The sequence below is a fragment of the Xyrauchen texanus genome, chromosome 26, assembly GCF_025860055.1.
Source record: "Xyrauchen texanus isolate HMW12.3.18 chromosome 26, RBS_HiC_50CHRs, whole genome shotgun sequence".
Taxonomy (NCBI): Eukaryota; Metazoa; Chordata; class Actinopteri; order Cypriniformes; family Catostomidae; genus Xyrauchen; species Xyrauchen texanus.
Window position 1 is genome coordinate 10,430,108 of NC_068301.1, and position 135,400 is coordinate 10,565,507.

General features: G+C 36.7%; 5 protein-coding genes across 5 annotated transcripts; 2 read left to right on the plus strand and 3 right to left on the minus strand.

Moving 5' to 3' along the window:
• Positions 1-8,426: 8,426 nt before the first annotated feature.
• gdf6b (growth differentiation factor 6b) lies at positions 8,427-11,706 on the minus strand. The gene is made up of 2 exons (XM_052092567.1): positions 11,349-11,706; positions 8,427-9,313 (listed from the first exon to the last, which is right to left on the minus strand). The coding sequence occupies exons 1-2, from the start codon at positions 11,704-11,706 to the stop codon at positions 8,427-8,429; spliced, it is 1,245 nt and encodes a 414-aa protein (XP_051948527.1).
• A 2,799-nt stretch (positions 11,707-14,505) lies between these two features.
• Positions 14,506-69,318, minus strand: LOC127619632 (fibrocystin-L-like). The gene is given in 79 exon segments (XM_052092564.1): positions 14,506-14,884; positions 14,886-14,986; positions 16,476-16,629; positions 16,793-16,939; positions 17,059-17,213; positions 18,249-18,590; positions 18,987-19,122; positions 19,610-19,767; positions 20,594-20,761; positions 20,924-21,156; positions 21,803-21,968; positions 22,068-22,184; positions 22,752-22,863; positions 23,929-24,051; positions 24,212-24,360; positions 24,519-24,609; positions 24,859-24,980; positions 26,242-26,365; positions 26,443-26,546; positions 27,518-27,691; positions 27,886-28,015; positions 28,193-28,311; positions 28,590-28,719; positions 28,899-29,053; positions 29,189-29,277; positions 29,399-29,457; positions 29,460-29,578; positions 29,833-29,992; positions 30,089-30,240; positions 30,544-30,735; positions 34,148-35,177; positions 35,308-35,444; positions 35,637-35,878; positions 36,696-36,825; positions 37,480-37,689; positions 37,932-38,088; positions 38,210-38,366; positions 39,147-39,321; positions 39,593-39,742; positions 40,451-40,699; positions 41,843-42,818; positions 43,540-43,757; positions 45,067-45,237; positions 48,466-48,654; positions 49,239-49,343; positions 49,568-49,710; positions 50,038-50,230; positions 51,358-51,490; positions 52,010-52,131; positions 52,287-52,451; positions 53,039-53,146; positions 53,240-53,345; positions 55,143-55,265; positions 55,709-55,863; positions 56,403-56,538; positions 56,844-57,010; positions 57,112-57,275; positions 57,449-57,576; positions 59,618-59,776; positions 60,001-60,114; positions 60,231-60,385; positions 60,596-60,739; positions 60,957-61,092; positions 61,285-61,444; positions 61,623-61,714; positions 62,130-62,395; positions 64,725-64,814; positions 65,191-65,301; positions 65,409-65,479; positions 65,572-65,614; positions 65,696-65,769; positions 65,853-65,906; positions 66,137-66,230; positions 66,331-66,388; positions 66,470-66,578; positions 67,317-67,461; positions 67,567-67,644; positions 68,724-68,839; positions 69,284-69,318. Coding segments are annotated over 78 exon segments (12,651 nt in total). The 5' UTR covers positions 68,791-68,839; positions 69,284-69,318; the 3' UTR covers positions 14,506-14,773.
• Positions 69,319-70,795: 1,477 nt separating this feature from the next.
• On the plus strand, positions 70,796-97,754 carry nudcd1 (NudC domain containing 1). Its single transcript, XM_052092565.1, has 10 exons — positions 70,796-71,021; positions 71,411-71,565; positions 76,343-76,531; positions 76,911-77,094; positions 77,373-77,561; positions 83,123-83,330; positions 86,140-86,284; positions 86,727-86,852; positions 96,260-96,419; positions 96,606-97,754. The coding sequence occupies exons 1-10, from the start codon at positions 70,907-70,909 to the stop codon at positions 96,890-96,892; spliced, it is 1,758 nt and encodes a 585-aa protein (XP_051948525.1). The 5' UTR covers positions 70,796-70,906; the 3' UTR covers positions 96,893-97,754.
• A 15,421-nt stretch (positions 97,755-113,175) lies between these two features.
• On the minus strand, positions 113,176-115,498 carry trhrb (thyrotropin-releasing hormone receptor b). Its single transcript, XM_052093360.1, has 2 exons — positions 114,725-115,498; positions 113,176-113,601 (listed from the first exon to the last, which is right to left on the minus strand). Exons 1-2 carry the CDS (start codon positions 115,496-115,498, stop codon positions 113,176-113,178), a joined length of 1,200 nt encoding a protein of 399 aa, XP_051949320.1.
• An 8,269-nt stretch (positions 115,499-123,767) lies between these two features.
• On the plus strand, positions 123,768-125,514 carry LOC127620382 (transmembrane protein 74). The gene is made up of 2 exons (XM_052093603.1): positions 123,768-123,842; positions 124,528-125,514. Exon 2 carries the CDS (start codon positions 124,579-124,581, stop codon positions 125,437-125,439), a length of 861 nt encoding a protein of 286 aa, XP_051949563.1. The 5' UTR covers positions 123,768-123,842; positions 124,528-124,578; the 3' UTR covers positions 125,440-125,514.
• Positions 125,515-135,400: the final 9,886 nt, after the last annotated feature.

The following is a 135,400-nucleotide window of genomic DNA, read 5'->3' on the forward strand; positions in this document are numbered from 1 at the left end:
TGAACAACCAGTCTCTGCACTGCCTGATTTAAGACTCTCTCTGTACACCGGTTGCACTGTATGTTTCGTGATCTTAGATTCAAAAGAACCGGTTCATAAGAGTTATTTGTTCGGACATCAGACTACATTGCTTGCACTGTACACCCACCGACCATTTTATTAGGTACACGCCTACTTATTCATACCATTATCTAATCAGCCAATTGTGTGGCAGCAGTGCAATGCATAAAATCATGCTTCACTTTAGCTTCACTTTATATTCACATCAACCATCATAATGAAGAAAAATTGGATCTCAGTCATGTCGACCATGGCAGGAGTTTTGGTGCCAGATGGGCTGGTTTGAGCATTTCTGTAACTGCTGATGTCCTGGAATTTTCATGCACAACATTCTCTAGAGTTTACTCAGAATGGTGCCAAAAGTCAAAAACGTTCAGTGAGCAGCAGTTCTGCGGACGGAAATGCCTTGTTGATAAGAAAGGTCAACGGAGAATGTCCAGGCTGGTTCGAGCTGACAGAAAGTGATTCAGATAACCACTCTGTACAATTTTTGTGAGCAGAATAGCATCTCACAACGCACGAAATGTCGAACCTTGAGGCGGATGTACTACAACAGCAGAAGACCATGTCAGATTCCACTTCTGTCAGCTGGCCTGTCTGACACCAAAAATCAAGAACCGGTTCTTTTGAGTCATTCTTTCAGAAATCAGACTATACTGGTTACACTGTATGTTTCTCGATGTAGATTCAAAAGAACTGGTTCATAAAATTAATTTGTTTGGAAATCGGTCTACACTGGTCACGCTGGGTGTTTTGCTCAGTAGATTCAAAAGAACCAGTTCATATGAGTCATTAATTCGGGAATCGGACTACACTGGTTGTACTGTATGTTTCACGATATAGATTCAAAAGAACCGACTGGTAAGAGTCATTTATTTGGGAATCGTACTATACTCCAGTGGGTGTTTCGTGCTGTAGGACCTACTGGTCCTTATATTTGTTGTTAGATGGCACATCTCATTATAGGCCAGGTCTTCATCCTTTCTCTTAGTATCTAAAGCAACATTTAAGTTGCAGAGTCTGGCTTTTGGCCAAATCCTATAAGGACAACCCACTAGCTTGAACTGTGCTGTTATAAATGTAGTTTAGATTTCAAGGAGTCAGTGTTGAGTATGTTCTAAAAAGTGGCATTACAAAGCTGTGTAACTTTGCTCACCAGCCATGACATCACATTACAGGCCCTCTGTGTTGTTCACTTACTATTGGATGAAAAGACTTTGAGTTGGTTAACCTGCTTTTTCACCTGGCATTGTGATTGGGCCTTGTTGTGACAAGCGAAAGGACGTTTAGAGATAGACAATCTGTAGGTCATTACCTCTAAATGAAAGCCTGTGATCTTTGTATAAAACTCTTCTGCTAATGGGTAACCATGTGTCCACTGTAATTTCCTTTTGATGTGCAAATGCCACAATAATCCAGGAGCCTTAACTCTCTCCAAACGTCCATGACAGGCACTTTTAATTAAGGGGTAGAAAAAGCTTCACTGTAGACTCCCCTCATCTGTTTCACATTTTGTCCACCGAATGACTGTAAAAGAACACTGCAGCCCCTGTCATATCAACTCTCCCTCTAATGTGTAAAAGAAGTCCAGAGGTCTGATTATCATTCCGTCAAAACACATGAGCTGGGGTCAGACCTGTCTAAGCATTGACTCGGAGTCCTCAGATAAGTAGCCTAATCCACGTTCAGTATAACTAAACCCAGTTTGCGAAGCACTGCCGTAGCCTCAACCAAAGCCAGATGTTCCTGAGCGCTACCTTTTTTAAACATCTGCACATCTCCGCATTGCTTTATCCCTTCATAGACAGTGCAAAGCTGTTGGGTCAGTGGTGACCTGTACAATCTCACTAAGGAGCAACTTCTCTGTCTTTTCTTAATCTCTTTGTGGAGATTAGGAAGGTCAACTAACAGCTAGGCCTTTTGGTCTGTACAAGTGCCATCTCGATCCCCAGATGTGTTTAGTAGAGTTTAGTTTGAAGCTAAAGTTGGACCCTCAAGTCTGTACCATTAGTAGGCCTAGTCATTTTTCAACTTTTACACATGCTTGATTGAATTTTCTGTGCTCCAAAAGTGTAATAGAAGCATCACATTTTCTTTGATGGTTAGGTTTAAGGTTTATGGTAGGATGGTAGGTTTTGGTAGGTTTTGTTGATTTAAAAGTACAGCATTAACCTTCAAGACCTCCTCTCTTAAGGAGCTAATTGAACTTGCTCTTAGCACCACACAGGGGAAGTTTCACCTCAGAAATGCTGAGATACATGTAAGGAACCATGTTATATAATTTGGCATAAATGTTGCCATAGTCACAAATTTCATGATATGATAAAAATCGTAATTCCATTTAAAAAACTTTTTTATTTTTGCACACGTTTGCACGTGCACTTTATGTAGTCTACATAATATATGTAGTATATTATTTGGTCTGTGTAGTCTCATGTGGTTCTGGGTGTGTCCTATGTTATTTTATGTAGCACCATGGTCCTGGAGGAACATTGTCTCATTTCGCTGTGTACTGTACTAACTGTATATAGTTGAAACGACAATAAAAAGAACTTGACTTGACTTGAAAAGTAATACAACACCTTTCCTCAACAAGCTGCACTTCACCTAATTGTGAGTCCATTTACATGCACACCAATATGATGATTACTTCCAAAAATCTTATTTATAAAATTCGACAAAGAAAGAAATCAGAATTTACATGATATTTGGAATAATCGCGAAATTCACTGCTTTTGACGTCAACCCGTGAAGAGGCATGCGCACAACACATTGGATAAGCCGATAAGAGAGATGGTAAAAGTATTAACATGCTCTATGCGAAATCAGGGTAATCTGTAAAAATCTACCCGTGGTGACCGGTTTATTCTTAGACCATTTATGACCTAACACTTTTTATAACTGTTTATTGAGTTTACCACACATGGCTTATTAAGCATAATCGATGTAACATCTTGCAAGTAAAGGCGCTCTGTTACTCTGCAACATCCCATAACAATCTTAGCATAATTTCAGAGATTGTGAATATAAACCGAGGTAGGATTGTTCACAGGGTGCAAAACCCCCTTATCAAGTGGTACTGGATCGGTTGACATTTTACTAACATGAGTGATGAATGCGTGTTGGGTTAACAGAGTTAATCCTGCACTAGTAGTTTGTGTACAGAGGCTAAATAGAGCAGATTAACCTGTAGCCTTCCTTTCTATTCGAGTTCCCCGACTATATAAACAGTTCCACTTTCCTTTCTAAAGTTGACTTCACAAATGTCTTCTCAGCTTTCTTTCCATTCAGTTGACTCGTAGGTTTGACTTGCGTTTGACTCTTTGACAAAAGACCGCATCTTCTCAAACATTCTGAAAAGAATAAAAAATAAAAATCAGTGCAAACAGTCTTGCCAAACAATGCAGTAACAGTACCAGTGTCACTGGTTAAGATAAATCAATGACATACATTCAAACTCAGAGTCTAACAGAATTGGATTTGTTTTACATGAACACAGTCTTCTGTGGAACACAAGTTTTTTAAGGACAGTTCATGCTGCTCTTGTTTATAATCGATTCCATATTTTTTTTATACTTTCATCACTGAATCTCTTTGCACTTCCTCATATTTAAACTTGGCATGTCACATTCGATTACGAAACATTTGGTGTCTCAAATGAGATTTGAGAGCTATGGTGGAGGGCAAGAGTTTAACGAATAACGATTTAAATATCAGTCAAAAAGCTAATGTATGGCTTCAGAACACTCTGCATATGGTGCATGAGTCATATGGACTACTTTTATTGTGCTTTTTGTAAATGCTTTTTGTATTTTTTAAGCTTGACAACCCCTGGTCACTGTGTGCTTTCATTGTATGGAAAAGAGCAGCGTGAATATTCGGCATTTTGTTTTCCATTGAAGAGAGAACATACTACAAGTTTGGAAGAACATGATGACAGAATTTTCATTTTTGGGTGAACTATCACCTTAAAGACTGTACTAAAGTCAGATCACACAGAATGTCAGATGGTTAAACATGGTGTGATAACAATCACTGCTTCCATCACAAAACTGCTCCATACCTCAGTCCGTCCCCAGATGTCCTTTAGAGACACACAACATTCCACTCCATTGTTGTCCAGCAGCTGCATTGCACTGCTATCTGCCTGTGTGTCTTATATCTTCGTGTCTTTTATGGGCCATAGTGTGACAATGTGTATGAGGGACAGAGAGCTAGTGTAATAGCGTCACCCATATTCCTTTCCCTTGTTCTGCTTCGTTGATTGCTTCCTCTTTCTTTACTTGATGTGTTAAAAGCACACAGTGGCGAGAGACAAAGGGATGCTTGACCTTTGACCTTTGGGCTAAAAGCAAGCCTAATCTGAAGTTAGAATCCTTGGTTGTCCTTGTTTTTTTCCCAGACAGAATAATTGCAACTTTGGTTACCGAGGTCAGAGCCGTTATTCCGTTTACCAATAGATGTGTTAGAGAGTGTGTGTGTGTGTGTGTGTGTGTGTGTGTGTGTGTGTGTGTGTGTGTGTTCGTGTGTCTAGGTGCAACTCTCTATTCACACACAGACACACACACAGCCCACCCAGGGAAGGTTGCACAGAGTGTCTGTTGACCCCTTTTTCACCTTTACTATACTCTGCAATTATCTCCTATTAGCTCTTTACAGCAAAGATACACATATTACTTGGATCTTTGTACCTCGAGTTGGCATATATTGAGAGCATGGTGCGGTGGATTTTACCAGAGTAGACCCAGTTTTGAATTTCTCTTCCCACTTATCAGTTACTGTTCTCACTGTGTAGCTCAGACCAGTAACAGTGTAGAATGATGAAAAGTAGGAGCCACAGTCACAGTAAGGGTATCATGTTAGTAATATTCTCATAAAAATATAAAAATATAGGGTAAAACATTATGGCATTAAAGGAAAATTCTGTGTTAAATGCAAAGTTACAGATAGAAGATACATCATTAAAATATCTATTCACAGCATTTTAGGGTGATAAACTGAAAATACTTTTTAACACACTGACAATGGGGCAAGTGAATAACGTTTGCCCCATAGACTTCCATTATAAAAGTATTTATGTAAAAAAGTTAATTTTACAAATTAACTTGTAAATGCTATCTGCCTCAAATGCTATTGTTAGAAATTAACTTGTATTTAACCAAAAATATAAATTTGATGTTAATTTAATAGTTTTTAAAAGTTCCACCTTCAGTATTGTTATCAATAATTCATATATCAATATTACACACACTTTTTATATTTTATTTCTATTATTAATATTTTTTAATGCATTTTTATCTTTATTTTTCATTATAAAGGTTCAAGTAATAATTTTCATGTAATTTCATGTAATGAGTCAAACCAAAAACAGAAATTCAGCTACATGGACTGCTGTACAGAATGTTTTACAGTTTTTCTCAGTCGCTTTGGTACATTTCTTGAATCATTCTTAACATTTGCAAACCAGTCGATTTCTCAAAACACTGTACAGATTAGTACAAATAGCACCACACAATGGATTACCTACAAAAGCCTGTAACTTGCTTAAAATCTTTAGTCCATTCCTCAAATTAAATCTTTATTTCAATGAACATATCAGTGCCATCAGATTGTCAATCCCTGTGTCATTGTTCACAAACAAGATGCTTAGTCGTGTTGTCAATATTAAAATGTACTCTGTTGGTATTTTCTGATGTACACTAAGGCTACATTTTTGATGACAATGATTGAAAATGCACAAGGCTGCACTTTTTCTGTATGGCATTTATACATTTCAACAGTACAAAGTCACACATTCCTTTATGAGAGATTAGGATTGCAAGAGATTGGACAGGATTCACATTTCTGCTTTTACTTTTGGTCTGTCAACAAATTACAGTGTCATTGCTATTCAAAAAGAAAAAACACAAAACTATTTTATAGCACAGAGGAAAAACATACTATGTAAACATAGAAATGGTTACCATAGGAAACGCTTCTTAGAGAGTTCTGTACAATTAGAAACACCTTACACCTCCGTGCTGATATGGTGGGAGGAATTCCATAATCATTCTGTGGTGGGTCACAAAGCATTACCTGATGGTGTTTGAGTGATGGAAACTCACATTATCCCAAAGTACCACATACTTTGGTAACTCATTGGCCCTATAAGGGGGATACGCGTAACAACACCATTCTCTGACATAGCAGCACATATAGTGATGTCTCCTCCCTGTTGGCCTAGCACATCCACAGTAGCTCTGTGTCCAATGACATTTCGACCACACCTTTATATTTTGGTCAGGTTGAAGCCAGCTTCATCCAGGTATATGAAGTTGTGAGGTGGTTCAGTTGATTTCAGTTCCAGAATATGATATATCCCAGAAGATGCAAAATTAGATTTATGAGTTATATGTATTTTAATTTTGGACAACATAAAGTTACATCAAATATACTCATATGCTTGTTCTTTTCTACAGACAAAGAAAATGTAAACAGCTCACACTTACTGTAAAGTAATTACTGTATGAGCATATTTTACCTGTACATACTGGCACCGTAGCTCCTTCATTATGTCACCATTCCTTTCAAATGGTACACGGTACAGCTGTTTCATGCTCATATGGTTTCTTTTCAGCACCCTGTCGATGGTTGAGATGCTAACAGATTGGATGTTTACAAAGACATTGTTGTCTTCTATAATGGCACTCTGAATCTCCCATAGTCTAATGGCATTATTTTCACTGACCATGGTGCAAATAGCCTCCTGTTGTTGAGGTGTGAAAAGGGGCCCTCTCCCACCCCTGTGAGGTAGTCTTGTAGTCCTTTGTGGGAAAATACAGTGATTCCAAATACAATATTGAGGAAGATTTCAGTGTAAAAATGTATGTAGTATTACAGCGCAGTGCACATTCTTGGATTACAAACCTGTTCTGTCTGCAAAACGTTTGAATTGTTGAGGAGACGGTTGTTCTCCCAACATTTGGCTGCACCCTTTGACCAGCCTCAGCCATTGTAAGGCCATGATTGAGAACGTGGTCCACAAGAGTGGCCCTTATTTCATCGGAAACACGCCTGTCTCCTCTGCCTCTTCTACCTCTTCTTCTGTTTTGCCTCCCTACCCTTCCACCACGCATCCTTAGTCCTCTTCTTCCCGGCTGTTTGCCCTGTTCGTTTCCTTGTTGTCCTTCCATTGTCAGAAATTGTAACACTGTGTTGTGCTCTGTCTATATATGCTTGCCATTTGAAGGTTCATGAGATGCACCTCTGAGCAATTTTAGAGAACTGGTTAAACATTGGTAGATCTAACTCTTCACACTTCCCCTTCATTGGTGAAAGTCAAGATTCACAAGAGAGAAACTCTCCAATTCAGGATACATTTACAAAAAATGTCTAATAGAAATGTGTAGAAATATGCTTGACAGATTATGACAACAGGTTCAACCATTTTGCCTTTAATGACTTGTGCAATGAATTAATGCCTAGATGTTTTGGGGGTAAGACTATTCAACAGAGAACCAGTATAATATATTTTGATCAGCATGACATAAGCAATTGATAATGTAGGAAACAGCAGACAATTGCATATAACCAATTTCTTGAATGTACCAAAGCATTTGCAATTTGTTCAAAAGAATGAGAAATTGATTTTATGGTGTGCACAAGTGATTAGATGAATTTGAGGTTGAACAAGTAGTTTTGAGAATTTCAGTTGTGATCTGAGAAACGTACCAAAGCGACGGAGAAAAACTATAATAAATGTCGTGATATTTTATCGTGGAGGAATAATGACATATTTTGGTTAACACCCTTTATAAAATATTTACAAACTCTTTACATGACATCAGTCTCTCGAATGGAACATTTACATAGTACACACAGAAACAGAATGTGTACAGTGAGGTAGACACAGCTTATTGGTTGTATAAAATATAAATCAATGAATACATGAAAAATAACTTAAAAAAACTGGAGAATAACATAAATTAAAGTTAGCACCTGTACAATTTAAAAATATATTTATTTACATTACAATGCTCAAAATACAGCTATTCAAATAGGAATGCATTTTAGGTCTGAAGCTGTCTCGTACAAGCCATTTGAAGTATTAAATGTCCTGTACAGAGAAACTAGAATAATGTACAGTTAATTACAATGACTAGTAAAATATGAAAAATGTGTGCTTATTTTGACAATCCAGTATTTTCAATGTGAGTGGTAGGGTAACCAATGAGGCATTCGATGAACAATAGCTATGATTATGGTTATGCTATTCCAGTTAAGGCTTCTGTTAAAGTTCTGATTTTGAGCAATCTTGTTCCAAAATGACATTTATTCACTCAACAGTCAAATTAATTTACATTTCCCCATTAGTTTCAATAGCATGTTTACCTACAGCCACAAGACTCCACTACCATGTCCTCATACTGCTTGTATACAACATTATTTCCTGCATCAATGTACAGGATACTGATGGGGCTGAGTTTTGATGGGACACAGCAACTGGGAGGCATGTTGCTGGGGTTCATTGAGTTCATAAGGGTTTGTATGATGGCATGATTGGTCGGCTCTAGGTGGGATCGGAGGGGAAAGTCACAGATGCCCTCACAGTGATAAGCCTCATAGTCTAATGGAGCAATAACCCAATCATCCCAACCCAGTTCCCTAAAGTTCACATGCAAGGGCTTCTTGCTGCATCTAGATTTTGACTTTTTGCCATGCCTCTTGCCGTGTCGGTTTGGTAAAGTGGTCCTTCTCTGTCTGGATTTCAAGTGATGTCCTTTCTCCTTTCGGGGATCATCAAGACCCCACAGTTTAAGCTTCTCCCTCTTTTCGTAAAAAAGGCTTTGCCTCTTTTTTGACTTTGTGAAAACAACCAGTATGGCTTTCTTTTGTTGTGGACGTCCATATCTGTGAAATCCAAGATATTGCAAGTCGATTTCCCTCTCTGGATTATCTAGTGTTGCCTTGAGCTCTAAACAGAAGTGGACACCATGAGAGTAGAGGTGTCGTTCCTTAAAAATCTCCCATACATCAAAATACTCCCATTTTGGATTATGTGCATCCTCCAGATCAAAGGTTTTGGAGTCTAGAACGATGTGTGACTGACAGGAGAGAAGCTGTATCTCCACTGGGCCCATCTCTGATGCCCGGAAGGTTGCAGAGATCTTTGTGAATATCCTCAGTTCGGCACCCAGGAGCTCAACATTTTCAGAAAGGGTTAATACATCAAACAAGTACTTCTGTCTCCATAGAGGGGAGTTCAAAAGGTCATCTGTGACAAAGAGTAGAAATATTTGTTGTCATATTGGCTTTACATTCATTATGATATTAGTTTAGAAAGGCACAAGTAGGAACAAAATGTGAATGCAAATCTGACTAATGTTGAAACTATTTGTTTATATGATGGGTTTGATAATGATAAAAAAAAATGCTGGGTTTTTAGAAGTTTTTTTTTTCTTGTTGTAATAAAAATTATAAGTTTAGAATAAAAAAATTAAACTTTTTTTTTTTCTCGCTCTCTTGTCAAATAATCCCAAGTAATGCTACTTGGGATTTATATCATAATTTAGAACATGCTCTAAAAAGGCTATAAAAATCAAATAAGATCTAACTGGATAAACTGAAATTCAATCTCGGATTTATTTATTTATTCATTATTTTCCAGAATTTCAGTTTATATTAAAAAAGACTAAATTAAATCCACTGTAAACCCCAAAGTTGTCATAACTGGAAATATCAAGTTGCCTTAATTAATTATTACTTGACATGTCAGCTTTTGGGCTCATAACTCAAATATTTAAGTTCATTGAACTTGATACTTAAGATCTTATGTGTTAATATCAAAATTGAGAGTATGGGGAAATACACATAATGTTTTACGCTTAAATTATTTAATTATGTTTCCTTGGTTATGGGGCCATTTAAATAGTTGTATTTAAGAATGTATGAAGGTTTTAGCTCATTGTAGTATTATTTAAGTTGTTTTGTTGCAAATAGTTATTTGTGTGATGTCACTATTAGGGTGATCAGTGTCCCATTTGGTCAACTTGCACCCTGTTGACTAATTATTTTTGTGTATGTGAAGTTAAGGTGCAGCTATATATGCATTTCTTTGGAGAATTAAGTTTATTTAATGACTGACCTAGAATCAGTTAAGATCATTTTTGAGCTGTCCTATTGTTTGATCTTAAATTTTATTAATTCAATTAAAATGATTAACACCAGAAGAAACAGTATTTAAATAGCAAATCTGAGTTATCTACTTGCATCTAGTTAACCTAAATTTTTATGTACATTCTATATACGTAAACACAAAGTTAATTTAACTTAATTTCATAAGTTTTAGAGACCCCATTACTCAATTTTAATTGAGGGAACGAGTTTACTTATTCAAATAAGTAGAGTCAACTTATTAGGGGTTTCAGTGTAATATAAACAGAAAAATGTTATGTTGATGGTAACTTATATAAAAAATATATATAAATCTTCCATTAGCATTCCTTTACAATTTGTTCGACAATTACATTTTTATTTATTTTTTAAATAGTAGGCTACTAAATAAGCTACTTTATATCACTTTGTCTTCTCAAATGCACATGTACCATGAACTTACTAAAAAAGGGATGACAATCTTGGAAATCAATAGGCAGTAGTATGTTTTTTTTCCTATTGCTCTAGTGTGCTGAGGGGCTGCCATGCCTTGTATGTTTACTGTTACAGTTATGAATGTTACCTAATGCTTACATAAAATACAGCCTTTTGCAACATGGCGAACAATACACTATAGCATCAGAATATAAGCTCCAGATAAAAGTAAAGTAAATAAGATGGAAATATATTACTATTGTATACAAGTCAACATACTGGACAACAATAAATAATTGTTGGGTTATAACATTAATAAATGCTGTAACAATGGAATTCCAAAATGTTACTTTGTGAAGTAGTTTTGCACAACCTGTTCACAAAAAAAATGTATAATATATTTGTTTTAAATATATGTAAGAAAATATAGCTTTTTTTTATCACTGTATTGTGGAAAAACTGGAAATCATGAATTAATTATCTTTAACTAGATTTTATTTAATTAATTATTTTGAATGTAGCCAACTTCAACGGCTGATATGATGAATTTAAAATTATGATTTAAAATACTTTTTATGTAATTTTTTAAGAACAATTGCTGGATATGGGGCCCCGGGTTGGTTGGTTGATTGCTTGCTTGGGGCCCCTGTGCATAGGCATAAGAGTCGGTTTGTGGACAAAAGTCCAAGAACCTGCAATTCCTAGAAATCAGAGGAACTAACCTTGACCCTCGTCCACAAAACTCGTGATGGTGTTTGCTGCTTTTGATGAGCGGAAAAAACTTGTGTTCAGCCCCAGTTTCTCAGCCGCAGAAAAAGTCTTATAGATAGAGATCATGTAATCATGAGGTTCAATTGAATCCTTTATCGCCCGCTGTGACTGTCTGTCTCCAGATAACGGTGATGCTGCGAGTATACCTTTGCCATATTTTGCTCTTCTTTGGCCGTCGGCAGGCGCAGGTTTGGCGACTTTAGTGCCTTTGGGTGCAGTTGGAAACAGTGGGTTCATTGTGTGAACACACAGAAAATACAAAATTAAAGTAAAAGTCAAAAATAGTCTAGAGACTTCACAAGCACACATCTTGTAAAGGCACAAGAAAAAAAGAACGACGTGCTTGGAAAAAACACGAACACATCACATGTGTGTGTAGGTCTGTGATGTCAGGAGCGCAGACTGAGACCACCTCACTCTGAAGAACAGCCTCTTTTAAGTACGGTCATGACATTATTAGCTTCCACTCATTCCACGGGCCACTAAAACTACACTTTAAAGAGATCTAACTCCAACTGTTTGACAAGGCATTACTTTCCTCTTCCAAGCCTCCGTACCTTTAAATATGCTCAATTTGAACAGTAAACATGGATATCCTATTTTATAGGCTGTCGTGCCACGTAACTTTAAAATAACAAACGAAAAATAATCGTTAGAAATAATTGAATTGTGCAATTTGTTCTTAATTTGGCTCCTTTATCTTGACAGATTCTGTTTGTTGTTTTTTCTTCTCACCGCTGTGCAGGTGTAAGGGGCTGTTCACACCAAACATGTTTTACGTACGTTGTATGAGCTGGACGGACGTCTCGCGAGGGAGCGCCGCGTATTTGGACGCCGTGTCAAGTTATAAACATCACAAACGCGTCTCGAGCCACGTGTAGCTTTTTTATTTATTTGTAGGCCTATAGGCTATAACATATACAGATTCTGTGTGCGAATTCCTATATGTGGACTTAACCGCCCTCTAGCGGTTTTCAGTGTGTTCCTCTCATGTACTTATTGTTTTATTGTTTTAGCAAAGCGACACATTTTAGAAGCCATGCATGTGTTTGTGTTTTTACCAGTGTTTGTGAGGTAGCAAAATAGTGTAAGCTAAGGGGGCGTTCACACAGCACATGCGACAGAAACAAAACAGAGCAACTGAATGATAGGAACGCAGGGGTCTCAGTACACTCTTTAAAATGTGTTTTAAATTTTGACATGCCATTAACAACATTTCATGTTTATATTTTGACAGGAGGCGTGACTTAACGGCGAAAATCATGCGTCTTTCACAAATGTACGCTGCATTCACGTCATGTCTATCTACCGCAGATATGAGTTAACACCCCTTCATGTAGGCGTTTGAGTAGGCAATGGATGAAGTTGTCATGAAAACGATGCATGCATAAAAATAGTTCACCCAAGGCAGACATTATCTAAAAACCAAAGATGGAGGCTCTGTACCTTTTTATACAGTTTGAGCTACAGGTGAAACTCGAAAAATTAGAATATCGTGCAAAAGTTCATTAATTTCAGTAATTCAACTTAAAAGGTGAAACTAATATATTATATAGACTCATTACAAGCAAAGTAGGATATTTCAAGCCTTTATTTGATATAATTTTGATGATTATGGCTTACAGCTTATGAAAACCCCAAATTCAGAATCTCAGAAAATTAGAATATTACATGAAATCAATAAAAAAGATTTTAAATACAGAAATGTCAGCCCTCTGAAAAGTATAATCATGCATATGTACTCAGTACTTGGTTTGGGCCCCTTTTGCATTAATTACTGCCTCAATGCGGCGTGGCATGGATGCTATCAGCCTGTGGCACTGCTGAGGTGTTATGGAAGACCAAGATGCTTCAATAGCGGCCTTCAGCTCTTCTGCATTGTTTGGTCTCATGTCTCTCATCTTTCTCTTGGCAATGCCCCATAGATTCTCTATGGGGTTCAGGTCAGGCGAGTTTGCTGGCCAATCAAGCACAGTAATACCATGGTCATTGAACCAGGTTTTGGTACTTTTGGCAGTGTGGGCAGGTGCCAAGTCCTGCTGGAAAATGAAGTCAGCATCTCCATAAAGCTTGTCTGCTGAAGGAAGCATGAAGTGATCTAAAATGTCCCGGTAGACGGCTGCGTTGACTCTGGACTTAATAAAGCACAGTGGACCAACACCAGCCGATGACATGGCTCCCCAAACCAACACAGACTGTGGAAACTTCACACTGGACTTCAAGCATCTTGGATTGTGTGCCTCTCCATTCTTCCTCCAGACTCTGGGACCTTGGTTTCCAAATGAGATGCAAAATTTGCTCTCATCAGAAAAGAGGACTTTGGACCACTGAGCAACAGACCAGTTCTTTTTTCTTTAGCCCAGGTAAGACGTTTAACATTTGAAGCCCATGTCCAGCACCTGTCTGTGTGTGGTGGCTCTTGATGCAGTAACTCCAGCCTCAGTCCACTCCTTGTGAAGCTCCCCCACACATTTGAATGGCCTTTTCCTGACAATCCTCTCCAGGCTACGGTCATCCCTGCTGCTTGTGCACCTTTTTCTTCCACACCTTTTCCTTCCAATTAACTTTCTATTAATGTGCTTTGATACAGCACTTTGAGAACATCCAACTTCTTTTGCAATTACCTTTTGAGGCTTTCCCTCCTTGTGGAGGGTGTCAATGATGGTTTTCTGCACAACTGTCAGGTCAGCAGTCTTCCCAATGATTGTGAATTCAACTGAACCAGACTGAGAGACCATTTAAAGGCTCAAGAACCCTTTGCAGGTGTTTAGCTGATTAGAGTGTGACACTTTGAGCCTACAATACTGAACCTTTTCACAATATTCTAAATTTTCTGAGATTCTGAATTTGGGGTTTTCATAAGCTGTAAGCCATAATCATCAAAATTATATCAAATAAAGGCTTGAAATATCTTACTTTGCTTGTAATGAGTCTATATAATATATTAGTTTCACCTTTTAAGTTGAATTACTGAAATTAATGAACTTTTGCACGATATTCTAATTTTTCGAGTTTCACCTGTATATTAACTACAGACAATTGTGAGGAAAACAAAAACGCGTGGTTTCCACTGTCATGTAAAAAAAAAAGACAGCACAATTATGCCAGACATAATTTTTATTAAGGATATAAGGAGTTATTTGTAGTTCGAACTATAGCAATAGGAATAAAGATTTACTTTTGTTAGAAGTAACAGCCATTTTTGTTGCTCTGCAGTAATCATTAAATGCTCTTAGACATAACAGAGGCAGATTACAGATAATAGCAGAGGTAGTAATTATGAGAAAGAAGAAAAATCAATGTAATACATTAAAATATATTTAGAAGGGTGCACTGAGAAGGGCACATGTAATTTCTTCATTTGTTTTATTTGCTCCTAGGCTCCCCTAAACAGGAGGAGTAGACCACTCAGCAGCACAATCAGACACACAGATGGTGATGAGATAGCTGGACTAGAATCAAAGATACTGGGGAAGTTCCAGTCTGTGGGTGTGGACCACAGGGGATGGCGTGGTGGCTGCTTTGAGTGTAAATGATCTGGACTCAGCCTTCCAGTCATTCAAAGTAAAGGCCAACTTCAGGTTCTCACCTGTAGAAGAAAGTGCAACATAATTAAAAATAATGAAAATTACAGTGCATGATGGCACCAACTCCACTGAGCAAGGCTGGATATATATGTATATATATATATATATATATATATATATATATACATACACACAGTACAGTATATATGCACAAAATAAGATTTTGCTCTTATGGAAAGTAATTGGTACTTTTATTCACCAAAGTGGCATTCAACTGATCACAATGTATAGTCAGGACATTAATAATGTGAAAAATTACTATTACAATTTGAATTTTGTTTTTCAGAACTTCTTCTGAAAAACAAGAGTCAAAATCAAAATCCTCCACGTGCAGCAATGACAGCTTTGCAGATTCTTGGCATTCTAGCTGACAGTTTGTTCAGATACTCAGGTGACATTTCACCCCACACTTCCTGTAGCACTTGCCATAGATGTGGCTGTCTTGTCGGGCACTTCTCATGCACCTTACAGTCTAGCTGATCCCACAAAAGCTCAATGGAGTTAAAATCCATAACACTCTTTTCCAATTATCTGTTGTCCAATGTCTGTTTCTTTGTCCACTCTAACCTTTTCTTGTTGATTTCTGTTTCAAAAGTGTCTTTTTTTTTTTGCAATTCTTCCCATAAGTCCTGCACCCCAAGTCTTCTCTGTACTGTTGTACATGAAACTGGTGTTGAGTGGGTAGAATTCAATGAAGCTGTCAGCTGAGGACATGTGAGGCGTCTATTTTTCAAACTAGAGACTCTGATGTACTTATCCTCTTGTTTAGTTGTACATCTGGCCTGCTACATCTCTTTCTGTCCTTGTTAGAGCCAGATTTGCTTTGTCTTTGAAGACTGCAGTGTACACCTTTGTATAAAATCTTCAGTTTTTCGGCAATTTCAAGCATTGTACAGCTGATTGTATAGTAAAAATGATTGATTGACGAGTTTCTAGAGAAAGCTTTTTTTTTTGTTGCCATTTTTGACCTAATATTGACCTTAAGACAGGCCAGTCTATTGCATACTGTGGCAACTCAAAAACAAACACAAAGACAAGGTTAAGATTCATTTAATAAACCAGATAGCTTTCAGCAGTGTTCGATATAATGGCAAGGGATTTTCTAGTAACAAATTAGTAATTTAGCATGATTACTCATGGATAAGGCGTTGGAGTGATGGCTGATGGGTCTGTTGGTGATGTGATGGTGCTGTTTTTTACATCAGTTAAGTTCCCGACTATACTTTGTGATCAGTTGAATGCCACTTTGGCAATTTCCTTCCGAAACAGCATAATCTGAACATAATTCCAAATTTTTGGCCACCAGTGTATATATATATATATATTGCAAAATACAGTTTCTTGGCATATATTTATGACACATTTATGGGCGATACATTTTCTTAGTTCAACCGCTATTGGTAAGTATGGCCAAAGGTAAATTCTGCACTCTGAGATAATGCTAATTTTAGGATTATCAGGGTTTTATAATAAAGGAACGAGATGACCCACCACTGGTAAAGATGGCTAGGTCAGTGTAATTGGCCCAGCAGCCACTGAACGGGATGGTGGTGTTTCCATAAAGCCCCTCTTTTGGGTTCCCATTTGCATCTTTGAGCACAGCTGAGATTGTTAGACTTGTGACACCCACAGACACGCAGTTACCCTGGAAACAGACATGATACACGTACATCATTTTTTAGTTCTCCCCAATCAATACAATGTGCATGTTTCCTAGTATCACCTGATAATTGTACGTAAATGCATCTCATAAACATATACTGTTGGTCTCAAATATTCTTAATAAAATTAGAAAGTTACTGTCTCACCACTGAATCAAGAGCCATAATGCTGGGCTGCACACTGAGGAGTCCAAGGTTCAATCCAACCACTGGATTAACCACCACGATCAGGGAAGATACAGACTTGACTGTCTCCACCTGCTGGTTGGCACGAGTCACTTCCTGAGTAGCAACCTGGGATAGAGACAAAAGATCTGTTCAGTCTGTGGTCCTTAAAGCTCTGCTTATTGGCATCATTGATGTAAAAATACAACTTTAGTAAGTTTGGTTACATGAGCTAATTAATTTCTTACGTCATTCCAGGATGGGTCACTGGAAGAGGGTGGTGGAGGGATGATGCCTAAAGATGACACGTTGAAGCCGATGGATTGACTCAGATTTCCTGAGACAGCAGCACGGCCCAGTTCATCAGCGATTTTATTCAGAACCACAAACTGCTGGTCTTCATCTAAATATGTTAAAATGGTGCAATACAAGAGGAATATAAATACAAACATGTCAGGCATTGTATTGTCTAAATGCTGTTCTACATTCTTCATACATATTTAGTACTTAAAAGCAAAGTAATTAATTGCTGTGTCTCTAGCGACACCAAACTGAATTGGGAAAATAAAAATTGCTTTCAAAGAGGTTTCCCAAACATTTCTGACCATCTACCATTGGTTAGCCAAACAGATATTTCTGCCCACACTCATGCCATTGATAGAGTCAAAGTTGCTGTATTGGGTTGGTTGGGATACACAACCAAACAGAGCAATGTTTTGATAGTATCACAGAGCCACAGTGTTTACAATTTTTGGGGAAATTAAAGGGATAGTTCACCCAAAAAAGAAAATTCTCTCATTTACTCACCCTCATACTATCCCAGATGTCTGTTGTTATCTCTTCTGCTAACCACAAACAAAGATTTTTAGAAGAACATCTCAGCTCTGTAGGTTGTGTCAATGCAAGTCAATGGTGGCCAGAGGTTTGAAGCTCCAAAAATCACAAAGGCAGCATAAAAGTAATCCATACAATTCCAGTGGTTTAATATATGTCTTCGTAAATGTTGCAATCGCTTTGGTCGAGAAACAGATCACTACTTAATCTCTACTTTTTCTTTCACATTCAGAATGTGAAAGTGAAGGTGGAGATTTATTGTAAAAAAATGGATTGAAATATTTATCTGTTTCTCAACCAAAGTGATTGCAATGCCTATGAAGACATTTATTAAAACTCTGAAGTCATATGGATTACTTTTGTACTGCCTTTATATACTGCCTTCTGGAGCTTGAAATATATTAATTGCATTGTATGGACCTACAGATCCAAGATATTCTTCTAAAAATCTTTGTGTTTAGCAGAAGAAAGTCACACACATCTGGGATGGCATAAGGGTGAGTAAATGAGAGAATTTTAATTTTTGGGTAAACCTTTCCTAGTAGTCTTTACATATTAAGACTAATTGAAAAAATTACACACTTCACCTTAGAAATGGTCTTACCAGTGGTACTGTTGGTGGATGTCTGGACAGGGGGCTGCCTGATCTCAACTTCCACTGTCAGTCCTGTTGAGCGCCTCCTTCGTGCGCTTACGCCCTCACGGACAATATTGGTAATTCGAATCATGTTTGCTGGTACTTTTAGGAACAAAGCCAGATTGTTAACTAGATTCGTCCCAAAGAACTCTGCCTCTGTCATAGCTGGGAGGTTGAAGGCCAGGAAAAGAACTGGCGAGGTGCGGATTTGGACTGACTCTGAACCACGAAGAAGTACATACATCATTTTGTAGTCTTGGTCAAAGTAGTTGGAACCATGACTGGAGTCAAACCTGGGAACATATTGCCCTAAGGATTGAAGAGAAAAATCAAGATCAGAAATTTGAAATGCCAATCTGTCTATTCATAGAGTTGTTGCATTACACATTCAAAAACACTGTTTATGCTGTGCATATAAATAGTAGGGCTGTCAGTTTAACATGTAGTGATTATTTAAAAAAAATCGTTCCCCGATTCAAATGTAAAATCTATGCAGAATGTTTCTAAAATCCTAAAGTCACATTTTGTCAGTAAAATTTTTCCTATGCCATAATAATGTAATATCTTTAAATTATCATAATTTAGGGCTTTTCCTCAGAAAATATTGATAAATGTGATTTCATCACAATTAATAAAATTGAAACGCTTTGGTTTTGTAGCCTGCAGGGGAGCTGTATTAACCTGCATTATCCTAAAATACTCTACCTGAATAAGTAGGCTGACGCAGTGTGTAGTCAGTGTTGTCCCTGTTCCACTGAGCATTATTTGGACCAACCAAACTATTGTTTACATATACGTCAAGCCGCTGAGGGTTTGAGTAAAATACAGCCACCCTAACAGCCTGTGGAGAGAAGACATTGGTTTAGGATAATGAGAAAGTCCAATTAACACATTTCTATGATCATATATACTGTATATCATCTAAACTAAAACATAAGAGATGCCTGGCTAAAGAAATATAGTTTTCTGCTTATATGTATAACCCTCGTAATGTTCTAAACCTCTGTAACATTCTTTCTTCTATCAAATGTAAAAGATGCTAGGCAAAAGTTTAGCCTCAGTCACCATTTGTTCTGATTGTACAGACAAAATATGCAATGAAAGTGAATGGTGACTGAGATGCCTAGCATCTCCTTTTGTGTTCCACGGAGGAAAGGAATATGACTGTGAGTAAATGATGAAAAATTTGATGAACTATTGTTCACAGAAAAATAAAAATGAAAATTGTGTCATCATTTACTCAGTCATATTAAGAGTGTGTAACATCTCTAAAATGCTGTGTGTCTGTTGTGTACTATGTGTAAATATGATAAATATATTGGACTAACCTCAGTAGGTTTAGCATTCAGCATCATAAGTCTCAGCTTCTGCGGTGTTGTGCTGGTGAAATAGATGTCAAAGGACTTGTTGGTGGCTACAATGCCATGGAACAGAGATACTCTCTTTTGACAGGTATAACCTGCGCACCAGCCATGGTCTTGTGGGCCTGAAAAAACAGTGGATTAATGTTACCATGTTTAGATGACGTATTATACAAAATACAGTAAAAATACACAAATTGTGAAACATGTAGCAATCTTACATATTAAATTAACTTTTTAAAGCAATATTCCGGGTTCAATACAAGTTTAGCTCAATCGACAGCATTTGTGGCATAATATTGATTGCCACATAAATAATTTCGACTTGCCCCTCTTTTATTTAAAAAAAAGCAAAAATCAATGTTACAGTGAGGCACTTACAATAGAAGTGAAAGGGGCCCATTTTGAAGGGTTTAAAGGCAGAAATTGGAAGCTTATAATTTTATAAAAGAAGTTACACTAATTCTTCTGTTAAAACTCATGTATTATTTGATCTGTAAAGTTGCTTAAATTATTAATTTGACAGTCATTTTAGGGTTTGTTGACATTAAATCATCATGGCAACGAAGTTGTAAAATTGGATTTAACTGTACACCGAAAAGTTTAGTAAGCGATTTCATCACACTATAATAATTTCAACATGCATATTATTTATGTCATGTGGTTATATTTTTGAAACGGTGAATATTTTAATGTTTACGGACTGGCCCATTCACTTCCATTCTATGTGCCTCGCTGGAACCTGGATGTTTGCTTTTAAAAAAAAATAAAACTAAGGACAAGTCAAAATTAATTGTTGTGCTAATCAGTATTATGAGTCAAATACTGTCGATTGAGCTTAACATTTATTGAACCGATGCATTTGGCTGTATTGTGAAATAATTAGAAATCTTGACATCTTAAATGAACTTTTTAAGGGTAAAAGAAAGTTAAGTTGGTGAAGAGTCATACCATTCAGCAAATCCACGTATTTGTCCCCCAGGACGGCCACGGGTGAAAGACGCCTGGTCTCTGTGTCTGCATCCAGACTCTCAATCACCAACATCCTGTAATTGAGCCCAAAGCACTTGTAGCCCTGCCAGCTGCTCATGTATTTACAGGTAGAGTCTCTGGTCACACCTGCACCGACAACACAGTCATGTCATGCTGAGAGGAAATAATGTACAGAGAGCACCATGGTTCTTTAGCATTGGGAGCATATGCACTACCGCTGTGCCATTGCTCCATCATTCTAAGCTTTCTACCTTAGATCAATGAAAATAATAGAGCTCTCAGATTAACCTTTATAAGGAGCTATTTGATCCACAGGTATGCGGCTGCCGTTGAGATAGGTGAGCATGACTTTGGGGATGCGGTAATCACCCAGTCCACGCCGGCGATCCCCATTCCACTCATACTCTGACTGGGGCACCACTGCCCCTACTTCCCCCAGAAAACTTCCATCCAGATCCTTCAACATTGTCTTCTTTTTAGCATCACAGTCCATGTCCACACAGTCTGATGGGTTTACTTTGCTGAGATAAGAGCAAGAGAGAGACAAATTAATCAGTCACCTTTGCTTTGTAACGTGTTAACAGCTATGAATACATCTTTCTGCAGATAATGAATCATATTGAAAAACAAGTTAAACTTTGTATATTGAACAAAAAATATTTTGCAGCAACCAAAATATTTATCATGTTATGGGTTGTTGAATTTAACAGGATACATCAATTACATAACCATGTATTAATGGCAAATTTTCAATTGTCACTATAATACTTTAAAAATAGCAGCCATTGTAAAATAGCTAATATACAGTACGCAGAGTGCACACTGTATAACTGCACATCAGTTAAATTATATATAAATGCAGCAATTGTGACATTGCTTGGCAACCATAAAAACCATATAGTGGCACCATCTTTACACCAGACGAAGTAAATCAATTCCATTTGAACCCATTGAGCCATATTCTAAGCTCCTGACAGTGACACAATTTACAGAGTAGTCTATATTTTCTGCTTGGAGCTGGATTTTTTAAATCGCTCTGTGAAAATATCACAGTATAAACAATATAGCATAATCTCTACTGGTTGATTCATTTCTACTGTTGCACTCATTCCACCCAGCCCTGCCAGCAACCTAAAAAATACAAGCACTGCAAGCTTTTGTTTTTACCTCAGATCAGGCCGATGAATGTATGCTAGAGCTTCCTCTGTGCTGTTTATCTTGGATATTCCCTGAACACTAATTGGATGTTGTAGGTCCTCATTTCCTGGATTGGTCATGAACATGTAATTGCTCTCTGTTGAACACACACTCTTGAACCCAACAAATGTTGTATCTGTGGACAGAAATTGACAGTTGTTTTATGACATTTTTGTCAAATGTAGCAAGTTGTGATTCATGAGAAACAATCACATTTTGAGGAGATCTGACTCACCAGAGACTGTCAATAAACCAGCTATGGCGTTATAGCTCATCAGTCCAGGGTGAGGTTTTTGTGGTGCATGGTTGTGGTCAGATTCAAACGTCGGCCAGGAAACACCAGACCTGCCACCTTATGTAAACAAAAAATGCAGTTGGTTACAGAAATCGGTAAATATGTACATTGTACATCAATAAAATAGATACAGAAAATGCAATTATACTAGATGATGCATGGAATTTTCTGCCATGACACTTAAAAAATATATCTCAAAGCTTTCTGTAACTACAGTATAACAGCACAAAACAGAATAGTAAAAAAAATATTTTTAAACAGGTTTCCTGAATGGTCCACTGTCTGCCATTGGCAGTTGGTCCCACCCCAAACTCATACCATTGATTGAGCCAATGGTGTGATTTCGGGCAGGTCAGGATGCTCAAATAAAGTAAATGTTTTGATATCATTGCCATAAAGATACAGTATTTACACTTTTCAGAGAAATCAAACTACATATTGTATTTTAGCTCTGCATTTATAGCTGGGATAGAATTAGATATTTTAATATTTAAAAAAGTCACACTTCAGCTTTAATTTCTACAGTATGTAACATATTGTTGCTCTACCAAAAGAAACATATAAAAAGTAAAAAGTACTGGTAAAGAAATAGATGGGAAGTCTAGAAAATGTGCTATATTCTACCACTAGGGGGGCGTGGAGCCCTGTGGCCTGCACTGAGTGCGATGTAGGTCTCAGTCATGGACAGTCTATCAGAGCAGTTAAAGTTGGGGCTGCTGCCCACAATCAGGGCACCCTGAAGAGAAAATAGAAATTAATCAAGCATTTTACCATATTAAATTTGCTGGAAGTGATTTCAGCCATTTTGCTAGTTTTTGCAAATTAGACCACCCCATACCTTCAAGAACACACCCTCTCTCCAAATCCTCACCTTCCAGAATAAATAAATATATATATATTTTAGTATTTTTCAGTTTTCTACTTTATTGAGGTCAGGGCTTTGTGATGGCCAGTCCAATACCTTGACTTTGCTGTCCTTAAGCCATTTTGCCACAACTTTGGAGGTATTCTTGGGGTCATTGTCAATTTGGAAGACCCAATTGCAGCTGAGTTTTAATTTCCTGGCTGATGTCTTGAGATGTTGCTTCAATATATCCACATCATTTTCCTTCCTCATGATGCCATCTATTTTGTGAAGTGCACCAGTTCCTCCTGCAGCAAAGCACCCCCACAACATGTTGCTGATACCCCCATGCTTTACGGTTGGTATGGTGTTCTTAGGCTTGCAAGCCTCACCCTTTTCCTCCAAACATAACGATGGACATTATGGCCAAATAGTTCATTTTTTGTTTCATCAGACTACAGGATCTTTTTCTAATAAGTAAGATCTTTGTCCGCATGTGCACTTGCAAACAGTAGTCTGGCTTTTTTATGGCAGTTTTAGAACAGTGTCTTTTTCCTTGTTGAGCAGCTTTTCAGGTTAATCCGATATAGGACTTGTTTTACTGTGGATATAGATACTTGTTTACCTGTTTCCTCCAGGATCTTCACAAGGTCCTTTGCTGTTGTTCTGGGATTGATTTGCACTTTTTGCACCAAACAGCGTTCATCTCTAGGAGACAGAATGCGTCTCCTTCCTAAGCGGTATGATGGCGTGGTGTTTATACTTGCCTACTATTGTTTGTACAGATGAACGTTGTACCTTCAGGCGTTTGTAAACTGCTCCCAAGGATAACCCGACTTGTGGAGGTCCACAATTTGTTTTCTTTTAATTTTACCATGATGTCAAGCAAAGAGGCACTAAGTTTGAAGGTAGGCCTTAATATATATATATACAAAGAAATATACAGTACATGCTTACCTGTACACGGACGGTTTTGTCAGAATATGCGTGGCTGACTGCGGGAGGACTATAGATCAGAGACATGATGCCCATTCCATTATCAATCAGGGTCACGTTAGAAATGTACACATTCATGGATACCTGGAAATGAAGACAATTATTTATCCTAAAAGAAACGGCACAATGTTCATGAGGGCAGTGCATTTAAACTACTATCTGGCTAATAAAACACTTGCATTAGTAGTTGATGTTGATGATTTTTTAGGGTATTATAGTAGGAATTTGTGGATCTTTTTCATACTTGAAAATAAATGCCAAAATCAAAGCTCCTCCAGACAGTGAAGCCCTGGATTTGTGAGCAACCAGCAAGTCCATCTTTATTCATGTAGAGACCATACAGACCGCCATGTGCCTCGTTCTGACTCCATTGTGCCACAGAATTTTGAGATCCTTTTGACAGTTTTTTAAATAAATTAATATATATTGATTAAACAGGTTGGTAAGCATTTGATCTTACACTTGGTGACAATAAACACGGTCACTGCCTATCTATCAAAGTACTTAATACATTTAATCTTTTGATAAAAACAACATAACAGTCTATATACCTGGGCATGGTTCTCCGTTAATTCTGAATCCCACTCGTTCATAGCCAGCAACAATATTCCCTTGAAGAATAACATTGGTTGCTTCGTTCACCTGAAACATGAACAGCAATGCATCAGTTCTTTACCTAGTAATAATCAAGATAATTCTGACTTTCCAAGAAATCTAAAGTACAGTACGTTTCTCTCTATTGGCACTAACAAAAAAAGTACCTAAATGTAACTGATGGTTTTACCATTTAATTTTTTTTTTGGATATGGTACCATGGTATTCATTCTGTATATACACCTGATACCATCACTGCACCATGGTACTGCCACAGTACTTGATTCTTAGGGGTACCTGAATGGCTGCATTCCAGTCAAAGTTGAATTCCTCCGCTCTTCCATTGTATGCTCCAGGCCATAGTGTCATAGTAACCAAGTTCCTCCGGACAGCATTTCTATCACCAAAGACTCTGATTCCTAGTAAATTAGAATACAAATTGCCTTAGAGAAAAGCAATAACTACTACCATCATATTCCATAGTTAATTACATTTAGGGGATAATTCACCTAAAAAGTAATTTATTATAAATAATTTCATAATTTTCTCAATCTCATGTTGTTCCAAACCTGTATCACTGTTTCTGTTGCGGAACTCAAAAGGAGATGTTAGATTTAGAGCTGTCAAAGTTAACACTTTAAAGCATGCGTTAATTAAAAAAGTTTAACACATTAATTTTTCTAATCTTGATTTATAGTAAAAAAGCCTAAACCAGCTTAAACACTGGTCGGAGTAGGGTGGAACCTCTACGATTTATCTGCTCGGAGTCATTACACTGACACCACAAACAATCATAACAGCCGTGTCAGTGATCAAATGATGGGCAAAGGACCTCTTAATGCCATTTGTTGTACAAAACAGGCTCAGATGGGAATTATGATAGAAATCAAGTATTTTGCAGCCCCTGTAATGCACCATTTAATTACAAAGACGCAGGAAAATCTTTACTATCACAAAAATGCAGAACGGAACATTGTTTGCAAGCGCTTTTCATGTGGAGTTCGAAGCGGCGCTTGACGATGCCCTGACTCGAATCGTGCATGCGGCTGAATGATTGCTATAGCAGAGTGGATAGCCAGAGTCTGCCAGCTGATTAATATTGTGCTCAATAATATGCAACTCATGGGGTGACTAGTTCTTGCAATTAGTCAACCTTCCACTTAGACTTTGGGAAACGTTTAATGTTACTTGAATTGTTAAAATATTAGTACATTTCTTTCTTTATACAGTGGAAGGTTTTGATTGGAAAATGTTAATAAAGAATGATTGTTACTTATTGTATTGTTTTCTTTCCTAAGAAGGAAATAAATGTATTTTGGCAGGAAAATAGTATATATTGAGTACAATTTTAGCACTGTAAAAATCTGCAATTAATCACGATTAACTATGAAGAATTATGTGATTAATCGCAATAAAAATTTGCTTCGTCTGACAGCACTAGTTAGAATGTTAGCTTCAGTCACCATTCAGTCACCGTTTACTATCATTGTATCCCTTTTCCATTTTTTTGACTAAGGCTGCCATTCTGCCTAACATCTCCGTTTGTGTTGCACAGAAGATGTCGTACAAGTTTGGAATAACATAAGGGTGAGTAAATTATGACAGAATTTTCATTTTTTGATGAGCTACCCATTTAAAACTGAACAGTATACAGTACTGTAGCGGCCACTGAATAGGCACCTTCTCCGACTGTGTGATGGATCACGTTGTCATCGATACTCATTCCATCTGTTCCGAAAACCCCAATAGCAGGAGAAAAGCCATCATGGAAAGCACATCCCTTCACGTACGACTCATCAACCACCTAAAAAAAGTCATAAACATAATTCAGTGGTTGACTGTATGCAGAAACATGTCTTTTTAGATTTTATGTTCTCTCACCTCTCCCAGGTTGTAGAAAATCAAAGAGTAACGTGGGTCTGAGATGTCAGTCCATCCCTCCTGTCCGGTGTGGTAGAACTCAACATTTCTAATCTGGGCTTTGCCTGTGAAACAAGTATTATTGTTACTCTTAAGTTAAAACCGAAGTATCTAATTTCTGCAACACTAGTGCCCCCAATGGGAATTGCAAAAATAAACAATGTTTTCCAAACAGCATTCTGAATACTATATGTCCCTCATCTGCCATTGATCGAACTAACAATTAGCCCCCTGATAAACTGATGCAACTTGCAAATGAAGTAATATCATTGTGACCAGTGTTGGGGAATGAAACCTTTTAAAGTAATGTGATACTTATAATTATTGCATTAGGGGCCGTTCAGACCGAATGCATTCTTGCAGCGCAACAAATAGACCAGAACATAGGTGTCTCGAGACGTGTTTTTAAAAGTTGATCTTCTTTGAACTTGATACGGTACCTTAAAACACAGCACTCATCTGTGAGACGTTGAAAAAACAGCAAGACACAGCGCAACTGTCAAAGACATCCATCTAGTGCATGTTTATGTAGAAAAATAATTGAAAAACAGCACAGATGGATTTGTTCAGTGTGAATGGCTCCTTACTCCTTAAAGTACTCCTTAAATAATTATGTTACATTATTAATACTTTATTGGTAATGTAACAAGCGAATTACTTTTGCATTACTCTGTTTTGGAAGAGAGGGAACCTCAGACAGCCAGTCCAAACTATACTTTTTTTTTCACTCCATGTTTTGTTTGCTATTGTTTGTCTTCCTGACATGCAGATGTTTTCAACTGCTTTTTTCATCAATAGTGCACCTTTTTTTTTAACTAACCAAAAAGTATACTGATTATGTAACGCATTACTTGTAAACCAAACTGTAAACTGTTACTCCGATTGTGATACTGACTTGTTGGTTAGATTTAAAATATTCTATACATTTGTTCTTTTTTTTCTACCTTTTTGTCATTGCCCTATTTGACCACTTTTGGGTTTCTTTGACAAAAACTACCTCCTCCAGAGGCAATGTATGTTGTTATAAAAGTTATACCTCTGTAATCAATTCCTCCACTGGAGAAGGTTCCCACAAGCACTCTGGCTCCATAAGACTGTATCTTCATGGCAGGATACTCCTGTCCAATTATCTTGATGTTCCTGGTCAACAGAGCCACATTCCCTGCAAGCTGGTAGCCACTAGATGTTCCTGGCACACTGTAGCTCTCACCTAAATAACCAGAGCCGTATTAAATACTTCATATAAATTATTGATAAAATAAAATGCTATAATAGTTTTAATATGTTATTCATGTTTTACTTTTAATATGTAAGACATTATTTTGTAGTTGTATTTTATTATTTTAGCAGGTTTTCAAAACAGCATTATGTGTATTATAGATTTAATAGATTTAGGGGACTAACCGATGTGCGTGTATGATAATGGCTGATCCAGGGTCAGTGTGCGGCCAAAATCGGAGACTAAAGTGATGGTACTGATTTCTGTCTGCCATGGGTCATAGCTAGTAGTGGACAGCAGGATCTTATCTCCAACCTGGAGTTAACCAATTATAAAAAAAAAGAGTGTTTTTATTCAAACAAAGAAGATTTATATCACAAAAGCGGAGGACAAGTTGGACAATAAAACACATGATAAACACAAGCAGGACAAAAAGTATAAAGCTGTCTGTGCTATATTTTTCATCTTTGAAAAAGTAGTGTAGCTTCTGACCTTCCAGTCCACTGCTTCCTGTAATGAGAGAGTGTTGTTTCCTGCCTGTGCTGTGCTAGCCAGCTTAGTGTGATACACATTGTGTGGAATGCCATACAGATCAAGAGATCCAAAGACACCTGAAAGACAACACTTTTCCATTAAAATATTAAAACAAATTGAGATGAGTCTCTTTGATCAGGAATGAATTTCCATAACTTTTCCATATTCATATTTCTAACCAACAAAATATTGTTTATCACAGCATAACTAGAAACATTATATTCTACTTTGTCTTTTCCATGACTTTTCTAGGCCGAAAAATCACAGTTTTAAAATTCCCTGACCTTTCCATAATGAGATTTCTTAAAGTTATAGTTAAGTAATTTATATCTGAGAAACTGTGTAGCTCTCTTACCCAGCACTTTGGACCCTTGGTTTGGTCCAGAAGGCAACAGCCAGTCTGGTGTGTTACGGTTTCCTCTCAGTATAATCTGTAGATCACCTCTGAATGGCTCATCAGGCCACCCAGCAATCAGACGCCCACCCTGAATGAGTGGACATGTACAGATAGAATTAGTAACTTCAATGTGGGCCATATGTATTGTGTAAAGAAAGATAGATCTTTTAAGAACCAAATTTAGCACACTGTAAAAGTTTTATTGCGGTTTGATTTAATGGTTGCATGATGTTATTTGGCCTAGATGTGAATGTAGATTGTGCTTACCTGAATGGAGATGTATGTGGCATTCATAACAACGTTGTTATATTGAGAAACATTGTAGATGGAGGTACCATTATTTGTGTCTGGAATCTCTAGAACCCCTACTATAGTCAGCTTATTCAGGGAAGGAATTACAACATCCAATACCACCCATTTGCCTTTGAGACAGACAGAATAGAATATGTTTTACAGGATTTTATGCAATTAGCATATAAATATGTTGTATGTCATATTGTTGAATATATCTTTTCTATTGCATTTGCTCAGGACTTTGTGGCATTTGAGATGCTTACCAGAGGGAATGACCACATTAGATCCTTCTTGTGGCACAGTAAAGTTGTTCTCTGGGCTTGACCTCCAAAAAGATGCATTTGACCAGAAACTGCACCCAACATGACATGATTATATATATATATATACAAGTAATGTGGTGATATTCTTTAATTCATTTAAAAATAAAAATAAAAAAGAAGAAGCTGTGAATGTCTGTCTGAGTAACTTACATAAAGTTTGCAGGTCTGCGGCTGGGTGTGGGTGTCAGAGTAGCAGGTGGAGCAGGTGGAGAGGTTGGATACAGTTTGCATAGTAACACTGATATACTCTGAAGTCTACTGATCTGTCTACAGCTGCCCGGTCCACACTGTTCCTTCTCCTCCGGCTACTTACACGGTCTCTTCCAGACACTGTAGATGATATAATCAAGAAAATTAATCAGCTGCACAGTACTGAGCAGCTTTGAACAGCTTTGAATTGCAGCCACTGAAGATTTAGTCAACATAAAATCATTGTCTTGAGTAGTCTGACCACAGCATATACTGTGTATCAAAATGTTTCCAGTTTGTACACTTTTAAAGTAATGTCTCTTTTCAGTGCAAACGCAACATTGTTAAAATATTACTTTCCAAGATGCCTTTAGTGAAAAGATGAGTAGTTTTACCCATGTAATAGAGGTTGTTGGAAGATTCGTTGAAGTACCAATCCCCATTTACATTCACACTAGGGTTCAGTGGCTGGAAGGAACCATTCCTGTCATCTATGATGCGGAACTGGTCAGGCTTCTGAGTCAGATTGTGATTCAGAATTACATAGTTCTCTGGCTGTAAAGAGAGGAAAAGAATAAGACTTGTTAAATAAGTTCTATAAATCAAATATATTGAATTTGTAATATTATGAAATATGTGTGCTCTCTTTACCCGGAAGCCGTACAACACTCCTCTGTATGAGATGTTAGTTATTTGGGAAGCGCCATCAAAGTACCAGTTGTATGTTTGGCCTGTGGGCATCATTGCCATCCAGCCAAAAGTGTGGGTCACAAGTTTCTTAAGGAAAGGAAGCACTGATGTGCCTAAAGAGAAATATGACAATGAGTGTTATGGTAACTGACCAAACCAAGGTGTTTTCTAAATGTTCTAGTTTTATGTTGTTTTAAAATGTTAAAAATCTTAATGTTGTGTTTATTTCCAAGTTCAAATGAAGGATATCCCACATTTTTAAAGTGGTCTCAGACTTTTGGACCCCACTGTACATGCAGTAGTGATTTAAACAGAAACAACAAACACGCCCCTATTTTTAGTATACATGTATCCTACAGTAGTGATGCCAATGCTGATAGTAATTTTGCTGTTTTAATAACATCTTTTCACCCTACCAAATGAGTTGGTGAGAATCACATCTTTAGCTTGAAGTGAAGGTGGTGAGGGATTGTTGAAGACCAAGCGATGGAAGTTAATGGTGTTGTCACATACTGCCCCAGGGACGCCAACACTCCACTCTGTTCCTGGAGAGCAGTGCCTCGGGTCGAGCAGGTTACTCATTGGCACCACCTTGTAGCTAATGTTGCCTTTTTTAGAAATATAAAGAAGAGTTACATGGAAGCTCTCATAGTTACAATTTGTTTATCAGTTTGCTCAACTATATCATGTAGAGGTTGACCGATATCGACACGATAACAGATTTCTGGAACTATCGGTTATTGAAAAAAATCCACACCGATCCCCATTTGCGTCTAATGCTGGAGCAGCTGGGAAGGGTCCGCTGTCATTTTACAGTATGAGAGCTACTTCTAGAGGTGAAATAACAAATATTACTTCACTGATGCCTTGTGGTGTTTTATTTGACACATGAGCTACACAGTTATTTTTAATTAGACACAGGATCTAAAATAAAACAGTGCTTCTGCCAAATAAACAAATACAAAGCGAAACAAAAACGTTCGTCTAGCATGCGTTTACATAGAAAAACGAATGTATGGTTGCAAAAGCGTTCTGTGTGAACAGCCCCTTAATGTTGGTGGAGGTCTTTGGCCATTGAGTCTTGATCTCTTATAAGCGTTTCTCAGATTAAGCAATGAGTTGTTTAAATACTTTGTCAGTTAATATGTTCAACTTGGAAACGTTTGTCTCGAGATACTCGCGTTTGGTTCCAGTCTGTTGTGTTCCATCTGTTTGAACAGCCCCTGGCATGGGCTAATATTCTGAGCCGCTTCACCACCGAGTTAAGCCGAATACCACTGCTATCTGTGAATATTGCTACTGTACAACTGTACCGAATAAATAACAATGTGGTATTTTGCTGTTATTATGAAGCTTGAGTCTGGAGTAGTAGGAATCAGTGCAAGTGTAACACCATGTGAACTGTCTATTGAAGCATTTTCCAACTCATTTTACTTTTGACTTAACATTTGAGAATATGGACCAACTAAAACTTTATTTGTTTATTTTACGCACATTAGTTGAAAATAAATGCTCTTTTTAACAGCCAGGATAGGAATGTTCTATGCAATAATATAACAGTGCTGAATGGTTTATGTATTTATTGTCCCCTTTTGTGGACTTAGGAAACAACGTCAATTGAAAAATCAGCTGACTTTAAAATGTGTATATTAGTTCATATATATGAATATTTATATATTTATTTATTCCCCTGGGGGTACGTGAGGTGACAATGGGGCTACGCAAATAACATTCTGAGATTCTTTCTGATACTTTAAATTTCATCACAGTCATAAATAACATTCAAACCCAGTTCATGTATTTCTCACTCTCAAAAATTATTTTGTTTGCCCTCTAGTGTAGAAACACTAAAATGGTTGCGTCATAAAGGTTTGAAAAATATGCTATGAATTTGCGGTTAAAAAAAAATATTTACTCATGCGTTGTGCGTCACACAAGTAGGGCCTATATATTTTTGTGCGTCACGCAAGTATATATTTTTTTGCCAGCCCAGCACACTGCTAGGTGACGTAGCTTAGAGATAGCAAGTAAAATACTTCACTGTTTTACCAGACTCGCACTGTCAGTCATCCACGATTTTAGGATAAAAAAAAATTAACAGTTTAAAACGTCATTTGTATTTAAGGTTAGATGCATAGGGATTTTTGATACTGATGGGATAAGTTCAAATGCATTGATGTCTGTCAGACATTCAGAGCCACCAAATAATTTTCCACATTCACACTCAGTAATTTACACTCACATTTGCTTGCACGGTAGAGACCTGTTTTTCACATTGTTCCATGATGTTTTTTCAGCAAATGAGCTCAACCTTGCTAACAGTGTCAAATGTGACATAAAAAGCACCTTGAACTGACCACGCAATTGCACAAGTATTTACCCTCAGTGCTCGACTTTGCGGCAATGCATCACCTGCAATGATGCGCAATTCCAGGCACAGAACTGAAAGCTATTCTTGCGTAGCTTACTGCGGCGCGATGAGGGGGGAGTTTTCAAGTTATGAATTTATATCATATCTAGCATACACATCGCAATCGGTAAGCCATTTATTCAGTATGTGTATGATTATAATAACATATGTAAACTAAAATGTTTAATGTAAGGGAGTTGTTTTACAAAGATAATTGTGTTAAACAGACATATTTTCAAATTACCTTTCGAATTTGACCTATGCATTAGAGAGGGGGTACACAAAAGTATGTTGAATGTTTGAAGGAGTACGCCACTGTAAAAAGTTTGGGAACCACTGGTCTAAGGCTATGTTCACACAGTCTGGATTAACAACCATATTTACTAACTGGTAAGGCTTTTATAATTGTGTTGTTCAGCTTTCTGGAGTGGATAAAATAAGAACAAATGGAGTCGAGCCCCACTGATGGCTACATTAGAAAACAGGAAAATGCTGCCTTCGGAGGCTGTATACAGAGACAGAAAGGGATGACAATGCGTCCAAATCCAGGGTTCTCGTCATATCCTGTCTATACCTTAACCTTAGATACCTTCATCTGATCAATTTTAAAGCAGCATAGATGTATCCTTCGCTGCCTACAGTATAAAATCCCACAAATGGTTGAACTGAAGAAAGAAAATGCGGCCGAAGAGGCAGTTGATAGCCAGTTTGAGAATAAATAAAAACATTTTACACAGTTTTTCCAATATTCAAATACATTTCAAATGAGAAAGTAGTAATGTTGGTTATCGCCAAACCTCAAATTAGTTTTAGATTAAAATTAATTTGAAGTTCATTTGGAATGAAGAATGCTGGTATCCTTGAATATGTGACTTAGTGAAGGAATATGTGACCTTGGAAGCCTGTCCAAAACAAGTGTGTACCTTCATACACAAATGCTGTCTGTTAATTCAATGACTGATAGGTCAGCGAGGCAACAAGGCAGCTACTTTAGGATTCAGACGCAACCTCTGTTCTTGTGATAGCTGTGAAAAAGGCATGTAACCATAATGACTAAAGTAAATAAAGCAAATGTATGTTAAATGGCAGTGCATTTTAATGTTTTGGTTTTGTTTTGTTTTTTAATTGAGTCAAGGCTTGGTCACATTTACCTTTGCATGGTAAAAGGCAGCTTCATGTTATAGTTACAAAGAAACTTACTGCTAAAATAATTTCCACATCCATTGTGAATACAGTGTAGCAATGTATGAAGCCCACACAGAGATCACTTCCAAACCACACAACTTCAATGCTTTCATTGACCAGTTTGGTCAATTGGTCAAGTCAAAGTTTACCAAACATGAACCACGTGTGAAATTTACGTTGGGGCATTCTTTGCCACCAGAAATACATCAAGCAAAATTCCTGGTTGCGCAGAGTTGCATTGAGATGACTGTGTTTTGTCTGCAAAACTTTGCAGAGCAAAGGTAAATATGACAGAGGGACTGGATCATATCACAGATCATATCTCTTCCTCTACGAGTTACCGAAACCCCATAACCAAACTGTGTTGACATCCACATTCTGCTGCTGGGTGAACATAGCATAAATAATATCCAATGGGTCTTTACCTGTCAGGGATCCATCAGTATCTACTAGCGCCACCTCATGTTCCCATCTGAACCAGGCCTTATTGGGTGTCTGATAGAACTGGATCCCACTAAACCTAGCACTCCACCCTCCACAGCGGAACGTGCAGGTTCCAACTATTTCTGCCACTCCGACTGCAGCGCACGATGACCGGTCAAAGTTCACGAACTTGGTGTTGATGACACTCATACCATCAGCCAGGGGCAGGACAACACCACGGGTGGTGCAGTAATCAGTCCCCAATCCCAGTTCATCCACGTGACCCACAATTGTGCTGTTGACCACGGCCGCACCTCCCCCTAGTCCCCATCCACTAACATACTGCTGGAAGATCCTCTTGGCCTCCACTCCTGCTTTCTCATTGTTGACCATCAGGAACTCACTGAACTGCACGGCTCCTACATTCACCCACTCTGCACCTTTCTCATTGTTCCAGGAAGTCAAACGGCGGAAGACAGCTGGTGCTGGAGTTATAGAGCCACAGCCACCATTACGCACAGGGAAGAAATCCTGGAAGATCCACAAGCCAAACCAGCCTTGCGAATGTGCTGTATTATTAAAGAATTCTCCCAATGGTACCTTCTTCTGGCAAATGTTGGCATCATACGAGGGGCCATCCGGGTGATCATGCATGCGGTACCAGAAACCGAAGTGTGTCCCGCCAGCTGCAGCATTATGTCTAATGGTGTTATTAGGGTTGGTGACCCAGTATCCAGCAGGAGTCACGTCATCATTTAGCAAACTGGTGCTTTGTCTTACAAACACTGCCAGATTGTACTGCAGGATGTTGCCAGTCTCAATGCCATCCTCGATGAAGAAGGCTCCGCCCATGATATTGTAGATAACATTGCGCTCCACTAGTAGATTGTGGGTGTTGTGGATAGTGACGGCACGGTTGTAGGACTGGTGGATGGCACAGCCACGCACATACGACTTAAACCGTACATCACCCATCAGATGCCAATGGATCGGGTAACGTCCCAGACGGAACGCCTGTCCAACGTTGTAGAGCTAATGGAGGAAAGCCAATGACAAAAATAATGCCATAATTTAAATATATTGGAAATATTTGACATCTTAAAGGCTTAAATAATAAACTTTTGAAATATTGGAGGTCTACAGTCATTCATGAAATAGTTACCTCAACGTATTCAATTCTGCCGATTGCCATGTTTTTGTTTGGTTGTGGTGCATGGAACATGATGCAGCCACCAAACTGGTCACTTCCAACTTCTTCTCCAAACCTCCCCTGGAAACAAGTCTGGGTGGCAAATTCCCCTGTAAGCAAATGGGATTAAAAAGTCCATTCTATCATGTTGTACTCAACCATCAGTAAACTGTCAAACTTATAAACCGCATACCATGGCTAAATAAATGAAATGGTAACAATAAATAAAATGTGTTGAGAACAAGTAGACATTAATTTGTGTTCTTGCCATCCAAGATGTTTCTGAATATACAAAACCAAACCTGTGTTGAATCCATCAGGGCAAGCTTCAATCTTATCATTCCACTCCTGGTTGTTAGATCCACGGACAACAATGTTCCTGGTAAGAAGGCCAATTTCAGCTCTCGCTTGAAAAACAGTCCCATCAGGCAGTGTGATGGAAACTCCCAGATGAGTGTAGGAAAGCGGCTCGGTCAGAGTGAGGTTCCTACCATCAGCTGAAACTGAGGCAATTCTCCTCAACTCATTCTCCCTCTGGCTGTGTCTGTGCATTCAATCAGAACATATTGTTTATTTTTAGTATTTAGTAAATATAAAATTTATGAGCAATAATAATACAGTACTTTTAAAGTAAATATAATAAAATATATTATCAGAGGGCTCTCTGGAATACTCTATTTTTATTGGTCAAACACAACTGCACATCCGGGGGTAAAGTGAAAAAGGGATAAATCCTAATTTGCATATCACTGAGTAAGTAAGTAGATAAGATAATAAAATAATTGTAACTCAAATCAATATTTTATATTCATTTATTTATTTATTTGTAATAAGTGGGAATGAGCATTGAGCATTTTGATGGTAATTTTCGCAATATAAACAAACCATAGGTTGTTTTCAGCTGTTTCATAATAACGGGATTTCAAATCAAATAATGATTTAATGTCCATTTAATAATTAATTTGGTAAGTAGCGTTACTGCAAAATAAACCACTTTAGCGTGATACTTGATACAAGAATTTAATTTAGAGTCAACCAGTCATTATCACAAAATCAACCAATTTAGAGGTCACTACAGAGGAAAAAAATCGACTGCAACATGCTACAATTGCCTTAAGATATATTTTGACTTTCATATAATATCAATTATATTATATACTAGGGTTCCCACTGTAATGGAAACCCTGGAAAAATCGAAAGGAATTTCTATTGTTCTTTAACAGAGAATAATTATTGCATTATTTTCCATTTTGTGCCCCCTACACTGACTGGGTTTACATTCTTTAGTGCGTCACTCGTCACAATTAAATCAATCTGAAACCGAGTTTCTATTCACTCTATGTTTGGGAATGCATTCTTACCTATGCCCTGTGGATGCAATGACAATTTCATCTCCAGTCTTCCAGGTGACAGCATCCATTAGTGTCAGCGTGTTTGAGCCGCTCTGTGCAGTCTGGGAAAGGTGAGTCCAAGGGATAGGGACAGGGATTCCTAGAGAAGCAGGTTTGTAGTTAAGCCCTGAACAAAGCCTGTCACTGCAGGGGAGTGACTGGGTACTATGATGTCTGTATCAGTGAAATATAGCACTTCTGTAAGTTAACCCAAGTGCATTTCTGACATAATTTAAGCTTGTGGGAGAGTTTTGTAGGTCAGATCCATAACTGTGAGGATTACTTAATCTTCTAGAAAGGATTTTGTTTCTGACGATGTGACCTAATTGGAAGACATGTCAAATCTACTGGAAAAATGCCAATTCTGTCAAATTATAGGCAAAAGGCATCATTTAGAATTATAGTTTCAGGCAAATGTTTTTCATTGCTTTCAGAGTTTATGAGCATAGTCTTTAACTAGTTGTGTTCACACAGCAGCAGAAAATGGTTGTCAGCCCATGGTGACTGAGGCTAACAGTATGCCTAACATCTCTTTTTGTGCTCCACAGAAGAAAGGAAATAATAAAGGATTGGAACAACAAGTGGGCGACTAAATGATGACAGAATTTTCATATCCCTTTAAAAATAAAATTCAAAGTTGAGAATAAGAATTTTATCATGTAGTAAATATGATTATCAATGCCAAACACTGACTGTGTGAACGTAGCCACTGTAGTAAATGAAATGTAAATCGTAAGATTTTATACAGGCATACCATGTAGATCCAACACCCCCTCTCTCACAGCCAAGGTCTTGGCTCCATAAATAGGCAACTCTTGAGAGCGCAGGTGTCCGTGCAGTGTGATGATGGCCTTGTGCTGGAAGGGCTGCTGCTCTGTTCCAATCTGCAGAGCGCCACCATCTGTGATCAGAATGTTCTCCGCCTGCAGTTCAATATCTGCCTCATCAAAAATCAGTCGCCCACCTGAAAAAAAAAAAAAGGCGTCATATACTCTGTTGGTAAGCTGGCTTAGCACACAAGGTAAATTTAAATAGCACTATTGTGCAACACAATTAAATGATAGTGGCCATGTTTCAGTAAAGCTATTTCCCTATGACTTAGGGGCAAGTGTCTCTTAAGACCTGTACATTTCTGTGTACAGTGATGTATCAATCCATAGTCTTATGAGAACATTTGTAGTACAGTATTTTATTAAATGATCAAACCTTGGATAAGGAGCATCTTAAGAACAGGTGTGCTTGTGTCTAGGAGGATGGTCTGGCCAGGAGTGATTACAGCAAATGTGCCCTTCTCAGGAGGTGACAGACCTCCCCATGTATATGGTGATGACCACACATCAATGTAGAAGAATTCAGCACTGTCCTGAAAGAGACATGCCATTATAAGCTAAGGTTGTAATATAAATCTATGAGCAGGCATATTTGTCACTTAACAAGAATAAATCTAAATGCTACATGTTTATATTTTTTTAAAGACATCTTACCATTCTGGCAATTCCTCTGTTCCCCAGCTGGACTCGCACTTTAGCTTGTTGTGATTTGGGATTAGCATTGGTCACACAGATGATCTGCGTCTGGTTGGCTGACTGGACATCACAGAGAGATCCTGCAATTGTCACGATGACTTCATTGACATTTGTGCTAAAGGTAAGACAGGGAGCGAAGTGGGAAACATTGAAATTTAGAATTAACACGTTTTAAAAGACTTGAGACAATTAAAAACAATAATACAATTTGATAACTTGCAATGCGAAGACTAACTTGTGAAACAAAAATACTACTAAATCTGAAACAATTAAAACTGTGTATATTTTGGGGTTATTTCATTCTTGGTGGAAATCCCTTTAAGCTTAAAACAAGAAAAACAAGGTCAATTTACTTTAGAAGCAGAATTGTGCAAGATAAGACTTTATTTGTATTTAGATTTTATTCATTAACATTAGATTACTAATTTAGTTAACATGCACTAACAATGATGAATATTTCTTCTGCACATTAAATGCTGCTTAATGTTAATTTAAAAATGTACTAATACATTTTGAAATAATCTTTTTTGCATGTTAACATTAATTCATGCATTATGAACTAACAAGAACAAATGATGAACAATAAACATGATCAAATATGAATAAATCATGTAAAAATGTATTGCTCACTGTTATTTGATAACTAATGCATTTACTAATGTTAACAAATAAAACCTTATTGCAAAGTGTAACCAATTAAGTTTAAAACAAGAAAAAAAAAAATCCAATAAAGGCTTATTATCTTACACAATTTCCTTCTCAAGTAAATTTGTTGTTTTTAAGGATGTTTCAGATATTTTTAATGGTAACCAAGACTAAAAAATTAAGCTTTATTAAATAATTATACATTTAAGATATAAAAATGTATGGGTTTTGCATCAGGTCTGTTCAGCACCTGAAACCTGAGCCAGTAACAGTGAGTCTGGTGCCTCCAGCAGTTCCCCCCCTGCGTGGCGTAACGTCAGTGATAACAGGGGTTAGAGATGATTTATATGTATAGCTGCTTGTGAGGTTGACTGCATAACCTCCATTCATCACTATAATCGTGCAGGCCTTCTCTGCTTCACTTCCTATGAGAGAAAAAAGCATGTTGTTCATTAAGATGCAAGCAGGCAGTCAGACTGTCTTTATCTCAGGTCCATTCATCTGTGACCCACTTCCGAGCAGTCACATTTGTACTGTTCTCTTGGTGACTGGCTTGTGTCTGCTGCATTGTTGGCGTGTTTAGGCTGTGAGCAAAACTTTAAACCAGGTGTTCAAAAATAGAACGTCCTACGATGATAGATTAAGGGTCGGTATGCAAATGTGACATTACAAACTTTTATAGGAAATTATACATGCCGTTGTTGGGTGGGACCTCACAGTACATTTGGGTAGATGTAGAGTTAAGCAGGTGCACGTTGCAATCTTGGTTACAGATGAGAACTCTGGTGGTGTTTGGGTCGAACCCAGAGCCTTGAATTGCAACGACAGCTCCTCCAGCATAGCTTCCTACAGAAATACATAGCAAATATATTTTTTAGTGTCTTGTAACTGTATTATCTTATGCAAAAATTACAGCAGGTATAAATAAGGAACTTAAAGGGGTTGTATCTTTTTGTTGGGCCTTTTGAAAATAAAGAGTTCATTGTACTATGTAGGAATGCTCTGACTTTCAAAACTCCTTCACCAGTCTAAGAAGACTATTTTTGCTTATTAAATTGTTATTTAGAATGTCATAACGATTAATACATTAACACACACACAAAAAATTACATATATATATATACTGTATATGTATAAAAAAAAACATAATCCGTACCTTATACTTAACCCCAACTCCAACCCTAAACATTAGCAAACCCTAAGCCTTAAGTCTGACTGTCTAATAGGAATGTTGTTCCTGGACCAACAAGGATCTTACTTGGAAAAATCATGGTCACTGAAATCTGTTCTAACATTATATAAAAAAATGATGCTATGCATAGGCTAATTTAAAGTAATGTTAACTGTGACCAAACTTGATGTTACTAAGAATAGTGCTTGAGGACTATGACATCTGTACTGTGAAGTCAATATATAATGAATAGCTATGTATTTATAATAATAATGACTAGCAGCATAAATTAGCAATTTTCACATACTAAAACTTAAGTCCATTTTGCAAGCTTCTGTCCAGAATTTCAAGTCTTTTAGAGTAGAGAAGTTGTTTGTGATTACCCTCATTTGGTGTGACCCCTGTCAACAGCAGCTCATAGGTGAAGAAAGACCGGGAAAAGGCTTGGCCTTTGACCTGATGGTGGAAGATAACCGTAAATGTTCCTCCTGCGTGTTCACCAACTGTGCATAGCAACTGTGTATCTGTGTTGGACGACACCATACAAGCCACGCCACCGATCTCCAGGGAGACAAGCGCTGCATCTGCGCCAAAGCCGAAACCAGAGACAGTGATCTCTGTTCCAACAGTACCTATGAGGAAAAGGGAGCCACAAATAACACTTAGGGAAAGACTGAGATATTGATGCAACTTTACGATTATACTAGTTCATATATTGAACAAAAGCCTTTTCACTGTTCTAGCAATAAATAATTTCCATTGAACATTGGATTTGTTGAACACATGACAGGCCAAAAGTTTAAAGACATAACGATGTCAAAAATAACTAAATTTTATAAAATAGTGATTAAATATTAAATAGTTATTTTGTACTTCTACAATTTTTTGGCACTTTTGCTGCATTATAAGGATTAGTAATCGCACAAAGCTATACTGCAAATTCAATCTTTGCAGCATTAATGGGTATCATAACGATATCTCAAAGTCTGCTTGTTTCAAAGCATTTTGAATGGTTTCCCTCATAATGTAGCCTATAGATAAGTGCCACTTTCACAACTTTCACACTTTCGCGCGCGCACACACACAGACAGCTTCATGCACCTCTCTCTCCCGAACTGCAGTTCTGTCTCCTCCTTAACTCTCAATAATTCTCCCCCAGCCATCCAGCCTTATCGCTTTGCCACGTTCTGCTTAGTGTTCCTAATTCATTATAAATAAACCATTAATTTGGTCAATAATTGGCCTATAAATATTGTCAGCCAATTCATCAGTGCATCCCTAGAAAGAATCTTCTGTTGAATAAAATAAAAGGCTTACAATAGTCTATTTAGAAGGAAGGCTATTCAGTGAGATTAAAATCAGAATTGTTCTGTACATAAAGTGTGTTATTTGAGATGTAAATTTGTCTAAATTGTCTTTTTAGTGGTGGGACTACTTTTCTTGGTGGATAAACTTAAATGTATGCATTACCAACGTAATTCCTGTAAATTGAGTTTGCTCCATGTAAACAGTACAATGCGGATAGTTGCACCACATCACTTCTAACATTCTCATGTTAAACATGTGGAATGTTTTAGTCTTTTTGCAATACTTTGAGCTTAACCTGGAATGTTCCTTTAAATCCAAGGAAGTGGCAGTTAAACATTATGGTAGAACTTCAATTGGTGAATCGTGACCACTGTTATTCTGTAAAGTTTTGTTAAACCACCAAATCCACATGCAACAATTAGAGATCTGAATTAAATTCCTTTCATAAGGGACCTGAGTTGTCTTACCATTCACAGGGCTCACAGATGTGACGTTAGGAGTTTGTTCCCTGGAGTAGTTGAAACTTTGTTGTGGATATACCACCTCGAACACCTTAATATTCACCTGCACCTGCCCCGGTGCATGAGGGGGCGTCATGCACTTCACCGTATCTGGGGTCACTTCCAAAATCCTGCAGGGGGAGTTATCAAGCCTCACAGTGGTATTTCCTGCCACAAATCCATTGCCTTCAATCAAGAGTGGAGTTCCGCCAGCAATGCTGCCAGATTTTGGGTGGATACTGGCTTGTGGTGTGCTTGTTAGGGAGGCGTCTCCTGTAGCGAGACCTTTGCTCATGACCACTACCTTTAGGGTATGCGTGCCAGCGGGAAGGGCACCAACCAGTAGCGTGATGTTGTTATCTGTGACTTCTGTGACTTCAAGCATGATGTCGGCTGCGGAGACACTTAAATCGGCAGAATTTCTCCCAAAGCCACTGCCAGTGACTACAACAGTGGTGGAGTTTCCACTAACTGAGTTAGGGGACACAGTGGAGACCACTGGTGCAATAAAGTCAGAATATTCAAACATGCAATCGGAACTGCAGAAGGAAGAGATGGAGTTACTTTGAACTGTGACATTTCCCCTGTGAGCTGGAGATGGCCAGGTATCGCACACCACATGGGTGTAGTTCATGGCAACCACTTCACATGGGAAATTTGCTGCCGTGACTGGTCCATTCAAGAAACCAGAACCAGAGACTAAGAGACGTGTGTATCCGGTTGTGCTGCCCACGGAAGGAGAGATAGAATCAACCACAGGTAGAACCACAAACCTGCGGCTGTACTCGTTCGGCATGGCCATGATGGCGTTACCCAGGTTGTTGACTTGGACAGTTATGGATAGGGGGATGCCCACTGGTGCTCCATTGTCAGGACTGAGTTGGCAGTTAATCTCAGTGGAGTTGCTGCTAATGACATGACAAGGATAATCTCCAATTTTGACCTTTGGTTCCCAAACAAAAAAAAAGAAACAAAAGCCAGATAAAACTTAGATAAGTGAAACCAAGATGCATTTATTTATTTTTTTAATTATCACAGACTTAGGGTCCCCTTAATTAGACCCCCAAAATATGACAGCTAAACTTTCTTGCCATTTGTCCACAGACCAATATTTGAAGACTCTTTGAATTATGACACTGAATTTGAATCTCATTTAGCATCCCCTAAATTTAGGTCAGCTGTGAAGGGACAGTTCAACCAAAAATCTTAATTCTGTTATCATTTACTCTGTGGTACACAAAAAGAGAATTTTTGAAGAAATGGGGCAGTGGTGGCTCAGTGGTTGAGACTCAGGGTTACTGACCAGTAGGTCAGGGGTTCAAGCCCCAGCACCACCAAGATGCCACTGTTGGACTTGAGCAAGGCACTTAACTCCAGGTTGCTCCAGGGGGATCGTCCCTGTAATAACTGCACTGTAAGTCACTTTGGATAAAAGCGTCTGCCAAATGCATAAATGTAAATGTACAATGTCTATACCTTAAAAGTACGACTTCTGAAGCTACGCCAGGAACAGTCGTGTGGACTACTTTTATGGTGTTATTATGGAGAACGGTTGTGGTGACTGTACTGTAGTTGTATGAAAAATTGCTATTGCTCTAAGAAGATTCTTCAAACATTTTGGGTGAACTGTTCCTTTAATGTCATACTTGACCTCTGAACCTCACCTTGTTTGCACAGCTAATGCTGCTAAAGCCAGATCCCTGGATGTGGATGATGTCATGGGTGGTGCCTCGGTCAGGAGTAATACTCTTCACAATGGGGCTGGCACAGGAAATAAAATTGAAGTACAGATTGCCTGAGGTCTCATTAAATTCCAGCTGATCCTTGAAACAGTCGGAAGTGCCCACACACTCAGACACAGACGAGTTTGTTTGCCTTGAACCTGTGGAAGGAAAATGTAGATTACATCATTTAAATCAGTGTTTCCCAACCTTTTTCTGCCACGGCACACTTTTTACGACTAAAATATTCTACGGCACACCGCTATCCAACATAGGTTAACCATTGTCAATATTTTTCCTTTTCAAGAACTTCCATGTTTTATGTCCATCTTATTAGCGTGTTTACTTGTAATGTTTGAAATTCGGCTATGTAAAAACAACAAAAAAAAAACAAGTCACAGTAGGCTAAGCTGTGTGAGGTCACAGGTGGCAAGAGCATTAAGTGGGTAATGAAAAAACAACAAATTTGCTTCTTTTCTAATTTGTAGATTTGTTCTTGCAATGCCACAACAAATGACAGGGATGCAAACTCATGAGGTGCGAAAAAGTTAAGACAATCATTGGTACACATTTTTTTAAAGAATAAGCACCAATTCCAGTTATTTTAGTGACTCAAGTTTATTAAAGTTTACAATTGTGCAGAATTAGCCACAAAATAAAGAGTATTTTGGTTAGGCTTGCTTCTGTTTCACAAATTTGTTCAATTTTATTAACTGATTAGTTCAGTGACCACTTCTGGAAATGTCACTAGGTAGTGACAAATGAGCATCTTATGTGCTATGAGTGAGTCAGTGAATCATTTTGAGTCCTTCATGACTGAAATCCACCAAGAGACTTTATATCTTTTTATAATCAATGCTTTTCACAATCTAAAAAGTGACCGATTATGGTTTCAAAAGGAAGATTTTCTCTGAAAGATGAGGAATTTGGATCCCTAAAATTATTTTTTTTTCATGCATTTATTTATTTTGTGGAATTTGATAATTTTCCACGACACAGTCCCCAAGGCACTTTTACAGGATTCCCCTGGTTTTTGACAAGTGCTTTACTCTGACCTTTCCAATCATTTGTGATTTGTGATTTCTGAATAAGGATTTATTTTTTATTTTTTCTTATTCAGACCATTATAATGTATTATTTATATTAATTTTAATGGTATGCTGAATTAACTGAAAAGAACAGTCTAAAAAAATATATATCATTATGGCATTCAAGCAAGATTTACTCTAAACAAGAGAAATATATTTAAATACAGAACTCGACAATATGGGTTTTATTTAAATCAGAGGAAAATATTGAATTTGAAGGGAAAATAATAGGTTAATTTTGAATTTATTACTACATTTTATATAGTACACATTAATCATCTCTGGAGTCTCTGGAACCCCAAACATAAAGACAGTAAACTCAATCTCTACAGAACATGATGGTTACCGTTTTTTTATTTACATTAAAGTATTACTAATATACCTAGATTCACAGAGGCCTGTATTCCTTCTACAAACAGCTGAAGTCCAACAGTGCTCTCCTCCAGAGGTTTAACTGTCACCACTCCCTGCAGCATCTTCTGGTTAACAGAGTCGATGTAACCACTGCTGTAGTAGTAAACTCCAGGAGACGTGAAACGGTAGGCGAAAAACCCTTAAGACAAAACGCAAAGACACAAATAGACACACACAAAGAATAATAGGATCAGATTCTTTTCCTCTTCAATCAAACTGACATCATGTTCCGAGTTCTTATGGTTCTTTTCCTGTCCTTTACAGGAATGCAGCGTTAGTTTACCTAAAAGGACTTTCAACAAAAGTTTCCAGTACATGTTTGTCAAGCAAAATAGTTTAGGGCATTGTTTTCTGCATAGTAACTGGTAAACTGGTGTGTAATTATAGTGGAACTATAGTTAATTAGAGCAGACACCATTTAGATTGTTTTGTCGTACTGAACTATAATTCTTTGTATAAGCCAAACGATTGTCTAGACCATAGTTACACAAACTGAAACACATACACACACACACACACACACACACACACACACACACACACACACACACACACACACACACACACACACACACACACACACACACACACACACACTCATTTGGGTGTTTCTCACGAAACCTGTGAAGAAAAAGCCCTGGTTCTATTATAGTCTTAAAATAATAGAAACAAATGAGAAATTATATTTAGCATATAGATAATGAAGCCTGTTTTTAAGGCCATTTTGCTTTCTTACATTGTGACATTACATTCATGACAGTTATGCACATATTTTAGCCCCCAATTATTATTACGTGTATTCAAGCAATTTTTAAGCAAAAAGAAGTTCATTGGTCCTGAATTTAATTTTTCCTGATTTTAATTAAGAAAATCATTGTGCAACAGCATCACTTGGTAACACTTTATAATAACTACACGCTATAAAGTATTTGTAAAGCATTAGTTTATAGTCAATTGATCATTTATAAATTATTGTTCCTACATTAATAAGCTACAAACAAATAGTTTGTTGTTTTGTTATATTCACTGTAGCAAATAATTTATTATCATTTAATAAGTTCACTTCTCCAAAGCCCACAACACCCTCAGACCCCAGAGGGTTAATTTATAAGCAGTTTTACATGAACAAAGCATGAATTCATAGTAAATGAAGAAATTATATATATTATGTAATTTATGTATTTGTTACTGTTTTAGTAGCACTTACTATTAAAGCAATTATTACTTAATAGATAGGTCTTAATAAAGCATTGACTAATTGCTAACTAAGCATTTTGCGTGAACTAATCCAAAGTGAAAACTGTATATGCCTTAATTTATTAATGATCCATTACTCTGAAAATAACCACCTCCACAGCATCTCAATCACAAAGGCTCAAAACAGACACTAAAGCGTAACAAAAAACAAAACAGTCTCAACACAAAAGTGCAGGAATAATAGTGAGAGTGGAAAATCCACAGTTTTTTAAAAGAGATCCTCTAATTTCTCAAATGCCACTTTAGCATGTTCCATCCAATTAAGCTTCATATGCAGACTTGTTCTCATTATTGCCAATTAAAATGACTGTTTAATTCAGTTTCACCAGTGGACCAACTATAAATATTTCATTCAATTTAATGCGACTCCAGAAGTCAAATCCAAAAACCCCACTACAGTATTTGCGCGCACTCTGGAAACAGCCAGCGCGTCACCATGGTCACGTGACAGTACAAAAAAAAAAAAACATAAATAGGAAAGAGCATGTAACGTTATTGACTTTAAATTATATTTTGCCAATTCAGTGCCTATTAAACTTAATTAGTGAAAATTTCCGTACTATGCTGCTGAAGTGTACGGGTGATTTTGTCATGCCGTACATATCCATATGTAAATTAAATTCTTCCCCGCTGGGCCAGATGGAACAATAAAAGCAGTTTGTGGTGCCCAATAGTGCATTTTATGTAATAATTTTCCAGAGATTGCAGGGGTGGATTTGTATCTCATGTACCAATTCTTGTAGTAAAATGAAACAAGCACAGTATTTAATGTACAAATGTCTGCAGTATGACTAAAACTTCCAAAGATTTGAATGCTGCTGATCAATAAAGAATTCAGGATTCAGGCCAGGAACGTTCCATTCAGGAAGACACACTTGTCTCTCATAGAAAACAATTTTTAGCCAAATCACTACTTTGATGACAAGTTTCAATGAGCAAAATTAGATATTCAATACAACATTTACAACTTTTATTACTTCAAAGAAATACCAAATTTGATATTTTTAGCTAGTCATTGCCTTCACACATCACTTTGAAGCGTGCCACACAAGAGAACTGGATATTTCTTAAATGAAATCGCAGGCTGCTGTGGTTTAATAATCATACTAGGACTCTTGTACAACACATTTACAAGATCAGCGGAAGATTTAGAGATTACACAATACTGGTGTGAAAGAGCAAAACTCTCCATACTTACTGGCCAAGTACTGTTGAACCATGTTAATAAATGTTTAATTAGGCATATATAGTTCTCACTTCAGATTAAGTTACGCAAAATTCTTATCCAGTCATTAGTAAGTGCTTTATTGCAACTTTTATTAAACATTAATTTAATAGTAAGTGTTCCTAAAACATTAATTAACACTTTAATTAAGCAGAAATGTGCATCCAATTAATTACATATTTAATATATTTATTAATTATGAATTTATGCTTGGTTAATATTATCATAAACACTTCTTTACCACTTGTTTGCATCAACTAAAATACATCAGTTAGGTATGATTAATAAGTTGTTTACTAAGGATAAAATAGCATTATCAAACTGCCTATTTTTAGGCAATTATTATTAAACAATAATAAATCGTTTGCTAAAGCGAATAGAAAGAAATAAAATGTATATGTAGCTTATTAATGTATTAATAATGTAGGAACAAACATTTATAAATGAGCAATGAACTATAATGCTTTACAAATACTTTACAACATGTAGTTATTATAAAGTGTTACCAATAATTTTATTGTAAAACAGTAAAACATGACAACAATATATATATATATAGTGTATTTTTGGGCATGGGCAAGACATTTATGACTTTTAATGAGTTCTTTCATATTCATTAATTACTTTGCATATTCATGAACTCCATTAAATATTTATAATTTTGGTGATGTTTTTTGATTAATTGAGTTACATAGAATCTATTTGGAGGAACCCGACTTGAACACAAACTATATTAGTTGAGGATTGATTTTCAAAATCTCCAGTTATGTTTAGGCAAATTATTTGTGTAGTTTTGTTCATCTGCTTCATGTAAATTAGACTGACCAGTGCTAACACATCTGGATTGTCAGATCCAGATGCCAGCTGGTGTTGTGGTTTTTGTACCTCTGGCAGTTTTGATGTCTCCACTGTTGAAAGAAATGCCATCATAGTCAGTGCTGCTGGGATTGGACACGCTGAAGACCCTGTAGCCCAGATAGAGCACAAAAGCTGGTGCCTCCCAGCGCCAAACCACCGTGTCCCCTACAGAGGCTATTAATGCAGAGGGGCTCCAGGCATAGCCCTGACCATACACTGAACACAAATGATATAATTATGAGTGTTTATACAAACAAAGAAGTAGTCACAAATACATTTCTATAGCAATACAATATCAGTTGGCCCGTATGAAATCAGGTGCACTTTCTCATTTTATGCACTGATAATGGCGGGAAATCTGCAGAATTCTCCAGAATGAGTTCATATATGGTGAAATGTGTTAAACGGAGCTGTAAGTACTATAGTCTTATTTGTAACTTAAAGAATGGTCAAATCAGCAAAAATATTTAATAAACGAACAAGCAAGGTATAAGACTTTGAGAATGACACCTGTGTGAATTTGAGGACATTTACTGGTGCAAACTCTGTGTAGGTGTAAGGTTATGATCCTAGTGAAATCTGTATGATATTATTTATCAATACCAATAATATCTGAGCTTGGGTCATGGGAAGACATATTATTATTAAAGGGCATAGGGGTTTTCTTCTTCCAACTCAGTGCTGTGGAATACTTGACAATCTGTCATTGACATGATGTGACAGTCATTGTTTCACTGTCTCTGATGTATTCAGCTGATGTGCGTGACAGAGAGAGAGAGACCGAAATAAAGGGGACTTACCGGGGTGGGAACCTTGGTTTGTTACAGTGTATGTTGTATCTCTAGGTTGGGTCACACACTTCAGTTGATGATCTGAAGCTGATATAACCTGGCATTGTGTGTCCCCTGTTTAAAACACACAGCCTCCCTTAGTTAAGCTGATTCACAACCATGACAATACACAACTACAGCACTTTTCTTTTGCAAAGAGAGTTGATTTATTAAATACAAATGATCTGTATTTGAAATGATGGGTTTCAGTAAGTTCAATGAAAGATGTTAAGTGATTTTTCAGGCCTGGGGATATGTTAAGGAATATCGACACATTGTTTTTGGTCCTGTGCACTTACCCAGAGTGACATTGTTGTCTGCTGGGACAGGGCTAAACCCAGAGCCGGTGATAGTGATGGTGGTGCCTCCATACAGAGACCCCATCGATGGAGAGAAGCCTGTTACCTCTAGAACATACTTTATGGTGGTATTAACGCCAGCGCTGTAAATGTAGAAAACAAACAGATTTGAATCACTCTCTGGTGAACTGAATACTTGAGTATGAGTTTTAACTTTATGGATGAATTAAGAATTTGACAAAAGAAATCTCAAAAAAAAAGCACAAAATGCATTTTTTATTAAATGTCAAAACAAATGTGCTAATCTTGTTAGTAACTATAACATCAAAGCTATTTAATACTTCTTTCCATTGTTTGGAAAACTGTGGCATGAATACTTATATTTAGTGACTACTAACTCCAATGCAGTAAAAGTACAAATGTAAAAGTTTAAACTCTACTGGTTTGCAGGTAAATTAGTGGTACCAGACCTGATTAAGGGGTAACCCTGGTTTCCGACTCTCAAACGGATGTCATACACAGCTGGGGGGAGTGTAGGCAACATGCAGGTGATGTTTTCATTGGTCCACTGCAGCAATTCACACTCTGTCTTGCCAATCAAAACAGAGCTGCCAATGGCCTGATCATCAAAATTTGTGCCCAAGATGGTAAGAATTCTGCTTCCTTTACCACAAGAACAGGGTAGAAAATGAATACAATATTGTGTATAAATAACTACTGTTCTGTTCAGATTGTGTTATATAAGATTGCTGTGTGTTGTTTAGTGATGCGAGAGTTTAGACAAAATGTCAGTGCCTATGGTTGTTTGAGAGGATTTTAGCCTTTGTGAGAACAGTCATGGTGTGTAGACTTTTTAGACTGTCCCTTACAGCTGACAAACCGGCTTTTCTGATTGCGTGACATCAGCTAAAGCCAGTGGAATTATTTACTTAACACAAAAGATCTACAGGACTCTGTCTGAAAGCCCTATGGGGGTTTACAGCTGTAACCAAGTTATACTGTAACCGATGGTCAAAACAATGGGACGGAAAGAGACACTTGACACTTGAATGTGATTTTACCTGTTTGTTGGTATCCTAGGGTATTTGCTTCATTATCATGTCTCGATATGAATAGCGGTTAACAGCCCCCCTTTTGAATTTCAAAGACAGTGGAATTCACTAATTGTAGGTACGACTAATGTTTAGATTAATTATACAGATTTTTCTCCCAAGATGTCGTAACTGTAGCTTGCTGTTGCTATTGGCACTAGCAACAAAGGTTAATCTTGACTACAGATAAAAAGGTCACATTTTTCAAGTTTTGTACAGAACGTGCACAAGATATAATTAGGTATGTGACTTTGTTATCGTGTCATATGGCTAATCACGTCAGTTTGACTGTTGAGTAGGGTGAAAAAAAATGTATGTACTATTACAGGTTGTATGTTAAAGGATTTTTTTTTTTTAACTACTCTGCGTTCTTGCGAATACAGGAAAGTCACTTCATTCTAAGAATAGTATATATTCAATAGGCAGTTGTCTTACAGCTGAATCATATTTTAGAATACTTTCACTTCAGAATGAGACCAAATTGTACAAGATGAATAGGTATTGAAAATCATATTTGAGGCAATTCATGGGGAACCTCTCACTGTCATTGTTTGAGAGGATACACAGGATGACTAAATAATTAGCATAGAAAAAGGCCCCTTCCTTCTTGTTGGAAAGCCTCAGTTTGCAATGTTTTAATGGGAAATAAACTACTTTATGAGACATTTAGTTAAAAAATGCTTTTAAGGTATATCTTACCAAAAACTGTTGTGGTTTGTGGGCTAACAGCAGTGATTAGGGCTGTCAGAGTGTTGTTGTATGTAAAGGAGTCATTTGATGTTGCTGTCATCCCTCCCATGGTCAGGGTTACAGTTTGCTCCCCTGCTGACCCCTGATTGAAATGCCATACATAAGATATAGGTATAAAAGTTACAAAAACAGCAAGAATTTTCATCTGAATAACTGTTAATATAGACAAATTTATTACAAAGTAAAAAATAAGATTAGCTCCATATTTTATAATGTTTAATATAATATATTATATTATATAAGAATTGTTGTAACTCTTTTAAATATATATATATATATATATATATATTTGTTTTTTTTTCAGTTAAGATATTTGTGAAATCCTTAGGGGCCATTCAGACCAAAAATGTTTTTACATTTAAAAAAGCTAGACGCAATGTGAGACATGTTTTTAAAAGTTGTTTAAACTTGACAAGGCATCTTAATGGGGCACTCCTACGCAAGACTCTGAAAAAACAGCGAGATGCGACACAATGGTCCAAGACATCTGTCTAGTACATCTTTGCATAAAGAAGAAAAACAAACAGAGCAGACGGATCCAACAATGCATTAAGTGTGAACGGACCTTTGGATGAAAAAGAATATCAGCTCTTTCACTTACAGCAGGAACAATGCATCTTAGCTCTAAGTGTTTCACTTCTGTAATGTTACATGGCAGAGAGCCTATAGTGACTGCAGTATCATTACTGAATCCATAGCCAAGCACAGTCAGAATCGTCCCTCCTGTGAGGCCACACAGAAAAGGATCATTTTAGTAGCAGTAATAGTAGTATGTTCTAACAACTGCTTTTCTGATACTAGCAACTTCTTTGTTTTGTTGCCAATGAATGCTGTAAACTGGTGCCAAGTTTTCTTTAATTGTGAAGTTCTACATTTACCTGCCACATTTCCTGTGGTGGGGTCTATGGAAGTCACTCCTAACAGCTGTGTGAAATTGAAGGTGTTGCCTTGCACATATCGGGCATAGCCCAGGCCTGACAATCTCAGAGAGATTGGTTGTACACCTGCACTTGCAGGGGCAACGCTGCAGGTTATAGAGGAATCTGAGATACAAACAAATTACTTATTCTTTAATTGTGTATTAATGACCAATAATTATGCAATAAGAGAGCTCAAGCTACAGTATATTGCCAATACAGTCAGGGCTCAAAAATAGCTCAAGTGCCTTATTGCTTATAATAAACTACAGAACAATCAAGGACAAAATTGTTTACTAAAACGTCATGTAAACAATGTTTAAAAATCTTCCTCTTTGGGGACTTCACAGTTATATATACATGCCCCTTTCACACATACAGCCTTACCCAGAAAATGTACTACATTTTTCAGGTTAGAGATTGTGTGTAAACACGTCCTTTTTGAACATACTGGTGAAATTTGTTCTGGGCACTGGCCCATTGGCCCGGTCGGTAATCCGTTCCTGCATGGTTGCGTGTGTAAAAGGGGCTACTGTAGCAAGCTGAACAGGTTTTTCTCATCATAGCTGTTACTATATTGAGTATTTTAGCACAGTTGGCACACTATATTGACCAGTCAGCATCCAGGACTGGGACTTTGTATTAGAATGTATTTTTCATGCGTAAGACAACTTATAACAGCCTCTTTTTAATATTATTTGGTTTTAACTTACTGGTGACCTGTAGGATAGAGCATTCCACATTGCCGGTCTTCACTGTCACGTTTCCACTGTCAAAACCAGATCCAGTTATGGTAAGAACTGTTCCTAAACCACTGGATCCTGAAATACAGTCAATGCCAGTTATATAAACCACTGAAAACCACGATAAATGAAGATGTCATCTTTCATGTGAAACTTTCAAATATACTCCACCTTCTGTAGGAGAGATCCCCGTCACTGTTGGTGTCTTTGATTCACTCCAAGTAAAACTACAGTCACCTGAACACCATGATGGGATACCATTGATGAAAACTTCCACCTAAAGAATAATATGTCAGCAACATTTGTGAATAGCTGTCAAAGCCTGCAACTTGTGTGAATAAACAGTCAATAAACAGGGTAGAAATTGAATGAAAAACATCAAATATATTAAATCATAGGGACCCTCTATTAAAAGTGTATTCTAGCAAAATGTTTATTGGGTTATATATCTTGTGATTTATTTACAGCTACTTTTGGATTTGATGTTGATTGGATTTTATAAGTAATTCTGTTAGGTCAGATTAAAAATGTATTTTAATTTATTAGATTTAGAAGTATTTAACATAAATGCTTTGTTTTTATATGGTTAGAAAACCAAATACACATTCAAATCGATTCCAGGAAGCAAATATTTCCACCTAGTAAAAAGGTTTATCTCTGATACAACATTTATCACTGATGCAAATGTAACACAGGGTTCATACAGCTTTTTAAGAGTGAAATTCAAGCACTGAAGACATTTGTAATTCTTGCAAAGTTTTTTTAAACATGCTCCTCATTTACAATGTGTTGAAATGCCACCTCCTCCTCTTCTATGCCCCAGTATCACGCTATTACAAGAATGCTTTGAATTACGTGAAAATAAAGTAATTTCATACCACTTTGCGTTCTCAGTGCACATCTAGCAAACCAAACTCAGAAACACTCCCCAAATGAAAGGAGTTTGTGTGGGCCATTCACTGTTTGCGAGCCACTGAGACAGTTGAAAACACAGTGACTGTGCTTGGATCATCTTAATCCAGACTTTAAGTAAATGTATTTAATACAATTGCAGCCATTTGGGGGGTTTAATAAATCGAACAGGCCATAACGTGATTTCGATTTTTTTTTATTAACCCTACATTTTACATTTAATATACAATTACTTTCTGCCCTACTTTTAAGTATTCATCTGATATTACATATTGATTGTAAATTCAAGTTTTTACAAAATCTTTAGCTTAGTGCTGAATGCTGGTAAGTGTATTGTAATGTCCATTGATGTCTTTTTACTTTTTTACACACTTGTATGATTTCGTATGATTTCAACGTATGATTTGCTGTTGGTCGCTCCTTCGCATAGAGATATTTTCTTTCTCCACTTCCAACCAGCTGTCATTGAAACAGCACTCTGGCATGTTGATGGAAGCAGGAAATGCAGGTATAATTTATTTGGCGCCAGTCTAAATCAGTGCAGTACTACATCGTTTGCGACATCAGAGAAAGATAGAAAGATGCGGAACGGCGCACGTGGACTCCTGCGCTGACGAGATACCACAAACATAACAACTGTATAATATCTGTCAAATTGGAAATAATTTTAGATTATTTCTAACAGTCTACAAGGAAAGAAATCAAGCATTTTCAAGGAACATATCAAGCATATTTCAAACCTTGAAAACCTAACTGTGAAAATCAAGCATTTTCCAAACTTTCAAGACTCTGTACGAACCCTGGTAACAAGGCCACGACTTCAACATCCTTTAGCACATTAAAAGGGCAAGTCATGCACATTGAAATTTCTAAATGTACACCTGTCTGTTAAAGCACAAATAAACCTTTCATGCATTGGTTCAGCTATAATCATCTAGACATGCAAAAACCTCAGGAAATTGGATATTTAAACAAAGTTACACAACCTGACAGGCCTTTCAACTGACCCACTATGTAACACTATTGAAGTCTAAATGCCACTTGGTGTCCGGTAACATGAGGAAGAGACTTTGAAAATTTAAACAAGAGGCCCCACCATTACAAAACCAATGTATGTTGAACAAACATAATTATTGTGGTAAAAGCAGTAGTGTAAAAGCACCTGCGGTTTATTTGTAGAGACACGCAGAAAGTCTCCCATAATTCTCTGTTTGTAGTGACCGCCTTGTTCGATCTTGCGTGATGTCACAGAAGGTTTCACACCGACCACAGCAGAGGCATTGATCTGGTTAACATATAAAACATATTAATGTAGCCGAGTATCTTATTAAAACAAACAATCAGAGCCACATTTGTGATTTAACAACTAATGCATCAAAAGATAAGCTGGTCTTGGAAGAATTTAGGTCTTAGTTCATATTGAAATCTCTGACTTTTGATTGCAGACTGATATCTTGGCTAATCTGAGCAGTGTGCAACATTGTTGAGATCTCTTCTGAAACTAGAGGAGACATGTGAAATTACTGGGGTCTTTTTCCCATGATAACAATCTGAGAAGCAGGAGACCTACAGTAAGCTATCGTTTCCATTTGATTTAATCTTATTGCTTTCAAGGAGAAACAATTGAGATATTGAAGAGGTCTCATTTGTGATTTCATAACACATGGTACTTGTCTGATTTGGCATTATCAGTTTATCATAATAGCCCTATGAACACTTTTATCTTGCCTGTATCAGAGGCTGATTGCCGGGAATGGTGAGCCATTGGATGTTCCAGCTGTAGCCCCTGCAGTCTCCAGATCTCTGCACTTGCAGCTGGCCAAGCTCTGGGATCCCCTGCAGGGTGTACTGCAGGTCTGCATCACTGATGTCCACTGGCAGGCCTGAGGTTCACACACCCAACATACCACATGAAAAAAACAGTTTAACCATTGATGTTCACAGTCTACACCATGTGGTTCGCAACCTTAATTGCGAGTTTAACCTTTTGACAATCCTTATATTTTCATTGAAGGAGATCATTTTCTCAGTTCTTTTTCTGAACCTTTTGTCGTTGTAAAACTGCATGACAATCTTTCTTCAGTTGAACTCAAGAGGAGACATTTGTAAGATTTTTTTATATACAATGAAAGTGAATGGTGACTGGTGTAATTTCTCATTTTGTGTCATTTTTGGTGAGTAAATAATGACAGAAATGTTAGTTAGGAGGGAACTGTCTCTTTAAGTTTCTGTTGTATATGTTTAACAAACCAAAAACACTTGGTTTGCACTTGGAACTTGCTTTGTTGGTTGGGAATCACTAGTATACTAACAAATTAGAAACTGTTGTGCAACAACAGGAAATCCCATAAGCTAAATTATTCAAATACCAGCCGTTACTATGAAAAGTAACAGATAAACCTGCAGGTCAGCATTTGCTTACCCTTAACTCGATGGCCAAAGATCTCCACATCAAATGTTCCATTTAGAGGGGGGCTGGCTTTCTGAGGACGGGTAATGGTGACTGTGGCATTGCCCTGGCTTTGAATCAATAGGCCACCTGTGCTGTTAGGCATTTTCTACAAGACAAATATCAAGATTCAATATTAAGAATGCTTTATTTGGCAAACACAATCAGTATTTTGTAATTCTTACATTACATAGGATCTCTGTGCTATGCAATTTCAGTATGTACAGGGCACACAAACTGCAGGAAATATTTCAGAGGTATCGCAATATAGTTAAAGACAAATCTTGTGACAAACAGGTATTTTCTTGTGCCATATGAAACCCATCGCAAAAGAGAGGTCAGGAAGTTTCCAGCACTTCAAAATGACACACAAAAGGACAAAGAACTGTAGAAGGTACGCCAGCTTGAACTCACCTGCAAAAAGCCGATTTCAAACAGTGGGATGCCAAAGCCACAGTTGTAAGGTGAAGCTGTGATCTCATAACTGACGTGTGAAGCACTTGCTTGTTTGCGTACACTGATGTTCACAAAGAAATGTCCTGAACTGGCAAGAGCTGGTGGCCTTCGTCTGTGGACTACAGCTGAATAAAATACAATTTATTATAAAGCACATGTTTACATTACTTTTCAAAATAAAAGTATGTAATAATAGCAAGAACAGCAAGTATTTCATTCTATGTACCATATGTGTCCAAAGCAGTCACTGCCCGTCCAATGTGAACAGCATCAATGTAGTAAACAGAGGTAACAGTCCCTCCATACACACTGAGCTGTAGAAGTTTGTGGATTGAGCCTACATAGTTTGTCTGTATGGAACTCAGGAGATCCACACACTTGTAGTTCCACCTGCGAATTGACCACAACAATGCTTTAATGCTTACTAGAAAAAAAATCTCAACATTGATTATGGCTTAATTTTTAGTATGCTTGATAGTTCTATATACTATTTACTATGTAATATAACAAATCCTTTAAAAGAATGGTATCAGATTACTTTATGTTTAATAGATTAAACATACTCATCATCTATTGAGTCAAACTGCACAGAGATCCGTGTGTTCTCATCACGGAAATTACCAGCACTGGTCCGGTAATTGAATAACACTCCTAGTTCATTCACCAGATGTCCTTTGTAGGCCAAGCACAGCTACAAACCATATGGCAAAAAATGATGTGTAAACTGTATATACAATCCTAATTCAGAAAAGGTTGGGACCATATGAAAAATGCTAATAAATACAAAAAGGAGTGATTTGTAAATTATATTCAACCTTTGTTATATTGAAAGCACTACAACTACACATTATATGATGTTTTACCTTGTGAATTTCATTGTTTGTTTTTTTAATGTACAGTAATTTCAAATCAGATGATTGCAACACGCTCCAAAAAAATTTGAGACAGGGGCAATTTAACACTAATAACAATTTGACAAGTTGATATGACAAGGCAATGTAAAACAGGAGATGTTAAACAGGTGAGGCATTCGTGTCATAGTATATAGGAAGCCTCCAAAAACAGCCTAGTCCTTCAAGAGCAAGGATCACTCGAGACTTGACAGTTTGCCAATAGATTCAAATAATCCAGCACTTTGAGAACAATGTTCTCCAAAGGCAAATTGGAAGGATTTGGAGCATTTCACCCTCTACAGTTCGCAATATAGTTAAAAGATTCATGGAATCTGGTCAAATCTCGGTGCGTAAAGGGCAAGACGAAAACCACTTCTGAATATGCATGATCTCTGATTCCTCAGACATCACTATTTTATAAAATATAATGAATCTGTAATGATATCATGCACATGTGCTTGGGATTACTTTAGTAACATTTGTTAGTCAACACCACTCGCCACTGCATCCACAGATGCAAGTTAAGACTTTACTATGTAAAGCAGAAGCCATACATCACACATCATCCGCGCTGCCGCGCTGGAAATTAGAACACTGGAACTGTGCATTTGGTTTGACGAGTCCACATTTCAAATAGTTTTTTAAAAACACAGTCATCGTGTTCTCCGGGCCAAAGAGGAAATGGACAATCCAAGCTGTTAGCAGCATCAGGTCCAAAAGCCAGTGTCTGTACGGGCCGGGGTGTATCAGTGCCCATGGCATGGGTAACTCGCACATCTGTGAGGGCAGCATTAATGTTTAATATTAATATTTAAACATTTTGGAGCAACATATACTGCCATGCTGCACCGTCTTTTCCAGTGACATCCCTGCATTTTCCAGCACTTCAAACAACTTCAAACACATACTGCCCGGAATACAAGTGCATGGCTGTGTATGCAGAGAGTGCGGGTGTTAGACTGGCCTGCCTGCAGTTCTGACCTGTCTCCAATTAAAGAATGTGTGGCGTATAATGAAGCGCATTTGATGGCAATGAAGATCCGGATGAATGGGGGGAAATTCCATTTTCTAAACTTGTGCCCTCAGAGCCTAAATGCTTGATAAGTGTTATTAGAAGAAATGGTGATGTTTCACAGTGGTAAGCACTGAACTGTACCAACTATTTTGGAGCATGTTGCAGTCATCTGGTTTGAAATTACTGTACATAAAAAAACATTTAAACACAATTCACAAGGTAAAACATCATATAATGTGTAGTTGTAATGCTTTCAATATAGCAAAGGGTGAATATTATTTACAAAACAATCCTTTTTATTTTTATTAGCATTTTTCATACTGTCCCAACTTTTCAGAAATGGGGTTGTGTATACAGTGTATGTATGTGTATATATATATATATATATATATATATATATATATATATATATATATATACACATATTTGTACAGAATATTTTTAGATATTTTGAAAATATTTTTCATATTTAAAAAATACACAATTCAAATATATCCAAAACACATTTGTATAAATATATTTTACATATATTTTTTTCAATACATTTTCCAGATATATTTTTGGCAATTTTTTTTAAATACATAAAAACAATAAAAGTATATATTGTTTGCTGTAAAATTATACAAATATGCAAAAATGGAACGTGATAATGTAAAAATTATTGTAATTTCAAAAAGTGTGGATTAAAAATATATGACTCATTTCAAAGGAAAAAATAAATAAATTTTCATCTTGGAGAAATTAATTTCCATACTGAAGTAAATTCATTATTAAATGAAAGTGTATGGATGAGATACTGAGGTTTTGGTTTTGGTGGTGCTTACGGTGTTGTAGACTTGTAGTGGTATTGGGCTGTAGATTGCTCCAGACGCTGTAGTGTCATTGGCATTGAACAGAATCTCTGGGTTCCTCAGAGACCAGCGGCCACAGAAAGCCTCTGAATAAAAATCCCGGACACCTCTGCGGTTTATATTACCTGAAAACTGTTTTGATAAGAAGAAAGTTCTTTATCCAAGGCAACAAGATATACCTTTGATGTTTAGGCCAAAAGTATATTAGAACTTTTTAAGTTGTGCAAGGATATTACCAATATAGTAATAACATTAACATTACATTGGTCTCTATTATCAATGCAAGTTGGTCAAATAAGAACTATATATCCCTTGCATGTAGAACATAAACGATTTGCATTAGCAGCTGTGCTTACCCCTGTGTTGTTGATAGCCTCATAATCTCTGTAAAATTTCACATTAGAGTTCTCCATCATTGGAACCTCAACTGGACATTTAGCTGCGACCATCATATTTAGTGCCAACATCACCTTTAATCACAAAACAGAGGTGTAACCTTTTAATGCAGAAAATAAATGTTTAAAATGAGCATTACAAATGTTGTAGAGTACACAATATAGGTAAGGTATAGTAACAAATCAAAAACCTCAGTCTCAGATGCATTGAAAGGAATAGGGAGGGATGGAACTCCACCCCAACGCAGCGTGAAAGAGTCCATGCTGGCTTTCCCTTTAGTGTCTTCAGTAACTATGATGTTCATATCTGACCCCATGCTCCAGTATTGAAGATCCTCAAAGTCACCTGAGATAGAGACAATTCTATTTAGTGTAGGCATGAGTCAGTTGCAACCAAGAATGTGAAAGTTAAGAACTCGTCATTGAAAAACCCATATTGATCGACCACTTTTTTGGTAGGGACCAAATGTGATCATTTAAGAATAAACGATTAAAAAATGGCCCAAACCAACCCCTTAATGTTGTTCCTTTTCATTATGTTATATGTATATTTTACCTATGTTAGAGTTGAATGTCACAGTGTACAGTAACTCAGTGTTTAGCTCCTGCTTTGTGACTGTAACAGTGCCTGGTTTAATTGTCCACAAATCATTTAGAGCATTTTGCAACTCCACCGCTGATGCACTAACTGGGATCGGCCCTATAATACACAAAACAATTTCAGCAAACAATACAAACTTTCAATACTAATTTTTGTCACCCCTTCATTGTCAACGTGTACACCATGTCAGAAACATAAAAAGAAATTATAACAATAGTTGATTCTAAAGTTAAAGTGAGAACTACACAGTTACTATACTTATGTTCATCCATGTCAGCTTCCTAAGTACTGGCAGTAATAAGGGGTGTTAATGCACCTGTTTTAAGATCTCCATATCCCAGAAAGTAGTATGTATTTTCACAGTTGCTTAAAGAAGAGCAGTTACTGCTTATTCTCACAGTCTGCACCTCTTTGACGGGGCTTACAGGTGCCCATCCCTCAAAACGAAGCACCTAAAACAGCAGATATAAAAATCAAAAACACATACAGGCTGAGGAGCTCATTTCTAAGACCCTTCTATTTACTGTAGTTTCTGTGAGCAGTTTTGAAATGAATTGCCGATCACCACCATCACTATCATGCAATTAGATCTTATCTTAATCATCTTTAAACTCTCCTTAAAATGCTTTTGTGTGCTCAATTACCTGTTTCTCAGGTAATACGTCATAGTTGGCATTTATCTGCTGTTTTTCATTAACAGATTCTATTGTCTGCTGAACTGTGAAAGGACTGGTCTCTTTGAAAAAGGCCACATCCACTGATGCCTCCATAGAATACTCCTGAACTAGAACCTCAAAGTAGTACCTGTGGCAGATTGAAAAAGTTTGGTATGTGGTGATTTATTTTATAATCCAGGATTGGAGTTGTTACACACTCATGATAAATTGTAGAAAATATTAATAGGAAGAACAAGGCTTATTCAGAGGATACATTTATACATCTTGCATAATGACTTTCTGAACGATCAAAAACCTTCACTTACGGTTTTCCCTTCTCTAAGCGCATGACATCTGACCTTTGGGTTGTATAGGAGAAGAAATAGCTTGAATAGTAAGGTTGATAGGCAATCCTGACCTGAAAAAATTAAGCAATAAAGTTTCATACAATTACAATTTTAAACAGCATTTTATTCCAAATATTGCACATATTACAATGTACTTGTAAGTAGGGCTGGGCAATATAGCTAAAATATAATATCTCAGTATTTTTAAGCCTTTTGACAATGTTCAATATATATATTGATAATTAAGGGTGATTTTTGTTAATGAAAGAAATGCAGTAAAATGTAGCTAAAACTTTCAGATTCCAAGAACAGACCCTTAATAATAAAATCAAGACACTATTAACAATGTTGGTTAATTTTATATCAGCAACAAAATAATATTGAATATATCGTGAATATTCTACATATCACACAGCCCTACTTGAAAGTTACTATAACCAGGCAAATTATGAGATGGCTTACTGATTTTTACTATCATCCAGTTACCTTATCTTGAGGAAGACCTGTCTTACTGAAATATAGCTGGCACCGGTCATCTCCTTTGATTAGGAAATAGTAGTTGTCTGTCTCTGTCGGAACAAAGAAACCACTCAATCGAGCCACAAAGTAATCAATGGCAGTGGGCCACACATAGGACAGGGAGTCAAGCCACTGGACGGAATAGCCAGGCCTACTGGCATTATAAGTCAGGACGTCTTCTAGGCGGTTAGGAACACTGTTGTTCCACATCTCCATTTTGAGTCCTCTGCCACCTGCAAATATAACAATTTATCTATCATTTAACACAACCAGTATTTTACCAAGAACAAAACTGTATATAGATTGCATTTTAAATGGGCAATTTCATAGATATTAAATATTTTTATATAACCAGTTGTTCATATTGTTATATAATTTAAAACCCCTATTAAAACTTTTCACAGAAAAGTTTTAGTTAATCTGGTCAACAAATTTTAAATAATGCCTGTAACTTAATCATTGCATCTTACACAGCGGCATGTGTTTCTCCCTTACTATGATCATTTGAGGGCACACACACTTCCACTGCCACAGAAACGCAAACAGTGAACGTATGAACGTAGTTCAAGTTTTCAATGAATTCTACGTAAATAAAATTATTTCAGAAATATGTGTAAACCAAGTTATGCAACTGTAATGTACAGTAATTGAAACTCAGTAACTTTAATTGGATTACAAGTATTTACTTTGTAATATGTTACAATACTTTTGACTAAAAATTGTATTAGAGAACAGTAACTAATTACTTTGTAATTGCATTTCACCAAACACTGTTTATGAAAAAATAGCATGGGCATTTATGTTGACTGGTCAATACAGTGCTCCAGCCATGCTAGAATCCAAGATATAGTAACAGCTATGACGCAAAATACATTTTTACTTTATCACTGCACAACACTCATAGCAGATTGCTATTTTTTTTTCTCCCTTATTCTCCCAATCTGGAATGTCCAATTCCCAATGCGCTCTAAGTCCTCGTGATGGTGGCGTAGTGACTCGCCACAATCTGGGTGGCGGAGGACGAATCTCAGCTGCCTCCGCGTCTGAGACCGTCAAACCGCGCATCTTATCACTTGGCTCGTTGAGCACGTTACCACAGAGACATAGCACATGTAGAGGCCCACGCCATCCACCGCGGCAGCTATGCACAACTCACCGCGTGCCCCACCGAGAGCGAACCACATTATAGCAATCACAAGGAGGTTACTCTACCCTCCCTAGCAACCGGGACTATTTGGTTGTTTAGGAGACCTGGCTGAAGTCACTCAGCATGCCCTGGGATTTGAACTTGCGAACTCTAGTGGTGGTAGCCAGTTTCTTTACCACTGAGCTACCCAGGCCCCCAGCAGATTGCTATTTTTGCTGCATACTGTAGCAATATTCTCTAATGTCAAGAATTCTTGCAGAAGGAGAGCACTTAATTAATTTGCTTAATATAATTGTTTTAACGAAAATGTGTGTCCTTAAAGGGATAGTTCACCCAAAAATGACATTCTCTCATCATTTACTCACCCTCATGTCATCACAAACGAAGCTTTTAAGAAAAATATTTCAGCTCTGTAGGTCCTCACCATGCAAATGAATGTTAACCAAAAAATTTCAAAATCACATAAAGGCAGAATAAAAATAATCCATAAAACTCCAGTGGTTTAAACTAAAGTATATCGTCAGAAGTGATATGATGTGGGTGAGAAACTGTCCTTTTTTACTATAAATGATATAAAATATACTACTCAGTAGGTGGCAATATGAACAAAGAGTGTGAATTGCTAAAAACAAAAAAAGAAAGTGAAAGTGGAGATTTATAGTAAAAAATAACTTGAATATTGATCTGTTTCTTGCCTACACCTATCGTATAACTTCTGAAGATATAGATTAAACCACTGGAGTCATATGGATTACTTTTATGCTGCCTTTATGTGCTTTGATGCTTCAAAATGTTGGTACCCATTCACTTGCATTGTATGGACCTACAGAGCTTAGATTTTCTTCTGAACATCTTTGTTTGTGTTCAGCGGTGGATGGCATGAGAGTAAATGGTGAGAGTTTTTTTGGTTGAACTATTCCTTTAATATATTTATTGTGTAGTAACTGTTTCATAAAAAGTAATAGGACATTCAAGACTGAGTGATATAGTGAATATATACCTTTTTGCATAAATACAATGTGTGTGTAATTTATTTGACATATTAGATATTGTGTAATTAAATCAGATCAGATATTTCAAAAGTCACATAAATTATTGTACTTGAGAAGGATTTAGTTCATGATGAAATGGGTGAATTCAAAGGAATTATTGAGATGCCATGGTGCTAAGATACCAAGGCAATGGTGTTGTCAAATGGATAATTGCGTGAAAGCCTTTGAAAAATTGTCTTCTTTTGAGAACATTCAGCTATGTGACAGAACGGATCTTTATCATGGTCAAGATAACATGCAACACTGCAAAAGTGACGCATTGATTAATTCGATGTTGTCACGTTCGGAGTGCAGTAATCCACCCACACTGACCATGGACAGAAATGTGACTTTCAGAGATCAGAATTCAGGTAAGGTTCGCACCTGGAAACACTGTCATGTTTGTCCTTTCATAAGCAGGGGTCATGCAAATTATGTTCTCATCTGATACGCTCTGAATCTGACACTCATGACCTAAGGATAAAAGCAAATAATTAAGAATGAATAAAAAATATGGTTGTATATGTGAACATTAAATAATACAATTTAATAGTTAATGTAAAATATGAAAAAGATTTTTACAGTATTTCTTAATCTTGTTTAATGTTCAATTCTAATATATTTAATACATTTATACTAATAATATATTTCTAACATGAAAAGTTGGACATGTTAACATTAACTAAAACAGTTTGAACTAAATTCTACTAACAATGAACAACAGTAAATGTGTTAAAACATTTACATATTTACATATTACATCATGTTAATATATTCCAATGAATATGTATTCATATTTCGTACAACAAATGAATTTATATATTCAATGCAGACAGAACATCAGGGTTACCTCCTACTAAGACCATAGCTGGCTGGTCAGACTCATCAAAGTAGCGTCCATGAATAGTCATTAATGTGCCGCCCAGTATGCTCCCCATTGAAGGAGAAACTCCTGTCACCTCTAAAAGACAGTCACACATTTACACAACAACATGCCAAGTTGTTCAAAAATGCCTAACTTTGTGCAGGGAATTCTATTTTGTTTTAGGAAAAACTTTTGTTCCGCACCTGCGTATGTCTGGAACATGGCAAGTTTATTCAGTGCTGAGATACTGACAAGCCCAAAGTCTGGCAAGCTCCTACAAAACAAAATATGTTTTAACAGCACGGCTAAAACTTTGCAGACATTTGGTGTAAACTCTGATCTTAAGTAAAAACAAACTTCTCTGACCTCCCAAATTCACTATCGAGAATATAACTGAGGTTGTGATGACCTGAAGACCAAGAAACAACAATTTAATACAAATCAATGTCCCTTTACTATTCTGCTAATTGGGATAATGATGATTCCTCACCAACATATGTTCCAGACATTTTACAGCTCATATATCCCCATTGACTGAACTCAGAGTCCAAAGTCAGGCCATACCTAGAAAAATGTATGCCAATTTATGTAGAGTACATTTACATTTAGTGTAAACATTTTTTGCAACTTTTTGGAGATATGCTTACTTTTCATCCGAGTTAGGTTTCAGAAGTTCACAAGGCATGCCTCCCATATACGCTCTGTTTTCAGAAACAAATGAAAAATAGTCCAAACTAATCTAACACTAGAAAACATTTTATAGGCTGGTTAAACTGTTTTTTTGGTTTTTGTTTTTGCTTTTTAGCAGGGCAATGAAATGGGGAAAAAGGAATTATATTTGAACAACATATCTTTACAGTTTAGTTTTTCCCCATTGTGTAAAAAATATGATATATTATATGATAATATAAATATACAGATATTTCCAGACCTTAAGAATCTCACATCCAGACCATTGGAACTTTTGTCCGTGTTGCTTCCGTACACATTGGTATAAATCCTGCCCCTCAGTGTCACCACAGTCCCTATTCATTTGACATTATAGAAAGTTTTAAATGATGTCACTATAAAAATAATTTTATGATGAAAATGCATGAAATAAACAAACAAAAATTAGAAACTCACCTGGGGTCCCTGAGAGTGGGCGGATACTTTGAATGGAGGGTGTACGGTATATTCGACTCTGTGAAGGCATAGAATAATGGTATATATTTTAAGAGGACAGGAGTATATATTTTAGTGTAATGAGGTCTTTGCCACTTACATAGAACATGCACCAGTAATTCCACTGGGATCCATAACAAATATTTCTTGAAGGAATTGGAACACCATCCACACTGACCCGCACCTCATAGTCATCTTCTGGCATTGCTCTGAACGAAAGGACACAATACAATGATTTCTGTGAAAAACATAGTCTATGATATCACAGAATAACTGACATTATGCATAATAATGTCATAATATATACCTATACATATATGACATACATTTTCCCCAGACATTTCCTTATCTTCCTTATTTACTCATAAATAGGGAATACCTGAATGTCTGCTTCTTTATTAAACATAATTCATAACAATATATATATATATATAGAATATATACTGCATATATGGAGGGTACACATTGATTATCTCCATAATAACATTAATAATTGCTGACATATTTATGATGAATTGCCTCATTTGTCATTTGCTTTGAATCTGCTAAATACACAAAAGTAAATTAGTAAAATATGTATTATATATTTATATAAATATAGAATTATACATTTATTGTGAACATGAAGATATCAGAAAAGATTGATACAGGAAAAAAATATATTGGGAGGAGCTACTGTAATTAAAATTAATTACAAAGAGCAGTGAAGAAAGTTAAGAAAATTAACATTTATTTGCAGATGCCACTTAGTTCAACATTTTGTTATATGATCTAGTGACATATATATACAATTTGAAGTGTCCTAATATGTTTCTAAATCCTTCTTTGCACTTTTAAAACCAAAATTCTTTACACTCCTTCATACTAACATTTGGGTACGTTTTTGGAGGAATGTTATGACTAAAATCAAGTTAATGAACTGTATGTGTTGGTTAGTCATTCCTCACCTTGTATAACACATGATCTGATTGGAGTGAGTGGAGTCTCTCTCTACATCACAGGGGAAAGATCTGGTTCGGGACACCAGGGATATGCTGTTGCCAAATTTGGGGTCACTGGCATTGAAGCTGAACTGATTGGCTTGGGCAAAACCTTAAAAATGATAGTTGCTATAATAAGTGCTGTATTAATGCATAACTACATTATGCTGACTATCAACATTGGGCAAACTTATATTCACAATTTTTTTTTTAATACCTTCACCCTCTATGGTCAGTCTTGTTGCACCATTTACACTGCCAACTTTGGGGGTCACTTTGTTGACACGCTGCGCTCCTAGATGAAAGGAGATGAATATTCACTGTCAGTTCATTTCAGTGCTAATTTGAAGTAAATGTTAATTTAAGTCTATCTTGCTTGTACAATAACAACAATGTTCTGAAAGCACTTGTAGCCGGTGAGGTGGTTACCAGTAGAGGGCGTGGCCAGTTAGGCAATGAGATGGTTTTTAAGCAGGTGCCCGAAAGGAGACATTGAGATGGGTCCGCTTTTATGCATTGAAGCGTGCAGGCTGATAGCACTTAATTGTTTGCTTTTGCATGGGCATGGTCTTGGTGAGCAGATGCAAACATTGTGGATGGTCTGGTAGGCCATTGGTTACGCCCGATCTCATTTCATCTTTGCAGTTAAATAATGGAGATAGCTGTGTTTCAGGTTTAAGTTGATCGCTGTTCTTCTTGTGTCTTTTTTTTGTTTGTTTTTACATTTCCTCGCTGGCCCGTCCTTGTATGTGCGCGCTGTGTGCCTCCAGCGCTAGTATCTTCAATGGTTGTTGTAAACTTGACTGGCTCGCGGTGCGTTTGATGTTTTTTTGTTTGTTTGTTTGTCTATACCTTCCCAGCCTTGTGTTGCCAGCCAACCTCCATACTCTCGATGCTTCGAAACACGTGAACTTTTCATTTGTATGGGGTTTATGTTTGCTGTGGAATTAATTTGGTTTGTAATAGGTTTTCTGGTAAACCTATGTTATATATTTGATTTTATTCTTTATTTTGCATGATTCTGCATGAAGAAGCTGGGGTTTTGTTGGGGTTTATGGAATGTTGGTTGGCTATTCATATTTAAGTGGGAATTAATTTTTGTGTATGTTTGTTTGTTCATTACATTTGTTTATTGGTATCTTATGTTTATTTATTTGTATTAATAAATTACTATTTTTGTGATAAACCTGAGTGTCAAGTAAGATATTTTAGTTTTTTTGGTCACCTTGCTTAAGGATAAATCCTAAGTTACACACTGAAAACGTTCTGAGTGATTAGCAGAATGTATTAGGGATGAAAATGTGATTATCTGCAGCCATTATTTAAAAAACACCAAAAAACACCAAATTAGTTTTCAAAAAATAAACCGCTTACCCGATGAACTCCACAGTAGTATGCAAACAGCAAGCGGCAGATGAAGCTGCCGTCGCACGTGCCTCATCTTCTCTGATTCGTCGCGCGCCTCTCAAAGCAATGTGCAGTAATTACGTCTGCATAAACAATTTACACAAAACAATCTACACAGTGAACTATTAGGCGTACATTAGAAATCAAAAGTTAACATTAGGAAAAACTGGTCACACTTTTTATTGTATTAGTCTTTGACAAACATTGAGTAATGCTTAACATAAATTACTCATGCACATTCAGTAGCTTCTTTATTGCAATATGTAGTATGTGTACATTCAAACTGAAACAAAAGTCATGCAACTTTGATTCAAATATAAGTCTACATTTTTTAATCAATGTTCAATTAAATTTGACACATTTTATTGTGTACATTAGGCTAACTAATGAGATGTAAAACATTGTATAATATTATAATTTTGGTAGTGTCAATAAAAGTTATTATACATTATTGATATCACAAGAACTTTAATACAAATTTGACAAATTCTTAATTCCTAACCATAAATCAGACCCACATACTGTACCTGTCACAGCTCTCTGAAAATCCACACACTCAGCTCATTTGTCCAGGAGAATTCACTCTTTTTTATACCTGCCCACAGGGTGACAAGAGGAGGCTCTTTCTTTTTTAAAAAAAATTTGTTTAAACCTTTGCGTGTCAGTTTATTGTAAACATAGTTGTCATTGTACAGTACAAGCGAGACATACAGCAGCCTATAATCTTCTCAGTGTACCTTACCAAACACAAACAACTCAACAGAGAACAATGCTTATCTAAAGCTATTACTTTGATATTCAAATAGTGACTATACCTGGATATAAGACTTCTGACCAATTTTATGTCCCTTTGGTTTGGTATAATTAATTTGAATTTGCTGAATTAAATAAATAGATAAGATATGCCCCATAGCTGATCTATTATTATGAATTACCTAATTCAGGTAATTCATATTAATTATATCAAAGGGATATCAAATCAAATGGGTATAAGGACAATCCATTATTCAGTGAAGTCATCATACAGTGTGATTATCTACAAATCTATTAAATGTATTTGATATACCAAGTATTATTCAATCGCCAAATTCTTGAAGATGAATGAAGGTCCTTATTGAGCAATTTGATTTGCCGCATTACTAGATTACAAATTTGGTTAAAGTTATTCATCATGTTAGCATTTAAATTAAAAATGGACCTCCATTCAACTTTATTATACTGTAGTGTGCCGGCTACATATAGATGTTGATTTGCATAATAAGATACATTTGAATAGTGAAGCATGCATCTGTTTCCATCTTGCTTTTAACAAGAGCAGCTCCAGTTCCAAGAAAAATGAGACAAAATAACTTAATATAGGCAAACAAAACATACACTCAAATCTTTTCTTTGTAGTAAATAATATTGACAGATGTCCTTCAAGATCAATGACATTGCTTGGATAGATAATTTAGACTAATTATGAAAGATCATGTTGCCAAGAATATGCTTTGCCATTGTTTGTGTCAAAATCATTCTTATCTAACATTTACACACACTACACACATTACTACAAATATTTTTTAATCATATGTGCAAGTAAATAGTTAAGCCACCCTCACAAAACTGCTGCTTTATAAATGCAAGAGTCATAAAGTAAAATATATTGGCAAAAATAACCTGATTATTTGCATAAGCTCTTTTCCCCCCACACACCACACAACCTCTGAAAATAAATCCAAAATAACATGAAAAAAAAAACTTTAGAAGCAAATGTTTTGTTTTTATTTTATTAGGCTAGATATTTTTTCCTTAAATAAAAAAAAAAACAAATAAATATATATATATAAATTAATATCTAGCTTATTTTATATTTTAGTAAGATATATTTTCCTTAATTAAAAAAATACATAAAAATTACAAACTTTTTTTAAATAATATATATATGTATACAAAAACCAGAAGGAGCCTACAGTACCCTCTCGGACTCAATTTCCCAGAAATCCATCCGGTCGGTCCGTCCGGTAACAGTCCGGGTCGACACATAGGAAGCGCGTGAATATTAGTTAATGCCTGTTTCCTGTTATTAGCAACATTCCGTTTGGCTTTTATACGAGCCTTTTGTCTTCTAACTCAATATCCAGTTTCTTATTCATGTACATTTATTAAATATGGCTTTACCGAATTGCTCGTTGAAGGTAAACAGAGAGTTGCTTGATCCCAAATTTGAAAGTTACAGGCTTTCACTGGACTCTATTCCTACTTACAATGTAGAACTGGATGCAGGTGAGAAAAGGGCTTTAATTGACCATTTACCGTTTGATTATACGTATACATTATTAGTCCTATCTTAAAACATAAGGCCTTTTTCCTGTGGACTCCACGTGTACTGCAGCATCTGTACATTTACATTGTAGTTACTACAATGTCCTTATGAAGCACACTAAAGATGATGAATGTCCACTACATGTACATTATAATGTGTCATGTACCAGCTGTGTGTATCCTAAAGCTTGCCAAAAGTTATGTTTTGCTCACCGTGTCATTCTCTTATTCTAATATGCACACAATCAATCATGAGATGGGATGTTTCAAAGTCATCTGCTTGGTACATCAGAGTCTAATGTATAATATAGTCATATGTATGTATGTATGTCTGTCTGTCTGTCTTTCAGCCGTGGCAGAGGTTAAACTGAAAGACAGTCAGTACACCCTGGACCACATGAGAGCCTTTGGAATGTACAACTACCTTCACATAGACCCCTGGTATGAAGAAAGTGTCTACTTTGTGGACAGCAAGGGACGAGTTCTCAATCTGACAGTCACATTGGTAAGTCTCCTACAAATGTTATTTTGAGATATGGATTTCGGAGTGAAAGATCATTAGCATTTGGAGGCTCTTAAATTCCAAAACTTCCACTTAAGGGCATATGTAATAAAAAAACGAGCCCAATTGCTAAGTTAAATCAAGAATATAAGGAATCTATCAATCTGCTCTGTTTGAGAACAGGCTTCCATTCATTTCAATCAGTTATAATCACATCATTAGCTGCAATATATATATATATATATATATATATATATATATATATATTTCTTATTATTGCTGCAGTATGATTGTCACCACAGTGTGCTGTTATATTCAATTTATACTTTTGTTTTTGGTGCATATTGTTGTGTATGTAATTTTGCTGTTAACTATTACGAAGGATTAGATAATGCAAGTTTAAGACCCATGTGTTTTAAACAGTTTGTGAATAAGATTAATTGTCTGAGAAACCTGAGAGAACCTATTTATTTCACTAGTAGGTTATATTAGGGAACAGTTTACCTAATTATTTTTTTAATTGGACAATGCTTTTACAGTGTAATGTGTACACTGGTGGTACTTTTTATTTTTTCCTCCCCAGCAGAGGGCATTCATGCTATCTGTTTGTGTCAGTTAGCCTGTAGATGTTTCCCTTTTGATTTTGAAATATTTTTTTTATCAAATCTTGACAATTATGACAAAAACAAAACGAAACGAAACTTAATTTGCTTATTTTTGATATGACTATATATTTGCAGGTGGCATAACAGATTTTGTATAATTCTTGTTAATAATCATATGCATTTGTTTATTTAAAAGTCAGTCCTTAATTTAAATGGATGGTTGACCCAATAATTATAAATTTCTCATCATTTACTCACTCTCATTCCTTCCCAGATGTGTATGACTTTCTTCTGCAGAACGTAAACAAAGATTTTTGGAAGAATATTTTAGCTACGTAGTTCCATACATAGCAAGTGAATGGTGACCAGACATTCAAGCTCCCAAAATCACATAATGGCAGCATAAAAGTAATCCATATCGGTCTGTCTGCAAAATGTTCTAACCTTATTTTGAGTCTATTTTTCACAATTTGATCGTGAGTTATGGCATTGTTGCTGTTGACACACAGGGTCAATTTAGCTCACTTGTTATAAAATGTGAAGATTACGCTTTAATTTAATTTACTGTACTGCAATTATCTCTTTTTGGGTGACAGTGCATATTCTCTTAAAGGTACTGGGCAAAGAGACATCGAGACAGATCTGTTATTGTGTGCATCAATTTCCATGACAACCATAGGCCAATTGCTGCAGAGTTCTTTGGAGAAATTTCTACCTTGTAGAAAGTGTAATTAATAATTAAGTTCATTGTAATCCTTTCCAAATTGCAGCCTTTGAAGTTCAGGAAAAAGCAGGCATGGATGCATAGTTCTTATTAAATTCTAAGTTGTTTTCATTGGGTGGTCTGTCATTAGTTTCAAGCTGGTCTTTTTTTTATCTCCTTTTCTCCCAATTTGGAATGCCCAATTCCCACTACTTAGTAGGTCCTCATGATGATGCAGTTACTCACCTCAATCCGGGTAGTGAAGGACAAGTCTCATTTGCCTCCACTTCTGAGACCGTCAGTACGCACATCTTATCCCCTGGCTCACTGTGCATGGCACCACAGATCCTCACAGCATGTGGAGACTCATGCTACTGTCCAAAATCCACACACAACTTACCACACACCCCACTGAGAGCTAAATCCCCTTATCGCGACCCTCTATCCTTTTCTAGAAACTGGACCAATTTGTTTGTTTAGGAGACCTTGCTGGAGTCCCTCAGCACACCCTGGATTCGAATCCAGGGGTGGTAGTCCGCTTAAATACTCGCTCAGCTACCCAGGCCCCCTCAAGCTGGGGCTTTAAAGATCATTCAGGAAGCCATTGAAACTATAATGTCCTTGAAGAAATGCATACACTAAACAAAAGAATTAAGAGAGTTCAGGATTTGTTGCATTGTTGGCTTGTGCAGTGCTTTTGGTGGTTAACCCTCTGGGGTCTGAGGGTGTTTTGGGCCCTAGAGAAGTTTTGACATGCCTTGACATTTGTGCTTTTTTAGTTGCTTAAAAACATATTAATGGCTAATGTCTGATAACACTGTATTCAGCACAAACCAGACTACAATAATATGTGAGCAACATGTATGTACATGTTTGTATTTTGAGAAAATAATGCATGGTTTTTAAAAATATAACACATACTAAACATTTGTTCCCAAGACTTTTGAGAACTGGATCTTGTAGCCAGAGTTTTTGCCAGAAAATAATGTGAAAACCATCCTGAGCACTCATTCATACAAAACAATATAGTCATTTAACGTTTGTAAGACACTTTTAGTGTTAGAAAGGTCATATGCGAGGAGGCGGGATGATCATGAATTTTGAAGTGATTCACACATGAGGAGACAAAGACCCTCCCCTGGGCCTATCAATGAGGAATGTGACAAAGTGAATGAATGTGAGGAGACTTAATGATCAAAATCAAGTTTTAACTCTTTCCCCGCCAGCGTTTTTAAAAAACAGTTGCCAGCCACCGCCAGGGTTTTTGACGATTTTCGCTAAATTTTAATGGCCCGCAGAATATTTTCTTCCATGAATATATGAAGATGCTATATATCACAATAAAGATCTGAGCCTCTGCTTTTAGGCAAAAAAAACTATTTTATTTTATCTTCATTTGTTCTTTTTTTATTGCGAGTTGAACAGAGGTAGGTTTTGTCAAAAAAACAACATTTCAGACAAAAAGCTGAGAAAAAGGCATGTTTATGTCTGATATTTTGAGCTTCTCAATACTCCACTTCTTCATGTTTGAGACGATCGCAGTCTGTTTCTTTGATCAAAGAGTTGCATACTCTTTCAAAACATGCGCAGGGGTCTTCCTTACCGTATAACACCTAAAACATGGAAACCCGGAAAATTCCGTGTTTGGCGGGGAAGCGTTTTTTCATAAAACACGGAAAATTCTGTGTTTGGCGGGGAAAGAGTTAAGTTAAAAGAAGTAATCTGACTATACATTTTCTTTACATAAAGACTTAACTTAATTTTAGACCTGCACTACCATTTAAAATAAATCTCTTCTGCTCACCAAGGCTGAATTAATTTGATCCAAAATACAGTAAAAACAAAAACATTGTGAACTCTTGTTTTAAATTGTAAAAAAAAAAAAACAATTCTATTTGAAAATATTGTAAAATGCAATTTGTGATCAAATCTGAATTTTCAGCATCATTACTGCAGTCTTCAGTGTCACATGATCCTTCAGAAATCATTATAATATGCAGATTTTCTAATATGGGCGTATTTAAAGTCCATTTTACTCATTTAACCTGAACACGTATTTGCAAGCACAAGCTTTGTTGATGATAATGAGGCAGCATAAACACTAGTTAAAATATAATCTAAACATTTATATTATTTTTATATCATATACATATCATATTTATGTCATACAGCATACAATTTAAATACCTGCTGTAGCAGAAACAGCATTAAAATGTAACTAAAACTTGCCTATTAGGACATATTTCAAATTTCAATACTCTGAATCCTGGCTGGCAAGTCTGGAAACAGTCCCACTACTAAAATATGTACATCTTTATATAAAATAGCATGTCAACTAATGTAAATAAAACTAAATTACTTACTCATCCGAAATTGTATCCTTGGCTGGATCAAGTCTCTCTTCAAAATGCAAACGTTCATCGGAATCCCGCTCTTCTTCTGAGGAAAATGTGGACTCTTCCTCACCTGTGTATCGTGCCATCTTCCAAACGTGCAGAAAAGTGAATGAACTTGATGCTTGTTAAAGCGAAGTTGGGGACGTTTACCATTTGCATTGATCGCCTCAGCACATTTCGTTATCAATAGTGCCCTCTGCGCGTGGGTGGGATCACATTAGGGATAATTAGCTGAGCCAGGATGAATTGTACATTGCTTTGTTTCATACAGATTACATTGCAGGAGAATATTTGTTTTTGTTTTATTTAAAAGCTTCTTTGTTTCATGTTTATGTGATAATTATTGATCAGAGTTTCAGTTCATTTTTGTGACGTGTTTCAGAAATATGCTTGCAGAGAAAAAGACGTCTGAAAGCGCACCCTTTTTATTTTCTTTATTTTACAAAAGCACAAGGTTTTGTTGTTATTGTTAGTGTACACAAATATAAGTAGACCCTTTGTAGTCTCTAATGATGTTTTACACTTATCTGTATGCCCCATAATGTTGACGAAATTTAATCCAGCAGGACTTGTCGGTGCGGCCGTCGACCCCAGAGGTTTTAAGATCTGGGCTGGTAACAAAAAGATTGGAGGTGCAAAGGCCATGTGCAGAGTTCCCACAGCTTCTGGAAAACCTGGATATGTGTATTTGAGTTTACCACTCGAAAAACTTAAAATGACCTACATATTCTGGAAAATAATTAGGCTAGTTGCCCTTGAAAATGTTTCCCTCTCACTTGTAATTCTTGAATGTTGTCACTTAAAACATCCTGGACAAGGGTTGATCCATGAACTTCACTCTTATAACTTTTAGCAAGACCCTAAACCAAATGTGAGACTCTGGTTGTAGCTACTGTATCTTGGATTGTGGAAATTTAACCAGGTGTTGTTCCTACATTTTATGGAATGCTGTGTTACTTTTGGGAGTACAGAGGGCCTAGCTGTAACTCTTAGGGCTATGGGCTACAGCCTACAGCCTTGAAGAGTCTTTTTCAAAGACTGTATTATTAACAGGTCTCTACCTGATGTTTTTCCAGGACACAGCCTTGGGGAAACCTCAGGAGATGTTCCGTTTCGTATCGGACCCAAGCTCATGTGAGGGGGAGCAATTATGTGCTTCTCTGAGCCTGACCTCTGCGACCTGGGCCGCACTGTCGGACGGAACAGGAACGCTGACGCTCCTGCGCACGAGCAAGAGGGGAGAGAGTTCACATATTAAATGGGAGGTAGGTTGAAGGTCTACCAACACTTTTCATGTAACGTCCTGTAACTTGATCGTTAATAGTTTTTTTTTCAAATTTCGCCGTTTTGCTTCTATTCCGCAACACTCCCGTGTTGTGAGTCACGTTCACTGATCGGGATGATTGGGACCACAGTCGGCTATGGTGTATATCATGTAGTCTGACGTAATATCGCACAGTGTGCCATGGCGATATCAATGTGTTCATATTGTACAGTCACAAGTAGGTGCCTGGAGTCAAATCTGTTTAAAATTGTATTCTGTACAAGCTGTTGTCCAAGTACTTGCTTTATTTCAGTTAAAGTGTGAGGTGCACATGCAGTGTTCTATTACTATACATTTTGTTACTTTTATTTTATCCCCAGCCCATGTTCAGTGAATGTTTAGGAGAGCCGTTCATCATTGTTCACAGTCTGGCTCACATCCACTCTAATGTTCACACCGTTGAAGTGCTGCTGCTGAGAGTCCTGAAAGATCCATCTGATACCAAAGGCAGCGGCTTCTCAATCTTGCTTGAGTGGATCACTGTGGACAACTCTGCTGGGCAGGGTAAGACTGAGTGCTTCTCAGATGATTTCAGCTCTCACACTTAAGATTGAGCTGCACGGAGCTGAGAAACATTGGCAAAATAGTTCATTGCCTTCATAAGTGAAATTCTCTTGTTTGATAAGCAGTTATAACAGTGTATTGGGGAAATGAATGATATGAGTATATAGTGGAATATACTATATATGGGAGAATGTACAATGGGGTCCAAAAAAATCTGAGCTTTCTAAAAGAATGCAAAAAGAGAATGTAGAAAAGGTAAAGTGGTTTGTTTCTTACAGGAGAAGAGAAAAAGTATGGTGTGAGGATGAAGAGAATGATGAAGGGGAAGTCTGTCCCGCATTATGCTGCTTTAGAGCCTCAGGGAAAAGGACTCATTATAGCCTCAGAGAAACCCTTCACTTTCACTGAGGTGGATGGAGTTCTGCTTGAAGAACCACCTGCTGCAGACATGGAGGTGGAGAAATCAGGTGAGACACTCACCCACACCCTCACAGCACCAAAAAACAGACAAACAATTATTATATTACTAGCATACAAGTACAGCTCGATATTAGAAGTTGAGCGATAGGGGATTTTACAGATACTGATAATTAAGGTGGTGGAAATGGCCAACAACCGGTTAATCGGCAGATAGTTTTGAAAATCGATTTATATCGAATATATTTTCTTCCCAGGTTCGTATCAGCCCACAACGGTAAAGGTTCGGGGAAAAAATAAATAAAACAATAGTCCACAGTACAAATCCTTTAAAACGCCCAATGGACAAAGCGGCACCCAAAGAAATTACTTTCTATGGTTCGGTGAACTTTCATAGGTGGTGTGCTGGGTCATCGTACCGCTGTTAGTGAAGAGTCCACTCTGGACACCATGGCAGTTATAGTCGGTGATTTGTCAATGCTAACTTATCTTGCTGTTTACATTCAATATAAACTAGATATTCTAGATAACATGATACCTCAGCTTGAGCTTCCCTCTTGCTTGTGAAATGGGCAGGATGTGTGATGTTGGCACTGCATTGGCATATTAAGGGTGGGTTTTTGAGTTATTGGCCTGCTGGTGGGAACCCAGATAAATTTTGGTCTAGCTGTTGATAGCCCTGGCCCACACTGACCTGATAATGGAAAACCGGCTACTGTGTGTGTTGACCGGTCACGTTTCCGTATACTCAAATATTTCTTTGCATGCCATTTCTTCAAAAAAGTACACTAGTTTATCTAATCAAAAGCAAATCCCAGTGATGTGTCAGTGATTGCTTTTATTTAACCTCTAGAAGTCAGTTTTATACTGTAGAACCAAAATATTTTAACTGTACAGTTCTCTAGCGCTGGCCACAGAGGAATACTGGGGAATAATCCTCTTTTATACTATTATTGTTTTTTTTACTATTGGCACAGATTTGTTTTCTGATAACCAATAGTTTGAAAAAGTAACTGTAAAACCGACATATGCCTCTATTTGCTATTATAAATATTCCTTCTTCAGTACAAATTGATAAAAAAAACCTGTATTTTTTATTCCAGCCTTCTTAATGTTATGCACATTCTAGAGTAAACAAACACTATCAAAAAGGCAATTAGCTCTTTTTACTGAAAGGTGGGAACTTTCATTCCTAGAGCTGGCATACTGAGTGTTAGAAATTCTCCCATTAATTTTTCTACCAGTGGTTTGTCTTCAACCCCATATACTGTCTCTGGATACTGAAAATTGGTTCCAGTCAAATTTATATCTAAAAAATTCATATCCGACCAAACATAGCCTGCATAAAACATTTTGGCTTTTTGTAGTGTTCTTGATTTGCATTTTTGCAATTGTACCAAGATATGAATCTACACTTTAGGGGAGTCAAATTTCTCCAACACACATTTACATCATTCTCAAAGCCCTCAAGAAAAGCCATTTGAAGTCACCGATCAACCTAAAAACTGCAAAGTGCCGCAGACTTGATGATCCGTACTTTCACATAATGAATGAGAGGCTTGCGTATCCATAGAAACAACAGAAAGAATCATTCAAATAGAATTCCTCAAATAGACTGGAGAGGACCATGGGCCTCTGAGTGTCTATGTATTGATGCAGTCATCATTTATGTTAATTTCTCATTAGGAGGTAATTTTCAATAAAGTATACCAATCTATTTGATATAAGAATAATAATTGAATAGAAGCTAAATTGATGGCAAGTATTTTCTTGCTTTCATGCATCAGATCTTCATTGGTAATGGTTTCATATAGAGATAATGTAGTCAACACAATCATTATTACAGAATAAACCCTGACTGGGAGATCACGGTTGTTGAAAATGACCTGCTGATTGTACATGAGAAAAAGTTACCATGACCATGTCCAAACCAATGCTTTTTCATATGAAAAAGCATTGATTTCGCTACATTTACGCCTCTCAACCACATTAGAGCAGCGTTTTTCTCCACCTAAAACAAAGCGTTTAGAAAATGCTCTCCATTACCGTATGCTTTGGAAAATGACGATGTTAGGAAACAAAAATGTATTAGCATGGAAGTTGCCCATGTGTAAGATTTTGTTTCCACAGACCGCACAGTCCAATATAGTCTTAACGGTCATTATCCAAAAATGTCTGACCGCAAAATGCTGCGGTTGATTAATAAAAATCAAGTATTCATGAAAGCTGTGTAATAAACAGACTTATACATTTATTTCATGATTAAATTGGTCTGGCATATTGAATTAAGTAGAACCTTTTTTTTCATTAGAGTTTGATATTTTCTTTGTCAGAGAGTGCTAATTACAAACATCACTTCATTGGTGGCGCTCAGACTTGGACAACAGAATCTTTTCCCTTTCAGTCCACAAATATTAGTTGTTTTCCCTCATTAAAATTTATTTTAAAAGTGAGATATGTGTTCACATTCTAATGCATGTCTGAAATGGTCACCGATTGAAATTTACTTAAATTCCAAACATATTGACAAAAAAGTTCACTGACATTTAAAATTCTCCATAATTCACTTAAAAATTTTAAGTTATATCATAATTTAGTCATTCCTCTTTTCTTTTGTAACCTGTAAACTTTCTTCTGTGGAAAATGTAAAGAGATCCAAGACCGCATGTTAGTCTCCGTCACTTTCATAATATGGGAATAAAGACGTAAATGTGAGGCTTTCAGTTCCTAACGTTTTAACATCTTTCGTGTTCCACATCTTGAGGGTGAGAAAATGACGATAGAATTCTCATTTTCGGGTGAACTGTCCCTTTAACATCTTTTGCACATTCCCTGTTTTTCTCTAACACCAATGTATTAGTCATCAATGGCTGTTCTACAGTGAAAAATTGCAAGACAGGACACTTTTAAAAGGTCATTTGTTTCCTGTGCTATATTTTCTTCGACATAAAGCAGTGATCCTGCCATGTCAGTGAATGGCTCATCCTCCCTCTCTCATATTAAGAGTTTGAGAGTTCTGAGAGACTCCATTTGGTGGCGAATAGAATAGAGGTGCATTAGCTTGTTTCAGAAAGAGTGCTCGGACTTCCTTATACACAAAAGACTATTAATATGGCCACACTCACATGCACACCGGATGCTGACATTCTCTTGGTTGTGTAGTGATCTCAGGGTACATGCACAAACCAAAGCTTATATAGTAAACACAGTTATTAGAGGTAGGGGGAAAAATGTATATTGTGAATTTGAAGCCTTTCTAGACGGTATTGATTTGATACATTTCTGGCAAATATCAATAACTGTGTAATTTTCACACACTACCACAAAGCACTCAATGGGACCATATTCTACACTTTTGTAGAATTTTCCTCCTGATGTTTATGTAAAATATTAGTTGAGGATGCTTGCACTACAAATAATTATTTAGTTTTCCATTTTCCAAAATTGTAAACAGGCTGTTTTTGCTATGCTACCTATTTAAGGTGCATTCCATACAAATAAAGTGAATGGTGACTGAGACTGAACTTTCGGGATTTTGACATTCCGTAGCGACACATTTTTGCAGTTTAGCTCCCATAAATGTTCTAGGAGGACTGGGGAGGGTGTCTAGGACATCAAACTCTTAGAGGAAAAGAATACCATGTTTTTCACGAAGAGTATTCACATACCCCTTATACATGCAAAGTAGGGCTGTCAGTTTAACGTGTTAATTCAGTGCGGTTAATTATATAAAAATAACGTGTAAAAATCATGTCCGCGGACTATGGAAAGGAATATTCCTTCCATCTGAGCAATTCAAGCTTGAAATACCACCTGTTTCTCCAAGGGTCAGGAAGCGAAACTTCAGCTGTTGAAAGTACACTAACCGACAGCAGATAACACAATATGACAACACGTTCTTGCGTTCAAACACAGCTCGATGGAGCGCAAATACGAACACGGGCATCTCAAGACGTGTTTTCCTAAGCTTCAAACTATGTTTTTGACGCAACGCAAACAAGACGCTCCAAAAGCGTCAAAATCCTTAGAAAAGCCCTTATAATAAATCTATATCAGGCTGATTGATGAATTTATTTGCAAAATGGATTGTGTGAACTGTAGGCCAATGATAGGCAGATGTCATAAGTTCAATAATATGGAAATAAACAAATATTGCATACTAAAGCCACTTTTTGAATTGTCTTTTTGGTAACACTTTACAATAAGGTCCTATTTTAGTTATCTATATTATAATTTTTTGTAATATATATTTTATTTGTAATTATTTAAATATAACTATTTAATAGTATTTAATCATAATTTATTTAATTATTGTTTTTTGAGGGGCTTTCTAAGCAAATATTTATAAATGCAATCAATTGAGATGAATTCGATTAATTAATCAGCATACCATATAATTAATTTGATTAAAATTTTTTATCAATTGACAGCCCTAATGCAACGTGATTTAGCAGCGTCGCAGGCGTTCTCTTCATTACCCTGTTTTGCACAGCAAGACTCCGGTTGGGTCCAAGTTGACTAGACCTGCAACAAAAGAAGATAATGAGAATGCTGCTCTCACTTCAAATTGCACTCTTAAGCAGCATTATGGAATGAGAAAATTGTTCCAATTTCAGTAATAAGCTTTTGCCAGCACTAACACTGTGGGTGGGCGAGACTCAGACCTCTCTAGATCTCTCTGTTCATTTATTTTTCTGTTCATTATTATCTTGGGTTTCTGGTTAAGAAATCAACTGCAGAGAATCAAACTGTCTAGAATCGCTTGGGATTTCATCCTATCCATCTTGCCTAATATCTGATTTGTCATTTAGATGACGTGTATATCCAAAGTGACTTAAAAGTTTAAAAAAAATTACAAAACATTCCCACTGGAGCAAGTGTCTGTGTGTAATGATGGATGTTACTGTGCCTTCAAGGCCAACGCGTGCGTGTGTGTTCGAACACGGATATGATTGAGCCGTTCTATTTCCACGAGACTGAGTCGTTGGATTAACCATGCCACCTCTTTCCAAAACCCTGCACTCCAATGTTACCAAATGAGCTTTATTGAAAGAATGGCAGTAAATCTCAATAATTTGCTGCAACTACAACACTATGAGAATGTGTAAATTAATTGACAGGACAAGTGGGGCCACTTTTTAAATGGATGAATTTCTGATTATGGTTATTGCCAACGTAATTTACGTAAAAAAAATTGCTCAAGGTCATGTTAAAAACTGTTTTAATTACATGTCACACTCTTTATATATATATATATATAAAACCGATATATCGTTCTACCTCTAGTACACTTAAAATTTACTAATGAAGGCAAAAATTATGAAAAACCTATATACTTCAAGTGTAAATATACTGTACCTTTAAATATACACATTTCCCTTATTCATGTATACAGTACTTTCAACTAAAATCTTGAGGTTGATTGAAAAAAAAATCTTCCAATACTATATTTTCAGAAGGTCTTTGACTGCACTCTCACACTCCCTTTTGTATAAATTAAGGCAAACACTTGCATGAAATTCTACAGGAAATCTACGTAACCTAATTATGCATTCATCCCGAAGCATCTGTTTTAAATCAGGTGTCACTTCTTCCATTTTTCCGTTCACAGACCCTATCTACTTCTGGCAGCAAACTGAAGAGGATGTGTCCGTGTGTGTGCGCTTACCTGAAGGTACCACCAAAGATGACATCCGTTTCAAACTCACAGTTGACTACCTTCGTATCGGTGTAGGGGATTATGCACCCTTACTGGACGGTCAGCTCTTTGCACCAGTTGATCCTGAGGCTAGCACCTGGACTATTACAGATGATAAGAGGTAAAAAAAGATGTGCATGGTGGTTGTGTTCACATTATTTGAAACTCCATATTTTCTTTTAGATTAGAATCATTATTGATCACACACGACCAGTGCAACAAATCTGTGGTCCCACTCCGAAACATGAGACAGGGCCTGTCCCAAGCTGTGATGTCATGCATTATAGTTTGTTATTTTGGCCAATTTAGTCCTCTCTTCCTTGGTTATCTCATTATTTTGCCATAGTTTTCTTAATTTTCATATATTTTTCTGTCATTTGAAATGTTGAAATCAGACCGCCATTGTCAATTGATGTGCATCTTGTTTTCTGCTGCCTGTCCAAGAGATTCAACTTTCAAATTCTGAGCATGCTTCCTGCTTTCTGCGATTAGTGATTTCAGTCTTAATACATTAATGCCACATTAAAAATCTGGGTAACACTTTACAATAAGGTTCCATTCGTTAACATTAGTTAACATGAACTAACAATTAAATATACTTATTAAGCATTTATAAATCTTAGTTAAAATCTTTTAAAATCAAAAGTTGTATTTGTTAGCATTTGTAAACGCACCATGAACTAACATTGAACAATTACATTTTTATTAACAAAGATTAATAAATGCTGAAAGAAATGTATTGTTAATTGTTAGTTCACGGTACTTAATACATTAATATTAAGTGTTACCAAAATCTGTGTAACTGCAGCTTTTATTTACAGGGTATGCTGTATGTAGCCGCTTTCTCTCATCTTTTACTCACCCTCATGCTATCCCAGATGAGTATGACTTTCTTCTGCTGAACAGAAAATGAAGGTTTTTAGAAGAATATTTCAGACCAAAATATATCCTTTTTCACTGTACATCTTGACATTGCAGTCTCCAGGCACAATCCTTATTTCAAGCTCGATTACACTTCCTAGTGCTTGACACATAAGAAGTGTAATTGAGCTTGAAATCATTATCGCCAATGAGACTGCTGTCAAGATGTACAGTGAAATGGAGTTACATTTAGGTTTGTTCTCACCCAAAACCAACTTGATCACTTCAGAAGACATTAGTTAAACCACTGGAGTCTTATGGATTACTTATGCCTTTTTGGAGCTTCAAAGGTTTGGTCACCATTCACTTGAATTGTATGGACCTACAGATCTCAGATATTCTTCTAAAAATCGTTGTTTATGTTCTGCAAAAGAAAGAAAGTCATACACATCTTAGATGGACGATGGTAAGATAAATTATGACCTTTTTTAGGTGAATTACCCTTTTAAAGATACACTACGGAAGATTTCTTGTTAAAGTTTTACCTAAAAATTAACAAAATACTATTATTGAGCCAGTGAAATCTGTGTACGAAACAGCATTTTTGTACCTTGGTAATGTACCACTTCTTATCTGGCTCACATGAAAAACTGTTAATAATATTTATCAGGTGTTAATAAAAGATACATTTTATGGTTTTGTCAAAGACTAAATATATTGTTTATATGCACATGAGGCTTCTCGCAAACTCTGAGCCAAAGCAACTGAGTCCACGCATTTGGAGAACAACCACCCACAGTGTTTATAAGAGTTATCAGTTGTTGCTTTGCATCCGTACTCACTCAGGTTCAATACAAGTTGAGCTTATTTGACAGTATTTGTGGCATAACGTTAATTACCAGAAAAAAATATTTTCACTTGTCCCTCCTTTTCCTTAAAATAAGCAAAAATTTGGTTACAGTGACTCTTACAATGGAAGTGAATAGGACCTAAACATAAACATTAAAATACTCACTGTTTCAAAATTATAGCCACAATACATGAACAATATGTGTTAATTATCAACTTTATTGCCATGACAACGTGGCTCAGGTGGTAGAACGTGTTGTCCACTAATCGCAGGGTTGGTGGTTCAGTTGCCGGCCCACACGACCATAAGTGCTTTTATACAATTTTAATATTCACATTTCTGCCTTGAAACCCTCTAAAAATTGGCCCCATTCACTTACAAAGTGCCTCACTGTAACCTTTATTTTTTCTTTTCTTAAAGAAAATGAGGGATGTGTGGAAATGTATTTTTGTTGTAATCAACATTATAGCATAAATGCTGTCATTTGAGCTGAACTTGTATTGAACTCAGAATATTCCTTTAAGAATGGAAAAGTTTCTTTCTCAGAAATGCCTTCATGATTAAAACATAAGTTGTTCATCTGATTTGAATTTCTGATTCGTCCCTTCCTCTTTCTGATAAACATGCCTCTCTCTGCATCACGGGTGAACGGGATGTGACAAACCTTCCTCCATATTGTTTTCTGTCCTTACGTTTATGCTACCAGATCCTTCATTTTAATTAGGGTAATTTCGAGTGCGTGAGCCAAGCTCCGTTTGAATTTGTTTTCGAGTGTCTACATGTGTTTTTGTGTTTTCTCTGTATATTGTCTTTGCTGTCAATGTTACTGTCATTTGCATTTGTATGGCAAACCAAAGAGTCCTCATTATGTGGCATATACAATATAATGAATTATATAATAGGAATTGTTTTTAGCAGATGTTCACAGATGCATACAATTAATTGGAAGTGTTCCATCTTTATTGGTACATGTACACAGATTAGAGACACAGGAAACAGAATTACATTTTGAATTAAGCCTTTTATTTAAAAGAGAATTGTAAACACCATAAAGTAGAATGAGTTTTTCAGTCAGCTATGTAATAGGAAATAAGTTAAACTTAATCTGAAATAATAATGTAATTCTTTATTCATTTCACTGTGTTTTTGTGATACACTGTGCAACAATGTCTGATGATTTGTTCATCCAAAATAACTTTGTGTGTTTGTGTGTGTGTAGTTTGGAAGTGAGTCTCCAAAAGCGAAGTGAAGGTCCGCTGTGGACTGAGTTGGTTCTTGGGAACCGGCGAGGAGAGTATTTAATGAGTGAAGAGCAGAAATCACAACTCCAACAGAGGCTCTCATATCTCACTGCTGAGGACCTGGTCAGTTTCTCTTTTTGACCTCCTATCCATTTCCACAACACGTTTTTCTCTATGTGGGTAGTTGCCATGAAATACTTGTATCAAAAAAGCATTTCCTAAATTTTTTAGTTAAATAGGCATGCAGATTTAATGAGCTTATATTAATTGAGAAATATTTGTAAAACAAATTGCTAGTGAAGGCAATAAGGTGATAAAAAGTTGTTAAAAATCATTGGATGAAGTACACAAATCCTGTACTTAAAATGTTTCGAAACCGGGATGAAATATTACTCTAGTAAAAGTACTCCTTTTACATTTTTGCTTGAGTAATAGTTCAAAAGTAATGAACAAAAGTATTGAAATTAAAACTACTTATGCGTAGTATTGGAACACCCATATACTATGTTTTTTTCTTCTTCATAATTCTGTTCTGATGTTTATCATGTGATTTTTGACTCTGTAGAATCCAAACCCAGATAAGGACAAGCCCCCTTGCAACAATCAGGAACTGGAGGACTGTGACATGTTTCCGGAGGACAGTTCTACATTAATGCGGTTTGATGGTACCACTCTGAAGACCACCCATGTGGTAAGGCCTTAAAAAATATCCCATACATTTTTATCATAGGTGAATTAATTTGGAATTAACTTATAAACCTGAGGTTGTTCATCAATGGTATACATATGCCTCTGTTGATGCCATCGATCAGCATGATTTCAACTTGATTGTTTAAAAATTATGTTTAATAGCGAAATTCCTGTTGAACATCCACACTACCCATGATCCAGCAACATTTTTTTATCCTTTCTACCAAAGTTTTGGATTATAAATCTGCACTCACACATTGTTCACACAATGTCACTTGTTAGTTAGTCTTATCGGAAAAAACGGCTTCAATTTGCTAGGGAGTATAAAGATTGGAATGTTGAGCAATGGAGAAATCGATGGGTGCTTCAGAGAACGAAGGAAAGCGCATGAAGCGATACATCCGTCATGCATAGTGTCCACTGTACAAGCCTCTTGAGGCAGTGTTTTCATCTGGGATTACTTTAATTGGTCAGGTCTAGGCTCAGCAATGTAACTCAGCAATAAAATTACGTCAGCGTATTACCTGAATGTACTGAATGACCAGGTTATCCCATCAATGGATTTTGTCTTCCCTAATAGTGTTAAAGAGATAGTTCACCCAGAAATTAAGGTTCTCTCATCATGTACATCATTCTTTTTTCTGCAGAACACAAATGAAGATTTTTAGAAGAATACTTCAGCTCTGTAGGTCCTTATAATGCAAGTGAATAGTGACCAGAACTTTGTAGCTTCAAAAATCACATAAATGATACATAAATGTAATACAACCATACAACTCCAGTGGTTAAATCTATATCTTCAGAAGCACTATGATCGATGTGGGTGAACAACAGATCAAAAAGTCATTTTTTACTCTAAATATCCACTTTCACTTTTATAACTGAAAGACTCATGTGGTGGCTGTTTAGTTTTGTGCTATCGTTTTGGGTGAGAAACAGATAAATATTGAAATATTTTTTTTAATTTATATTGACATTTAAGTGAAAGTGAAATTGGAGATTTATATTGAAAAAGGACTTTAATATTGATCTGGCTCTCACCCACACCTATCATATCACTTCTGAAGATATAGATTTAACCACTAGAGTCTTATGAATTTCCTTTATGCTGCCTTTATATGCTTTTGGAGCTTCAAAGTTTTTGTACCAATTCACTTGCATTGTATGGGCCAACAGAGCTCAGATAATCTTCTAAAAATCTTAATTTGTTTTCAGCAGAAGAAAGTCAGTCATACACATCTGGGATGGCATAAGGTTGATGATAAATGATGAGAGAATAAAACATTTTGGGCAAACAATCCCTTTAAAACAATGATCTGACGTGATCTTAAAGATATCATTGATTGTCATCAATGTTTGGATTACTTTTTGCTTCTTAACTTTTGTCTTATCTTTATCTTCCAAGTTTCCAAAAGAGGCTTTTAGATCTTTGTTCTTGAGTTGAGATTTAATGCGTTTGAAATCAGATGTGGAGTTAAGAGTAAGTGCAGAAAAGGAGAATTATTGATTTTTCTCTCCTAATATCTCGTGCAGCAAATAACATTCCTGCACTTGACGAGTGCCGCTGAGTGAGTCTCTTTGTCACATAAGGGATCAAGGGATCAGTCACTGAAAGTCAAGTGGCTCAAAGCAAAGTCAATTATGTTATATTGGCTTGTAACCCTTGTAGATTTGAATAGTTCTTTCAGGCCAGAAATATCAATATTTAACTGAAAGAAATAATTTTCACTCATTTAATCCTTCTTAACGTTGCAAATTGTGGCCTTAAGTGTAAGTGCAGCAGTGCTCAGCAAGTCAAAACACTTCACTGATGTTCACTGTATACTATAGGTTCGGCGCAGCATATCCGTGTGTAATACCTAATGTGTATAGGTGTTCAAGAGAGGCACAAGTCTAATTTTGCCTCATTATGAATGGTAAGTGATAACTTTTGAGAAGCAAGATTTATTTGATTCTAATACATCAATTCATGCAGGGAAATTGAATGCATAAATGATTTTAGAAACCTGGAAGGCTTCTATGTTAGATTTTGATTTAGGCTGTTTTCTCTCTTGGTTTGATTGCTTGATCACTCCCCTCTCACTAGTATCGCTGGTCCCTTTTCATCCACCCCATGACCTTGGCAATGCTAGTGCCACGGTCAACCTGTGTAACTATAGGATCTCATATTATAATAATAATAAAATATGTTTTTTTTTTTTTTTTTAAGTTGTTCAAAACTGTTCCTACTTGTCCTTGCTTTTACTCATGTCTGTTCATGCAGTTTATTTTGTTAAGGCTTTCAGGGTGTTTTTCCTTTGCCATAGAATAAAATTTCATGAAGACCCCACCCCCATTTCCTTTGTCGTGCTTCTAAATCACTTGCATTGATGCAGCGAAACACACTGGCCTTTCCTGAGTGCACTCGCTCACAGATCTTTCCAGGTTCTGAGGAGAGCCGTTCCCATGTCGACCTCTTCAGAGATTTCAGATTGCATATTTGTGTCCCTCAGCTGGGTTCTGGAACCGACCTGAAAGAACTTCTCGTTCTGTTATGCTCTCCCGAAGAGTGGCACATCTCCTCTGAGACACACACTTGGCTTTCAACTCAAGCTGCGATGGTGATGAATGAAGGAGACAGTTGACATTTACTGTATATCTCAATGATTTGTATCTCAAGAGCTTCACACCACCAATTGATATGAGCAAAGTGCTTTTTCATTAAATTCAAACAGCATATTGCTGGAGAGATGCTGAGGGATTCATATTTTAATATTTGTTGCCATGAGATCTGTGGTAACACCTTGCTCAATGGTTGCTTTTGTAATGTCTTTGACACTTGATAGAAAAGAAAGATTAACCTTCAGTCAGGGCTTTCAGTTAAATATATGGGGCCTAGGTCTGAATTTTTATGGGTTAAAGCAAAGAGTTTGCACTACAAATAATCATTATAATTCTCAATTTAACAAACTAGATTTCGATTCCATCTGTTTTTAATCCTTCTGTAAAATATTATAACACTTGTTATTTTAAAGGTTCAAACATGTTCTATTGACAGCATTTGTGTCATAATGTTGAATACCACAAAAATAATTTAGACTCATCCCTTGTTTATTAAATTAAACAAATTCACAATTACGGTAAGGCACTTACAATGGAAGTGAATGGGGCCAGTCCATAAACGTTTAAATTCTCTCATCATTTACTCACCCTCATACCATCCCAGATGTGTATACATTTCTTCTCCAGAACACAAGCAAAGATTTATTTTTTTCACCTTAAGGCCACATAAAAATAATCCATATGACTCCATTGTTGTTCTCCATGTGATAGGTGTGGGTAAGAAACAGATCAATATTTAAGTCCTTTTGTACCATAAATCTCCACTTTCACTTTCACATCCTCTCACACTGTAGAAAACTTTGTTTCTCACCCCCACCAATCTTATAGCTTCTGAAGACATGGATTAAAACACTGTTTTATGGATTACTTTTATGCTGCCTTTATGTGATTTTTGGAGCGTTGAAGGTCTGGTCACCTTTCACTTTTATTGTAAGCACCAAAAGAGCTGAGATTTTCTCCTAAAAACATTTGTTTGTGTTCAGCAGAAGAAAGTCATAGACATCTGGGATGGCATGAGCTTGTGTAAATGGCTACATTTACATGTACACCAATACTCTGATTATTGCAATAATCAGAGTATAAGGAATAATTCGATTAAAATCTTTACATGATTTAGCCAATCTTTCAATCCCGTTTATATGCGTTTTGCCTTTACTCTGATTATTTGCTGAGAAATTTGATATTTTCATGGTTTTTATAAATGAATATTTATTATAAAAACAATATGTCTCTTTAAATACAGCTTGGCAAAAGTAAAATTAGTTTGAGTCTTTTTGAACGATTTATTAAAAGAACCACTTCATGAGTCATTTTTGACTACACTGGTTGCTCAGTCTGTTTTGATTCACTAAAAAGAATCGGTTCATAAGAGTCATGTGTAAATTGGAACGCACGCGATGGATGTGATTAGAGTGTTTACTTGCCAGTATAAAGCAATTAAAATATGAGCACTCCACATAGCTTACTGCGATTTACCATTAATCTGATTATAAGCATGACTGCAATATCATGATCACAATAGTCTGTTTACATGAGTTACAGTTTAATCACAGTATTGCCTTAATTGCATTATAATCGCATTGTGATGGTGCATGTAAACATAGCCAGTTATGAGAGAATTTTTATTTTTGGTTCAAAACTATTCCTTTAAAAAACACATTTTCAAAAGAATAGCTACTAGACGTAACCATTTTACATGTTAATGTGATCTTAGTTTAATACAATCGGGCATTTACCTAGGGTGTTTACCAGATTACAAGGCTAATTGATGTCATCGTGGATAGACTCATTGGATAAAACTTTGTCAGGGTTTTGCTTTAATGTTGCAACTGGGTTCCAGGTGCTTAATAGTGTATTGTTATAAGGTTGCTAGAGTGTTCTGGGTGGTTGCTAGAGCATTGCCAGGTGTTTGCAAGGGTGATCACGGTGGTTGCTTATTAGCCCAAGTGAAAAGAAGTCACCCCCATGTCTCTATGATATTCTGGTCACTAGATATGGCTTCAATGCAAGTCTATGGGATTTTTTTTCACCCATTTTGTCATCCCCGTAGGTGACACATGTAAGATCACTTGGAGAAGTAATATCACACCTCTCTTCAACAAGACGCACAATTTTTAGGTATCATTCATATCCGTAGCACAAACATATCTGGCGTCTTACGTGCTAAAGTAAGTAATAACAGTGATGTTTGCTTTAACAATCACCACTAATTGCTGTGATTTTAATTTAATTTATTTTTTCTGAGTCAATACACATTAGGATGGATAATTATGCTTACTAATTCGCTCTTTATGAGTAATGTGAATAAATAACAGACCATTCTTTGTGGTCTTTGCATTCATGTATTAAACATGCAACTGTATAATGGTCTTGTGAAACAGTTCTAGCTGCCACAGCCTGATGCCCATTTTTGCCATAAACATTTTGACCTTTCACCAAGAAACCGAAGAGTAGCGCATTTGATTCTGAACATAACAAAAGGCAAGTTCTAAGGGCCTTTATTTTAAGATGTGTTTCATTACAGCTATCCTGTTTGCGTGCGAGTGTACACACCAGTGGGGTCACTTGCATTCCCTTTTTCATAAACAATACAATTCAAAATCTCCTTATAATTACAGTGGCTGGAGAAATTGGCTTTGTGTGCTATGCTCTGAGTTTTTGCAAAGACAATTAGTGGAGACAGCAGTCTAATGTAATTGCCCAAGGAAAACTTTTTAACAATCCATTAATCATTTGAACTTATACATATACAGTAAATAGTGTTTCAAAGCCTAGTGAGCTGCCAAACTAGATGTCATTTTAAGGCATCTTAAGAGGCATCTCCTGTAACAAAAACTGTTCCAAAGGGTAGGCAATACTTGACTTTTTAAGATGCCTTATTTTGGCTAAATTTTAACAGTGTCACGTCCTTCGTGGATAAGGCAAACATACAGTAAAATGCATTGTGAATAATTTAAGGAAAAAACATTTGATTCTAAATGTACACTGGTGGCCAAAAGTTGGGAATAATGTACAGATTTTGCTGTTATGGAAAGAAATTGGTACTTTTATTCACCAAATTGGCATTCAACTGATCACAATGTATGGTCAGGACATTAATAATGTGAAAAATTACTATTATAATAAAAAAAAAAAATGGTTAGAAGTTTTTAAACGACTTCAGTTTGTTCAGATACTCAGGTGACATTTCACCCCACACTTCCTGTAGCACTTGCTATAGATGTGGCTGTCTTGTCGGGCACTTCTCACGTACCTTACAATCTAGCTGATTCCATAAAATCTCAATGGGGTTAAGATCCATAACACTCTTTTCCAATTATCTGTTGTCCAATGTCTGTGTTTCTTTCCCCACTCTAAACTTTTCTTTTAGATTTTCTTTCAAAAGTGACTTTTTTCTTTGCAATTCTTCAGATAAGGCCTGCATCCCTGAGTCTTCTCTTTACTGTTGTACATGAAACTGGTGTTGAGCAGGTAGAATTCAATGAAGCTGTCAGCTGAGGACATGTGAGGCATCTATTTCTCAAACTAGAGACTCTGATGTATGTATCCTTTTGTATAGTTGTACATCTGGCCTGCCACGTCTCTTTCTGTTCTTGTTAGAGCCAGTGGTCCCTTTGTCTTTGAAGAGAGTAGAGTACACATTCATTCCTCAAAACAATGATTGACTGACGATTTTCAAAAGAAATCTGTTTCTTTTTTGCTATTTTTGACCTAATATTGACCTAAAGACATGCCAGTCTATTACATAATGTGGCAACTCAAAACCAAACAAAGACAATTAAGCTTCATTTAATGAACTAAATATCTTTCAGCTGTGGTTGATATAAATGGCATGAGTAATTTTCTAGTAACAAATGATCAACTTCGCATGATTACTCATGGATAAGGTGTTGGAGTGATGGCTGCTGGAAATGGGGTCTGTCTAGATTTGATCAAAATGACTTTTTTAAAATAGTGATGGTGCTGTTTTTTTTACATCAGTAATGTCCTGACTATACTTATGATCAGATGAATGCCACTTTGGTGAATTAAAGTATCAATTTCCTTCCAAAACAGTAAAATCTGTACATTATTCCAAACTTTTAGCTACCAGTGTATAATTTTTTTCATAGGGGAATTGATTTTTAAGGATAAATTAAACTTTTAAAGACATACTTACTGTGAGTGACAAGGTTTTTAATCGATGTATGCTGAACTTATCAGTCCATATTATTTCAACTTTGTATTTAAAAGATTGTGTTTAAATAGTAATTTCTGGTGAAGAACTACACTACATGTGATCCTGAAGGGAAACGAACCAACAACCTTAGAATCGTTCTCACCCCCTCCCAATAGTCGGTCATCTTTAATGATGTCGATCATTATTTTACGATGGAGTAATGCCTAAACCAAACCAGCACATATATCGCTTGTTACAAAGTAGAACTAAAGTGCTTCGTTACAGGAGCTGTCCGGTCCAAAGGTGCTGATCACTTTGGCCAGTATGTCCAGGAGTTTGTCTTCTCAACACGAAAATAATGTGAAAATATTAACAAACATGGAAGTTGTTTGTAACCTTGTAGAGGTGCTGAAACTTGTTAATTTTTACAGAATTGAATTAAAGAAATAATGATAGTAAGATGGAGTTTCTGATGTAATGATGCTCAATTATAGAGATTAATGAATGTGATGCAATAATTGCATTCACCCGAATGAATGCACCCGATGTGAATCATAAGGGGCTCTCACTTAGTCTAAGGTTTTGCTACTTTGGCTGGAAACTGAACAAATGCGCACAGAACAGGATTAAAATGACAGACGTTAGTAATGAACTACTCATAGACCTATCTTAATATTAATATTAATAGATCATCTGGTTAGAGTTCAAGGCACTATGTACTTGTAGCCTTTAAACTGCAATTAAGCAACATGCAATTTGTTACAGCCTTGTAAAAAGACTATAAGCAAACCTATTTGAACCAACCATGGGAGGAAGAGAGAAAGAGAGGGAATTGCACACACTCACTCTGATCTCCTTCTTAACCATATTTTAATCATTTATTTAGGCCTATTTATATAAGTTTTAAACTGCAGGGTCACTTAACTCTTTTTAAATCATCTGTTTAATGAGAACATTTAGTTTCTTTTGCTATTACAATTATGCTTATTAAAGAAGGCTAACATAACATTACACTGTACATTTAGACCAATCATGTCACATGCGCAGATTGTTATAGACTGCCTATTAATTTCATAGCAAACACTTTTTTTGATCCTCTGAAATAGTTTACAATGGCTTTCCAATAATCAAAATATATTAATAAAAAAATTTAAAAGTCCCATTGTCTTTGATAAACAGAAAAATATGAGTGAAAGATACGTTAAAGTTGCACTTAATGGACTTGAGAGTGGTTCAAAGCTCTTGTTAATATACTAACTACTTGGATAATGATGCTTTTGGTTAACATGCATTAGAGATTAAGTACTACTAACGTTCTACTTAGTGCTTTGGGAAACTCAGCCCCTGTATGGAAAAAATATAATGGGGAAAATTATTCCGGAACAAGGACGGATGAAAAAAGTGTGGACACTCTTGCGCTCAATAGAATCAATAGAGAGAATAGACTTGTGAGGTTTTATTTCAGTTTGGATGCTGTCTATCCCTATGTAGACAGCAAGACAGCTCACCAAGGTTTAGAAAAGTGCTATAGTCTTTTTAACATCCATTTGAAATTTTAAACACAAGGTCATCATTTTTGTCATCTTTAGAATTCTTTTGAACTCATTATTAATATCTAAATATTTCCTAAAATTTCTGTTATTTTAATTGCAAAATCGGTGCAAAGTGGTAAAAGGCAGTAGCATTAATCCATTAATTAGTCTCAGTGACAGTGTTGGCAATTTAGCAGGCATTTGAGTGTTTGAAAGAGCCACTAGTTGTTAAATAATGCCTGCCACGTATTGCTCTGAATTTGATAGGCAGATACACTCATCAAGTGAGCAGAGCAAGCTGTGGTTTGGAAAATGACAGTTTCAATGAGATGTTGGCAGCGAGCATTGACCAAATGTATTTTAGGACAAGTGTTAAAGCAGAAGTACAAAAACGTCACTAAGAATTCAAGTCATCTAATCAGAATGCTACATGAAAGGGATCATGATTCATAACAATCGAGAAATTTTACATCATGTCTGTGACGATCAAACATAATGATGGTTTACCTACAACTGCCAATGTGATTATCGCTTTTCAGTTGTTTACTCTTGCCGCTTCAAGCCTGCTGCCGTTTCAGATGGACGCCTCATAAAATGGGATTTTGTGGAAATGTGTATGTAGATCTTTTTCTCTCTCATTTCTATTGGAATGATGTCATTGACAGAAGGTAGAGTTAAAAATAGGACTCCAAATAATTAAATATCCATTAACATCCTTTTTCCCCTCCCAACCCCTCTAACTCTATTGTGGAGATACAAGATAAATCCTGAAGAGGCAACCACAAGGGTAATACACAGTTCTTAGCTGAATTTGTTTATAATCAAGCTAAAAACAAGGCATTGCGAGATTTGGTAATGATCCTTTTGCATAATTTTACATATGATTTAGACAATAGTTTAGAGCTTTTTGATCTTTTGAATTAATTGTTGCATAATCATATAAATATCTAGTCTAGTTCAAGTCAGTTCATTACTGAACAAACAGTCCAACAAATAGACCAAAGCAAACCGTACATTGAATAAAATTGAACCAATATGGAAGTTTGTCGAAGAATGTAGAATTTAACTTATTTAGTTTTTATTTAACTTGTATACTTGCCTTTTCTTAACATTTAGGCAAGCCTCGGAAGCAACCAGTTCCTGTTCTTGGTGCATATTGACCCCTCTGAAATGCCCGCTTTCTGCTTACGACATGACGTTGATGCCCTACTTTGGCAGCCACGTCCCAGCCAAGAGAACGACATATGGGAGCACATTGCTACCTTTAACGCACTAGGTAAGGCCAAATATACATTACCCATCACTGAGTGCGGGATTTTGGAAAGAGGAGGCTTGGCTAATCCAATAGCTCAGCTTGTGAAAATTCTAGAATGGCTAAAATCGCTTAGAATACATTTTAAGGAGCATTTTGACAATAAAAAATGACACATCACCTTAAATTGTATTCTTTCTCTCTGTTTAGGTTATGTGCAAGCTTCAAAACGTGATAAAAAGTTTGCAACCTGTGCCCCCAACTTTTCATACTCTGCTCTCGGCGAGTGCCTCCGGCGTGTTTTCATTTACCGCCAGCCCTCGCCGGTCGACACTGTGCTCTTCAACCGGAAACAGGGCCGACAAGTCGGGCAGGTCGCTAAGCAACAAGTAGCCAACCTGGACAGCAATGAGCCTGTACTTGGATTCAGGGCCACTAACGAGAGGCTGTTCGTCCTGACCGCCAACAACCTGTTTGTACTAAAAGTGAACAATTAACATTTTCCAGTATTGTTGCAGGATGAATTCATTCTTAATTCTGCTCCAAGGTTGTTCTGGGTCTATTTGCAACAAGTATGCTGGTGAATCACCGCATAGCAACATTTCAGTCTATTGGCCTGGATTTCAGTGTACTGGAGCAAATTCAACCCTTCATAGTACTTAAAGGGATAGTTCACCAGAAAATTAAAACACTTTCATCATTAACTCATCTCATGCATTTCTAAGCTAGTATGACTTTCATTCTTCTGAGGAACACAAAAGAAGTTGTTTTGAATAGTGTACTGGTCGCTGTTTTCCATGCAATTATAATGAATAGGGACAAAAGCCTTTAAGCTTCAAAAAGGATGCATAAGCACCAAAGAAGTATCATAAAAGTAGTCCATATGACTTGGTCTTCTGAAAACATTGCTCTTATGAATTCTTAAGAATGTGCTAAGGAGAGCTAGGGAATACGTCAAGATTTTCTGTGAATAATGACTTCATCTGTATCTGTTCCTTAAATAAAGACTTGGAATATAGCACACAAGTTGTATGAAAAAATGTTATGGTCACTTTTGAAGCTTGAAAACAACAGTCTCCCTTTAATGAAATTGTGTGGAAAAAAATTACCAATCCATTCTTTAAAAAAATAATTTAAAGGCTATTTGTCTTTGGGTGAACAGTTCCTTTCTAATATGAAATTCTGTGATGTTTAGGTGTGTCTTTTGTGTTAACTGTCATTTTTTACCTGTAAAAATAGCATGCTTTAAATGTGTGCTCACCTCCGCAAAGATACAATTGAGTGTGAATGTTAGTTATATTACAGATGTTCTATCAGCATTAGAATGTAATGTAATATGGATAAAAATAAAAATCAGCTTAATACTCTGTGGTTTTTCACTGTTTTTAAACCGTTTTAATTCATTCATTTGTGCAAATTACACATTATATAAGCCACTCGAAGCGTGTAAATCCTTAACCATGGTAAAATCACTATATATATATATATATATATATATATATATATATATATATATATATATATATATAAAACAGCAACATTCTGATAGAGTTTTTAATAATACTAATCAGAATAAACAATTCTTCTGTTACGCTGTAATAGTATTAGTATAGCATTAGACTTTAACCTGTTTATGGTTGCCATGCAACTTCAGTGTGCAGTCACAGGTGTGCATTGGCATTTTACAAAGGCTTTGAACATAGCTCATCCAATCAGAACTGAGAGTTGGAAATGTCCGTTCAACATTATAGAATCGACACCATTCAGTGAGCTTCCATATTGTGTTTTGCTATCCACAACCATCAGGCTGGTTTGTAATGTTTCTCTTCAGTGCTTTTGTTTTGTCCTTGTTTTTCTGCCTTAAAGTCTGTAAGATTCAGCCCTCTGTGCTATTACAGTGACAGCTGGTTGCACACCGAGTCATCAGTCAGAGATCAGTAGATAGCAAAGGCCATGAGATTGCTTTAAAATTGGACAGACAGCTGTGGTTTTTCAGTATAATAGTCTGTATTACATTGATCAAAAAGGCATTTCTGAGATAATAAGTAACACGTTTTTTAATAATGCTTATTTGAAGTGGGGATTAAAAGTCAGAGATCAAAATGAAATTCTGGCATCCAAAATCTAATATAAATCTGGAAAGAGCATGGACGTTTTTAGGATTTAAAAAAAATAATAATTTAAATGAGAAGAAATGTTTAATATTCTACACTTTTTCTATGTCAAATTTGTGAATTCCTTGCTTCCATTGAAGCGCAAAAGGCTCTTTTTGGAAAATTTGCAAATCATGCTCTAATAACATGGATCATAAGGTGTGAAGCTTATGGAGTCCATGCCAACTTGAGTACATGTCCTCATTAAAGCTAAAGGAGGTCATACCAAATACTAAGAAATACATTTTACAAATTTAACTTTTCACTTTGTAAGTATTCAAGGTAACTTTATTTAACAGCCCTTGATTATAAATATTACATGTATTAACTATAGAAATAACAGTCAATCATGCAATTACAAGCAACTAACCCTAAACCTGTAGTATTTACATGTTGTTAATCAGTAATTACTCCTGTATTTACACTGTAAAAAGGACACAAAAAAAGTGTAACCGTATTCAATAGAAAAATGAAAAATAGACGCATTTTTTTACAAGTTTGATATTGTTACCCCATTGTATATAAACTGCGACAACAACATGCCTATCATTGTTACATAAAGGAAATGTTACATTGGAGCTTGAAGGGAGCTTTAAACTGAGCCTGCAACAGAATCTGTCTCTTGTGTTTTTCTTTTGTTTTACCATTAATCTACTTTAACTCTGTCTAGGCTATAGCATGCTAGTTCTCACTCTGTGTTGCAGACCTTTCAGAAGTAATTTGTCCGTATCCACAGAGATGTGCCTGGGAGATATATAATTACCTCTCCTGTCTTGGCTGTTTTGTTTAGTGAACAGGGCCTTATATTGTTCAAGCTTCAGATTAAATTATAGGTTTGCAATTGAATTAGCCTTTGATGTTTGGTTTCATTTTCAGCCTTAGAATCGCAGGACACTGAGAGGAAGGTATGTGAGATCTTTGTAATGTATGTTGAGATGCTCTATGTGCTTTCCAATCATAGTATAAGTAATATCACTACGCCACCACCACATATAGGGTGGTTATGTGGTGGTGGCGTAGTGGTCTAAAGCACATAACTTGTAATCAGAAGGTTGCTGGTTCGATCCCCATGGCCACCACCATTGTGTCCTTGAGCAAGGCACCTATCTCCAGGTTGCTATGGGGGGATTTTTCCTGTAAATAAGTGCACTGTAAGTCGCGTATGCCAAATGCGTAAATGTAAATGTAAATGTGGCCATGACAGATCATGGAGTAGCACCTGGATATGCATTGAAATTTGTTTTGCATTCAACGGTCCGCAGTCAATTATAAAGTACACTTACTGAGCACTTAGGAACAGATACAGGTCAGGAGCTTCAGTTATTGTTCACATCAACCATCAGAATCTCAGTGATTTCAACCGTGAATTGTTGGTGCCAGACGGTCTCTACTGTTGATCTCCTTGGATTTTTTTACACACAACAGTCTCTAGAGTTAACTCAGAATGTTCCCAAAAACAACAAACATCCAGTGAATGGCAGTTCTGTGGAAGCAAATGCCTTGTTGATGAGAGAGATCAACGGAGAATGGCCAGGCTTGTTCGAGTTGACAGAAAGGCTACGGTAACTCAGATAACCACTCTATACAATTGTAGTGAGCAGAATAGCATCTCATAATGCACAACACATCAAACCTTGAGGCCTAAAGACCATGTCGGGCAATTTATTAAGACCATAGTGTTCCTAATATAGTGCTTATTGAGTGTATATTCCAGGTATACATGAGTTTATTGCAAAGCAATGTTTAGGTTTCCATGCCAAAAGTTGTTTTGAATGCCCATAGTCTATCAATATTGTGCCTTGTTTAGAAACAGCCCAAGCCACTGTCACTAGATAACAGGGCAAAGTGATATATAATGCGATTAATAAAACCTGGAACCACTACTTAGGCAAATTATAGAACGTTAACTACAATTTGACATATTTAGCAATGCCAGGCAGAAAGGTCAATAACCTGATTCTAGACCAGTAACTGTAACAAACTTCTGGCAAACCAAAATTAGCAATGGAGACAAAGATTTTGAGAGACAGTAGTTGCTGTCTCATGTTGTTGAACATGTTCAAGTACGATTCTTCCCTGCAATGAATACACAATTCTAATTCTTTAGTGTATTTGAGGGTAATACATGAGTGCCTGGTGCATTAGTCTGCATAGCAACTAATATATTGTTAATACTGCATGTTCAAGGCACACTGCTGTTTCAAAGGAATCCTTGAGTGGTACTGCAGATGGAGACCTTTCTGCTGAAGTGGCAGTTTGTGCAGTACATATCAAGCTCTTGAGACGGATGTCTGAAAAGTCCATTACAAGGATGTTTTAAAAGAAAAGAATCCTTTATGCTCTTTTACCATCTTTCCATCCTAACATGGTTTTAATTTAGAAACTCATTCTCATGTACAAATTAAACAGCCATGGTCATTTAGAAGCTATTAGGTTGTCGTAAGGGATTATAAATGATAAAAGAGCAGCTACTATGTCCAGTTTACCGAAAAATGAATATGCAGTCATAATTTTCTCAACCTCGTGTCTTTCGAAACCTGTACGCCTTTCTTCTGTGAAAAAAAAAAGATGATTTTTATAGCAGAATGCCCAAGGTGCTCTTTTCCATACAATGAAAGTGAATGGTGACCATGCAAGAGTCATATTACCGACTTCTCCGGGGACCTGTCTGGATGACGGTTGCTTATTTGCACTCCATGGTGTTTGGTGCAGTCAGAATTTATTGACCCCAATACAAGTGAGCTTTTCTCCAGTGTTGATACTCTGGGAACGCTGCATCACAGCCTTGCTCCCTTGTTTTTCCACTCTGAATTCAGCACATGTAGTATACGTTTTTGATGTCTTTGTATCTCTGTTCATTTCCTCTTGCTGAGCAATCCTAAAGGGTTTAACAGATGTCTGGAGAGCTTAGTCTGTCTTATCAGATGGATGAGTTTTTTGTGAAAAGTTCCTCCATGAGTGTTACTATTCTGGAAAAAAACACAGAGACAAGGGATGATATGAATGCAGCAAACCATATAGCTTCAAGCTTCTATATCAATTAACCGTTAACCTCTGCATGAGTCCAAACAGAGTCTGAAGGTTAGTCAATAAGATCTCGCTGTGGTCAGCTCTGTGTTGGAAAGAAGTGATTTTTACAGGGGATTTCAGGGTTGCATTAGCTTACCATTGGGCACAAACATGCTGGTTTTGCAAAGTGTTTCTTTGTTTACATGTTTCAAAGAAATTCAGTTGATTTTAAATGCAGAATGGCTGTTTGGCTTCTCACCAACAGCATAATCTTCTCTAAAGGCCTCTTATTGGCATTGGAAAAGCTGAGAGAAAAAACTAAATAGACTTTTGGCTTTGTCATGCTGAAATTAACGACTCCCTATTAACACCAGAGTAGCAGTAAAGATTTTTGAATATGCTGGTTTTGCGAAGTGTTTCTTTGTTTACTTGTTTCAAAGAAATGCTATTGATTTGAATTGCTGAATGGCTGTTTGACTACTCACCAACAACAGAATCTTCTAGGAAGGCCTCTTCTTGGCATTGTAAAAGCTGAAAGAAAAAACTCAATAGACTTTTGGCTTTGTCATTCTGACATTAACAAATCCTTATGAACACCAGAGTAGTTGTAAAGATTTTTGAATATCCATTGTTCACTCCTCTTGCTGTGTCAAAAGCAATAACATAGTAATATTACTAGATCTTCGTATAAATACCCATTGAAGGCGGAATGGCCACAAACAAACTGAATTTTTCAGCCTAGACGGACATGTTTGACCATTGCACAGTGTCTTGTGCTGGAGCATATTTTATAATTGTGTCAAGTTAGAGGGTCGTTCACACAGAACGCATCCTTGCACTAAAAAATATGTCTGAAGGCATGCACCGCAACAAGTAAAAAAGAACACAGGTGTCTCCAGATGCATTTTTTTTTTACCTGACAATGCATCTAAAAAATGTGGCAATACTGCATGAGATGCTGAAAAATCAGCGAGATGCAGTGAAACGGACAAAGACGTCTGCCTATCAAATGTGGTCATTAAAACACATTGTGTGCATTCTGTTCCATTCGTTGCACTTTTAAATACAAGATAGCACATTCTGTGTGAAATCCCCTAACAGATTTCTTAACTAATTGGTGGTCTAGCCAGACTCACATTGAAATCGGAAATAGCAGGTTGACTTTTCTTTAGCTAAATTCTGTTTACTCAAATTTGAAACACTGCCCCCCAATGGCCAAAGTGGTAAGTGTTGTTCAATGTATGGGGTGTGAGCTCCATTTTGTAGGTGAAAGGACCTTATCATAGTAGCGCCCAGGGGCATTTTTAGAGTTTGAAGAGACTAGGGGTTTAGACTAGGCAGGTGCTTTGACTGTGTGTGTGTGTGGGTGGGATTGCTAAGTAAGCGGTGAATTCGTATGATTGCAAGACATGCAAGTAGACGTCTGTATATAATCGCGCAGCAATGTCATAATGGTAAATAATCGGAGTACAAAAATATTATAGGAATTGGATCAAAAGCCCTGGGGCTACTACAAAAAGACCTGGGGCTTAAGCCACAGAAGCCCAGGCCTAACAACGACACTGGTAGCGCCGGTGTAATTCAATTTAGGCTGTGAGGGATAGACTTAACACAGTCATGCACTGTGTAAAGCTATCAAAAAGCTCCTAGATCACATCTAATTTCCAACAACTTGTCTACAGTTTTTATTCTACTGAAATTTCTTGGAAATATATTTTTTTAAACGTTTCATCAGCGGAGCAATCCAAAAACATTTTAAACAACTGTACAATACATCTATCACTCACAGCCTCATTGTCATTCCCCTCAAAAATCAAAGATGGTGCTTCTGTGAATAAGGCCAATGTACGGGAGCCAAAAGCCAGTTTTAAAGCGAGTTGTTTTCAGCTGTACAGGATGTAATACAGTGAAGGGAATGCATATTCTATAAACCCACCGACCCAAACCCCAAACTTGAACCTAACCATCAGTTGAGTAAAAATGTAATGTTATTGGGAAAAATGCAACCTCCGAAATGCTCTTGCCACTGATTATGCAATCAAGATTACTTCCTGGTTACTGGTTTAAGACAATGCAAAAATGTCTGATGGGAGGATTCCGCTGCCAGTGAGTCAGCATATTGTGGTCGATCCTATGGTACTGGAACATTCGAAAACAACATGACAACTTTCTGTGTGATTATGTTAATCTTGCTCAGACAACTGTTATGTCATACTTTTGGTTGTTGTTGAAAATTGCCTGATTATCTATTAAAACTACATGTCATGATAAACTGCTGTTTTAGATGTAAACAAAACTGAACTGACAAGAGAGATGGAAAGAGAGAAGTAGGGAGGGTAGAGTGAGAGGCTGGGATAAATGAGGTATGAAAAGAAACCATAATGGATGTATTAATATATAAAAAAACATGTTCTGGCCAATTAATTTCAGACTGAATATGCTGGGTAATACAATCTCTTGTTCTTTGATGAAAAAGAACATATCAGAGGTTTAGAGGAGGCACATAAGCCAAGTTAATATAATTACAGCTTTCTTCAACAGATCATGCGCAGCTTTTGTGAATAATTATGTCTGAGAACAAGCTGTGTCATGGAAAGGGAACAATTACATCGGCCAAATCCATTGGCTCATTTTTCCTTTTCATGATGTGATTTAGTATTTTAACCAAAAAATAAATTAATTTATATTCCCGATGTAATAAAAAGCTTTGTTGACCTGAGCAGTACGAGACTTTATGATTTTTGCTCCACTAGCCATCTGAACACACCAAAAATGTGGACTTGCTTCGATAAATCTTAGTGGTCGTAAAATATTTTTTTTTAAAAGTGACACCTTTTCTGTTCAAGGTCAAAATAGTAAATAGTCTGCACTTATATAGCGCCTTTTTTAACCTTAAATGTGTTACCAAAGCGCTTTACACTGTGTCCCAATCACCCATTCACACACCAATGACAGCAGAGCTGCCATGCAAGGTGCTAACCTGCCATTGGGAGCAACTTGGGGCTCAGTGTCTTGGCCAAGGACACTTCATCATGTGGAGTCACGTGGGCCGGGAATCAAACTGCCAACCCTGCGATTAGTGGCCGACCCGCTCTACCACCTGAGCCACAGCCACCCCGAAACTGACCAACCTAAGGAAGTGAATGGTAAAAATAGGGCAATTTTTTTATTTATCTGTCAAATACAATATAGACAACATGCACAAAAATGAACTGGTGACACTATAAGACAGAGCAATTATTTTGAATTTTGTTAAATATAATCGACAAATCAGCCACAATGTAAAACACACACACACACACACACACACACACACACACACACACACATGTTGTGTTTCCATGTTTTATGGGGACTTTCCATAGACATAATGGTTTTTATACTGTACAAACTTTATATTCTATCCCCTAAACCTAACCCTACCCCTAAACCTAACCCTCACAGAAAACATTCTGCATTTTTACATTTTCAAAAAACATAATTTAGTATGATTTATAAGCTGTTTTCCTCATGGGGACCGACAAAATGTCCCCACAAGGTCAAAAATTTCGGGTTTTACTATCCTTATGGGGACATTTGGTCCCCACAAAGTGATAAATACACGCTCACACACACACACACACACACACACACACACACACACACACATAAATGAGGGGGTAAGACCATAACACACCCACAATGCAGCACACCCACACACACACACAGATAAATAAATGGGTGAGACTAACACAGCCAGAAGGCAGAGCACAACACACACAAACTCACACAGAGAACAAAGTCTTCTGTTTTATACACTAATTACAGTCCATTGCTATACATTTCTGTTTATTACTTTTCATTTTCTTGACATTATTATTATTAATTTACTTTAAGTTAAATTTTTGTTTTTGAAATAAACGATTGGTAACAACATTTTTATTTTATGTCCTCTCTTTATAACACCACATCAGGTTTGACAGTAAGCATAATGTAACATTATTGCAAAAATTGAAACTTCAAAACACTTTGTTTGATTATGTCTAAATATATATCTTAAAGCATAACTTGTGAAAAAATTGAGAATTAATATACAGTAGATGGCTGCATAGATAACTGCATGCACCTATCTGCTATTATTGTTATAACATGAAGTCATGTTATTTTTCTTTTTTCAACAGATGGCAGTAATCTGTCCTCAATACAGGACACATTCTCATATTTTCTTCATGTTTCAACTAAGTTTCACTGTAGTGAAGTTAAATAAATTTGCTAATATGCATATGCAAATTAATGGTGACATAAAGGAATGTAAATGTATATTAAATACATAAAATATCAAAAGAAGTACATAATTGTATTGTTTTTACCTTAGGGATGAAGAAATGTTAAAAATATGGTCAAAAATGTCATGGCCCTACTTGATCAGAATAGGGGGGTTAATAGTGTCTTAAAATAGTCTTCACTGTGAGCGAGCGATGCGACACAGCACAATACAATTAGAGCGCTCCTGTTAATATCATCAAAGTCTGTCAGCCAGATGAACACCCTAAGACCAGCAAACCAACATAGGCTGGTTTTACTTGAGCTGCTCTTTTTTTACAACAATAAAAATTAGACATTTCTGGTGATTCGGATGTTTTGGTATTTCATTTCAATTTCAAATTGATTTTGATGATCATGATTGTGTAGCAAACATCTTTTGTTAGAATTGGTGTGATGAGATTGCAGAGAGCGAGGAAGGAGGTATAGAATTCAATTTTAATGTTTTGAAATTCCATGTTTTTTATGCTCTGATAATAAAGTCAGTTACTATACATTATTTGTGCCTGACTCCATTATTCAAACCCCCTCCCAAAACTGGAGCCCTTCAACTTCCCCTTCCCCTTAAACACTATATTACACTATATAAACCCAGAGGTAGAATTCAGTATCTGGTTCACAGGGCATTTATTGGTTATACCACCACAGTAACAAACCTATCCAACTGCTTGTTACATATTATGGCTTTCTCAAAAAGCCTGAAAGCTGTTATAAAGACTAGTGTGAGCAATTTGTACAATTGCTGGTTGTAAGGAATACATTTAAAGTAACTATTGAATGCATATAATTTTCAGTATTCTAAGGCCCATATAATGTCTTGTGTAGATTTCGATTTCCATAGATTTTACTTTGGAAAAATAAAGCTTTTGTGAGCTGTAGCTAGGTATATCTACACATCCATTTTTCCTTTTGTCATGTCAAAAAGGATGTATGGGCTTTAAGTGGACAGGAAGTGAGTTGACGTCAGGTTGGGTCATCACTACGGGACCCTGGATGATGCACAATTCTGAGAGTGGCAGTCTCGCTCAATAGAATCACTCTTGTATTTACTGTATGCTGTTCTGAAGACTAATGCTGTTCAATGGGGGATCCATAATTTCAAGTTCAATACTTTGTACACAATTGTTGTACAGAAAGCTTTTTAAATTAATTCAAATGTTTACAATTTTAAGTTTTCTTTCTAAAAGATTAAAAACTTTCATGTATTCCTTTGAAGACTATCTTGATGTTGTTTTGTAGGATTAAGTGATTATCTTTAAGCAATATAACTCTTTCATCTCATATGTCTTGCTTCAGTTTAGTATGTAATTGATATTTCCACATTAAATGCCACTGAATTTCTATTTCTGAGAAGTCTAGACATCAAATGTTCTAGTTGCATAATATTTGGTGGCCATGTTGTTGTCATGGTGATAAAATCAACATAATGGACTCTAATTATGATAATTGTGTCAGATTTTATTCAGTGGAGTTGTATAAACTGAAAGTGAATTTGGATACTTGTATATGCAGCCTGAGATCATTTGAAACTTAAGTACTGATGATAGAGCCATTAGTTTCATTACTATCAGATTTTAAAACCACTTTGAATTACATGGCGGGGGACACGATGTGTGGAATATTCTGCTCCCAGAGAAAGAAGAAAATGTAAAAGCAGAAGGTGTATCACTTACAAGGTAAGAAAATGGCTGTGACCTATTTCATATGCAGAATGCAAAGTGACAGAATCTAAATGTCATTCTGGAATATTCAAGCTAAAACAGTGAATTCAAATGATACTGCGGATGAAGTGTATATGTAGCTTGTTTTAATGTATATTCAATCCCATCCTCTGATATTTTACTGTAATAATGACCAACTTTATTAACAGGAACCAGGAAAGTCCATAGATAAATAAATATTTGTGATTAATTTAGCAGATTTGCAGATACATTTGAAGATTCCAGAGGTTTCAAGAAATGTTTATCAATAAAAACAGAGTTTTTAAAGTAAAATAAGAAACATTATGTCAGTTAATGTGTTGTAAACCTTAATTTTTTTAAAGGTTTTTAGCCATTTTGTTCATTTTGATTATTATATTATACAGTAGCTTATAAATATATTTTAAGTTATTTTAAAGGTGCTGTTATGGATTTTTTTCATGGAAAAGTATGCAAAAAATGTTCCTACTCCCTGAAAGATATTAATTAAATAAGTGTCCTGAGATATCGCACCAGTCTCTTTGACAGCTGTAGACTTTGTAAACAGCAAACAAAAATGTGTCCATGGACCGCAGACATTGACACTTTTCACCTGTCAATCATTTTGCTCATTCTCATAGTGTTGTATTTGAAGCGGATCATTGAGGCTATGATTCATAATGTATGTCAGTTGAGGGCGCTATTGTGCCACTGTTAAATTTGACAACCAAAGGAACAAGGGCTGGGTTGCAAATTCAACAGCTCAATCATGTGAAAGCTTCAGAATGCGAAAATCGCTTACAGCACTTTAAAGGCCCCCTTGGAAGTTCGCTAAGGCCCCCTTGTTGGCCTCGGCCTGCTGGCTGAGAACCACGGAGGTATAATATTGTATAGAAGGAAGCCATTTGTAGATTGAGTCCCCTAAAATATATAAACTGGTTCAGTTGCCCTATCAAAATATATGCTTCCTGTCTAAAACATTGGCTGCTATGGCACAAGTTTATCTTATTGGTTGTCTAATGTAAAATGGGAAGAGTGTTCAGGAAACCATTACAAAAATTACACACATAGTCCTTAAAATTTCGTCATTTCCTCTTTGTAACAAGAACATCAAAGTGTTTGTGTAGACCTGAATTGACCAAATCAAAGAGTAAAAAATAATTTTTTTTAACATTTATCAGACAGTAGGCAATATAAGGCCATTGCTTTTGTGCAATTTCCTTATTTTGATCTACCTAGTGCCTTTTGAATACTTACATTTGAAGTCAGATGAAGTCATTTCCAAATACATTTAAACTCAGTATTTCACAATTCCTGTCATTTAATCATAGAAAACATTTCCTGTCTTAGTTCATTTAGGATCACTACTTTATTATAAGAATAGAAAATTTCAGAATAATAGTAGAGATAATTATTTATTTATTTCATCAGATTCCCAGCGGTTCAGAAGTTTACATAAACTTTGTTAGTATTTGTTAGCATTGCCTGAAAATTGGTTAACTTTGGTCAAAAGTTTTTGGGTAGCCTTCCACAAGCTTCTCACAATAAGTTGCTGGAATTCTGGCCCATTCCTCCAGATAGAACTGGTGTAACTGAGACAGGTTTGTAGGCCTCTTTGCTCACACACACTTTTTCAGTTCTGCCCACAAATTTTCTATTGGATTGAGGTCAGGGCTTTGTGATGGCCACTCCAATATCTTGACTTTGTTGACCTTAATCCATTTTGTCACAACTTTGGGGGTATGCTGAGTCATTGTCCATTTGGAAGACCCAATTGCGACAAGCTTTAACTTCCTGGCTGATGTCTGAGATGTTGCATCAATATATACACATATATATACACATAATTTTCCTTCATCATGATGCCATCTATTTTGTGAAGTGCACCAGTTCCTCCTGTAGTAAAGCACCCCCACAACATGATGCTGCTACCCCCATGCTTCACAGTTGGGATGGTGTTCTTCAGCTTCCAAGCCTCACCCTTTTCCTCCAAACATAACAATGGTCATTATGGCCAACAGGCACGTGCACACATAGACATCAAAGGGGGCTTGAGCACCTGCCCTTTTTCTTCTTCGAGAAAAGTGCCCTTTATATATATATATATATATATATATATATATATATATATATATATATATATATATATATATATATATATATATCTCCTGTTTCCGCACAGCTTCCCTGTCAAACAAATATATTTATTGAATAAAAAATCTATATATCAGTTCAGGAGATGAGACTTTGTAGAGTTCCGATGCCCTCCCTTTGTGTCTAATATCATCATCACAATCGCCACATCGATATGCAAATTAAAATGTGCTAATTTGCATACATTTGACAAGGCACTGCAGGTGCATAGGATAAACAAAATAACTATATTATTTCAAATTTCAAGACCTTTTTTTGTTATAATTTCAGTTAAGTTGCTGTATTTTTGTATTTTGTCAATCATTTTTTGCAGTGTTTTTTTTTCCCATTGTTTTTCCAGTGTTTTTTCCTTTTTCCTTTTTCAGTTTAGTGTGAAGATTTTTGTTGATTTTGAAGTCTACATAGTTTCCTTTGCTGTTGCCTGCTCTTGTGATAAACATAGTGAATACTAAAGAAGACCATGGTCTCTGTGTGAACTGATTATTTTGTAGAAATATGTTGAGTATGAAACAATTAAGTGATTGTGAGGGAATTAATTAATTAATATTAAAAATAAAAAATTATAATAATTATGAGAAGTGCCCTTTTTCCCACTTGAGCCCCTGCCCCCCAAAATTTCTGTGCATGTACCTGATGGCCAAAGAGTTAAAAAAAAGAAAAAATCAGTAGACCAGGACATTTCAAGATATTTGTCCCCATGTGCACTTGCAAACTGTAGTCAGGGTTTTTTATGGCAGTTTGGAGCAGTGGCTTCTTTCTTGCTGAGCAGCCTTTCAGGTTATGTTGATATAGGACTAATTTTACTGTGGATATAGATACTTGTCTACCTGTTTCCTTCAGCATTTATACAAGGTCCTTTGCTGTTGTTCTGGGATTGATTTGCACTTTTCGCTCCAAACTAAGTTAATCTCAAGGAGACAGAATTAATCTCCTTCCTGAGCAATATGATGGCTGGATGGTCCCATGGTGTTTATACTTGCATACTATTGTTTTTACAGATGATTTCCACAATTTCATTTGATTTTCCCATGATGTTAAGCAAAGAGGCACTGAGTTTGAAGGTAGGCCTTAAAATACAACCACACCACAGTTACACCTCCAATTCAGTACTCCTCCTATCAGAAGCTAATGTGCTATTTGTCTAAAGGCTTGACATCATTTTCTAGGATTTTCCAAGCTGCTTAAAGGCACAGTTAACTTATGTATATGTAAACTTCTGCCCCACTGGAATTGTGATATAGTCAATTAAATGTGAAACAATCTGTCTGTAAACAATTGTTGGAAAAATTACTTGTGTTATGCACAAAGCAGATGTCCTAAACAACTTTCCAAAACTATAGTTTGCTAATATGTAATCTGTGGATTGGATTAAAAAAAATAGTTTTAATGACTTGTATGAAAACTTCTGACTTCAACTATAGTGCCTTTAAACTATCCCTAGGGGTTTTACTATAGAATGTAATTTGACAATGTATCTAAAGTGTTTTTTCTTAAATGAATAAATGAAGGACCAATGCCGCAATGTCATGGGAATGTCATTGGTCGCCTTCTCTGGTTTGAGGCACTCACACTGATTAATTGCTTTCCTTTTAAGTCAGCTTGCTGTGTTCCTTCTGCTGAGCATGTCAATATCAAAATCATACTTTTCTTGTCTTCCAAATGTGTTGTTTTTGGTTTTATACCCAAGCCACAATGTTGAATTGATTAGCTGACTATTTTGCATAAGATTTCTCTACTTAAATGTGGACATTTCTGAAAGTTAACATAATGTGACAGTCAAAATGTGCTGGCCAGAGAGTGATATTGTTTAAATAGTCCAATTAGACATGTGTGCAGTGTTATGCAGTGGGGCATTATTCAGTAATGCTTTAGAATGCATGAGACGACCTCCATCATAAGGCAATGTATTATAATTACTAAAGTATTGCATTCAACTTTGAGTCTTTGATAAGCCGGCACATTTATTTTATTTCAAGTCTTTCAATGTAATATTTTATTTATATTTTTGCTTCTTAAATCCTGAATATTATAACACAAAAGCAATATAGCCACAAACATAAATTCACATACAATAGTTTAAATATACTTTAGCACATTTGTGAACTCCTTTATAGGCTATATCAGAACAATGGCAAGCATTTACCACTCTTAGACAATTACAGCACAATTACAAGGTTCCATAATGTACATATGCAAATTGGTTCTGGGAGAAAATTAACAATTCATCTTAGTGTGTAGAGTTCAGATTGTAACTAATTTGTGTGACTAACATCATTTTTGGTGATTTTGAAAAGTAGAAAGGTAGAGAGCCATACCTTTTCCTCAGAAAACTTTATCATTGCAATTCAAAACTTTTGCAATTTATCTGTTTAATATCTGTAAAACTACATTTCATCAAAATATTAAATGACACTGGATAGCAAACCTGACTAGCCATCAAAACACACACAAAATAACTGCTTTAACAATACCAACAACACAAATGTATTATATTTAAATTCTAAAGCACGACAAATTCATTTAAAATAATAAAAGTATACACGATTACTGCGAATTTAACTGTGGTAATGATAAAGAACACAAGCAAACACATTAGTGACATTGGTTGAGAAAACATGTTAAACCAATGTGGTAATATTGAGGCACATGCTATCTTCACATAAATGAAAATGATGAAAAAGAGGAAAGATGCATAGGCTTATATCAAACTTGTGTGACATGTATTTTCTTAATATAACTTTTTAATAAATAGTCTGATTAAGCTGGACTAGAAAAATATGTATTATTTTTAAGGGTGAAGTGTATAACACTTTTATCACTTATACTATTTACAGTCTATATTATTTACATAAAAATCACTCTCAACTAAAAACCACACTCTCATACAGCTTGAGTCTACACATCATTAGTCATGACATTGTGTCCATTGCTGTACATTACCCAGATGGCCCATGACTCATCCATGTATGCCACAGCAATAACCAGCGAAATTAGCTATACTTTCATTTTCATTATGTATGCAACATATGTTGACTGACATATATTGTGTAAATATACTGTATATTAATGCACAGTGTGCCCTGACAGAACAGTAAACTATGATAAGTTAACTCGCATTAAACATTCTTGCAACACCCGCAACTGCAGAGTAAAGCAGTTTCAGCATTTTCTCTCCAAGGGGTCTGCAGAGGAAGAAGGCCATTCATTAATCAAAATGGCAACCCCTAAACATAATTTGAGATCAATATTTACTTTTCCCTGCTGTACATACACAATACACTGTGCTTTTAATTATGAATCATAACTCTAGCAAAGAATGCAACCATGGAACTTATGTAATACTGATTTAATTTCAACCTCTCTGTTTGTGAGGAACTGCTTGGCAATTGATAAGACAGTAAGATGAATTTGACAGTGTTGGGTATGACTTTTTGAGCACAAAGTTAAAGGGAAACTTGTGTTTGTGTAGCTGTTAAAAGAATATCAGGCCTGACTGAAGGTCTCTTTTCTAAAGTCACAGTTCTGTGGATACAGAAGCTTCTTATCAGGAAACAGCTCTTCTGATGGTGTCAAGTCATCTATCTCGGTTGAAAAATGCCCCATGCTCTCTACCATTGATGTTTCCTTAGCAACACTGTAGGTTAATGTCACGCTATAGGCTGCCTTCTGTGCCTGAGCATTGATTCCACAGTGGCAGAGCCTCCTGAAGGCAGCGCGGAACTTTTGTGACATGACGTTGTAGATGAGAGGATTGATGGCACTGTTGAGGTATACACAGGTGCGACAGAACAGCAAAAACCAGTTGTCAAGGTAGGCCTCTGGCAGGAAGGAGTTGACCACCACCAGTGTGCGGTATGGCATCCAAAGTAGAGCAAACAGAATGACCACCACAGCCAGCATTTTTGTAACCTTTCAAGAGGAAAACATAGCAACTGTGTTAAGAACAATATATGGCACTTCAATAAATGTCATATAACATTTTTTGTTTCACTAAATATAGAAAATATTCAAGGATCAAAAAGTTCAATCCTTTCGAAAACGTTCTGTGCTGGTATTATGGTACAGTGATGGAATCATGTGGTAATACTATGGTACTGAACCATTGCCATATCTATCTATCCATCTATCCATCTGTCTGTCTGTCTGTCTGTCTGTCTGTCTGTCTATCTATCTATCTGTCTATCTATCCATCTGTTTGTCTGTCTGTCTATCGATCTATCTATCCGTCTGTCTGTCTGTCTATCTATCTATCTATCTGTTTGTCTGTCTGTCTGTCTCTCTCTCTCTCTGTCTGTCCGTCCGTCCGTCCGTCTGTCCGTCTCGTCCGTCCGTCTATCTGTCTATCTATCTATCTATCTATCTATCAATCATCTGTCTCTCTGTCTGTCTGTCCATCTATCTACATGTCTGTCTGTCAGTCAGTCAGTCTATCTATCTATCTAGCAATCAATCAATCAATCAATCAATCATCTGTCTCTCTGTCTGTCTGTCCGTCTGTCCATCTATCTACATGTCTGTCTGTCAGTCAGTCAGTCTATCTATCTATCTAGCAATCAATCAATCAATCAATCATCTGTCTCTCTGTCTGTCTGTCCGTCTGTCCATCTATCTACATGTCTGTCTGTCTGTCGATCTATCTATCATCTGTCTGTCTGTCTATATGTCCATCTGTCTGTCCGTCCATCTATCTATTTTTTCTATCTGTTTGTCTGTCTGTCTGTCTATCCATATGTCTATCTGTCTGTCTGTCTGTCTATCTGTCTGTCTGTCTGTCTGTCTTTCTGTCCATCCATCTATCTATATGTCTATCTGTCTGTTTGTCTATATAGCTATATGACTTTTGTGGTATTTTGTTCTCTTTATTTACTTTTACATTCAATCTAAACCAATAAAGCAAGAATAACACAGCCTGATATTTGTATTGCAACTGAAAAATGAAACAGGTGTGGAACTGTCTTGCTTTAGGCTACATTTAAGGCATATATTTTGGTTTCCAAATGTTCTTCTGCATATTAAAAAGATATCCACTCACCTGTCTTCGGGATGCTGCAGTTGTGCTGGAGCAGCGGCTGGAATTCTTCATCTTGTTCTTCTTCGCTTTGGAAAAGTTGTCATGCCCATTCTTGTCCTCTTTGGGGTCCGACGGTAACGGATTGAGAAACAAAATTCGCGCAATGAGACCATACAAGACAGTGGCCAGGGTGAGAGGCAGAACAAAGAAAATGCCAAAGTCGAAAAAATATATGGGGAGGTAAAGGTTTCTGGACACTTTGTACGCGCAAGTTACTATAGTCACATCCTTGTAGACCACCTGTTGGATATCGGACAGGTAAAACCACATTACACAGTAAAGCGAGGTAAAACCCCAAACTCCAAGAATAATCTTCTTTGCCCGTGAGAGCGTACATAAAAACTGCGCTTTGATCGGGTGACAAATGGCGATGTATCGCTCTATAGTAAACGCTGTTATGGAACACGAGGATGCGTTTATACCAAGATATTGAAAGTATGTGATGCACAGGCACCCCGGGTGCCCAAAAATCCAAGAACCAAACAAACTGTCCGCTGTGCTCGGTAGACCGGCTGCGATCAACACCATCAGGTCAGCGACAGCCAAACTCACCAGATAACCGTTGGTAGGAGTCCGCATGTGCTTGGTCGTGAGGACCACCAGGATGACCATCACATTTCCAACTATCCCCAGTGCGCATATAAGGAAAACTATGAGGACGCTTATCACTTTGTATTCAACACTGCGGTCAGTCCATGTTTCCAAAGTCTCATTGGACACCGTGGAGTTCTCCATTCTTAAAATATCTCCAAATATCTGGAAAGATCTGAATTAAAGACTCTCAACTCTGTAAAGTTTACATAATCATAAACACAGTTTATTCAACCCACAATTTGTTCCTTGAACACAACTTTATTTCCAGTGAGTATAGAGTTCCAGTGAAGGAAACTAAATTACATTCATTTACAAAACAAAATTATACACTCAAACGCATCGAGAGGATCCGATGTTGTTTCTCCTCGTAATGGAAATATATTGAAGACAGATGTGAGTTCTGCTGTTGCTGTGGATCAGGTGACGGATCGTCTGCGCTTTGACGGATAGTGCCCCGGTGCTGAATTTTGTCTCTCCTGTTGCTGCGTGATCAAATGCGCAAAAGGGGCGTTTAACGCACCGAATCAGTTCACGCAGAGTAAACCCGGCATCATTTTCCGATCCCTGTAAATTACATTTTTGAGTTCGGTTTTTAATGCGTGGTTTAAAGTCTTATTTATATGCCATGTCATGACATATTTACACAACGTTTGATTTAAGAAGCTGAAAGAATCGTGAAAGATCGATTAAACTAATGCATCTGATGAAAATATTATTGATTGGTATATACTTATATCTTTCTCATTTGTGTTATTCTATTTCTTGATTTATGATACTATGTTTCGGTCACATACTGGAATGAGCTGAATTTATGAACCTCTCAAATGCACATATACATGTCACTTATAAACATAATAAAGTGTTTTATTTTTATTTTATCTGTCACTTTTAACAGTCATTTTTATACCATATCAAAGTACTGAATTTATTTAGTAGTGAATCTATTTTCCATTATGATGCATAATTAATGTATCCTTAGCTTGAAAGAGAGCATATACATTTAAAAGTTCCTAATAGTTTTGAGGATTTCCCTTTTCTACTGATCAAAAGCCTGGTTTGTTCAAAGCCAATTAAGCAGGACTGTGAACAAAACTCAGATTTGGGGGATTTGTTTTACTCTTATGATCTGTTTGGGGTCTGAGAGGCACCATGGTCATGTTGAAAGCCTGAAACACATACTCAAAACAGAAGTATCAGTTTGATCGTGTTTTTTTTTATCATCTTATAATTATAAACAACATTTCAACTTGATGACATACTTCACACAGCTTACATAAAAATATCTAGAATATAAGCGTTAGCACCTATATTACTTATGTCTGGGGTCTCAGGGATACTTTGTGATACAACTGATGAGTGAAATCTTTTATCATATCTACCTACTGGGTTTTTGCTATTTCAAATTATAATTGTAAAATAATTGTAAAGGGAAATAAACGGGACCCAAAAAATAGAAACAGTGAACTATTCATTCACCTACCACTTTATTAGGTACACCTGTAAACTTATTCATGCTATTATCTAATCAGTCAATCGTGTGTCAGCAGTGCAAAATTCAGGCAGATACAAGCCAGAAGCTTCAGTTAATGTTCACTTCAACCATCAGAATCAGGAAAAAATATGATCTCAGTGATTTGTGTTTTGAGTATTTCTGTAACTGCTGATCTCCTGGGATTTTCACACACAAAAGCCTCTAGAGTTTACTCAGAATGGTGCCAAAAACACAAAACATCCATTGAGCGGCAGTTCTGCAGACGGAAATGCCTTGTCGATGAGAGAGGTCAACAGAGAATGGCCAGAATGGTTTGAGCAGACATAAGGTTACGGTAACTCAGATAACCACTCTGTAAAATTGCAGTGAGCTGAATAGCATCTCGGAATGCACGTTGAACCTTGTGGCGGATGGGCTACAACAGCAGAAGACCATGTCAGGCACTTTATTAGTTCTCATTGAGTGTATATCACATATATTACATTTAGCAGACACTTTTATCCAAAGCAACTTATAGTGCACTAATTACAGAGACAATCCTCCCTGAGCAATCTGGAGTTAAGTGCCTTGCTCAAGTACACAATGGTGATGGCTGTGGTGATAGAACCAGTAACCTTCTGCTCACAAGTTATGTGCTTTAGCCCACTATGCCACCAACATTGCTACATTTATACTGTATTTGATGGTAATGCAAAATCGTCTCCGTTTGAGTCAAAGCCAATGTACATTTACATTTTCTGGCTCAGGTGGCAGAGCGGGTTGGCTGCTAATTGCAGGGTTGATGGTTCGATTCCTGGCTCACGCGACTCCACATGCCGAAGTATCTTTGGGCAAGACACTGAACCCCAAGTTGTTCCCAATGGCAGGCTAGCGCCTTGCATTGCAGCTCTGCTGCCATTGGTGTGTGAATGTGAGTGTGAATGTGTGACTGGGACACAGTGTAAAGCGCTTTGGTAATCTTTAAGGTTAAAAAAAGGCACTATATATGTGCAGACCATTTACCATTTAAACTAAAGAAATTGCTCGACCTATATGGGCTGATGACCTAGAGATATTTTGATCTGGCTCAGACAGGAAAGGTTAATGGAATGTTCTCAATGTCTATTTTTTGGCCCTTGTAATTTAATCACATCACTTCTTTGGATCACGAACAAGGGCATAGGCTTTGTGCGGAATTATACATTAGTCAAGGAAATATAAATTCAGATTGCACTGTATTTTTCCAAACCTCTTTGGTCCATTACTTCCTTATCTCACTGTACAAATAGTTAAAAACAACATTAACTTATGCAATGTATCGTGACGTGCCTGTGACAATTCTCTCTCCTTTATTTATTTTTTACTCAATAACATTTGGCAGCTATTTTAGCAGCCGTGTAAGGTTTCTTTTTTTCTTGTTTTTTTCTAAGAGTAATTGACTCATTTGGGACAGCACAGTTGTTCCATGCTGAACACGAGAAAAGCTCTCCTCCTCACCAACTGTGGCTATGGCATACAGACAGCTCAGAGAATATACCTTATTGTGCCAAGCCAGTTCAGCGTTTATTTGGGGGTCTGTTTCCAAGGGAAACAGAGAGAGAGGAGTTCATAACCCAATTAGATGGTGGAGTGGCACCACTGGGAAAATGTCATAAATGATTGGTCTGGATTTTGTGATAACTTATTTGACACAAGAACCCACTGGGATGCATTAAATGTTTAAATATATCTTTGCTATTGTAGACTGACAATTGCTATGCAGTTTAAAACTATATCCCTTAAGTAAAATGGGTGAAATGAAGATTACTTAAAATTCTAACTATATTAAGTGTGTTGCACAACAGTATAGTGCATTTGGATAGAAAAAATGTGGCTCAATTTTCGTGCTTTGCTGCCACCTTGTGTTATACCGTTTATACATGCACTACTTGTTTTATTATTTTATGTAACATAAATGCTAGATTTATGGCATTCTATGAAAAGTTTAAAATGATATGCCATCTGCTTAAGTATGTAAGCAATATATATATATATATATATATATATAATTATAATATATGTCTTATGTATCCGATGACTTTAATGTTTTAAGAGTAAGCATCTTTCACAATATAGCGCCCCGTAGACCACAGGTGGGTCCATAGAGTTAAAGGATAATTCAATACTAGCTTGGTGAACGGAAGTATCAATTTCTTTGTATGAGCCCTGATGGACTGGCATTTTCAAAGAATACTATTTTAACCAAACTGCTTGAGCTGTCAAAAGATTTTAAATATCAAATCAGCTGTTACCAGCTGTAACTTTAGACTGTGACTTGACAATTTATATTACAAAAACTACTTTCTACATCTATCAAATACTTAATGTGTGAACCCAACTGTTTTATTTATTTATTTATTATTCTCAAATGTTTTTGTTTTTTTTTTCCTCTGGGAAATTTCTTACCTTACCTTGCTTTGTTTGGTCCTCATGAGTGCCAGTTTTTTAAGTGATTTGATTGTCTTGTATGTAGATGCTAGGAAATATATTACGATATGTGTTAAAGATTGACCTTAATTTTGTTGTTTAGGTTAATCAAAGAAAATGCTGTCTGTAATTAAAATATTTTCCATTGCCCGTCTACTTAGATTTACAATAAAAAAAATGAATTGAGACTGTACGTATTGCACTTATAATCGCCTAATAAAATGGAACACCTGCAGACAAAAACTAATTACAACAAGTTAGACCCAGAGAACCTCTAATAATAGCAGTTCTATCAGGAAGAATTGCAGACTTGAGTGAGATTTAAGATGACATTTATTTGATGAATATAAAACAGAAAAGTAATGTCTCTCTTTGGCGTTGGCCCTGTCTGGCGTTCCGAAGAATTTGTACACGGAACCGTCATATCCTGCCGGAGATAGGAGGCAGGGGCGAGGAGCCTACCCCCGTGCAGGATGGGACTGAACTGGTGGTGGAGGGGTGGTGGAGGTTGCCATGTTAGCACACTGAAACAGCAATGTGATAGATTGTGAGCAGACTTATAAAGCATTGGCTTACATGTGATTGGCTGGGAATTATCCAGCTAATGGTGTGATGATGTACAGCTGCTAGTCTTCCCGCTAGAATTATGCTGCACTTTTTCCATGCTTGTTTAATGTTGCATTGCATCTTACAGAACCTTGATCTGTTTGAGATCTAGACTAAAAACACAAATGATCGTTCAGTTTCACAATGAAAATCTAAAATCAATTAATTCTTATATATATATATATATATATATATATATATATATATATATATATATATATATATATATATATATATATATATTTGTACATATCCCATAGCAAACTGCATATTTCACAGCAAATTTCTCATGATGCTGTTGCATAATTTTACATCCACAGTTGAATATGTTATTGTTCCTTTAATTCAGTGGCTATCAGTTCGTTTGTAAAACAGGCTCCAGAGTATAATGTGGTTTTTGGAGGTAAAGGCTTTTTAAAGGGCTATTTCCGGGAGAAATAATTGAAGGCAAAGTAGAGAGCCAGTGGCTGTGGTCATGATTCAAGGGCAGACATTAATAGCAGTTACTGGGTTGACCCTTTCCCTCTTTAAGGGAAGCCCTTAGAGCATGTGGAGTAAAATAAGAATGGCTGATGCACACCAAACTCTGCAAGCTGAATACCAAGCAGGATGTACAATATATAAACATAAATGTTATGGGCAGAAAAAACGTATCCAAAATGTTTTTTTTTATATATATATATATAGGCCTATATAAATAACAAATATATCTATAATGAATCATCTATGTATTGTGCAAACGCATTAGGCAGTTGTAAAAAATGTTGTATAGTGAGGATATTTCGAAAAATAATGCCATGAATAATTTGTTTATCAATTAACTTCATACTGAATGCAGAAAACATAATAATAATAATAATAATAATAATAAAAACTACATCAGTGTTTGGTGTGACCACCCTATGCCATAAAACAGCACCAATTCTCCTTGGTAAACTTGTGCACAGTTTTTCAAGTTCCAAGCATCTTGGACAACTTTCCACAGTTCTATGTGTTCTATGTCTTAATTGCTTCTGTATCTTCATGTTATTCCAGACTGACTCAATTAGGTTGAGCTCCGGGCTTTGTGTGGGCCCTGCAGGACTCCCTGTTCTACTTCTATTCAATTCTGTTTGCAAAAGGAATGTTTGGAAATTTAAACTTGATCATTTCTATTGACCTGCTGATGCAGAAGATATAAAACAACCATCTTAAGACAAATATTTTTGTGACTTTTACACAGTACTATAGATTTTTTTTTTAAAACTAATGCAACAAGAAATGCATTTGATGATTTACAATTTAGCTCATTGTAGTTCCTGAACTGAAGCTCAACTTGACATTCCTGTAGTTCAACTGGTAGAGCATCCATTAAGAATGCCAAGGTCATGGTATTAATACCTAGGGAACACACATACTGATAAAATGTATAGCTTGATTGCACCTACTTTAGATAAAACTCTGGGAAATTTCCAAAGTATGCACATACTGATGAAATGCACCCCTTTTTTTGGATAAAAGTGCCTGCAAATTTTTTTTTTAAGAAAATCTCCAAAGTCTCATTCTTGATTAATTGCTGATTTGTTTTTATTTGTATTATATTTATTTATTTTGTGAAAGAGTAAGGAAAAAAAGAGGGATTTACATAGATCAAAAGTGAAAGGGAGTCACTTCTGGATTCTAGAGCCTGTTTTTGTCAAAACTTACCAGACACCAAAGGTAGTTTGCACTGTGTCTTTATGTCTGTCCCTGATGCTGAACAGAAGAGCGTGAGTCTTAACTGTTCCAGTGTAACCTTGTCTGTGTGTCTCCACTGCTGGCTTCTCCATAGCTATTCTTAGCTGTGCTCCATATTACAGAACAGATCCATCAGCAGAAATGCCACATCACACACCAGCAGACAAACAAAACACATGACAAAGTGGGAAATAAAGTGTCACATCTGAATCTTACAAGTTCCAAACAAACTTTATGTTCAGGCTCTTCGTGAGATATAACTGACAGTTGCCGTTGGTTATATAATTCTCTGTCTAGTTGTTGTCGGTTAAAAAGTGTCAAGCAGTCTTAAAACATTACATATTCTCAAACATGCAGGTGGCAAGCCTGAATGTAGGATAGTGCTTTTGTCATCGTACATCATGATAGTCTGTGATGATCAATTGTGAAAATTATGAAGTGACAATCAGAATTACTCTGTGATGTTCATTCATTTTCAGTTAAACTGTGAGCATTGCCATGTCTCAAATAGTCAACATCCCAACTGTATATGTGTGCATGTGGTTCATTTCCCAAGGCATCTTTATGCAATGTAATTAATGCAATTAATTCTTTAATATTCCCCTTCATTTTTATTCAACTTTTTTATTTTCTACAAACAATAACAATATTATAAATGCTAACAATCATGACATTAAAGCTTTGACTTGAAATGTTGACTGAATTTTGAGATATTGAGAGAGCGAGAGAGAGAGAGAGAGAGAGAGAGAGAGAGAGAGAGAGAGAGAGAGAGAGAGAGAGAGAGAGAGAGAGATCAGTCAGGAGGAATGCACAAGTAGTGCCTTTTTCATTTGATGTGAAATAATCATCACACCAAAGAATTATACAATACTGTAATGCTCATATATTGGTAGTTAACATGAAATTTCAAGCAGTTGTCCTGTGGTGTTACATGCTATAACTCATGTTAAACTTTTTTAAACCCATTTAAATGGAAAATGCTGTTTAATTATGTGTTATTTAATGAAATATTCCATATTCAATACAAGTTAAGTTCAATTGACAGCATTTGTGGCATAATGTTGAGTACCACAAAACAAAATTTTGACTCGTCCCTCATTTTCTTTAAAAAACAGTACAAATCAAAGTTACATTGAGCCATTTACAGTGGAAGTACAGTAAATGGGGCCAATGTTTGATAGGATTAAAGGCAGACATGTAAATTTTATAATTTTATAAAAAAAATATTATGTTAAATTAATTCTTATGTTTTATAGATTACTTTTATGCTGCCTTTATGTGCTTTTGGAGCTTCGAAATGTTGGTACCCTTTCACTTGAATTTTGAAGAGCTGAAATATTCTCCTAAACATCTTTGTTTATGTTCAGCAGAAGAAAGAAAGTCATGCACATCTTGGATAGTAAGAGTAAATGATGAGAGAATTTTCATTTTTGGGTAACTATCCCTTTAAGCCAAACGTTTGGAATAATGTACAGATTTTTGGAAATAAATTGGTACTTTTATTCACCAAAGTGGCATTCAGCTGATCACAATGTGTAGTCAGTACATTAATGACATGAAAAATTATTATTATAATTGATTTATTTATATATATATATGTGTGTGTGTGTGTGTGTGTGTGTGTGTGGTATCCCTGGCCTCCCTTACACACACATATTCTGATTTACTATTAAATGTTCAGGTTTAAACTGCATATTTAGATTTTAAAATATATTCCTATGCATATTTTTATGATATAATAATAATTATTAGCCTACTTGTTTGCACACATAAAGGCTATAGTCTAACAATAGGCCTACTGTAGGCTTACGTATTATGGCAATGTATTATGCTTTGAAAAAGCCATCAAATATTAATTCTATCTAATAGGTATCGTATGTTGCTTTCCAAATGAATTTTCAGAAGCGTGAATTTAATGATGTTCATTCCTAGGTTAATTAATTTAGGAAACAGCATGAGCGTGCAATCTGTATATGAGTGCGTCATACACATAAATCTCAGGAGGAGAAGAGCATAAAGTGTTTCATCAGACTTAGTTTCCCCCGCGACTCTAGTAAAGCTCCATCCCCTCCCTTCTCCTCTCCTCGCCAGTGTTGCTTGGCTGAGAGGCGCACCGCACTCTGAGGCGACCAGAGTATAGCGCGTGGGTGGATCAGGACGAACCTCTCATTTAATTAACGGAGCACGGAGAAGCCAGGAATGCCAGCGAAACGGTGCAGAGAGAAGGTAGGTGACTCCTTTATTTTTGAGTTTATGATGACATGAAAGACGGCGTAACAGATGAAACATTAAAAAGACAGCATCTTTTTCCCGCTTCTTTTCGTCCTGACTACTTTTCTGCTACAGGAAAACAAAGAATCGCTTTACCATTCTGGTCAGTTGCTGTTTTGTACATTTTGTTCTTGAAATAAAACGTTAAAAGTGTTGTTGATTGATTTAGGCACACTTTTAGATGTTTTCGCGTGATGGAGCATGTGTCGCGCAACATTTTGGTCGTGAAAAGACTTATGAACATTAAGAAAAAATCATTAGAAACATCAAGTGGAAGGGGCCGTTCACACAGAACACGTATTTGCGTCTGTTTCTGCGCTGCTAAACAATAGTGTTTTTAAGTGTCAAATTAAGGAGAACTTCAACTTTTAAAAAACGCGTCTCGAGACACTGGAGTTCGTGGCGCTGCGTCTAGCGTTTTAAGAGCAAAAGACGTGTTCGGTGTGAACGGCCCCTTAGTGAGCAATTATCCTTTTTTCATATATATAATAATTAAATGGCAACTCTGCGATAACTAATGTCCACCATAACTAGTCTACTGAGACGACAACACTGTCGCTATTAACTATTTTCTTACATATTTGAAAGTGAAATTGTTTTATTGTGTATTTATAATACATTTTTATGTTTCTCATTGCAGGGATGCAATAGCATACACGCTATGAGATGAACATACGAAAAAAGGGTTCAAATGGCCGATTTTAAAGTCCTTTTCTGCGGTCAAGACATTGTTCAGACTGACCACAGGGACATCGACTGGTCCCTTAAAGATCAGCAAAGCCATCACTCAATCTGCACGGATGAAAGAGCTCTTTCCAATGAAGAGTGCTGCCAGGCGTGTCTGGAGGAGAATGTTAATGAAGAGAAGGGCGTTTCAGAACCATGGACAGCGACTCTGGCAATTGGACGACACTGGAAATTGAATGAATGGGGATATGATGAAAAGGTTGAGATATGTTATGATGAGGAGTTTGAAACAGAATTTCATGGTGTGCCTGACGTTTCTGACCAAAAGGACAGTCAGATGTTAGCAGACGAGACCAACTACGACAACTTCAGTTGGAGTTCGTCTAGAGATCTCCAAGATGTCCCAGAGTGTTCCTTGCTGTCGGTTGACGATTTCATGGTGGAATCATCTGAAAAGTCAGTGGATTATGGATTTATAGGTGCTGTTACTTTTTTAGTTACTGGGATATCCTTGGTTGTGATCTCCTACACAGTCCCACGTGATGTCAAAGTGAATCCTGACACTGTATCTGCTCGAGAGATGGAACGCTTGGAGCGAGAGAACGCCCGGGTGGGTGCTCACCTGGACAGGTGTGTGATTGCAGGGTTGTGCCTCCTTACGCTTGGAGGTGTGGTGCTATCAACCTTGCTCATGATTTCCATGTATAAAGGAGAGATGTTTAGGAGACAAGCTTTTGCTTACTCCAAACACCAAGCCAGACTTTACGGCTCTGTCAATTTTAGGGGTGGCGGAAGCCCGACTGGTGCCCCTTCACTTTTGTCCCTTGATGAAGATGAAGGTCCTGTTGAAAAAGATGAAATTTGAACTAGCAATGCTGAATTGCTCTTTTGCAAGCTGCGATGTGGGCATGTTATCATTTCTCATTTGCCAAGCTCAACTAAAACAATCTCTCATCAGTTCTTCAATTACAAAACAGAAATACTGTGATTAAAGATGATACACTGTAAAAATGAGCTAATATCTGAATCTACTGATTTTATTCGTCAACACGTTTTAATATGACTGATACACACTACATACTGTAGACTGGGTTCCACCAACGAACGTACTTTTGAAGGGTCCGATCAGGTAGAAATAGCCTGACAGTGCATATTTACTCATTTTACATTACATTAAATAGACAATTAAAGGGATAGTTCACACAAAAAAATTACTTCTGTCATCATTTACCTTCATTTACCCTTATGTTGTTCTAAACCCATGTGAATTTCTTTCTTTATTGAAACACAAAATGTAGAGTGAAACTGAGGCTATCAGTCCCTTACAATCTGGCTAACATCTCATTTTGTGTTCCAGGGAAGAAAGAAAGTCATATGGGTGTTGGAAAAACATGAGTAAATAATGAAAGAATTTACATTTGTGGATGAACTAACCCTTTAAATATACATTTAAGAAAATGTAACACAAAAACAACAACACATTTGAGTCTTGATTATGTGAACAATGTGTTTGTGTGATGTTGTTTAAGCATTTTCCAAAGCATATGTTGTTGTAAATATACAGCATGCTTTACAAGTGCAGTTGCATAAGCCTCTTCTTTGGTGTGATTCATTTCTTTGGTTGTGAGTTTTGCTTTTGTCAGCCAGACGGCATGCAACTAACTTGCCATGTGCGCATTTGTGTTTTTCTTACAAGTCAGTTGTCACATTGGGAAAGTGAGAAAGCGTTTTCCTTTTTCTTTTGCTTGGCAGTCTATGATTGTAAACGCTGAGTTAATCACCAGTCATTGTATGAATACCTCTCCCCAAATAGGACAGACAGATTCATTCAAATGCATCAAGTCAATAGAATATATACATTTGCATTCACATTTACATAAAAATACACACTGCAAATCACCCTGAATATTTTTTTGTGAGCTTTGTTTATTTAAAGAAAATCTGAGATCATAATGCACATGGGATACAGGAAATGTGTGAACAGATGTCTCTCTCTCTCTTTCTCTACTACTCATCAACACACCCGTGTACTAGAGCAGTCTCGAGGGAAATGAGTGCTCTATGTTTCTCCTTCCCAACAGCAACTAACCTCATTAGAGTTACACATCATATCATGTAATGAGCTGAAAGAACACAATGCCGATTGCAGCAAAAGGCAAACAAAACCTATACTTCAATTCTCATATCTCCCAAAGCACAACTGTTAGAAACAAGAAAAGGGGAATTAATTGAAAAAGGTCTAGTATTTAAAGGGATTGTTCACCCAAAAATGTAAATTCTGTCATCATTTACTCACCTTCATGTTGTTCCAAACCCATTTGACTTTCCTTTTTTCCATTGCTCAAAGGAGATGTTAGGCAGTATGTTAGTCTCATTCACAACTCACTGTCATTGCGTCGATCTTCCATACAATGTAAATGAATGGTGACTGAGGCAGTCAGTCCCTAACATTCTGCCTAACATCTTCTTTTGTATTCCAAGGGAAAAAAAAGCATACACATGCAATCTTCCCTATCCTTAAGTTAAGATAGTGCTATTGAGCCTTTGAACAAGCACTGGCCTCTTTTGGTGCTTCAGCTGGAAAGTGCTGTTCATGGCAGCTTCCATATAAGAAACGCTTACCGAGGGCCAGATCAGATTATCCCTCTCTACACCAGCACAGCAGTTCCACGATTTCTGACACCAGTGGGAATCTTTTCATCTCCTTTCTACATGACGGCACATGCACAAGTGTTTTAACGACTCCCTGCGTGTCTGTTTGCGTGATAACATTTACTTATGGGTATCTTTTATATTTAAACAAATCCTTGGAGAAAATTGCAGCTATTAAAACCACAGGTTACTAACATCAGCCAAGGTTTTAATAAAGCTGAATGTTTCCCCGTCAGAGTGTTTCAATAATGTCCTTGAGGGGGACGGAGGTGGTGGGGGAGGGGGTGAAAAGGGGCTTCCTAACCGGAATGCATTTTTATATGTTTTAAGTGGTTGTGCACAGCGATGTTGACAACTAAAACTTTCAATATGTCATAATTTACACAACATTTACATGGATGCATTTGACAGATGCTTTATTTATAGTGAGTCAAAATACACAGACAAATATGCATGTGCCTTGTTGCAGTTTCCTGGTGAAATTAACTCTAGAAATGCTACAAAAAAATTATAATGATTCCCTTACAAATACAAGTAACAAGTGAACAGGCGATTGTAGTATCTGCTCATAAAAACCTACTTTTCGCTCTGTTCCTCACACAGTATACCTTTTACTATAGTACATGACTTGTAAGACGACACATTTTAACATTTGCATTACATAAACAACTACATTCACAAGCTAGTGATGAACTTGCACAGTATCTCAACTGATGGAGCATTGTACTTGCGATGTATAGGACTGGGGAACGTGTCCTGAAGTGCATCTGAGGTGACAAGTGAGCTGAAGTGTCATGGAAGCATCACAAAATGGTGTGGTTGCTTTAGCATTAGTGTTTTTCATCTCACATTTGCTTTTTATGACACTATTTGATAGGTTTAGGTTCAAGGTTTAGGGTATAGAAGTAGAATTTTTTGATTTAAAACTTGATAGAGCATTAATCTTAAAGGAATATTCCGGGTTCAATACAAGTTAAGCTCAGTCGACAGCCTTTGTGGCATAATGTTGATTACCACAAAAAATTATATCAAATAATCCCTCCTTTTCTTTAAAAGAATCAAAAATTGAGGATACAGTGAGGCACTTACAAGTGAAGTGAATGGGGCCCATTTTTGGAGGGTTTGAAGGCAGAAATGTGAAGCTTATAATTTTATAAAAGCACTTACATTATTTCTTCTGCTAAAACACATGATTTATTTGAGCAGTAAAGTTGTCAAAAAAGTCATTTTAGGGTGTTTGAGGGCTAATTAACATGGCATCGATTGCAGCGAAGATGTAAAAGTGACTATAACTTTACTGAATAAAGGTTAGTAAGCAATTTTTTCATACTAAAATAATATTAACATGCATATTGTTTATGTCTTGTCGCTATACTTTTGAAATAGTAAGTATTTTTACATTTAAGGATTGGTCCTATTCACTTTCATTGTAAGTGCCTCACTGGAACCCAAATTTGAGCTTTTTTAAGTCAAATTAATATTTGTGGTAATCAATATTATACCACAAACGCGGTCAATTGAGCTTAACTTATCGAACCCCAGAATTTTCCTTTAAGAACCTTATCTGTTTGGAAGAAATTTTCCACAAAACCACGTAATATCATAAAATGTTTGCTATGATATTACGTGGTTTCGCAGCAATTTTCTTGAAAAACAAATCTGTTGCCACAGTAATTTTCATGAGATCAGACTGGAATATCAGTATGTGTATTCCCTGGAATCGAACCCTTGATCTTGGTTTTGCCATGCTATGCTCTACCTCTTGAGCTACGGGAACACAAAAAAACTAAATTGAATTTGAGAGACTTTATCTCTTCTCTCTCTCTCTCTCTCTCTCTCTCTCTCTCTCTCTCTCTCTCTTTCCAATCTTCCTATCTCTCCCTTTGTTTCTTTCTTATGTCTCTCTATCCAGCACTCAGTATAATAAGTCAATCACTTAGGGCCGCTGGCATCAGGAAATGGGGCTAAATTGATCATGGGGTCAGCAAGGGTCAGGGAGTGGCAGTTGTCTCAAGGGACAGGGATATGGTATGCTTATTCTGTGCAAATGTACCGAGGCACATACACTCAACACATAGCTGTTGCCATATAGTAGGTTGTCTCTACTGCAGTGACATTCCAACATGTCAGCTTGCTTTATTCTTCAGTCCAAGGACATTCAGAGTGAAAGATTAAATTAAAAAGTCCAGCCCACAAGCATAACAGTCTCTGCGTTACAGATGGAGGTGTCAGCTATATGTCAGGGAGTGAGCTGTCGGCCAGCTCATTCCCACTGTTTTGCTGTTTTTTGGATGTTTGTTGTAATTATTTGGCAGGCAAGTAATTTGCACATTCTTCACTATATGTGCTGTTTAATAGCCTGCTAAACAAAATGATTCTAGTTACCTAGAGTGTGTTGCATAGCAACAGAAAAAAAAATGCTATTCAAAAAGTCAGAATATGGAGCGATGGCCATGAGGCCATCCAAATTATCTGCGGTGATAATGTGCTAGTTCATCATTTACTGCTCTAATTCAGGAGCCCATTGTGTGTCATAGAGATCAAAGAATGAAGTCAACAGCCTTAGTCACAAGGCTACAGGAAATGGATGGTCGGGTAAAGAGGTGCAAAGTGATGTAGTATGTATTTAATGGGTTCTGGATTGAGAGTATATCATAAGCCACATTAGGTGCGAGTAGGAAGAAAAGAACAACTTGGGGAAAAAACAGGCCTTAATAGCAACAGTGCTCTATAGATAATTTCTGGAACTCTCACTCTGCCATATACAGGAGATGATGAATTACTGTGACCTTAATATAGTATATTTAGGTGGAGAGATTTTGCACAGGTTGCATGAATACCACAAGACTCCAAGAGGAAAACAAAAGTGTTTAGAGAGCTTAAAGGAATGTTCCAGGTCCAGAGGAAGTTAAACTCAATCAATAGAATTTGTGGCATAATATTGATTAAAACAAAAAATGATTAAAAAAAAAAAAAAAAAAAGCAGTTCTCATTTGTTTAAACAAAAGCAGTTATAGTGAGGCACTTAAAATGGAAGTGAATGGAGTAACTCCTTAAGGGATAAAATTCACACAGTTTAAAAGTATAGCTAAAAGATATAAAACATTATGCCTGTTTAAGGGATCGTTCACCCTAAATTTAAATTTCTCTCATCATTTACTCACCCTCATGCAATCCCAGATTGAAGAATATCTCAGCTCTCTAGGTCCATACAATGCAAGTGAATGGTGACCAAAACTTTGAAAGTCCTAAAAAGCATATAAAGGCAGCATTAAAGTAATCCGTTTGACTCCACTGGTTAAATCAATATCTTCAGAAGCAATATGATAAAAATGACTTACATTTTGATCTGTTTCTCATCCACACCTATCATAGAAGATATAAATTTAATCACTGGAGTCATATGGATTACTTTTATGCTGCCTTTATGTGCTTCTTGGGCATTTAAAGTTCTGGCCACCATTCACATGCATTGTACAGAACTACAGAGCTAAAATATTATTCTAAAAATCTTTTTTTTTCAGCAGAAGAAGAAAGACACACACACATCTGGGATGGCATGACGGTGAGTAAATCATGAGAGAATTTTCATTTTTGGTACCCGAGCACCTATCTTCTCACTGATTTTCAGAGTTATTTCTTTACCCGTATTCTTCAGGTAACGAGTCCTCTGGGAGTTGTGGCACCTTTAATATGCCAGCAGAGAAAAGAGGAGTTGGGGTGGCAGGTGAAGCTTAAATTAAAGAAGCGTACCTTACAATAGATGTCAACATCTTTCCCTCTGTGACTATACAAAAAAATCTCAAAAGTATGTCAGAAGAAAATTCTTTTCAACCATAAAAATTCACGATGACACTAGTAACTTAATTTGTTTTATATCTGTTTCACCAACAGTGATTGCCTCACCTCATTCGTGACTTCCTGCGCCTGTTCTTCCTCTGTATGTATAGATATGCAGTGATTGGTTGGTGAGTTAATGAGAGAGCCAGCTGGGATCGTGTTCGCGTCGCCCACACAGCAGTGTCCCTTTCTTTCTCTCCTGTCCTGTTAAGGGCTCATATCCATAGAAACCCAGTTTCCCTTGTTGCTAAGGAAAAAATATCACTGAGGTTCGAATATATGTAGCATCAATTCTGTAGTCAATACTCAGTTAGTTACAAGGTTAACTTAGCCTAAATTGGTGTTTCTAATTTTAAGTCTTAAAAAAGTAATGTAAAGTAATGCTCTTACAATGGAAGTGAATGGGGCCAGTCTGGAAACAGTTCGTTGTACATGCCCAAAAGTTGTTGAGCAATGGGGGTGGGGGGTTGGTGTTTGGTAGGGTGTTCGTTGTTCATTGTCAAAAGGGTTTTCGAGCAGGGGGATCACCAAACTAGATCGCACAACCTTAAAGCCCAGGACCCCTGGGCAGTCAGTGGCCCCTGGGCACTGGCACCATTGGCCCGTTAATTACTTATGGTAATTTGTCCCTGGAGACAGGGGGAGAGTTTGGGAAAACATGTTTGAAAACAGTAATTATTTTCACAATTGGATTGCCATCTGTAACAAAACAGACTCAGTGGCATGAACATTGTTTTTTTTCCTGGAACTGCTTATACCGTTTAAAAGAGACTGAATAAAATTGGAGAATAGCTTCAGAGAACTCATTAATGTGCATATGGAATCTAGACAGTGATGGATTGCACACAATGTTGGAGACAGTGAAGTCTTCTCAAATTTTCATGAGCAGGGCAGGTGATCTGTCAGGCAATGTGTGAAAATCATTAACTTTTATGCAGAAAATGAAAAGCGCTGACTCATGACATCATCAAGTGGGGAATATCAAAAGCTGAATGGGTGTGTGGATGTCTATATCGAAATGAGGAACTTCATAACCCACAAACCATAATTCTACAAAATGCATAATTTAACAGTGGGAGCGGAGTAAGATTAATATCACAATGGGAAAGCTTTACTTACTTTCTTTTGATTTATGCTGCTATTATACTGAATGGTGGGTTCCTCTAAGGTTTTGTCAATAGGGTTTTGGGCAAGGAGATGTGACGTTTCCATCTGATATTGATCTACTATTTAAGTGCTCCGGGAACTTTGGTTGTATTAAGTGCGTACTCACACTAGGCCCGGTTACCTTGTACCATGCCTAAGCATGATTGCCCCCACCCCCCACTCCTCCACTGGCCTGCACTAACATTGCACTTAACATTCCGGGCCTAAGCACACTTACGTCATTACGATGCAACTTTTTGTTTTGAAGAAAACAGGGGGAAAAGCGCTCTCGCAGAGCACAATGGAGTCCATCACTGTAACGTTACTTTGTGGCTTATTTTGAGTCGTTTGGGGCACGTGACACACGGCCCTCTCACATGCCTAATTGGTGACAGCATCGTACCACTGGAATTTATCCTTTTCGTTCGACGAGCTGCTTAGATTTACTCCGTACACTGAGGCAGGTTGTAATTGATAAAACAATATGCTTGCTGCTATGTCCGAATATCCATACTTCCCAACTATATAGTATGCCAAAAACAGTATGCCAATGGAGTAGTATGTCTGAATCCTCAGTATTCACAAAACAGTTTATGAGAAATACCCAGATGACCTATTATATACACTTTACGATCCCATAGTCCCCCGGGAGCTGAGGAGACGTCATGTTCAAAATGCTAGATTTAAAAGAACAGCTGTGAATGGATCTTTTCTGTCTTTTCAACCGTAAGCACTATACAGTATATACACCAAGAAAGTTGTTCCTTAAATGCTGCTTAGATTAAAACCAGAGTAGATTATATTTGCAGTTGTCCTGAGCGAACAATTGGCGTCGCCATGATGATCTAAATGCCTGTTTTCTGGTATCTAGTGTGGTCCGAGGACATGGTCCCCTGGAAGAAAATTATTTTACATTTTAATGTTAAATGCATTTGTGCTCTTGTAGTAATTTAATAATAAAAACATTGGTTGTATAGATTTGAATGGTGATGACATGACAAAAAAAGTCACACCCACAAAGCATAAATGAGATGGAGTTAATGCAGTTCACAAATGGTCAAAACACAAAATCAACTAGAGCATACATTTGAGAAAGTGCTCGACATTAAGCATTGCCATGTGCTTTTCCTCCGGACAAATTAATTGGTCATTCACTTGTCTGAGTAAAAAAGTTACTTGTCCAGAGAGAAAAAAGGACATTTAAGTTACATGCTCAAGTAACATGTCAAATTTGATGTTGTATACTTTTCTAAAATTATGACCGAAGCACAACCTAATAGTGTACATATGCAATCAACTCAATTCTCTGCGACAGAAATGTGAACTGCACTGGGTAGACGAGGAGGCTATTGTCAAATGGTAATTATTTTATGTTACATAAGGTAGTCAAATAAAGAAAAGCCTCCTTCACCACCATTAACAGCAGGGGTGCACACACTTCTATGGAATGAGGTCTACTTTTTCATCAATATTGCAGCAAGATCTACCATGTATAATTAAGGCTATACATTATCACAATACCAAAATTTCAGTAGTCAGTAGTGAATTTTTACGATTCAAGATACCAGCTTTAAAACCACAGCAAATAATAACAATACATTATTTATTTTATTATGTTAATTAAGGAAGAATGGTTTGAAGTTCTTAATTATTCAAGACTAGTAAACAGTCAGTACTAAAATAACAATAAAACAGTAATGAATAGAAATAGATTAAAAATAATAGAACAAAAAGAACCAAATAAGAAAATCCAGTGCTTTTTTAACAGCTTTAAAAGTTTTTAACGGAAGTAGGCAATCAAGCATTCAAGTAAACATGCTAAATGAAATGCAACATAAAACTACTACTCATCTTCACTGTATGATTATAGTAGATAAATACTAGAAATACCAGATAAATAGAAAAATAAAGTGCTTTCTCGTATGTTACCCTAAATGTCCAAATGTTTGCAAACAGTATGGCGTTGCTCGGGTGTTTTGTGTTTTGACCTTCTTTGTAGCTGAGTGAAGAACATTGCCTTGAGTGTACCGGAGCCTTTCAAATACATATAGCTGCAGGCAGAAGATATCCAAATGAACCAGGAATATTCCTTTAACTAATGTTCACAAATACAGCAGTATTTTAAAGTGTTATTGCTTAAATAAGGTGCTCAAACAAACAGAGCCATGATTTGATAGCACCACAATGTTAACACTTTTTGGGGCAACCAACCTACAAATGGCTTTCTAGTAGTCTCTATCAAACTTGCATAGAAGTAAGTATTTTAACTTTGAAAAAATTACACACTTAAGCTTTAACAAGCTTTACAAGCAAGACTTTCTTAATCAACCAGCTTCACATTTTTCACAAAACCAGCTCTACCTTGCATAAACCAGCTGTACCTTGTGGAGTGGTGGTGGCGTAGTGGCTAAAGCACAGGGCTGTTAATCAAAAGGTCACAGGTTCTAACCCCATGGCCACCACCATTGTGTCCTTGAGCAAGGCACTTAACTCCAGGTTGTTCCAGGGGGATTGTCCCTGTAATAATTGCACTGTAAGTTGCTTTGGATAAAAAGTGTCTGCCAAATGCATAAAGAACCAGCATGCAAATTCATGTTATCTTAAGTTGGCCTTTTTAGTAGAGTCATCCTATACAGATTACTAGGCTTCTTATCATAACAAGACTAGCATCATTTTTTATTCCAGTGATGTATAAAACAATTTCTAATAGCAATACACTCAGTCGAAAATGTCACAACGTGTCCTTTGAGTTAGATGAAAAGGCTGTACTGCTACAGAGTCTGCACTTTTGAAAGAACCCCGTATCTGTTCTGTTTCTCGTTGATGACTCATGAACTGCTAGGCATTGCATATCTGCTAGCAAGGCATACAGACACTTTTTCCCAATGATTCGGTTCAGTCTAGCAACCAAATGCATGGATGGATTATTTATTTGTCCCTTTAGGATGATCTTCTGTCAGTGATACCCATCAACAATGAACACATTCACATGGAAACTGCCGAAGGACAAAATCTTATGTCCACGCCTCCCAGGCAAGAAGCACCTCAACAGTCTTTTTGTTACCATTGAGCACCTTCAACCTGCTCCTAAAGCTGTCCAGAATAAATGAAGCCATCTGTCAAACGTGTGCTTTTATGAGGCATAGAGGAAAATATTATGGAAAAAGTAGAGATAAAAATCATGAGCG

Coding starts and splice junctions, on each gene's coding strand:
- gdf6b (XM_052092567.1), bottom strand. CDS start 11,706: ATGTGTGCTTGTGAAGTCTCTAGACTATTTTTGACTTTTACTTTAATT. Junction 9,314..11,348: donor TTTTGTGGACGAGGGTCAAG/GTTAGTTCCTCT, acceptor TCTTTGTCACAG/ATGACCTTTTGAACTCCCCT.
- trhrb (XM_052093360.1), bottom strand. CDS start 115,498: ATGGAGAACTCCACGGTGTCCAATGAGACTTTGGAAACATGGACTGAC. Junction 113,602..114,724: donor CTGCAGCATCCCGAAGACAG/GTGAGTGGATAT, acceptor TCCTCTTGAAAG/GTTACAAAAATGCTGGCTGT.
- LOC127620382 (XM_052093603.1), top strand. CDS start 124,579: ATGGCCGATTTTAAAGTCCTTTTCTGCGGTCAAGACATTGTTCAGACT.
- nudcd1 (XM_052092565.1), top strand. CDS start 70,907: ATGGCTTTACCGAATTGCTCGTTGAAGGTAAACAGAGAGTTGCTTGAT. Junction 77,562..83,122: donor CATGGAGGTGGAGAAATCAG/GTGAGACACTCA, acceptor TTCCGTTCACAG/ACCCTATCTACTTCTGGCAG. Junction 96,420..96,605: donor TGCTACCTTTAACGCACTAG/GTAAGGCCAAAT, acceptor CTCTCTGTTTAG/GTTATGTGCAAGCTTCAAAA.